The following is a 144179-nucleotide window of genomic DNA, read 5'->3' on the forward strand; positions in this document are numbered from 1 at the left end:
TTGCAAAGCGGGGGGACCGAGCCGAGGCATCTCTGAACAAAGGTGAGCTGAGCCCCAGGCCAGCTGTTGCTGAACTGTTCCCACCCTTCCCAGGTAAAACACCTGAATATGTACAAGGGCTTGAAAGACTAGAGGAAGGGCCGTGGAGCCACAACAGCGAGAGAACGCAGGCCAACTTGGTGCCTCCAGGCCAGCCAGGGTGGTCCTGGCCCAGGGCACTCTTCCGGAAGCTTTCCATTGTCCTGCCAGAGATACCCCACCTGTCCCGGCCCCCACTGATTTTTTCCTTCCTCACCTCTGTCCGGAGAGAAATTCCAGCGGGAGGTATGGGTGACACATCCTCTTCTTTACAGGTGGCAGCTTGGCAACTCCTGCAGAAAGGCCAGCAGAACTCCACTCACACCGGGCCACCAACAAAGCTGTGGCCCCTCACTCCCTCCCACCAGCACAGCCCCGAGACTGCTCACGGGGCAAAGAATATGGAGGCAGGCACAGCTTCAGGGGCTATTGCTGCCTGGAGCGCTGTTTATATTGACCTCAACCAGGCACACCTGGGGAGGGCCAGCCGGCAGGATAAGGCTGCCCACGTCAGCTAATCCACAACCCTCAGGGAATCACAGTGTTGAAAATGGACCTCGCTAAAGCAGAATAGAAGCCAAGGAAAAAAAGGACACAATGCCATTTGCAGCACCGTAGATGAGCCTAGAGGTTATCACATGACTTGTAGTAAGTCAGAAAGTGAAAGACACATATCGTATCATATCACTTATAGGTGTTACCTAAAAATGGATACCAGGGCAGATATTTCCACGGAGAAGGGCAATCACAGATTCATTAAACAAACTTATGGTTCACCAATGGAAAGGTGTGAGGATGGGTTTCATTACGATATTGGGGTTAACAGACATATACAAACACAGGTGACATATATAATCACCTAAGACCTACGGAATACAAAGAGAGGACTACTCAACATTCTGTCTTAACGTACATGGGCAAAGGATCCCAGGAAGAACAGACATCTGTATATGTGTCAAAGAACCACATCTTCCACACCTACAACAAGCCAAGCATTGTAATCAAACTTGCTGTAATAAAAAATAAAAAATTAAATTAAAAACACGAACAAGAAGTAGTGAGACAAACTTGAGGGGCTTTCTCCTGGCACATTCCATTCTAAATTCCAATCTAGAACAAGACTTCCATTGAGGCTCTGTTGCACTAATAACCTGATTTGAAAGAGAGAACTGCTGCCACCTTGTGGCCGTTTCACACAACAGCAGCTTTAATCCCAGCGCTAAAGGTCAGTTGATATTCAAAATCATTGCAGGCCTGTAAATGACACCTGCCCTGAAAACAAATCCTGGGGTCACATATCGACCAAAAAATTCAAAGGACGTCCATATTTCAAAACGACCGTTTCAAAAGCCATATTTTACGCACATTAGTGTTCTGCTTCTTTGTCTTTCTTTCTTTTTTGGTTAAAAACACGGGAATGGAAAAAGGCATCCCTCAGAAGGGGCGAAAATAGTTGCAAACGAATCAGTGGACAAAGGTTTAATCTCCAATATATATAAACAGCTCATGCAGCTTAATATTAAAAAAACAAACAACCCAATACAAACATGGGCAGAATATCTAAAGAGACGTTTCTTCAAAGAAGACACAGAGATGGCTAAGACGCACATGAAAAGCTGCTCAAGAGCACTAATTATTAGAGAAATGCAAATCAAAACTACAATGAGGTATCACCTCACACCTGTTAGAATCAGCATCATCAGAAAATCTACAGACAACAAATTCTGGGGAGGGTGTGGACAAAAGGAGCCCTCTTCCACTATTGTTGGGAATGTAAATTGATACAGTCACTATGGAGAACAGTATGGAGTTTCCTTAAAAAACCTACAAATAGAAACCTTGACTTTCCCTAACCCTAACCATAGGCTGGAACGGAAACCTACCACCAACCGTGCACCTTATCTACGCGGTACACTAATCCTAATCCGTACGCTGGCACTAACCGGTGAGTCAACATGTACCCTGACACTAACACGTTTCCGTACCCTCAGCTGTGCCCCAAACCTTGCCGTTGCCTATCCTTAACCTTAGCCCGGAACAGAAACCTACCATCAGCCCTACACCTTACCCTAAGCCGTACCCTAATCCTAATCCATACGTCAACACGTACCCTGACCCTAACACGTTTCCGTACCCTCACCTCTGCCATAAACCTTGCCGTTCCCTTACCTTAACCCTAGCCCGGAACGGAAAACTACCACCAACCCTACACCTTACCTTACGCCATACCCTAATCCTAATTCGTATGCTGACACTAACCTGTGCATCAACACGTACCCTGACCCTAACACGTTTCGTACCCTCACCTGTGCCCTAAACTTTGCCAGTCCCTAAACATAACCCTAGACTGGAACGGAAACCTACCACCAACCCTACACCTTACTCTATGCGGTACCCTAATCCTCATGCGTACGCTCACACTAACCCGTGAGTCAACACGTACCCTGAACCTAACACAATTCCGTACCATCACCTGTGCCCTATACCTTGCAATTCGCTATCCCTAACCCTACACCGGAATGTAAACCTACCGCCATCCGTACACCTTACTGTACGCCGTACCCTAATCCTAATGCGTACGATGACACTATTCCATGCATCAACATGCACCATGAACCTAACACGTTTCTGTACCCTCACCTGTGCCCTAAGCCTTGCCGTTCACTAACCCTAACCCTAGCCCTGAACTGAAACCCACCACCAGCCCTACACCATACCCTATGCCTTACCCTACTCCTGGCCTGTATGCTGGCACTGACCCGTGCGTCAGCACGTAGCCTGCCTCACCCAAGTTTCCGTACCCTCACCTGTGCCCTTAGCCTTGCCGTTCCCTAACCCTAACCCTAGCCCAGAACGGAAACCCACCACCAGCCCTACACCTTACCCTACGCCGTACCCTACTCCTGGCCCATACGCTGGCACTGACCCATGCGTCAGCAGGTAGCCTGACCCTCCCACGTTTCCGTAACCTCACCTGTGCCCTAAAACTTGACGTTCCCTAACCCTAATCAAACCCCGGAATGGACACCCACCACCAGTCTTACACCTTACCCTACGCCGTACCCTACTCCTGGTCCACACCCTGGCACTGACCCGTGCTTCAGCATGTAGCCTGACCCTCCCACGTTTCCGTACCCTCACCTGTGCCCTAAGCCTTGCCGTTCCCTAACCCTAACCCTACACTTTACCCTACGCCATACCCTATTCCTGGGCCATACGCTGGCACTGACACTTGCGTCAGCACGTAGCCTGACCCTCCCACGTTTCTGTACCCTCACCTGTGCCCTAAGCCTTGCCATTCCCTAACCCTAACCCTAGCCGGAAACGGAAACCCACCACCAGCCCTACACCTTACCCTACGCCGTACCCTACTCCTGGGCCGTACACTGGAACTGACCCTTGTGTAAGCACGTAGCCTGCCACTCCCATGTTTCCATACCCTCACCTGTGCCCTAAGCCTTGCCGATCCCTAACCCTAACCCTACCCTGGAACAGAAACCCACCACCAGCCCTACACCTTACCCTACGCCGTACCCTAATTCTGGCGCGTACGCTGGCACTGACCCGTGTGTCAGCACGTAGCGTGCCTCTCCCTCGTTTCAGTACCCTTACCTGTGCCCTAAGCCTTGCCGTTCCCTAACCCTAACCCGGAACAGAAACCCACCAACAGCCCTACACCTTACCCTACTCCGTACCCTAATCCTGGCCCGTACACTGGCACTGAAACGTGCGTCAGCACATAGCCTGACCCTCCCACGTTTCTGTACCCTCAGCTGTGCCCTAAGCCTTGCCGTTCCCTAACCCTAACCCTAGCGCGGAATGGAAACCCACAACTAGCCCTACACCATACTTTACTCCAGACCCGTACGCTGGCACTGACACGTTTGTCAGCACGTAGCCTGCCTCTCCCACGTGTCCCTATGCTCACCTGTTCCCTAAACCTTGCCGTTCCCTAACCCTAACCCTAGCCCGGAACGGAAACCCACCACCAGCCCTACACGTTACCCTATGATGTACCCTACTCCTGGCCCTTACGCTGGCACTGACACGTGCGTCAGCACACAGCCTGACCATCCCACGATCCTCCCAATACAGAAATGGGCAGAAGATCTCAAGAGACGTTTCTTCAAAGAAGACACAGAGATGGCCAAGGCGCACATGAGAAGCTGCTCAAGAGCACTAATTATTAGAGAAATGCAAATCAAAACTACAATGAGGTATCACCTCACACCTGTTAGAATCGGCATCATCAGAAAATCTACAAACAACAAATTCTGGGGAGGGTGTGGACAAAAGGAGCCCTCTTCCACTATTGGTGGGAATGTAAATTGATAGAGTCACTATGGAGAACACTATGGAGTTTCCTTAAAAAATCTAGAAATAGAATTACCATCTGATCCAGCAATTCCACTTCTGGGCATATACCCAAAGAAAACCATAAATCAAAAAGGCACATTCACCACAATGTTCATTGCAGCACTATTTACAATAGCCAGGTAATGGAAGCAAACTAAACGCCCAAAGACAGATGAATGGATAAAGATGGGGTACATATATAAAATGGAATATTACTCGGCCATAAAAAGGAATGAATCTGGGTCATTTGTAGAGACATCGATGGATCTAGAGACAGTCATACAGAATGAAGTAAGTCAGAAAGGGGAAAACAACTATTGTATATTAATGCATATATGTGGAACCTAAAAAATGGTACAGATGAACTGGTTTGCAGGGAAGAAATAGAGACACAGAGGTAGAGAACAAACGTATGGACACCAAGTGTGGGAAGCCATGGGGTGGTGGTGGTGGGACGAGTTGGGAGATTGAGATTGACCTGTATACATGTATATGCATAAAATACATAACTAATAATAACCCGCTGTATAAAAAAGTAAATAAAATTAAATTTCAAAATGTTAAAATATAAAATTTAAAAATAAAACAGAAAAAAGCTCTTCCCTTCACACAGATGTATTTATAGGAATAAATTATTTCCATGCTTATATCTATAAATACATAAAAGAGGAATAAAAGCTAACTTGAACCATAAACGAAGAAAAACCTGAACCGACCAGTTATACAGAGAAAAACACTATCAGGGCACTTGCTCCAACGGTAAACAATATTGAAATTGTTCAGAGGTGGGGAATCATCTCCCGTACAGCCAGCAACCCACACCCCACACAAGGAGCTTCCTCATTGCAAAGCGGGGGGACCGAGCCGAGGCATCTCTGAACAAAGGTGAGCTGAGCCCCAGGCCAGCTGTTGCTGAACTGTTCCCACCCTTCCCAGGTAAAACACCTGAATATGTACAAGGGCTTGAAAGACTAGAGGAAGGGCCGTGGAGCCACAACAGCGAGAGAACGCAGGCCAACTTGGTGCCTCCAGGCCAGCCAGGGTGGTCCTGGCCCAGGGCACTCTTCCGGAAGCTTTCCATTGTCCTGCCAGAGATACCCCACCTGTCCCGGCCCCCACTGATTTTTTCCTTCCTCACCTCTGTCCGGAGAGAAATTCCAGCGGGAGGTATGGGTGACACATCCTCTTCTTTACAGGTGGCAGCTTGGCAACTCCTGCAGAAAGGCCAGCAGAACTCCACTCACACCGGGCCACCAACAAAGCTGTGGCCCCTCACTCCCTCCCACCAGCACAGCCCCGAGACTGCTCACGGGGCAAAGAATATGGAGGCAGGCACAGCTTCAGGGGCTATTGCTGCCTGGAGCGCTGTTTATATTGACCTCAACCAGGCACACCTGGGGAGGGCCGGCCGGCAGGATAAGGCTGCCCACGTCAGCTAATCCACAACCCTCAGGGAATCACAGTGTTGAAAATGGACCTCGCTAAAGCAGAATAGAAGCCAAGGAAAAAAAGGACACAATGCCATTTGCAGCACCGTAGATGAGCCTAGAGGTTATCACATGACTTGTAGTAAGTCAGAAAGTGAAAGACACATATCGTATCATATCACTTATAGGTGTTACCTAAAAATGGATACCAGGGCAGATATTTCCACGGAGAAGGGCAATCACAGATTCATTAAACAAACTTATGGTTCACCAATGGAAAGGTGTGAGGATGGGTTTCATTACGATATTGGGGTTAACAGACATATACAAACACAGGTGACATATATAATCACCTAAGACCTACGGAATACAAAGAGAGGACTACTCAACATTCTGTCTTAACGTACATGGGCAAAGGATCCCAGGAAGAACAGACATCTGTATATGTGTCAAAGAACCACATCTTCCACACCTACAACAAGCCAAGCATTGTAATCAAACTTGCTGTAATAAAAAATAAAAAATTAAATTAAAAACACGAACAAGAAGTAGTGAGACAAACTTGAGGGGCTTTCTCCTGGCACATTCCATTCTAAATTCCAATCTAGAACAAGACTTCCATTGAGGCTCTGTTGCACTAATAACCTGATTTGAAAGAGAGAACTGCTGCCACCTTGTGGCCGTTTCACACAACAGCAGCTTTAATCCCAGCGCTAAAGGTCAGTTGATATTCAAAATCATTGCAGGCCTGTAAATGACACCTGCCCTGAAAACAAATCCTGGGGTCACATATCGACCAAAAAATTCAAAGGACGTCCATATTTCAAAACGACCGTTTCAAAAGCCATATTTTACGCACATTAGTGTTCTGCTTCTTTGTCTTTCTTTCTTTTTTGGTTAAAAACACGGGAATGGAAAAAGGCATCCCTCAGAAGGGGCGAAAATAGTTGCAAACGAATCAATGGACAAAGGTTTAATCTCCAATATATATAAACAGCTCATGCAGCTTAATATTAAAAAAAACAAACAACCCAATACAAACATGGGCAGAATATCTAAAGAGACGTTTCTTCAAAGAAGACACAGAGATGGCTAAGACGCACATGAAAAGCTGCTCAAGAGCACTAATTATTAGAGAAATGCAAATCAAAACTACAATGAGGTATCACCTCACACCTGTTAGAATCAGCATCATCAGAAAATCTACAGACAACAAATTCTGGGGAGGGTGTGGACAAAAGGAGCCCTCTTCCACTATTGTTGGGAATGTAAATTGATACAGTCACTATGGAGAACAGTATGGAGTTTCCTTAAAAAACCTACAAATAGAAACCTTGACTTTCCCTAACCCTAACCATAGGCTGGAACGGAAACCTACCACCAACCGTGCACCTTATCTACGCGGTACACTAATCCTAATCCGTACGCTGGCACTAACCGGTGAGTCAACATGTACCCTGACACTAACACGTTTCCGTACCCTCAGCTGTGCCCCAAACCTTGCCGTTGCCTATCCTTAACCTTAGCCCGGAACAGAAACCTACCATCAGCCCTACACCTTACCCTAAGCCGTACCCTAATCCTAATCCATACGTCAACACGTACCCTGACCCTAACACGTTTCCGTACCCTCACCTCTGCCATAAACCTTGCCGTTCCCTTACCTTAACCCTAGCCCGGAACGGAAAACTACCACCAACCCTACACCTTACCTTACGCCATACCCTAATCCTAATTCGTATGCTGACACTAACCTGTGCATCAACACGTACCCTGACCCTAACACGTTTCGTACCCTCACCTGTGCCCTAAACTTTGCCAGTCCCTAAACATAACCCTAGACTGGAACGGAAACCTACCACCAACCCTACACCTTACTCTATGCGGTACCCTAATCCTCATGCGTACGCTCACACTAACCCGTGAGTCAACACGTACCCTGAACCTAACACAATTCCGTACCATCACCTGTGCCCTATACCTTGCAATTCTCTATCCCTAACCCTACACCGGAATGTAAACCTACCGCCATCCGTACACCTTACTGTACGCCGTACCCTAATCCTAATGCGTACGATGACACTATTCCATGCATCAACATGCACCATGAACCTAACACGTTTCTGTACCCTCACCTGTGCCCTAAGCCTTGCCGTTCACTAACCCTAACCCTAGCCCTGAACTGAAACCCACCACCAGCCCTACACCATACCCTATGCCTTACCCTACTCCTGGCCTGTATGCTGGCACTGACCCGTGCGTCAGCACGTAGCCTGCCTCACCCAAGTTTCCGTACCCTCACCTGTGCCCTTAGCCTTGCCGTTCCCTAACCCTAACCCTAGCCCAGAACGGAAACCCACCACCAGCCCTACACCTTACCCTACGCCGTACCCTACTCCTGGCCCATACGCTGGCACTGACCCATGCGTCAGCAGGTAGCGTGACCCTCCCACGTTTCCGTACCCTCACCTGTGCCCTAAAACTTGACGTTCCCTAACCCTAATCAAACCCCGGAATGGACACCCACCACCAGTCTTACACCTTACCCTACGCCGTACCCTACTCCTGGTCCACACCCTGGCACTGACCCGTGCTTCAGCATGTAGCCTGACCCTCCCACGTTTCCGTACCCTCACCTGTGCCCTAAGCCTTGCCGTTCCCTAACCCTAACCCTACACTTTACCCTACGCCATACCCTATTCCTGGGCCGTACGCTGGCACTGACACTTGCGTCAGCACGTAGCCTGACCCTCCCACGTTTCTGTACCCTCACCTGTGCCCTAAGCCTTGCCATTCCCTAACCCTAACCCTAGCCAGAAACGGAAACCCACCACCAGCCCTACACCTTACCCTACGCCGTACCCTACTCCTGGGCCGTACACTGGAACTGACCCTTGTGTAAGCACGTAGCCTGCCACTCCCATGTTTCCATACCCTCACCTGTGCCCTAAGCCTTGCCGATCCCTAACCCTAACCCTACCCTGGAACAGAAACCCACCACCAGCCCTACACCTTACCCTACGCCGTACCCTAATTCTGGCGCGTACGCTGGCACTGACCCGTGTGTCGGCACGTAGCGTGCCTCTCCCTCGTTTCAGTACCCTTACCTGTGCCCTAAGCCTTGCCGTTCCCTAACCCTAACCCGGAACAGAAACCCACCAACAGCCCTACACCTTACCCTACTCCGTACCCTAATCCTGGCCCGTACACTGGCACTGAAACGTGCGTCAGCACATAGCCTGACCCTCCCACGTTTCTGTACCCTCAGCTGTGCCCTAAGCCTTGCCGTTCCCTAACCCTAACCCTAGCGCGGAATGGAAACCCACAACTAGCCCTACACCATACTTTACTCCAGACCCGTACGCTGGCACTGACACGTTTGTCAGCACGTAGCCTGCCTCTCCCACGTGTCCCTATGCTCACCTGTTCCCTAAACCTTGCCGTTCCCTAACCCTAACCCTAGCCCGGAACGGAAACCCACCACCAGCCCTACACGTTACCCTATGATGTACCCTACTCCTGGCCCTTACGCTGGCACTGACACGTGCGTCAGCACACAGCCTGACCATCCCACGATCCTCCCAGTACAGAAATGGGCAGAAGATCTCAAGAGACGTTTCTTCAAAGAAGACACAGAGATGGCCAAGGCGCACATGAGAAGCTGCTCAAGAGCACTAATTATTAGAGAAATGCAAATCAAAACTACAATGAGGTATCACCTCACACCTGTTAGAATCGGCATCATCAGAAAATCTACAAACAACAAATTCTGGGGAGGGTGTGGACAAAAGGAGCCCTCTTCCACTATTGGTGGGAATGTAAATTGATAGAGTCACTATGGAGAACACTATGGAGTTTCCTTAAAAAATCTAGAAATAGAATTACCATCTGATCCAGCAATTCCACTTCTGGGCATATACCCAAAGAAAACCATAAATCAAAAAGGCACATTCACCACAATGTTCATTGCAGCACTATTTACAATAGCCAGGTAATGGAAGCAAACTAAACGCCCAAAGACAGATGAATGGATAAAGATGGGGTACATATATAAAATGGAATATTACTCGGCCATAAAAAGGAATGAATCTGGGTCATTTGTAGAGACATCGATGGATCTAGAGACAGTCATACAGAATGAAGTAAGTCAGAAAGGGGAAAACAAATATTGTATATTAATGCATATATGTGGAACCTAAAAAATGGTACAGATGAACTGGTTTGCAGGGAAGAAATAGAGACACAGAGGTAGAGAACAAACGTATGGACACCAAGTGTGGGAAGCCATGGGGTGGTGGTGGTGGGACGAGTTGGGAGATTGAGATTGACCTGTATACATGTATATGCATAAAATACATAACTAATAATAACCCGCTGTATAAAAAAGTAAATAAAATTAAATTTCAAAATGTTAAAATATAAAATTTAAAAATAAAACAGAAAAAAGCTCTTCCCTTCACACAGATGTATTTATAGGAATAAATTATTTCCATGCTTATATCTATAAATACATAAAAGAGGAATAAAAGCTAACTTGAACCATAAACGAAGAAAAACCTGAACCGACCAGTTATACAGAGAAAAACACTATCAGGGCACTTGCTCCAACGGTAAACAATATTGAAATTGTTCAGAGGTGGGGAATCATCTCCCGTACAGCCAGCAACCCACACCCCACACAAGGAGCTTCCTCATTGCAAAGCGGGGGGACCGAGCCGAGGCATCTCTGAACAAAGGTGAGCTGAGCCCCAGGCCAGCTGTTGCTGAACTGTTCCCACCCTTCCCAGGTAAAACACCTGAATATGTACAAGGGCTTGAAAGACTAGAGGAAGGGCCGTGGAGCCACAACAGCGAGAGAACGCAGGCCAACTTGGTGCCTCCAGGCCAGCCAGGGTGGTCCTGGCCCAGGGCACTCTTCCGGAAGCTTTCCATTGTCCTGCCAGAGATACCCCACCTGTCCCGGCCCCCACTGATTTTTTCCTTCCTCACCTCTGTCCGGAGAGAAATTCCAGCGGGAGGTATGGGTGACACATCCTCTTCTTTACAGGTGGCAGCTTGGCAACTCCTGCAGAAAGGCCAGCAGAACTCCACTCACACCGGGCCACCAACAAAGCTGTGGCCCCTCACTCCCTCCCACCAGCACAGCCCCGAGACTGCTCACGGGGCAAAGAATATGGAGGCAGGCACAGCTTCAGGGGCTATTGCTGCCTGGAGCGCTGTTTATATTGACCTCAACCAGGCACACCTGGGGAGGGCCGGCCGGCAGGATAAGGCTGCCCACGTCAGCTAATCCACAACCCTCAGGGAATCACAGTGTTGAAAATGGACCTCGCTAAAGCAGAATAGAAGCCAAGGAAAAAAAGGACACAATGCCATTTGCAGCACCGTAGATGAGCCTAGAGGTTATCACATGACTTGTAGTAAGTCAGAAAGTGAAAGACACATATCGTATCATATCACTTATAGGTGTTACCTAAAAATGGATACCAGGGCAGATATTTCCACGGAGAAGGGCAATCACAGATTCATTAAACAAACTTATGGTTCACCAATGGAAAGGTGTGAGGATGGGTTTCATTACGATATTGGGGTTAACAGACATATACAAACACAGGTGACATATATAATCACCTAAGACCTACGGAATACAAAGAGAGGACTACTCAACATTCTGTCTTAACGTACATGGGCAAAGGATCCCAGGAAGAACAGACATCTGTATATGTGTCAAAGAACCACATCTTCCACACCTACAACAAGCCAAGCATTGTAATCAAACTTGCTGTAATAAAAAATAAAAAATTAAATTAAAAACACGAACAAGAAGTAGTGAGACAAACTTGAGGGGCTTTCTCCTGGCACATTCCATTCTAAATTCCAATCTAGAACAAGACTTCCATTGAGGCTCTGTTGCACTAATAACCTGATTTGAAAGAGAGAACTGCTGCCACCTTGTGGCCGTTTCACACAACAGCAGCTTTAATCCCAGCGCTAAAGGTCAGTTGATATTCAAAATCATTGCAGGCCTGTAAATGACACCTGCCCTGAAAACAAATCCTGGGGTCACATATCGACCAAAAAATTCAAAGGACGTCCATATTTCAAAACGACCGTTTCAAAAGCCATATTTTACGCACATTAGTGTTCTGCTTCTTTGTCTTTCTTTCTTTTTTGGTTAAAAACACGGGAATGGAAAAAGGCATCCCTCAGAAGGGGCGAAAATAGTTGCAAACGAATCAATGGACAAAGGTTTAATCTCCAATATATATAAACAGCTCATGCAGCTTAATATTAAAAAAACAAACAACCCAATACAAACATGGGCAGAATATCTAAAGAGACGTTTCTTCAAAGAAGACACAGAGATGGCTAAGACGCACATGAAAAGCTGCTCAAGAGCACTAATTATTAGAGAAATGCAAATCAAAACTACAATGAGGTATCACCTCACACCTGTTAGAATCAGCATCATCAGAAAATCTACAGACAACAAATTCTGGGGAGGGTGTGGACAAAAGGAGCCCTCTTCCACTATTGTTGGGAATGTAAATTGATACAGTCACTATGGAGAACAGTATGGAGTTTCCTTAAAAAACCTACAAATAGAAACCTTGACTTTCCCTAACCCTAACCATAGGCTGGAACGGAAACCTACCACCAACCGTGCACCTTATCTACGCGGTACACTAATCCTAATCCGTACGCTGGCACTAACCGGTGAGTCAACATGTACCCTGACACTAACACGTTTCCGTACCCTCAGCTGTGCCCCAAACCTTGCCGTTGCCTATCCTTAACCTTAGCCCGGAACAGAAACCTACCATCAGCCCTACACCTTACCCTAAGCCGTACCCTAATCCTAATCCATACGTCAACACGTACCCTGACCCTAACACGTTTCCGTACCCTCACCTCTGCCATAAACCTTGCCGTTCCCTTACCTTAACCCTAGCCCGGAACGGAAAACTACCACCAACCCTACACCTTACCTTACGCCATACCCTAATCCTAATTCGTATGCTGACACTAACCTGTGCATCAACACGTACCCTGACCCTAACACGTTTCGTACCCTCACCTGTGCCCTAAACTTTGCCAGTCCCTAAACATAACCCTAGACTGGAACGGAAACCTACCACCAACCCTACACCTTACTCTATGCGGTACCCTAATCCTCATGCGTACGCTCACACTAACCCGTGAGTCAACACGTACCCTGAACCTAACACAATTCCGTACCATCACCTGTGCCCTATACCTTGCAATTCTCTATCCCTAACCCTACACCGGAATGTAAACCTACCGCCATCCGTACACCTTACTGTACGCCGTACCCTAATCCTAATGCGTACGATGACACTATTCCATGCATCAACATGCACCATGAACCTAACACGTTTCTGTACCCTCACCTGTGCCCTAAGCCTTGCCGTTCACTAACCCTAACCCTAGCCCTGAACTGAAACCCACCACCAGCCCTACACCATACCCTATGCCTTACCCTACTCCTGGCCTGTATGCTGGCACTGACCCGTGCGTCAGCACGTAGCCTGCCTCACCCAAGTTTCCGTACCCTCACCTGTGCCCTTAGCCTTGCCGTTCCCTAACCCTAACCCTAGCCCAGAACGGAAACCCACCACCAGCCCTACACCTTACCCTACGCCGTACCCTACTCCTGGCCCATACGCTGGCACTGACCCATGCGTCAGCAGGTAGCCTGACCCTCCCACGTTTCCGTACCCTCACCTGTGCCCTAAAACTTGACGTTCCCTAACCCTAATCAAACCCCGGAATGGACACCCACCACCAGTCTTACACCTTACCCTACGCCGTACCCTACTCCTGGTCCACACCCTGGCACTGACCCGTGCTTCAGCATGTAGCCTGACCCTCCCACGTTTCCGTACCCTCACCTGTGCCCTAAGCCTTGCCGTTCCCTAACCCTAACCCTACACTTTACCCTACGCCATACCCTATTCCTGGGCCGTACGCTGGCACTGACACTTGCGTCAGCACGTAGCCTGACCCTCCCACGTTTCTGTACCCTCACCTGTGCCCTAAGCCTTGCCATTCCCTAACCCTAACCCTAGCCGGAAACGGAAACCCACCACCAGCCCTACACCTTACCCTACGCCGTACCCTACTCCTGGGCCGTACACTGGAACTGACCCTTGTGTAAGCACGTAGCCTGCCACTCCCATGTTTCCATACCCTCACCTGTGCCCTAAGCCTTGCCGATCCCTAACCCTAACCCTACCCTGGAACAGAAACCCACCACCAGCCCTACACCTTACCCTACGCCGTACCCTAATTCTGGCGCGTACGCTGGCACTGACCCGTGTGTCGGCACGTAGCGTGCCTCTCCCTCGTTTCAGTACCCTTACCTGTGCCCTAAGCCTTGCCGTTCCCTAACCCTAACCCGGAACAGAAACCCACCAACAGCCCTACACCTTACCCTACTCCGTACCCTAATCCTGGCCCGTACACTGGCACTGAAACGTGCGTCAGCACATAGCCTGACCCTCCCACGTTTCTGTACCCTCAGCTGTGCCCTAAGCCTTGCCGTTCCCTAACCCTAACCCTAGCGCGGAATGGAAACCCACAACTAGCCCTACACCATACTTTACTCCAGACCCGTACGCTGGCACTGACACGTTTGTCAGCACGTAGCCTGCCTCTCCCACGTGTCCCTATGCTCACCTGTTCCCTAAACCTTGCCGTTCCCTAACCCTAACCCTAGCCCGGAACGGAAACCCACCACCAGCCCTACACGTTACCCTATGATGTACCCTACTCCTGGCCCTTACGCTGGCACTGACACGTGCGTCAGCACACAGCCTGACCATCCCACGATCCTCCCAATACAGAAATGGGCAGAAGATCTCAAGAGACGTTTCTTCAAAGAAGACACAGAGATGGCCAAGGCGCACATGAGAAGCTGCTCAAGAGCACTAATTATTAGAGAAATGCAAATCAAAACTACAATGAGGTATCACCTCACACCTGTTAGAATCGGCATCATCAGAAAATCTACAAACAACAAATTCTGGGGAGGGTGTGGACAAAAGGAGCCCTCTTCCACTATTGGTGGGAATGTAAATTGATAGAGTCACTATGGAGAACACTATGGAGTTTCCTTAAAAAATCTAGAAATAGAATTACCATCTGATCCAGCAATTCCACTTCTGGGCATATACCCAAAGAAAACCATAAATCAAAAAGGCACATTCACCACAATGTTCATTGCAGCACTATTTACAATAGCCAGGTAATGGAAGCAAACTAAACGCCCAAAGACAGATGAATGGATAAAGATGGGGTACATATATAAAATGGAATATTACTCGGCCATAAAAAGGAATGAATCTGGGTCATTTGTAGAGACATCGATGGATCTAGAGACAGTCATACAGAATGAAGTAAGTCAGAAAGGGGAAAACAAATATTGTATATTAATGCATATATGTGGAACCTAAAAAATGGTACAGATGAACTGGTTTGCAGGGAAGAAATAGAGACACAGAGGTAGAGAACAAACGTATGGACACCAAGTGTGGGAAGCCATGGGGTGGTGGTGGTGGGACGAGTTGGGAGATTGAGATTGACCTGTATACATGTATATGCATAAAATACATAACTAATAATAACCCGCTGTATAAAAAAGTAAATAAAATTAAATTTCAAAATGTTAAAATATAAAATTTAAAAATAAAACAGAAAAAAGCTCTTCCCTTCACACAGATGTATTTATAGGAATAAATTATTTCCATGCTTATATCTATAAATACATAAAAGAGGAATAAAAGCTAACTTGAACCATAAACGAAGAAAAACCTGAACCGACCAGTTATACAGAGAAAAACACTATCAGGGCACTTGCTCCAACGGTAAACAATATTGAAATTGTTCAGAGGTGGGGAATCATCTCCCGTACAGCCAGCAACCCACACCCAACACAAGGAGCTTCCTCATTGCAAAGCGGGGGGACCGAGCCGAGGCATCTCTGAACAAAGGTGAGCTGAGCCCCAGGCCAGCTGTTGCTGAACTGTTCCCACCCTTCCCAGGTAAAACACCTGAATATGTACAAGGGCTTGAAAGACTAGAGGAAGGGCCGTGGAGCCACAACAGCGAGAGAACGCAGGCCAACTTGGTGCCTCCAGGCCAGCCAGGGTGGTCCTGGCCCAGGGCACTCTTCCGGAAGCTTTCCATTGTCCTGCCAGAGATACCCCACCTGTCCCGGCCCCCACTGATTTTTTCCTTCCTCACCTCTGTCCGGAGAGAAATTCCAGCGGGAGGTATGGGTGACACATCCTCTTCTTTACAGGTGGCAGCTTGGCAACTCCTGCAGAAAGGCCAGCAGAACTCCACTCACACCGGGCCACCAACAAAGCTGTGGCCCCTCACTCCCTCCCACCAGCACAGCCCCGAGACTGCTCACGGGGCAAAGAATATGGAGGCAGGCACAGCTTCAGGGGCTATTGCTGCCTGGAGCGCTGTTTATATTGACCTCAACCAGGCACACCTGGGGAGGGCCGGCCGGCAGGATAAGGCTGCCCACGTCAGCTAATCCACAACCCTCAGGGAATCACAGTGTTGAAAATGGACCTCGCTAAAGCAGAATAGAAGCCAAGGAAAAAAAGGACACAATGCCATTTGCAGCACCGTAGATGAGCCTAGAGGTTATCACATGACTTGTAGTAAGTCAGAAAGTGAAAGACACATATCGTATCATATCACTTATAGGTGTTACCTAAAAATGGATACCAGGGCAGATATTTCCACGGAGAAGGGCAATCACAGATTCATTAAACAAACTTATGGTTCACCAATGGAAAGGTGTGAGGATGGGTTTCATTACGATATTGGGGTTAACAGACATATACAAACACAGGTGACATATATAATCACCTAAGACCTACGGAATACAAAGAGAGGACTACTCAACATTCTGTCTTAACGTACATGGGCAAAGGATCCCAGGAAGAACAGACATCTGTATATGTGTAAAAGAACCACATCTTCCACACCTACAACAAGCCAAGCATTGTAATCAAACTTGCTGTAATAAAAAATAAAAAATTAAATTAAAAACACGAACAAGAAGTAGTGAGACAAACTTGAGGGGCTTTCTCCTGGCACATTCCATTCTAAATTCCAATCTAGAACAAGACTTCCATTGAGGCTCTGTTGCACTAATAACCTGATTTGAAAGAGAGAACTGCTGCCACCTTGTGGCCGTTTCACACAACAGCAGCTTTAATCCCAGCGCTAAAGGTCAGTTGATATTCAAAATCATTGCAGGCCTGTAAATGACACCTGCCCTGAAAACAAATCCTGGGGTCACATATCGACCAAAAAATTCAAAGGATGTCCATATTTCAAAACGACCGTTTCAAAAGCCATATTTTACGCACATTAGTGTTCTGCTTCTTTGTCTTTCTTTCTTTTTTGGTTAAAAACACGGGAATGGAAAAAGGCATCCCTCAGAAGGGGCGAAAATAGTTGCAAACGAATCAATGGACAAAGGTTTAATCTCCAATATATATAAACAGCTCATGCAGCTTAATATTAAAAAAACAAACAACCCAATACAAACATGGGCAGAATATCTAAAGAGACGTTTCTTCAAAGAAGACACAGAGATGGCTAAGACGCACATGAAAAGCTGCTCAAGAGCACTAATTATTAGAGAAATGCAAATCAAAACTACAATGAGGTATCACCTCACACCTGTTAGAATCAGCATCATCAGAAAATCTACAGACAACAAATTCTGGGGAGGGTGTGGACAAAAGGAGCCCTCTTCCACTATTGTTGGGAATGTAAATTGATACAGTCACTATGGAGAACAGTATGGAGTTTCCTTAAAAAACCTACAAATAGAAACCTTGACTTTCCCTAACCCTAACCATAGGCTGGAACGGAAACCTACCACCAACCGTGCACCTTATCTACGCGGTACACTAATCCTAATCCGTACGCTGGCACTAACCGGTGAGTCAACATGTACCCTGACACTAACACGTTTCCGTACCCTCAGCTGTGCCCCAAACCTTGCCGTTGCCTATCCTTAACCTTAGCCCGGAACAGAAACCTACCATCAGCCCTACACCTTACCCTAAGCCGTACCCTAATCCTAATCCATACGTCAACACGTACCCTGACCCTAACACGTTTCCGTACCCTCACCTCTGCCATAAACCTTGCCGTTCCCTTACCTTAACCCTAGCCCGGAACGGAAAACTACCACCAACCCTACACCTTACCTTACGCCATACCCTAATCCTAATTCGTATGCTGACACTAACCTGTGCATCAACACGTACCCTGACCCTAACACGTTTCGTACCCTCACCTGTGCCCTAAACTTTGCCAGTCCCTAAACATAACCCTAGACTGGAACGGAAACCTACCACCAACCCTACACCTTACTCTATGCGGTACCCTAATCCTCATGCGTACGCTCACACTAACCCGTGAGTCAACACGTACCCTGAACCTAACACAATTCCGTACCATCACCTGTGCCCTATACCTTGCAATTCTCTATCCCTAACCCTACACCGGAATGTAAACCTACCGCCATCCGTACACCTTACTGTACGCCGTACCCTAATCCTAATGCGTACGATGACACTATTCCATGCATCAACATGCACCATGAACCTAACACGTTTCTGTACCCTCACCTGTGCCCTAAGCCTTGCCGTTCACTAACCCTAACCCTAGCCCTGAACTGAAACCCACCACCAGCCCTACACCATACCCTATGCCTTACCCTACTCCTGGCCTGTATGCTGGCACTGACCCGTGCGTCAGCACGTAGCCTGCCTCACCCAAGTTTCCGTACCCTCACCTGTGCCCTTAGCCTTGCCGTTCCCTAACCCTAACCCTAGCCCAGAACGGAAACCCACCACCAGCCCTACACCTTACCCTACGCCGTACCCTACTCCTGGCCCATACGCTGGCACTGACCCATGCGTCAGCAGGTAGCCTGACCCTCCCACGTTTCCGTACCCTCACCTGTGCCCTAAAACTTGACGTTCCCTAACCCTAATCAAACCCCGGAATGGACACCCACCACCAGTCTTACACCTTACCCTACGCCGTACCCTACTCCTGGTCCACACCCTGGCACTGACCCGTGCTTCAGCATGTAGCCTGACCCTCCCACGTTTCCGTACCCTCACCTGTGCCCTAAGCCTTGCCGTTCCCTAACCCTAACCCTACACTTTACCCTACGCCATACCCTATTCCTGGGCCGTACGCTGGCACTGACACTTGCGTCAGCACGTAGCCTGACCCTCCCACGTTTCTGTACCCTCACCTGTGCCCTAAGCCTTGCCATTCCCTAACCCTAACCCTAGCCGGAAACGGAAACCCACCACCAGCCCTACACCTTACCCTACGCCGTACCCTACTCCTGGGCCGTACACTGGAACTGACCCTTGTGTAAGCACGTAGCCTGCCACTCCCATGTTTCCATACCCTCACCTGTGCCCTAAGCCTTGCCGATCCCTAACCCTAACCCTACCCTGGAACAGAAACCCACCACCAGCCCTACACCTTACCCTACGCCGTACCCTAATTCTGGCGCGTACGCTGGCACTGACCCGTGTGTCGGCACGTAGCGTGCCTCTCCCTCGTTTCAGTACCCTTACCTGTGCCCTAAGCCTTGCCGTTCCCTAACCCTAACCCGGAACAGAAACCCACCAACAGCCCTACACCTTACCCTACTCCGTACCCTAATCCTGGCCCGTACACTGGCACTGAAACGTGCGTCAGCACATAGCCTGACCCTCCCACGTTTCTGTACCCTCAGCTGTGCCCTAAGCCTTGCCGTTCCCTAACCCTAACCCTAGCGCGGAATGGAAACCCACAACTAGCCCTACACCATACTTTACTCCAGACCCGTACGCTGGCACTGACACGTTTGTCAGCACGTAGCCTGCCTCTCCCACGTGTCCCTATGCTCACCTGTTCCCTAAACCTTGCCGTTCCCTAACCCTAACCCTAGCCCGGAACGGAAACCCACCACCAGCCCTACACGTTACCCTATGATGTACCCTACTCCTGGCCCTTACGCTGGCACTGACACGTGCGTCAGCACACAGCCTGACCATCCCACGATCCTCCCAATACAGAAATGGGCAGAAGATCTCAAGAGACGTTTCTTCAAAGAAGACACAGAGATGGCCAAGGCGCACATGAGAAGCTGCTCAAGAGCACTAATTATTAGAGAAATGCAAATCAAAACTACAATGAGGTATCACCTCACACCTGTTAGAATCGGCATCATCAGAAAATCTACAAACAACAAATTCTGGGGAGGGTGTGGACAAAAGGAGCCCTCTTCCACTATTGGTGGGAATGTAAATTGATAGAGTCACTATGGAGAACACTATGGAGTTTCCTTAAAAAATCTAGAAATAGAATTACCATCTGATCCAGCAATTCCACTTCTGGGCATATACCCAAAGAAAACCATAAATCAAAAAGGCACATTCACCACAATGTTCATTGCAGCACTATTTACAATAGCCAGGTAATGGAAGCAAACTAAACGCCCAAAGACAGATGAATGGATAAAGATGGGGTACATATATAAAATGGAATATTACTCGGCCATAAAAAGGAATGAATCTGGGTCATTTGTAGAGACATCGATGGATCTAGAGACAGTCATACAGAATGAAGTAAGTCAGAAAGGGGAAAACAAATATTGTATATTAATGCATATATGTGGAACCTAAAAAATGGTACAGATGAACTGGTTTGCAGGGAAGAAATAGAGACACAGAGGTAGAGAACAAACGTATGGACACCAAGTGTGGGAAGCCATGGGGTGGTGGTGGTGGGACGAGTTGGGAGATTGAGATTGACCTGTATACATGTATATGCATAAAATACATAACTAATAATAACCCGCTGTATAAAAAAGTAAATAAAATTAAATTTCAAAATGTTAAAATATAAAATTTAAAAATAAAACAGAAAAAAGCTCTTCCCTTCACACAGATGTATTTATAGGAATAAATTATTTCCATGCTTATATCTATAAATACATAAAAGAGGAATAAAAGCTAACTTGAACCATAAACGAAGAAAAACCTGAACCGACCAGTTATACAGAGAAAAACACTATCAGGGCACTTGCTCCAACGGTAAACAATATTGAAATTGTTCAGAGGTGGGGAATCATCTCCCGTACAGCCAGCAACCCACACCCCACACAAGGAGCTTCCTCATTGCAAAGCGGGGGGACCGAGCCGAGGCATCTCTGAACAAAGGTGAGCTGAGCCCCAGGCCAGCTGTTGCTGAACTGTTCCCACCCTTCCCAGGTAAAACACCTGAATATGTACAAGGGCTTGAAAGACTAGAGGAAGGGCCGTGGAGCCACAACAGCGAGAGAACGCAGGCCAACTTGGTGCCTCCAGGCCAGCCAGGGTGGTCCTGGCCCAGGGCACTCTTCCGGAAGCTTTCCATTGTCCTGCCAGAGATACCCCACCTGTCCCGGCCCCCACTGATTTTTTCCTTCCTCACCTCTGTCCGGAGAGAAATTCCAGCGGGAGGTATGGGTGACACATCCTCTTCTTTACAGGTGGCAGCTTGGCAACTCCTGCAGAAAGGCCAGCAGAACTCCACTCACACCGGGCCACCAACAAAGCTGTGGCCCCTCACTCCCTCCCACCAGCACAGCCCCGAGACTGCTCACGGGGCAAAGAATATGGAGGCAGGCACAGCTTCAGGGGCTATTGCTGCCTGGAGCGCTGTTTATATTGACCTCAACCAGGCACACCTGGGGAGGGCCGGCCGGCAGGATAAGGCTGCCCACGTCAGCTAATCCACAACCCTCAGGGAATCACAGTGTTGAAAATGGACCTCGCTAAAGCAGAATAGAAGCCAAGGAAAAAAAGGACACAATGCCATTTGCAGCACCGTAGATGAGCCTAGAGGTTATCACATGACTTGTAGTAAGTCAGAAAGTGAAAGACACATATCGTATCATATCACTTATAGGTGTTACCTAAAAATGGATACCAGGGCAGATATTTCCACGGAGAAGGGCAATCACAGATTCATTAAACAAACTTATGGTTCACCAATGGAAAGGTGTGAGGATGGGTTTCATTACGATATTGGGGTTAACAGACATATACAAACACAGGTGACATATATAATCACCTAAGACCTACGGAATACAAAGAGAGGACTACTCAACATTCTGTCTTAACGTACATGGGCAAAGGATCCCAGGAAGAACAGACATCTGTATATGTGTCAAAGAACCACATCTTCCACACCTACAACAAGCCAAGCATTGTAATCAAACTTGCTGTAATAAAAAATAAAAAATTAAATTAAAAACACGAACAAGAAGTAGTGAGACAAACTTGAGGGGCTTTCTCCTGGCACATTCCATTCTAAATTCCAATCTAGAACAAGACTTCCATTGAGGCTCTGTTGCACTAATAACCTGATTTGAAAGAGAGAACTGCTGCCACCTTGTGGCCGTTTCACACAACAGCAGCTTTAATCCCAGCGCTAAAGGTCAGTTGATATTCAAAATCATTGCAGGCCTGTAAATGACACCTGCCCTGAAAACAAATCCTGGGGTCACATATCGACCAAAAAATTCAAAGGACGTCCATATTTCAAAACGACCGTTTCAAAAGCCATATTTTACGCACATTAGTGTTCTGCTTCTTTGTCTTTCTTTCTTTTTTGGTTAAAAACACGGGAATGGAAAAAGGCATCCCTCAGAAGGGGCGAAAATAGTTGCAAACGAATCAATGGACAAAGGTTTAATCTCCAATATATATAAACAGCTCATGCAGCTTAATATTAAAAAAACAAACAACCCAATACAAACATGGGCAGAATATCTAAAGAGACGTTTCTTCAAAGAAGACACAGAGATGGCTAAGACGCACATGAAAAGCTGCTCAAGAGCACTAATTATTAGAGAAATGCAAATCAAAACTACAATGAGGTATCACCTCACACCTGTTAGAATCAGCATCATCAGAAAATCTACAGACAACAAATTCTGGGGAGGGTGTGGACAAAAGGAGCCCTCTTCCACTATTGTTGGGAATGTAAATTGATACAGTCACTATGGAGAACAGTATGGAGTTTCCTTAAAAAACCTACAAATAGAAACCTTGACTTTCCCTAACCCTAACCATAGGCTGGAACGGAAACCTACCACCAACCGTGCACCTTATCTACGCGGTACACTAATCCTAATCCGTACGCTGGCACTAACCGGTGAGTCAACATGTACCCTGACACTAACACGTTTCCGTACCCTCAGCTGTGCCCCAAACCTTGCCGTTGCCTATCCTTAACCTTAGCCCGGAACAGAAACCTACCATCAGCCCTACACCTTACCCTAAGCCGTACCCTAATCCTAATCCATACGTCAACACGTACCCTGACCCTAACACGTTTCCGTACCCTCACCTCTGCCATAAACCTTGCCGTTCCCTTACCTTAACCCTAGCCCGGAACGGAAAACTACCACCAACCCTACACCTTACCTTACGCCATACCCTAATCCTAATTCGTATGCTGACACTAACCTGTGCATCAACACGTACCCTGACCCTAACACGTTTCGTACCCTCACCTGTGCCCTAAACTTTGCCAGTCCCTAAACATAACCCTAGACTGGAACGGAAACCTACCACCAACCCTACACCTTACTCTATGCGGTACCCTAATCCTCATGCGTACGCTCACACTAACCCGTGAGTCAACACGTACCCTGAACCTAACACAATTCCGTACCATCACCTGTGCCCTATACCTTGCAATTCTCTATCCCTAACCCTACACCGGAATGTAAACCTACCGCCATCCGTACACCTTACTGTACGCCGTACCCTAATCCTAATGCGTACGATGACACTATTCCATGCATCAACATGCACCATGAACCTAACACGTTTCTGTACCCTCACCTGTGCCCTAAGCCTTGCCGTTCACTAACCCTAACCCTAGCCCTGAACTGAAACCCACCACCAGCCCTACACCATACCCTATGCCTTACCCTACTCCTGGCCTGTATGCTGGCACTGACCCGTGCGTCAGCACGTAGCCTGCCTCACCCAAGTTTCCGTACCCTCACCTGTGCCCTTAGCCTTGCCGTTCCCTAACCCTAACCCTAGCCCAGAACGGAAACCCACCACCAGCCCTACACCTTACCCTACGCCGTACCCTACTCCTGGCCCATACGCTGGCACTGACCCATGCGTCAGCAGGTAGCCTGACCCTCCCACGTTTCCGTACCCTCACCTGTGCCCTAAAACTTGACGTTCCCTAACCCTAATCAAACCCCGGAATGGACACCCACCACCAGTCTTACACCTTACCCTACGCCGTACCCTACTCCTGGTCCACACCCTGGCACTGACCCGTGCTTCAGCATGTAGCCTGACCCTCCCACGTTTCCGTACCCTCACCTGTGCCCTAAGCCTTGCCGTTCCCTAACCCTAACCCTACAATTTACCCTACGCCATACCCTATTCCTGGGCCGTACGCTGGCACTGACACTTGCGTCAGCACGTAGCCTGACCCTCCCACGTTTCTGTACCCTCACCTGTGCCCTAAGCCTTGCCATTCCCTAACCCTAACCCTAGCCGGAAACGGAAACCCACCACCAGCCCTACACCTTACCCTACGCCGTACCCTACTCCTGGGCCGTACACTGGAACTGACCCTTGTGTAAGCACGTAGCCTGCCACTCCCATGTTTCCATACCCTCACCTGTGCCCTAAGCCTTGCCGATCCCTAACCCTAACCCTACCCTGGAACAGAAACCCACCACCAGCCCTACACCTTACCCTACGCCGTACCCTAATTCTGGCGCGTACGCTGGCACTGACCCGTGTGTCGGCACGTAGCGTGCCTCTCCCTCGTTTCAGTACCCTTACCTGTGCCCTAAGTCTTGCCGTTCCCTAACCCTAACCCGGAACAGAAACCCACCAACAGCCCTACACCTTACCCTACTCCGTACCCTAATCCTGGCCCGTACACTGGCACTGAAACGTGCGTCAGCACATAGCCTGACCCTCCCACGTTTCTGTACCCTCAGCTGTGCCCTAAGCCTTGCCGTTCCCTAACCCTAACCCTAGCGCGGAATGGAAACCCACAACTAGCCCTACACCATACTTTACTCCAGACCCGTACGCTGGCACTGACACGTTTGTCAGCACGTAGCCTGCCTCTCCCACGTGTCCCTATGCTCACCTGTTCCCTAAACCTTGCCGTTCCCTAACCCTAACCCTAGCCCGGAACGGAAACCCACCACCAGCCCTACACGTTACCCTATGATGTACCCTACTCCTGGCCCTTACGCTGGCACTGACACGTGCGTCAGCACACAGCCTGACCATCCCACGATCCTCCCAATACAGAAATGGGCAGAAGATCTCAAGAGACGTTTCTTCAAAGAAGACACAGAGATGGCCAAGGCGCACATGAGAAGCTGCTCAAGAGCACTAATTATTAGAGAAATGCAAATCAAAACTACAATGAGGTATCACCTCACACCTGTTAGAATCGGCATCATCAGAAAATCTACAAACAACAAATTCTGGGGAGGGTGTGGACAAAAGGAGCCCTCTTCCACTATTGGTGGGAATGTAAATTGATAGAGTCACTATGGAGAACACTATGGAGTTTCCTTAAAAAATCTAGAAATAGAATTGCCATCTGATCCAGCAATTCCACTTCTGGGCATATACCCAAAGAAAACCATAAATCAAAAAGGCACATTCACCACAATGTTCATTGCAGCACTATTTACAATAGCCAGGTAATGGAAGCAAACTAAACGCCCAAAGACAGATGAATGGATAAAGATGGGGTACATATATAAAATGGAATATTACTCGGCCATAAAAAGGAATGAATCTGGGTCATTTGTAGAGACATCGATGGATCTAGAGACAGTCATACAGAATGAAGTAAGTCAGAAAGGGGAAAACAAATATTGTATATTAATGCATATATGTGGAACCTAAAAAATGGTACAGATGAACTGGTTTGCAGGGAAGAAATAGAGACACAGAGGTAGAGAACAAACGTATGGACACCAAGTGTGGGAAGCCATGGGGTGGTGGTGGTGGGACGAGTTGGGAGATTGAGATTGACCTGTATACATGTATATGCATAAAATACATAACTAATAATAACCCGCTGTATAAAAAAGTAAATAAAATTAAATTTCAAAATGTTAAAATATAAAATTTAAAAATAAAACAGAAAAAAGCTCTTCCCTTCACACAGATGTATTTATAGGAATAAATTATTTCCATGCTTATATCTATAAATACATAAAAGAGGAATAAAAGCTAACTTGAACCATAAACGAAGAAAAACCTGAACCGACCAGTTATACAGAGAAAAACACTATCAGGGCACTTGCTCCAACGGTAAACAATATTGAAATTGTTCAGAGGTGGGGAATCATCTCCCGTACAGCCAGCAACCCACACCCCACACAAGGAGCTTCCTCATTGCAAAGCGGGGGGACCGAGCCGAGGCATCTCTGAACAAAGGTGAGCTGAGCCCCAGGCCAGCTGTTGCTGAACTGTTCCCACCCTTCCCAGGTAAAACACCTGAATATGTACAAGGGCTTGAAAGACTAGAGGAAGGGCCGTGGAGCCACAACAGCGAGAGAACGCAGGCCAACTTGGTGCCTCCAGGCCAGCCAGGGTGGTCCTGGCCCAGGGCACTCTTCCGGAAGCTTTCCATTGTCCTGCCAGAGATACCCCACCTGTCCCGGCCCCCACTGATTTTTTCCTTCCTCACCTCTGTCCGGAGAGAAATTCCAGCGGGAGGTATGGGTGACACATCCTCTTCTTTACAGGTGGCAGCTTGGCAACTCCTGCAGAAAGGCCAGCAGAACTCCACTCACACCGGGCCACCAACAAAGCTGTGGCCCCTCACTCCCTCCCACCAGCACAGCCCCGAGACTGCTCACGGGGCAAAGAATATGGAGGCAGGCACAGCTTCAGGGGCTATTGCTGCCTGGAGCGCTGTTTATATTGACCTCAACCAGGCACACCTGGGGAGGGCCGGCCGGCAGGATAAGGCTGCCCACGTCAGCTAATCCACAACCCTCAGGGAATCACAGTGTTGAAAATGGACCTCGCTAAAGCAGAATAGAAGCCAAGGAAAAAAAGGACACAATGCCATTTGCAGCACCGTAGATGAGCCTAGAGGTTATCACATGACTTGTAGTAAGTCAGAAAGTGAAAGACACATATCGTATCATATCACTTATAGGTGTTACCTAAAAATGGATACCAGGGCAGATATTTCCACGGAGAAGGGCAATCACAGATTCATTAAACAAACTTATGGTTCACCAATGGAAAGGTGTGAGGATGGGTTTCATTACGATATTGGGGTTAACAGACATATACAAACACAGGTGACATATATAATCACCTAAGACCTACGGAATACAAAGAGAGGACTACTCAACATTCTGTCTTAACGTACATGGGCAAAGGATCCCAGGAAGAACAGACATCTGTATATGTGTCAAAGAACCACATCTTCCACACCTACAACAAGCCAAGCATTGTAATCAAACTTGCTGTAATAAAAAATAAAAAAATTAAATTAAAAACACGAACAAGAAGTAGTGAGACAAACTTGAGGGGCTTTCTCCTGGCACATTCCATTCTAAATTCCAATCTAGAACAAGACTTCCATTGAGGCTCTGTTGCACTAATAACCTGATTTGAAAGAGAGAACTGCTGCCACCTTGTGGCCGTTTCACACAACAGCAGCTTTAATCCCAGCGCTAAAGGTCAGTTGATATTCAAAATCATTGCAGGCCTGTAAATGACACCTGCCCTGAAAACAAATCCTGGGGTCACATATCGACCAAAAAATTCAAAGGACGTCCATATTTCAAAACGACCGTTTCAAAAGCCATATTTTACGCACATTAGTGTTCTGCTTCTTTGTCTTTCTTTCTTTTTTGGTTAAAAACACGGGAATGGAAAAAGGCATCCCTCAGAAGGGGCGAAAATAGTTGCAAACGAATCAATGGACAAAGGTTTAATCTCCAATATATATAAACAGCTCATGCAGCTTAATATTAAAAAAACAAACAACCCAATACAAACATGGGCAGAATATCTAAAGAGACGTTTCTTCAAAGAAGACACAGAGATGGCTAAGACGCACATGAAAAGCTGCTCAAGAGCACTAATTATTAGAGAAATGCAAATCAAAACTACAATGAGGTATCACCTCACACCTGTTAGAATCAGCATCATCAGAAAATCTACAGACAACAAATTCTGGGGAGGGTGTGGACAAAAGGAGCCCTCTTCCACTATTGTTGGGAATGTAAATTGATACAGTCACTATGGAGAACAGTATGGAGTTTCCTTAAAAAACCTACAAATAGAAACCTTGACTTTCCCTAACCCTAACCATAGGCTGGAACGGAAACCTACCACCAACCGTGCACCTTATCTACGCGGTACACTAATCCTAATCCGTACGCTGGCACTAACCGGTGAGTCAACATGTACCCTGACACTAACACGTTTCCGTACCCTCAGCTGTGCCCCAAACCTTGCCGTTGCCTATCCTTAACCTTAGCCCGGAACAGAAACCTACCATCAGCCCTACACCTTACCCTAAGCCGTACCCTAATCCTAATCCATACGTCAACACGTACCCTGACCCTAACACGTTTCCGTACCCTCACCTCTGCCATAAACCTTGCCGTTCCCTTACCTTAACCCTAGCCCGGAACGGAAAACTACCACCAACCCTACACCTTACCTTACGCCATACCCTAATCCTAATTCGTATGCTGACACTAACCTGTGCATCAACACGTACCCTGACCCTAACACGTTTCGTACCCTCACCTGTGCCCTAAACTTTGCCAGTCCCTAAACATAACCCTAGACTGGAACGGAAACCTACCACCAACCCTACACCTTACTCTATGCGGTACCCTAATCCTCATGCGTACGCTCACACTAACCCGTGAGTCAACACGTACCCTGAACCTAACACAATTCCGAACCATCACCTGTGCCCTATACCTTGCAATTCGCTATCCCTAACCCTACACCGGAATGTAAACCTACCGCCATCCGTACACCTTACTGTACGCCGCACCCTAATCCTAATGCGTACGATGACACTATTCCATGCATCAACATGCACCATGAACCTAACACGTTTCTGTACCCTCACCTGTGCCCTAAGCCTTGCCGTTCACTAACCCTAACCCTAGCCCTGAACTGAAACCCACCACCAGCCCTACACCATACCCTATGCCTTACCCTACTCCTGGCCTGTATGCTGGCACTGACCCGTGCGTCAGCACGTAGCCTGCCTCACCCAAGTTTCCGTACCCTCACCTGTGCCCTTAGCCTTGCCGTTCCCTAACCCTAACCCTAGCCCAGAACGGAAACCCACCACCAGCCCTACACCTTACCCTACGCCGTACCCTACTCCTGGCCCATACGCTGGCACTGACCCATGCGTCAGCAGGTAGCCTGACCCTCCCACGTTTCCGTACCCTCACCTGTGCCCTAAAACTTGACGTTCCCTAACCCTAATCAAACCCCGGAATGGACACCCACCACCAGTCTTACACCTTACCCTACGCCGTACCCTACTCCTGGTCCACACCCTGGCACTGACCCGTGCTTCAGCATGTAGCCTGACCCTCCCACGTTTCCGTACCCTCACCTGTGCCCTAAGCCTTGCCGTTCCCTAACCCTAACCCTACACTTTACCCTACGCCATACCCTATTCCTGGGCCATACGCTGGCACTGACACTTGCGTCAGCACGTAGCCTGACCCTCCCACGTTTCTGTACCCTCACCTGTGCCCTAAGCCTTGCCATTCCCTAACCCTAACCCTAGCCGGAAACGGAAACCCACCACCAGCCCTACACCTTACCCTACGCCGTACCCTACTCCTGGGCCGTACACTGGAACTGACCCTTGTGTAAGCACGTAGCCTGCCACTCCCATGTTTCCATACCCTCACCTGTGCCCTAAGCCTTGCCGATCCCTAACCCTAACCCTACCCTGGAACAGAAACCCACCACCAGCCCTACACCTTACCCTACGCCGTACCCTAATTCTGGCGCGTACGCTGGCACTGACCCGTGTGTCAGCACGTAGCGTGCCTCTCCCTCGTTTCAGTACCCTTACCTGTGCCCTAAGCCTTGCCGTTCCCTAACCCTAACCCGGAACAGAAACCCACCAACAGCCCTAAACCTTACCCTACTCCGTACCCTAATCCTGGCCCGTACACTGGCACTGAAACGTGCGTCAGCACATAGCCTGACCCTCCCACGTTTCTGTACCCTCAGCTGTGCCCTAAGCCTTGCCGTTCCCTAACCCTAACCCTAGCGCGGAATGGAAACCCACAACTAGCCCTACACCATACTTTACTCCAGACCCGTACGCTGGCACTGACACGTTTGTCAGCACGTAGCCTGCCTCTCCCACGTGTCCCTATGCTCACCTGTTCCCTAAACCTTGCCGTTCCCTAACCCTAACCCTAGCCCGGAACGGAAACCCACCACCAGCCCTACACGTTACCCTATGATGTACCCTACTCCTGGCCCTTACGCTGGCACTGACACGTGCGTCAGCACACAGCCTGACCATCCCACGATCCTCCCAATACGGAAATGGGCAGAAGATCTCAAGAGACGTTTCTTCAAAGAAGACACAGAGATGGCCAAGGCGCACATGAGAAGCTGCTCAAGAGCACTAATTATTAGAGAAATGCAAATCAAAACTACAATGAGGTATCACCTCACACCTGTTAGAATCGGCATCATCAGAAAATCTACAAACAACAAATTCTGGGGAGGGTGTGGACAAAAGGAGCCCTCTTCCACTATTGGTGGGAATGTAAATTGATAGAGTCACTATGGAGAACACTATGGAGTTTCCTTAAAAAATCTAGAAATAGAATTACCATCTGATCCAGCAATTCCACTTCTGGGCATATACCCAAAGAAAACCATAAATCAAAAAGGCACATTCACCACAATGTTCATTGCAGCACTATTTACAATAGCCAGGTAATGGAAGCAAACTAAACGCCCAAAGACAGATGAATGGATAAAGATGGGGTACATATATAAAATGGAATATTACTCGGCCATAAAAAGGAATGAATCTGGGTCATTTGTAGAGACATCGATGGATCTAGAGACAGTCATACAGAATGAAGTAAGTCAGAAAGGGGAAAACAACTATTGTATATTAATGCATATATGTGGAACCTAAAAAATGGTACAGATGAACTGGTTTGCAGGGAAGAAATAGAGACACAGAGGTAGAGAACAAACGTATGGACACCAAGTGTGGGAAGCCATGGGGTGGTGGTGGTGGGACGAGTTGGGAGATTGAGATTGACCTGTATACATGTATATGCATAAAATACATAACTAATAATAACCCGCTGTATAAAAAAGTAAATAAAATTAAATTTCAAAATGTTAAAATATAAAATTTAAAAATAAAACAGAAAAAAGCTCTTCCCTTCACACAGATGTATTTATAGGAATAAATTATTTCCATGCTTATATCTATAAATACATAAAAGAGGAATAAAAGCTAACTTGAACCATAAACGAAGAAAAACCTGAACCGACCAGTTATACAGAGAAAAACACTATCAGGGCACTTGCTCCAACGGTAAACAATATTGAAATTGTTCAGAGGTGGGGAATCATCTCCCGTACAGCCAGCAACCCACACCCCACACAAGGAGCTTCCTCATTGCAAAGCGGGGGGACCGAGCCGAGGCATCTCTGAACAAAGGTGAGCTGAGCCCCAGGCCAGCTGTTGCTGAACTGTTCCCACCCTTCCCAGGTAAAACACCTGAATATGTACAAGGGCTTGAAAGACTAGAGGAAGGGCCGTGGAGCCACAACAGCGAGAGAACGCAGGCCAACTTGGTGCCTCCAGGCCAGCCAGGGTGGTCCTGGCCCAGGGCACTCTTCCGGAAGCTTTCCATTGTCCTGCCAGAGATACCCCACCTGTCCCGGCCCCCACTGATTTTTTCCTTCTTCACCTCTGTCCGGAGAGAAATTCCAGCGGGAGGTATGGGTGACACATCCTCTTCTTTACAGGTGGCAGCTTGGCAACTCCTGCAGAAAGGCCAGCAGAACTCCACTCACACCGGGCCACCAACAAAGCTGTGGCCCCTCACTCCCTCCCACCAGCACAGCCCCGAGACTGCTCACGGGGCAAAGAATATGGAGGCAGGCACAGCTTCAGGGGCTATTGCTGCCTGGAGCGCTGTTTATATTGACCTCAACCAGGCACACCTGGGGAGGGCCGGCCGGCAGGATAAGGCTGCCCACGTCAGCTAATCCACAACCCTCAGGGAATCACAGTGTTGAAAGTGGACCTCGCTAAAGCAGAATAGAAGCCAAGGAAAAAAAGGACACAATGCCATTTGCAGCACCGTAGATGAGCCTAGAGGTTATCACATGACTTGTAGTAAGTCAGAAAGTGAAAGACACATATCGTATCATATCACTTATAGGTGTTACCTAAAAATGGATACCAGGGCAGATATTTCCACGGAGAAGGGCAATCACAGATTCATTAAACAAACTTATGGTTCACCAATGGAAAGGTGTGAGGATGGGTTTCATTACGATATTGGGGTTAACAGACATATACAAACACAGGTGACATATATAATCACCTAAGACCTACGGAATACAAAGAGAGGACTACTCAACATTCTGTCTTAACGTACATGGGCAAAGGATCCCAGGAAGAACAGACATCTGTATATGTGTCAAAGAACCACATCTTCCACACCTACAACAAGCCAAGCATTGTAATCAAACTTGCTGTAATAAAAAATAAAAAATTAAATTAAAAACACGAACAAGAAGTAGTGAGACAAACTTGAGGGGCTTTCTCCTGGCACATTCCATTCTAAATTCCAATCTAGAACAAGACTTCCATTGAGGCTCTGTTGCACTAATAACCTGATTTGAAAGAGAGAACTGCTGCCACCTTGTGGCCGTTTCACACAACAGCAGCTTTAATCCCAGCCCTAAAGGTCAGTTGATATTCAAAATCATTGCAGGCCTGTAAATGACACCTGCCCTGAAAACAAATCCTGGGGTCACATATCGACCAAAAAATTCAAAGGACGTCCATATTTCAAAACGACCGTTTCAAAAGCCATATTTTACGCACATTAGTGTTCTGCTTCTTTGTCTTTCTTTCTTTTTTGGTTAAAAACACGGGAATGGAAAAAGGCATCCCTCAGAAGGGGCGAAAATAGTTGCAAACGAATCAATGGACAAAGGTTTAATCTCCAATATATATAAACAGCTCATGCAGCTTAATATTAAAAAAACAAACAACCCAATACAAACATGGGCAGAATATCTAAAGAGACGTTTCTTCAAAGAAGACACAGAGATGGCTAAGACGCACATGAAAAGCTGCTCAAGAGCACTAATTATTAGAGAAATGCAAATCAAAACTACAATGAGGTATCACCTCACACCTGTTAGAATCAGCATCATCAGAAAATCTACAGACAACAAATTCTGGGGAGGGTGTGGACAAAAGGAGCCCTCTTCCACTATTGTTGGGAATGTAAATTGATACAGTCACTATGGAGAACAGTATGGAGTTTCCTTAAAAAACCTACAAATAGAAACCTTGACTTTCCCTAACCCTAACCATAGGCTGGAACGGAAACCTACCACCAACCGTGCACCTTATCTACGCGGTACACTAATCCTAATCCGTACGCTGGCACTAACCGGTGAGTCAACATGTACCCTGACACTAACACGTTTCCGTACCCTCAGCTGTGCCCCAAACCTTGCCGTTGCCTATCCTTAACCTTAGCCCGGAACAGAAACCTACCATCAGCCCTACACCTTACCCTAAGCCGTACCCTAATCCTAATCCATACGTCAACACGTACCCTGACCCTAACACGTTTCCGTACCCTCACCTCTGCCATAAACCTTGCCGTTCCCTTACCTTAACCCTAGCCCGGAACGGAAAACTACCACCAACCCTACACCTTACCTTACGCCATACCCTAATCCTAATTCGTATGCTGACACTAACCTGTGCATCAACACGTACCCTGACCCTAACACGTTTCGTACCCTCACCTGTGCCCTAAACTTTGCCAGTCCCTAAACATAACCCTAGACTGGAACGGAAACCTACCACCAACCCTACACCTTACTCTATGCGGTACCCTAATCCTCATGCGTACGCTCACACTAACCCGTGAGTCAACACGTACCCTGAACCTAACACAATTCCGTACCATCACCTGTGCCCTATACCTTGCAATTCGCTATCCCTAACCCTACACCGGAATGTAAACCTACCGCCATCCGTACACCTTACTGTACGCCGTACCCTAATCCTAATGCGTACGATGACACTATTCCATGCATCAACATGCACCATGAACCTAACACGTTTCTGTACCCTCACCTGTGCCCTAAGCCTTGCCGTTCACTAACCCTAACCCTAGCCCTGAACTGAAACCCACCACCAGCCCTACACCATACCCTATGCCTTACCCTACTCCTGGCCTGTATGCTGGCACTGACCCGTGCGTCAGCACGTAGCCTGCCTCACCCAAGTTTCCGTACCCTCACCTGTGCCCTTAGCCTTGCCGTTCCCTAACCCTAACCCTAGCCCAGAACGGAAACCCACCACCAGCCCTACACCTTACCCTACGCCGTACCCTACTCCTGGCCCATACGCTGGCACTGACCCATGCGTCAGCAGGTAGCCTGACCCTCCCACGTTTCCGTACCCTCACCTGTGCCCTAAAACTTGACGTTCCCTAACCCTAATCAAACCCCGGAATGGACACCCACCACCAGTCTTACACCTTACCCTACGCCGTACCCTACTCCTGGTCCACACCCTGGCACTGACCCGTGCTTCAGCATGTAGCCTGACCCTCCCACGTTTCCGTACCCTCACCTGTGCCCTAAGCCTTGCCGTTCCCTAACCCTAACCCTACACTTTACCCTACGCCATACCCTATTCCTGGGCCGTACGCTGGCACTGACACTTGCGTCAGCACGTAGCCTGACCCTCCCACGTTTCTGTACCCTCACCTGTGCCCTAAGCCTTGCCATTCCCTAACCCTAACCCTAGCCGGAAACGGAAACCCACCACCAGCCCTACACCTTACCCTACGCCGTACCCTACTCCTGGGCCGTACACTGGAACTGACCCTTGTGTAAGCACGTAGCCTGCCACTCCCATGTTTCCATACCCTCACCTGTGCCCTAAGCCTTGCCGATCCCTAACCCTAACCCTACCCTGGAACAGAAACCCACCACCAGCCCTACACCATACCCTACGCCGTACCCGAATTCTGGCGCGTACGCTGGCACTGACCCGTGTGTCAGCACGTAGCGTGCCTCTCCCTCGTTTCAGTACCCTTACCTGTGCCCTAAGCCTTGCCGTTCCCTAACCCTAACCCGGAACAGAAACCCACCAACAGCCCTACACCTTACCCTACTCCGTACCCTAATCCTGGCCCGTACACTGGCACTGAAACGTGCGTCAGCACATAGCCTGAACCTCCCACGTTTCTGTACCCTCAGCTGTGCCCTAAGCCTTGCCGTTCCCTAACCCTAACCCTAGCGCGGAATGGAAACCCACAACTAGCCCTACACCATACTTTACTCCAGACCCGTACGCTGGCACTGACACGTTTGTCAGCACGTAGCCTGCCTCTCCCACGTGTCCCTATGCTCACCTGTTCCCTAAACCTTGCCGTTCCCTAACCCTAACCCTAGCCCGGAACGGAAACCCACCACCAGCCCTACACGTTACCCTATGATGTACCCTACTCCTGGCCCTTACGCTGGCACTGACACGTGCGTCAGCACACAGCCTGACCATCCCACGATCCTCCCAATACGGAAATGGGCAGAAGATCTCAAGAGACGTTTCTTCAAAGAAGACACAGAGATGGCCAAGGCGCACATGAGAAGCTGCTCAAGAGCACTAATTATTAGAGAAATGCAAATCAAAACTACAATGAGGTATCACCTCACACCTGTTAGAATCGGCATCATCAGAAAATCTACAAACAACAAATTCTGGGGAGGGTGTGGACAAAAGGAGCCCTCTTCCACTATTGGTGGGAATGTAAATTGATAGAGTCACTATGGAGAACACTATGGAGTTTCCTTAAAAAATCTAGAAATAGAATTACCATCTGATCCAGCAATTCCACTTCTGGGCATATACCCAAAGAAAACCATAAATCAAAAAGGCACATTCACCACAATGTTCATTGCAGCACTATTTACAATAGCCAGGTAATGGAAGCAAACTAAACGCCCAAAGACAGATGAATGGATAAAGATGGGGTACATATATAAAATGGAATATTACTCGGCCATAAAAAGGAATGAATCTGGGTCATTTGTAGAGACATCGATGGATCTAGAGACAGTCATACAGAATGAAGTAAGTCAGAAAGGGGAAAACAACTATTGTATATTAATGCATATATGTGGAACCTAAAAAATGGTACAGATGAACTGGTTTGCAGGGAAGAAATAGAGACACAGAGGTAGAGAACAAACGTATGGACACCAAGTGTGGGAAGCCATGGGGTGGTGGTGGTGGGACGAGTTGGGAGATTGAGATTGACCTGTATACATGTATATGCATAAAATACATAACTAATAATAACCCGCTGTATAAAAAAGTAAATAAAATTAAATTTCAAAATGTTAAAATATAAAATTTAAAAATAAAACAGAAAAAAGCTCTTCCCTTCACACAGATGTATTTATAGGAATAAATTATTTCCATGCTTATATCTATAAATACATAAAAGAGGAATAAAAGCTAACTTGAACCATAAACGAAGAAAAACCTGAACCGACCAGTTATACAGAGAAAAACACTATCAGGGCACTTGCTCCAACGGTAAACAATATTGAAATTGTTCAGAGGTGGGGAATCATCTCCCGTACAGCCAGCAACCCACACCCCACACAAGGAGCTTCCTCATTGCAAAGCGGGGGGACCGAGCCGAGGCATCTCTGAACAAAGGTGAGCTGAGCCCCAGGCCAGCTGTTGCTGAACTGTTCCCACCCTTCCCAGGTAAAACACCTGAATATGTACAAGGGCTTGAAAGACTAGAGGAAGGGCCGTGGAGCCACAACAGCGAGAGAACGCAGGCCAACTTGGTGCCTCCAGGCCAGCCAGGGTGGTCCTGGCCCAGGGCACTCTTCCGGAAGCTTTCCATTGTCCTGCCAGAGATACCCCACCTGTCCCGGCCCCCACTGATTTTTTCCTTCCTCACCTCTGTCCGGAGAGAAATTCCAGCGGGAGGTATGGGTGACACATCCTCTTCTTTACAGGTGGCAGCTTGGCAACTCCTGCAGAAAGGCCAGCAGAACTCCACTCACACCGGGCCACCAACAAAGCTGTGGCCCCTCACTCCCTCCCACCAGCACAGCCCCGAGACTGCTCACGGGGCAAAGAATATGGAGGCAGGCACAGCTTCAGGGGCTATTGCTGCCTGGAGCGCTGTTTATATTGACCTCAACCAGGCACACCTGGGGAGGGCCGGCCGGCAGGATAAGGCTGCCCACGTCAGCTAATCCACAACCCTCAGGGAATCACAGTGTTGAAAATGGACCTCGCTAAAGCAGAATAGAAGCCAAGGAAAAAAAGGACACAATGCCATTTGCAGCACCGTAGATGAGCCTAGAGGTTATCACATGACTTGTAGTAAGTCAGAAAGTGAAAGACACATATCGTATCATATCACTTATAGGTGTTACCTAAAAATGGATACCAGGGCAGATATTTCCACGGAGAAGGGCAATCACAGATTCATTAAACAAACTTATGGTTCACCAATGGAAAGGTGTGAGGATGGGTTTCATTACGATATTGGGGTTAACAGACATATACAAACACAGGTGACATATATAATCACCTAAGACCTACGGAATACAAAGAGAGGACTACTCAACATTCTGTCTTAACGTACATGGGCAAAGGATCCCAGGAAGAACAGACATCTGTATATGTGTCAAAGAACCACATCTTCCACACCTACAACAAGCCAAGCATTGTAATCAAACTTGCTGTAATAAAAAATAAAAAATTAAATTAAAAACACGAACAAGAAGTAGTGAGACAAACTTGAGGGGCTTTCTCCTGGCACATTCCATTCTAAATTCCAATCTAGAACAAGACTTCCATTGAGGCTCTGTTGCACTAATAACCTGATTTGAAAGAGAGAACTGCTGCCACCTTGTGGCCGTTTCACACAACAGCAGCTTTAATCCCAGCGCTAAAGGTCAGTTGATATTCAAAATCATTGCAGGCCTGTAAATGACACCTGCCCTGAAAACAAATCCTGGGGTCACATATCGACCAAAAAATTCAAAGGACGTCCATATTTCAAAACGACCGTTTCAAAAGCCATATTTTACGCACATTAGTGTTCTGCTTCTTTGTCTTTCTTTCTTTTTTGGTTAAAAACACGGGAATGGAAAAAGGCATCCCTCAGAAGGGGCGAAAATAGTTGCAAACGAATCAATGGACAAAGGTTTAATCTCCAATATATATAAACAGCTCATGCAGCTTAATATTAAAAAAAACAAACAACCCAATACAAACATGGGCAGAATATCTAAAGAGACGTTTCTTCAAAGAAGACACAGAGATGGCTAAGACGCACATGAAAAGCTGCTCAAGAGCACTAATTATTAGAGAAATGCAAATCAAAACTACAATGAGGTATCACCTCACACCTGTTAGAATCAGCATCATCAGAAAATCTACAGACAACAAATTCTGGGGAGGGTGTGGACAAAAGGAGCCCTCTTCCACTATTGTTGGGAATGTAAATTGATACAGTCACTATGGAGAACAGTATGGAGTTTCCTTAAAAAACCTACAAATAGAAACCTTGACTTTCCCTACCCCTAACCATAGGCTGGAACGGAAACCTACCACCAACCGTGCACCTTATCTACGCGGTACACTAATCCTAATCCGTACGCTGGCACTAACCGGTGAGTCAACATGTACCCTGACACTAACACGTTTCCGTACCCTCAGCTGTGCCCCAAACCTTGCCGTTGCCTATCCTTAACCTTAGCCCGGAACAGAAACCTACCATCAGCCCTACACCTTACCCTAAGCCGTACCCTAATCCTAATCCATACGTCAACACGTACCCTGACCCTAACACGTTTCCGTACCCTCACCTCTGCCATAAACCTTGCCGTTCCCTTACCTTAACCCTAGCCCGGAACGGAAAACTACCACCAACCCTACACCTTACCTTACGCCATACCCTAATCCTAATTCGTATGCTGACACTAACCTGTGCATCAACACGTACCCTGACCCTAACACGTTTCGTACCCTCACCTGTGCCCTAAACTTTGCCAGTCCCTAAACATAACCCTAGACTGGAACGGAAACCTACCACCAACCCTACACCTTACTCTATGCGGTACCCTAATCCTCATGCGTACGCTCACACTAACCCGTGAGTCAACACGTACCCTGAACCTAACACAATTCCGTACCATCACCTGTGCCCTATACCTTGCAATTCGCTATCCCTAACCCTACACCGGAATGTAAACCTACCGCCATCCGTACACCTTACTGTACGCCGTACCCTAATCCTAATGCGTACGATGACACTATTCCATGCATCAACATGCACCATGAACCTAACACGTTTCTGTACCCTCACCTGTGCCCTAAGCCTTGCCGTTCACTAACCCTAACCCTAGCCCTGAACTGAAACCCACCACCAGCCCTACACCATACCCTATGCCTTACCCTACTCCTGGCCTGTATGCTGGCACTGACCCGTGCGTCAGCACGTAGCCTGCCTCACCCAAGTTTCCGTACCCTCACCTGTGCCCTTAGCCTTGCCGTTCCCTAACCCTAACCCTAGCCCAGAACGGAAACCCACCACCAGCCCTACACCTTACCCTACGCCGTACCCTACTCCTGGCCCATACGCTGGCACTGACCCATGCGTCAGCAGGTAGCCTGACCCTCCCACGTTTCCGTACCCTCACCTGTGCCCTAAAACTTGACGTTCCCTAACCCTAATCAAACCCCGGAATGGACACCCACCACCAGTCTTACACCTTACCCTACGCCGTACCCTACTCCTGGTCCACACCCTGGCACTGACCCGTGCTTCAGCATGTAGCCTGACCCTCCCACGTTTCCGTACCCTCACCTGTGCCCTAAGCCTTGCCGTTCCCTAACCCTAACCCTACACTTTACCCTACGCCATACCCTATTCCTGGGCCGTACGCTGGCACTGACACTTGCGTCAGCACGTAGCCTGACCCTCCCACGTTTCTGTACCCTCACCTGTGCCCTAAGCCTTGCCATTCCCTAACCCTAACCCTAGCCGGAAACGGAAACCCACCACCAGCCCTACACCTTACCCTACGCCGTACCCTACTCCTGGGCCGTACACTGGAACTGACCCTTGTGTAAGCACGTAGCCTGCCACTCCCATGTTTCCATACCCTCACCTGTGCCCTAAGCCTTGCCGATCCCTAACCCTAACCCTACCCTGGAACAGAAACCCACCACCAGCCCTACACCATACCCTACGCCGTACCCGAATTCTGGCGCGTACGCTGGCACTGACCCGTGTGTCAGCACGTAGCGTGCCTCTCCCTCGTTTCAGTACCCTTACCTGTGCCCTAAGCCTTGCCGTTCCCTAACCCTAACCCGGAACAGAAACCCACCAACAGCCCTACACCTTACCCTACTCCGTACCCTAATCCTGGCCCGTACACTGGCACTGAAACGTGCGTCAGCACATAGCCTGAACCTCCCACGTTTCTGTACCCTCAGCTGTGCCCTAAGCCTTGCCGTTCCCTAACCCTAACCCTAGCGCGGAATGGAAACCCACAACTAGCCCTACACCATACTTTACTCCAGACCCGTACGCTGGCACTGACACGTTTGTCAGCACGTAGCCTGCCTCTCCCACGTGTCCCTATGCTCACCTGTTCCCTAAACCTTGCCGTTCCCTAACCCTAACCCTAGCCCGGAACGGAAACCCACCACCAGCCCTACACGTTACCCTATGATGTACCCTACTCCTGGCCCTTACGCTGGCACTGACACGTGCGTCAGCACACAGCCTGACCATCCCACGATCCTCCCAATACGGAAATGGGCAGAAGATCTCAAGAGACGTTTCTTCAAAGAAGACACAGAGATGGCCAAGGCGCACATGAGAAGCTGCTCAAGAGCACTAATTATTAGAGAAATGCAAATCAAAACTACAATGAGGTATCACCTCACACCTGTTAGAATCGGCATCATCAGAAAATCTACAAACAACAAATTCTGGGGAGGGTGTGGACAAAAGGAGCCCTCTTCCACTATTGGTGGGAATGTAAATTGATAGAGTCACTATGGAGAACACTATGGAGTTTCCTTAAAAAATCTAGAAATAGAATTACCATCTGATCCAGCAATTCCACTTCTGGGCATATACCCAAAGAAAACCATAAATCAAAAAGGCACATTCACCACAATGTTCATTGCAGCACTATTTACAATAGCCAGGTAATGGAAGCAAACTAAACGCCCAAAGACAGATGAATGGATAAAGATGGGGTACATATATAAAATGGAATATTACTCGGCCATAAAAAGGAATGAATCTGGGTCATTTGTAGAGACATCGATGGATCTAGAGACAGTCATACAGAATGAAGTAAGTCAGAAAGGGGAAAACAACTATTGTATATTAATGCATATATGTGGAACCTAAAAAATGGTACAGATGAACTGGTTTGCAGGGAAGAAATAGAGACACAGAGGTAGAGAACAAACGTATGGACACCAAGTGTGGGAAGCCATGGGGTGGTGGTGGTGGGACGAGTTGGGAGATTGAGATTGACCTGTATACATGTATATGCATAAAATACATAACTAATAATAACCCGCTGTATAAAAAAGTAAATAAAATTAAATTTCAAAATGTTAAAATATAAAATTTAAAAATAAAACAGAAAAAAGCTCTTCCCTTCACACAGATGTATTTATAGGAATAAATTATTTCCATGCTTATATCTATAAATACATAAAAGAGGAATAAAAGCTAACTTGAACCATAAACGAAGAAAAACCTGAACCGACCAGTTATACAGAGAAAAACACTATCAGGGCACTTGCTCCAACGGTAAACAATATTGAAATTGTTCAGAGGTGGGGAATCATCTCCCGTACAGCCAGCAACCCACACCCCACACAAGGAGCTTCCTCATTGCAAAGCGGGGGGACCGAGCCGAGGCATCTCTGAACAAAGGTGAGCTGAGCCCCAGGCCAGCTGTTGCTGAACTGTTCCCACCCTTCCCAGGTAAAACACCTGAATATGTACAAGGGCTTGAAAGACTAGAGGAAGGGCCGTGGAGCCACAACAGCGAGAGAACGCAGGCCAACTTGGTGCCTCCAGGCCAGCCAGGGTGGTCCTGGCCCAGGGCACTCTTCCGGAAGCTTTCCATTGTCCTGCCAGAGATACCCCACCTGTCCCGGCCCCCACTGATTTTTTCCTTCCTCACCTCTGTCCGGAGAGAAATTCCAGCGGGAGGTATGGGTGACACATCCTCTTCTTTACAGGTGGCAGCTTGGCAACTCCTGCAGAAAGGCCAGCAGAACTCCACTCACACCGGGCCACCAACAAAGCTGTGGCCCCTCACTCCCTCCCACCAGCACAGCCCCGAGACTGCTCACGGGGCAAAGAATATGGAGGCAGGCACAGCTTCAGGGGCTATTGCTGCCTGGAGCGCTGTTTATATTGACCTCAACCAGGCACACCTGGGGAGGGCCGGCCGGCAGGATAAGGCTGCCCACGTCAGCTAATCCACAACCCTCAGGGAATCACAGTGTTGAAAATGGACCTCGCTAAAGCAGAATAGAAGCCAAGGAAACAAAGGACACAATGCCATTTGCAGCACCGTAGATGAGCCTAGAGGTTATCACATGACTTGTAGTAAGTCAGAAAGTGAAAGACACATATCGTATCATATCACTTATAGGTGTTACCTAAAAATGGATACCAGGGCAGATATTTCCACGGAGAAGGGCAATCACAGATTCATTAAACAAACTTATGGTTCACCAATGGAAAGGTGTGAGGATGGGTTTCATTACGATATTGGGGTTAACAGACATATACAAACACAGGTGACATATATAATCACCTAAGACCTACGGAATACAAAGAGAGGACTACTCAACATTCTGTCTTAACGTACATGGGCAAAGGATCCCAGGAAGAACAGACATCTGTATATGTGTCAAAGAACCACATCTTCCACACCTACAACAAGCCAAGCATTGTAATCAAACTTGCTGTAATAAAAAATAAAAAATTAACTTAAAAACACGAACAAGAAGTAGTGAGACAAACTTGAGGGGCTTTCTCCTGGCACATTCCATTCTAAATTCCAATCTAGAACAAGACTTCCATTGAGGCTCTGTTGCACTAATAACCTGATTTGAAAGAGAGAACTGCTGCCACCTTGTGGCCGTTTCACACAACAGCAGCTTTAATCCCAGCGCTAAAGGTCAGTTGATATTCAAAATCATTGCAGGCCTGTAAATGACACCTGCCCTGAAAACAAATCCTGGGGTCACATATCGACCAAAAAATTCAAAGGACGTCCATATTTCAAAACGACCGTTTCAAAAGCCATATTTTACGCACATTAGTGTTCTGCTTCTTTGTCTTTCTTTCTTTTTTGGTTAAAAACACGGGAATGGAAAAAGGCATCCCTCAGAAGGGGCGAAAATAGTTGCAAACGAATCAATGGACAAAGGTTTAATCTCCAATATATATAAACAGCTCATGCAGCTTAATATTAAAAAAAACAAACAACCCAATACAAACATGGGCAGAATATCTAAAGAGACGTTTCTTCAAAGAAGACACAGAGATGGCTAAGACGCACATGAAAAGCTGCTCAAGAGCACTAATTATTAGAGAAATGCAAATCAAAACTACAATGAGGTATCACCTCACACCTGTTAGAATCAGCATCATCAGAAAATCTACAGACAACAAATTCTGGGGAGGGTGTGGACAAAAGGAGCCCTCTTCCACTATTGTTGGGAATGTAAATTGATACAGTCACTATGGAGAACAGTATGGAGTTTCCTTAAAAAACCTACAAATAGAAACCTTGACTTTCCCTACCCCTAACCATAGGCTGGAACGGAAACCTACCACCAACCGTGCACCTTATCTACGCGGTACACTAATCCTAATCCGTACGCTGGCACTAACCGGTGAGTCAACATGTACCCTGACACTAACACGTTTCCGTACCCTCAGCTGTGCCCCAAACCTTGCCGTTGCCTATCCTTAACCTTAGCCCGGAACAGAAACCTACCATCAGCCCTACACCTTACCCTAAGCCGTACCCTAATCCTAATCCATACGTCAACACGTACCCTGACCCTAACACGTTTCCGTACCCTCACCTCTGCCATAAACCTTGCCGTTCCCTTACCTTAACCCTAGCCCGGAACGGAAAACTACCACCAACCCTACACCTTACCTTACGCCATACCCTAATCCTAATTCGTATGCTGACACTAACCTGTGCATCAACACGTACCCTGACCCTAACACGTTTCGTACCCTCACCTGTGCCCTAAACTTTGCCAGTCCCTAAACATAACCCTAGACTGGAACGGAAACCTACCACCAACCCTACACCTTACTCTATGCGGTACCCTAATCCTCATGCGTACGCTCACACTAACCCGTGAGTCAACACGTACCCTGAACCTAACACAATTCCGTACCATCACCTGTGCCCTATACCTTGCAATTCGCTATCCCTAACCCTACACCGGAATGTAAACCTACCGCCATCCGTACACCTTACTGTACGCCGTACCCTAATCCTAATGCGTACGATGACACTATTCCATGCATCAACATGCACCATGAACCTAACACGTTTCTGTACCCTCACCTGTGCCCTAAGCCTTGCCGTTCACTAACCCTAACCCTAGCCCTGAACTGAAACCCACCACCAGCCCTACACCATACCCTATGCCTTACCCTACTCCTGGCCTGTATGCTGGCACTGACCCGTGCGTCAGCACGTAGCCTGCCTCACCCAAGTTTCCGTACCCTCACCTGTGCCCTTAGCCTTGCCGTTCCCTAACCCTAACCCTAGCCCAGAACGGAAACCCACCACCAGCCCTACACCTTACCCTACGCCGTACCCTACTCCTGGCCCATACGCTGGCACTGACCCATGCGTCAGCAGGTAGCCTGACCCTCCCACGTTTCCGTACCCTCACCTGTGCCCTAAAACTTGACGTTCCCTAACCCTAATCAAACCCCGGAATGGACACCCACCACCAGTCTTACACCTTACCCTACGCCGTACCCTACTCCTGGTCCACACCCTGGCACTGACCCGTGCTTCAGCATGTAGCCTGACCCTCCCACGTTTCCGTACCCTCACCTGTGCCCTAAGCCTTGCCGTTCCCTAACCCTAACCCTACACTTTACCCTACGCCATACCCTATTCCTGGGCCGTACGCTGGCACTGACACTTGCGTCAGCACGTAGCCTGACCCTCCCACGTTTCTGTACCCTCACCTGTGCCCTAAGCCTTGCCATTCCCTAACCCTAACCCTAGCCGGAAACGGAAACCCACCACCAGCCCTACACCTTACCCTACGCCGTACCCTACTCCTGGGCCGTACACTGGAACTGACCCTTGTGTAAGCACGTAGCCTGCCACTCCCATGTTTCCATACCCTCACCTGTGCCCTAAGCCTTGCCGATCCCTAACCCTAACCCTACCCTGGAACAGAAACCCACCACCAGCCCTACACCTTACCCTACGCCGTACCCTAATTCTGGCGCGTACGCTGGCACTGACCCGTGTGTCAGCACGTAGCGTGCCTCTCCCTCGTTTCAGTACCCTTACCTGTGCCCTAAGCCTTGCCGTTCCCTAACCCTAACCCGGAACAGAAACCCACCAACAGCCCTACACCTTACCCTACTCCGTACCCTAATCCTGGCCCGTACACTGGCACTGAAACGTGCGTCAGCACATAGCCTGACCCTCCCACGTTTCTGTACCCTCAGCTGTGCCCTAAGCCTTGCCGTTCCCTAACCCTAACCCTAGCGCGGAATGGAAACCCACAACTAGCCCTACACCATACTTTACTCCAGACCCGTACGCTGGCACTGACACGTTTGTCAGCACGTAGCCTGCCTCTCCCACGTGTCCCTATGCTCACCTGTTCCCTAAACCTTGCCGTTCCCTAACCCTAACCCTAGCCCGGAACGGAAACCCACCACCAGCCCTACACGTTACCCTATGATGTACCCTACTCCTGGCCCTTACGCTGGCACTGACACGTGCGTCAGCACACAGCCTGACCATCCCACGATCCTCCCAATACGGAAATGGGCAGAAGATCTCAAGAGACGTTTCTTCAAAGAAGACACAGAGATGGCCAAGGCGCACATGAGAAGCTGCTCAAGAGCACTAATTATTAGAGAAATGCAAATCAAAACTACAATGAGGTATCACCTCACACCTGTTAGAATCGGCATCATCAGAAAATCTACAAACAACAAATTCTGGGGAGGGTGTGGACAAAAGGAGCCCTCTTCCACTATTGGTGGGAATGTAAATTGATAGAGTCACTATGGAGAACACTATGGAGTTTCCTTAAAAAATCTAGAAATAGAATTACCATCTGATCCAGCAATTCCACTTCTGGGCATATACCCAAAGAAAACCATAAATCAAAAAGGCACATTCACCACAATGTTCATTGCAGCACTATTTACAATAGCCAGGTAATGGAAGCAAACTAAACGCCCAAAGACAGATGAATGGATAAAGATGGGGTACATATATAAAATGGAATATTACTCGGCCATAAAAAGGAATGAATCTGGGTCATTTGTAGAGACATCGATGGATCTAGAGACAGTCATACAGAATGAAGTAAGTCAGAAAGGGGAAAACAACTATTGTATATTAATGCATATATGTGGAACCTAAAAAATGGTACAGATGAACTGGTTTGCAGGGAAGAAATAGAGACACAGAGGTAGAGAACAAACGTATGGACACCAAGTGTGGGAAGCCATGGGGTGGTGGTGGTGGGACGAGTTGGGAGATTGAGATTGACCTGTATACATGTATATGCATAAAATACATAACTAATAATAACCCGCTGTATAAAAAAGTAAATAAAATTAAATTTCAAAATGTTAAAATATAAAATTTAAAAATAAAACAGAAAAAAGCTCTTCCCTTCACACAGATGTATTTATAGGAATAAATTATTTCCATGCTTATATCTATAAATACATAAAAGAGGAATAAAAGCTAACTTGAACCATAAACGAAGAAAAACCTGAACCGACCAGTTATACAGAGAAAAACACTATCAGGGCACTTGCTCCAACGGTAAACAATATTGAAATTGTTCAGAGGTGGGGAATCATCTCCCGTACAGCCAGCAACCCACACCCCACACAAGGAGCTTCCTCATTGCAAAGCGGGGGGACCGAGCCGAGGCATCTCTGAACAAAGGTGAGCTGAGCCCCAGGCCAGCTGTTGCTGAACTGTTCCCACCCTTCCCAGGTAAAACACCTGAATATGTACAAGGGCTTGAAAGACTAGAGGAAGGGCCGTGGAGCCACAACAGCGAGAGAACGCAGGCCAACTTGGTGCCTCCAGGCCAGCCAGGGTGGTCCTGGCCCAGGGCACTCTTCCGGAAGCTTTCCATTGTCCTGCCAGAGATACCCCACCTGTCCCGGCCCCCACTGATTTTTTCCTTCCTCACCTCTGTCCGGAGAGAAATTCCAGCGGGAGGTATGGGTGACACATCCTCTTCTTTACAGGTGGCAGCTTGGCAACTCCTGCAGAAAGGCCAGCAGAACTCCACTCACACCGGGCCACCAACAAAGCTGTGGCCCCTCACTCCCTCCCACCAGCACAGCCCCGAGACTGCTCACGGGGCAAAGAATATGGAGGCAGGCACAGCTTCAGGGGCTATTGCTGCCTGGAGCGCTGTTTATATTGACCTCAACCAGGCACACCTGGGGAGGGCCGGCCGGCAGGATAAGGCTGCCCACGTCAGCTAATCCACAACCCTCAGGGAATCACAGTGTTGAAAATGGACCTCGCTAAAGCAGAATAGAAGCCAAGGAAAAAAAGGACACAATGCCATTTGCAGCACCGTAGATGAGCCTAGAGGTTATCACATGACTTGTAGTAAGTCAGAAAGTGAAAGACACATATCGTATCATATCACTTATAGGTGTTACCTAAAAATGGATACCAGGGCAGATATTTCCACGGAGAAGGGCAATCACAGATTCATTAAACAAACTTATGGTTCACCAATGGAAAGGTGTGAGGATGGGTTTCATTACGATATTGGGGTTAACAGACATATACAAACACAGGTGACATATATAATCACCTAAGACCTACAGAATACAAAGAGAGGACTACTCAACATTCTGTCTTAACGTACATGGGCAAAGGATCCCAGGAAGAACAGACATCTGTATATGTGTCAAAGAACCACATCTTCCACACCTACAACAAGCCAAGCATTGTAATCAAACTTGCTGTAATAAAAAATAAAAAATTAACTTAAAAACACGAACAAGAAGTAGTGAGACAAACTTGAGGGGCTTTCTCCTGGCACATTCCATTCTAAATTCCAATCTAGAACAAGACTTCCATTGAGGCTCTGTTGCACTAATAACCTGATTTGAAAGAGAGAACTGCTGCCACCTTGTGGCCGTTTCACACAACAGCAGCTTTAATCCCAGCGCTATAGGTCAGTTGATATTCAAAATCATTGCAGGCCTGTAAATGACACCTGCCCTGAAAACAAATCCTGGGGTCACATATCGACCAAAAAATTCAAAGGACGTCCATATTTCAAAACGACCGTTTCAAAAGCCATATTTTACGCACATTAGTGTTCTGCTTCTTTGTCTTTCTTTCTTTTTTGGTTAAAAACACGGGAATGGAAAAAGGCATCCCTCAGAAGGGGCGAAAATAGTTGCAAACGAATCAATGGACAAAGGTTTAATCTCCAATATATATAAACAGCTCATGCAGCTTAATATTAAAAAAAACAAACAACCCAATACAAACATGGGCAGAATATCTAAAGAGACGTTTCTTCAAAGAAGACACAGAGATGGCTAAGACGCACATGAAAAGCTGCTCAAGAGCACTAATTATTAGAGAAATGCAAATCAAAACTACAATGAGGTATCACCTCACACCTGTTAGAATCAGCATCATCAGAAAATCTACAGACAACAAATTCTGGGGAGGGTGTGGACAAAAGGAGCCCTCTTCCACTATTGTTGGGAATGTAAATTGATACAGTCACTATGGAGAACAGTATGGAGTTTCCTTAAAAAACCTACAAATAGAAACCTTGACTTTCCCTACCCCTAACCATAGGCTGGAACGGAAACCTACCACCAACCGTGCACCTTATCTACGCGGTACACTAATCCTAATCCGTACGCTGGCACTAACCGGTGAGTCAACATGTACCCTGACACTAACACGTTTCCGTACCCTCAGCTGTGCCCCAAACCTTGCCGTTGCCTATCCTTAACCTTAGCCCGGAACAGAAACCTACCATCAGCCCTACACCTTACCCTAAGCCGTACCCTAATCCTAATCCATACGTCAACACGTACCCTGACCCTAACACGTTTCCGTACCCTCACCTCTGCCATAAACCTTGCCGTTCCCTTACCTTAACCCTAGCCCGGAACGGAAAACTACCACCAACCCTACACCTTACCTTACGCCATACCCTAATCCTAATTCGTATGCTGACACTAACCTGTGCATCAACACGTACCCTGACCCTAACACGTTTCGTACCCTCACCTGTGCCCTAAACTTTGCCAGTCCCTAAACATAACCCTAGACTGGAACGGAAACCTACCACCAACCCTACACCTTACTCTATGCGGTACCCTAATCCTCATGCGTACGCTCACACTAACCCGTGAGTCAACACGTACCCTGAACCTAACACAATTCCGTACCATCACCTGTGCCCTATACCTTGCAATTCGCTATCCCTAACCCTACACCGGAATGTAAACCTACCGCCATCCGTACACCTTACTGTACGCCGTACCCTAATCCTAATGCGTACGATGACACTATTCCATGCATCAACATGCACCATGAACCTAACACGTTTCTGTACCCTCACCTGTGCCCTAAGCCTTGCCGTTCACTAACCCTAACCCTAGCCCTGAACTGAAACCCACCACCAGCCCTACACCATACCCTATGCCTTACCCTACTCCTGGCCTGTATGCTGGCACTGACCCGTGCGTCAGCACGTAGCCTGCCTCACCCAAGTTTCCGTACCCTCACCTGTGCCCTTAGCCTTGCCGTTCCCTAACCCTAACCCTAGCCCAGAACGGAAACCCACCACCAGCCCTACACCTTACCCTACGCCGTACCCTACTCCTGGCCCATACGCTGGCACTGACCCATGCGTCAGCAGGTAGCCTGACCCTCCCACGTTTCCGTACCCTCACCTGTGCCCTAAAACTTGACGTTCCCTAACCCTAATCAAACCCCGGAATGGACACCCACCACCAGTCTTACACCTTACCCTACGCCGTACCCTACTCCTGGTCCACACCCTGGCACTGACCCGTGCTTCAGCATGTAGCCTGACCCTCCCACGTTTCCGTACCCTCACCTGTGCCCTAAGCCTTGCCGTTCCCTAACCCTAACCCTACACTTTACCCTACGCCATACCCTATTCCTGGGCCGTACGCTGGCACTGACACTTGCGTCAGCACGTAGCCTGACCCTCCCACGTTTCTGTACCCTCACCTGTGCCCTAAGCCTTGCCATTCCCTAACCCTAACCCTAGCCGGAAACGGAAACCCACCACCAGCCCTACACCTTACCCTACGCCGTACCCTACTCCTGGGCCGTACACTGGAACTGACCCTTGTGTAAGCACGTAGCCTGCCACTCCCATGTTTCCATACCCTCACCTGTGCCCTAAGCCTTGCCGATCCCTAACCCTAACCCTACCCTGGAACAGAAACCCACCACCAGCCCTACACCTTACCCTACGCCGTACCCTAATTCTGGCGCGTACGCTGGCACTGACCCGTGTGTCAGCACGTAGCGTGCCTCTCCCTCGTTTCAGTACCCTTACCTGTGCCCTAAGCCTTGCCGTTCCCTAACCCTAACCCGGAACAGAAACCCACCAACAGCCCTACACCTTACCCTACTCCGTACCCTAATCCTGGCCCGTACACTGGCACTGAAACGTGCGTCAGCACATAGCCTGACCCTCCCACGTTTCTGTACCCTCAGCTGTGCCCTAAGCCTTGCCGTTCCCTAACCCTAACCCTAGCGCGGAATGGAAACCCACAACTAGCCCTACACCATACTTTACTCCAGACCCGTACGCTGGCACTGACACGTTTGTCAGCACGTAGCCTGCCTCTCCCACGTGTCCCTATGCTCACCTGTTCCCTAAACCTTGCCGTTCCCTAACCCTAACCCTAGCCCGGAACGGAAACCCACCACCAGCCCTACACGTTACCCTATGATGTACCCTACTCCTGGCCCTTACGCTGGCACTGACACGTGCGTCAGCACACAGCCTGACCATCCCACGATCCTCCCAATACGGAAATGGGCAGAAGATCTCAAGAGACGTTTCTTCAAAGAAGACACAGAGATGGCCAAGGCGCACATGAGAAGCTGCTCAAGAGCACTAATTATTAGAGAAATGCAAATCAAAACTACAATGAGGTATCACCTCACACCTGTTAGAATCGGCATCATCAGAAAATCTACAAACAACAAATTCTGGGGAGGGTGTGGACAAAAGGAGCCCTCTTCCACTATTGGTGGGAATGTAAATTGATAGAGTCACTATGGAGAACACTATGGAGTTTCCTTAAAAAATCTAGAAATAGAATTACCATCTGATCCAGCAATTCCACTTCTGGGCATATACCCAAAGAAAACCATAAATCAAAAAGGCACATTCACCACAATGTTCATTGCAGCACTATTTACAATAGCCAGGTAATGGAAGCAAACTAAACGCCCAAAGACAGATGAATGGATAAAGATGGGGTACATATATAAAATGGAATATTACTCGGCCATAAAAAGGAATGAATCTGGGTCATTTGTAGAGACATCGATGGATCTAGAGACAGTCATACAGAATGAAGTAAGTCAGAAAGGGGAAAACAACTATTGTATATTAATGCATATATGTGGAACCTAAAAAATGGTACAGATGAACTGGTTTGCAGGGAAGAAATAGAGACACAGAGGTAGAGAACAAACGTATGGACACCAAGTGTGGGAAGCCATGGGGTGGTGGTGGTGGGACGAGTTGGGAGATTGAGATTGACCTGTATACATGTATATGCATAAAATACATAACTAATAATAACCCGCTGTATAAAAAAGTAAATAAAATTAAATTTCAAAATGTTAAAATATAAAATTTAAAAATAAAACAGAAAAAAGCTCTTCCCTTCACACAGATGTATTTATAGGAATAAATTATTTCCATGCTTATATCTATAAATACATAAAAGAGGAATAAAAGCTAACTTGAACCATAAACGAAGAAAAACCTGAACCGACCAGTTATACAGAGAAAAACACTATCAGGGCACTTGCTCCAACGGTAAACAATATTGAAATTGTTCAGAGGTGGGGAATCATCTCCCGTACAGCCAGCAACCCACACCCCACACAAGGAGCTTCCTCATTGCAAAGCGGGGGGACCGAGCCGAGGCATCTCTGAACAAAGGTGAGCTGAGCCCCAGGCCAGCTGTTGCTGAACTGTTCCCACCCTTCCCAGGTAAAACACCTGAATATGTACAAGGGCTTGAAAGACTAGAGGAAGGGCCGTGGAGCCACAACAGCGAGAGAACGCAGGCCAACTTGGTGCCTCCAGGCCAGCCAGGGTGGTCCTGGCCCAGGGCACTCTTCCGGAAGCTTTCCATTGTCCTGCCAGAGATACCCCACCTGTCCCAGCCCCCACTGATTTTTTCCTTCCTCACCTCTGTCCGGAGAGAAATTCCAGCGGGAGGTATGGGTGACACATCCTCTTCTTTACAGGTGGCAGCTTGGCAACTCCTGCAGAAAGGCCAGCAGAACTCCACTCACACCGGGCCACCAACAAAGCTGTGGCCCCTCACTCCCTCCCACCAGCACAGCCCCGAGACTGCTCACGGGGCAAAGAATATGGAGGCAGGCACAGCTTCAGGGGCTATTGCTGCCTGGAGCGCTGTTTATATTGACCTCAACCAGGCACACCTGGGGAGGGCCGGCCGGCAGGATAAGGCTGCCCACGTCAGCTAATCCACAACCCTCAGGGAATCACAGTGTTGAAAATGGACCTCGCTAAAGCAGAATAGAAGCCAAGGAAAAAAAGGACACAATGCCATTTGCAGCACCGTAGATGAGCCTAGAGGTTATCACATGACTTGTAGTAAGTCAGAAAGTGAAAGACACATATCGTATCATATCACTTATAGGTGTTACCTAAAAATGGATACCAGGGCAGATATTTCCACGGAGAAGGGCAATCACAGATTCATTAAACAAACTTATGGTTCACCAATGGAAAGGTGTGAGGATGGGTTTCATTACGATATTGGGGTTAACAGACATATACAAACACAGGTGACATATATAATCACCTAAGACCTACGGAATACAAAGAGAGGACTACTCAACATTCTGTCTTAACGTACATGGGCAAAGGATCCCAGGAAGAACAGACATCTGTATATGTGTCAAAGAACCACATCTTCCACACCTACAACAAGCCAAGCATTGTAATCAAACTTGCTGTAATAAAAAATAAAAAATTAAATTAAAAACACGAACAAGAAGTAGTGAGACAAACTTGAGGGGCTTTCTCCTGGCACATTCCATTCTAAATTCCAATCTAGAACAAGACTTCCATTGAGGCTCTGTTGCACTAATAACCTGATTTGAAAGAGAGAACTGCTGCCACCTTGTGGCCGTTTCACACAACAGCAGCTTTAATCCCAGCGCTAAAGGTCAGTTGATATTCAAAATCATTGCAGGCCTGTAAATGACACCTGCCCTGAAAACAAATCCTGGGGTCACATATCGACCAAAAAATTCAAAGGACGTCCATATTTCAAAACGACCGTTTCAAAAGCCATATTTTACGCACATTAGTGTTCTGCTTCTTTGTCTTTCTTTCTTTTTTGGTTAAAAACACGGGAATGGAAAAAGGCATCCCTCAGAAGGGGCGAAAATAGTTGCAAACGAATCAATGGACAAAGGTTTAATCTCCAATATATATAAACAGCTCATGCAGCTTAATATTAAAAAAAACAAACAACCCAATACAAACATGGGCAGAATATCTAAAGAGACGTTTCTTCAAAGAAGACACAGAGATGGCTAAGACGCACATGAAAAGCTGCTCAAGAGCACTAATTATTAGAGAAATGCAAATCAAAACTACAATGAGGTATCACCTCACACCTGTTAGAATCAGCATCATCAGAAAATCTACAGACAACAAATTCTGGGGAGGGTGTGGACAAAAGGAGCCCTCTTCCACTATTGTTGGGAATGTAAATTGATACAGTCACTATGGAGAACAGTATGGAGTTTCCTTAAAAAACCTACAAATAGAAACCTTGACTTTCCCTACCCCTAACCATAGGCTGGAACGGAAACCTACCACCAACCGTGCACCTTATCTACGCGGTACACTAATCCTAATCCGTACGCTGGCACTAACCGGTGAGTCAACATGTACCCTGACACTAACACGTTTCCGTACCCTCAGCTGTGCCCCAAACCTTGCCGTTGCCTATCCTTAACCTTAGCCCGGAACAGAAACCTACCATCAGCCCTACACCTTACCCTAAGCCGTACCCTAATCCTAATCCATACGTCAACACGTACCCTGACCCTAACACGTTTCCGTACCCTCACCTCTGCCATAAACCTTGCCGTTCCCTTACCTTAACCCTAGCCCGGAACGGAAAACTACCACCAACCCTACACCTTACCTTACGCCATACCCTAATCCTAATTCGTATGCTGACACTAACCTGTGCATCAACACGTACCCTGACCCTAACACGTTTCGTACCCTCACCTGTGCCCTAAACTTTGCCAGTCCCTAAACATAACCCTAGACTGGAACGGAAACCTACCACCAACCCTACACCTTACTCTATGCGGTACCCTAATCCTCATGCGTACGCTCACACTAACCCGTGAGTCAACACGTACCCTGAACCTAACACAATTCCGTACCATCACCTGTGCCCTATACCTTGCAATTCGCTATCCCTAACCCTACACCGGAATGTAAACCTACCGCCATCCGTACACCTTACTGTACGCCGTACCCTAATCCTAATGCGTACGATGACACTATTCCATGCATCAACATGCACCATGAACCTAACACGTTTCTGTACCCTCACCTGTGCCCTAAGCCTTGCCGTTCACTAACCCTAACCCTAGCCCTGAACTGAAACCCACCACCAGCCCTACACCATACCCTATGCCTTACCCTACTCCTGGCCTGTATGCTGGCACTGACCCGTGCGTCAGCACGTAGCCTGCCTCACCCAAGTTTCCGTACCCTCACCTGTGCCCTTAGCCTTGCCGTTCCCTAACCCTAACCCTAGCCCAGAACGGAAACCCACCACCAGCCCTACACCTTACCCTACGCCGTACCCTACTCCTGGCCCATACGCTGGCACTGACCCATGCGTCAGCAGGTAGCCTGACCCTCCCACGTTTCCGTACCCTCACCTGTGCCCTAAAACTTGACGTTCCCTAACCCTAATCAAACCCCGGAATGGACACCCACCACCAGTCTTACACCTTACCCTACGCCGTACCCTACTCCTGGTCCACACCCTGGCACTGACCCGTGCTTCAGCATGTAGCCTGACCCTCCCACGTTTCCGTACCCTCACCTGTGCCCTAAGCCTTGCCGTTCCCTAACCCTAACCCTACACTTTACCCTACGCCATACCCTATTCCTGGGCCGTACGCTGGCACTGACACTTGCGTCAGCACGTAGCCTGACCCTCCCACGTTTCTGTACCCTCACCTGTGCCCTAAGCCTTGCCATTCCCTAACCCTAACCCTAGCCGGAAACGGAAACCCACCACCAGCCCTACACCTTACCCTACGCCGTACCCTACTCCTGGGCCGTACACTGGAACTGACCCTTGTGTAAGCACGTAGCCTGCCACTCCCATGTTTCCATACCCTCACCTGTGCCCTAAGCCTTGCCGATCCCTAACCCTAACCCTACCCTGGAACAGAAACCCACCACCAGCCCTACACCTTACCCTACGCCGTACCCTAATTCTGGCGCGTACGCTGGCACTGACCCGTGTGTCAGCACGTAGCGTGCCTCTCCCTCGTTTCAGTACCCTTACCTGTGCCCTAAGCCTTGCCGTTCCCTAACCCTAACCCGGAACAGAAACCCACCAACAGCCCTACACCTTACCCTACTCCGTACCCTAATCCTGGCCCGTACACTGGCACTGAAACGTGCGTCAGCACATAGCCTGACCCTCCCACGTTTCTGTACCCTCAGCTGTGCCCTAAGCCTTGCCGTTCCCTAACCCTAACCCTAGCGCGGAATGGAAACCCACAACTAGCCCTACACCATACTTTACTCCAGACCCGTACGCTGGCACTGACACGTTTGTCAGCACGTAGCCTGCCTCTCCCACGTGTCCCTATGCTCACCTGTTCCCTAAACCTTGCCGTTCCCTAACCCTAACCCTAGCCCGGAACGGAAACCCACCACCAGCCCTACACGTTACCCTATGATGTACCCTACTCCTGGCCCTTACGCTGGCACTGACACGTGCGTCAGCACACAGCCTGACCATCCCACGATCCTCCCAATACGGAAATGGGCAGAAGATCTCAAGAGACGTTTCTTCAAAGAAGACACAGAGATGGCCAAGGCGCACATGAGAAGCTGCTCAAGAGCACTAATTATTAGAGAAATGCAAATCAAAACTACAATGAGGTATCACCTCACACCTGTTAGAATCGGCATCATCAGAAAATCTACAAACAACAAATTCTGGGGAGGGTGTGGACAAAAGGAGCCCTCTTCCACTATTGGTGGGAATGTAAATTGATAGAGTCACTATGGAGAACACTATGGAGTTTCCTTAAAAAATCTAGAAATAGAATTACCATCTGATCCAGCAATTCCACTTCTGGGCATATACCCAAAGAAAACCATAAATCAAAAAGGCACATTCACCACAATGTTCATTGCAGCACTATTTACAATAGCCAGGTAATGGAAGCAAACTAAACGCCCAAAGACAGATGAATGGATAAAGATGGGGTACATATATAAAATGGAATATTACTCGGCCATAAAAAGGAATGAATCTGGGTCATTTGTAGAGACATCGATGGATCTAGAGACAGTCATACAGAATGAAGTAAGTCAGAAAGGGGAAAACAACTATTGTATATTAATGCATATATGTGGAACCTAAAAAATGGTACAGATGAACTGGTTTGCAGGGAAGAAATAGAGACACAGAGGTAGAGAACAAACGTATGGACACCAAGTGTGGGAAGCCATGGGGTGGTGGTGGTGGGACGAGTTGGGAGATTGAGATTGACCTGTATACATGTATATGCATAAAATACATAACTAATAATAACCCGCTGTATAAAAAAGTAAATAAAATTAAATTTCAAAATGTTAAAATATAAAATTTAAAAATAAAACAGAAAAAAGCTCTTCCCTTCACACAGATGTATTTATAGGAATAAATTATTTCCATGCTTATATCTATAAATACATAAAAGAGGAATAAAAGCTAACTTGAACCATAAACGAAGAAAAACCTGAACCGACCAGTTATACAGAGAAAAACACTATCAGGGCACTTGCTCCAACGGTAAACAATATTGAAATTGTTCAGAGGTGGGGAATCATCTCCCGTACAGCCAGCAACCCACACCCCACACAAGGAGCTTCCTCATTGCAAAGCGGGGGGACCGAGCCGAGGCATCTCTGAACAAAGGTGAGCTGAGCCCCAGGCCAGCTGTTGCTGAACTGTTCCCACCCTTCCCAGGTAAAACACCTGAATATGTACAAGGGCTTGAAAGACTAGAGGAAGGGCCGTGGAGCCACAACAGCGAGAGAACGCAGGCCAACTTGGTGCCTCCAGGCCAGCCAGGGTGGTCCTGGCCCAGGGCACTCTTCCGGAAGCTTTCCATTGTCCTGCCAGAGATACCCCACCTGTCCCGGCCCCCACTGATTTTTTCCTTCCTCACCTCTGTCCGGAGAGAAATTCCAGCGGGAGGTATGGGTGACACATCCTCTTCTTTACAGGTGGCAGCTTGGCAACTCCTGCAGAAAGGCCAGCAGAACTCCACTCACACCGGGCCACCAACAAAGCTGTGGCCCCTCACTCCCTCCCACCAGCACAGCCCCGAGACTGCTCACGGGGCAAAGAATATGGAGGCAGGCACAGCTTCAGGGGCTATTGCTGCCTGGAGCGCTGTTTATATTGACCTCAACCAGGCACACCTGGGGAGGGCCGGCCGGCAGGATAAGGCTGCCCACGTCAGCTAATCCACAACCCTCAGGGAATCACAGTGTTGAAAATGGACCTCGCTAAAGCAGAATAGAAGCCAAGGAAAAAAAGGACACAATGCCATTTGCAGCACCGTAGATGAGCCTAGAGGTTATCACATGACTTGTAGTAAGTCAGAAAGTGAAAGACACATATCGTATCATATCACTTATAGGTGTTACCTAAAAATGGATACCAGGGCAGATATTTCCACGGAGAAGGGCAATCACAGATTCATTAAACAAACTTATGGTTCACCAATGGAAAGGTGTGAGGATGGGTTTCATTACGATATTGGGGTTAACAGACATATACAAACACAGGTGACATATATAATCACCTAAGACCTACGGAATACAAAGAGAGGACTACTCAACATTCTGTCTTAACGTACATGGGCAAAGGATCCCAGGAAGAACAGACATCTGTATATGTGTCAAAGAACCACATCTTCCACACCTACAACAAGCCAAGCATTGTAATCAAACTTGCTGTAATAAAAAATAAAAAATTAAATTAAAAACACGAACAAGAAGTAGTGAGACAAACTTGAGGGGCTTTCTCCTGGCACATTCCATTCTAAATTCCAATCTAGAACAAGACTTCCATTGAGGCTCTGTTGCACTAATAACCTGATTTGAAAGAGAGAACTGCTGCCACCTTGTGGCCGTTTCACACAACAGCAGCTTTAATCCCAGCGCTAAAGGTCAGTTGATATTCAAAATCATTGCAGGCCTGTAAATGACACCTGCCCTGAAAACAAATCCTGGGGTCACATATCGACCAAAAAATTCAAAGGACGTCCATATTTCAAAACGACCGTTTCAAAAGCCATATTTTACGCACATTAGTGTTCTGCTTCTTTGTCTTTCTTTCTTTTTTGGTTAAAAACACGGGAATGGAAAAAGGCATCCCTCAGAAGGGGCGAAAATAGTTGCAAACGAATCAATGGACAAAGGTTTAATCTCCAATATATATAAACAGCTCATGCAGCTCAATATTAAAAAAACAAACAACCCAATACAAACATGGGCAGAATATCTAAAGAGACGTTTCTTCAAAGAAGACACAGAGATGGCTAAGACGCACATGAAAAGCTGCTCAAGAGCACTAATTATTAGAGAAATGCAAATCAAAACTACAATGAGGTATCACCTCACACCTGTTAGAATCAGCATCATCAGAAAATCTACAGACAACAAATTCTGGGGAGGGTGTGGACAAAAGGAGCCCTCTTCCACTATTGTTGGGAATGTAAATTGATACAGTCACTATGGAGAACAGTATGGAGTTTCCTTAAAAAACCTACAAATAGAAACCTTGACTTTCCCTACCCCTAACCATAGGCTGGAACGGAAACCTACCACCAACCGTGCACCTTATCTACGCGGTACACTAATCCTAATCCGTACGCTGGCACTAACCGGTGAGTCAACATGTACCCTGACACTAACACGTTTCCGTACCCTCAGCTGTGCCCCAAATCTTGCCGTTGCCTATCCTTAACCTTAGCCCGGAACAGAAACCTACCATCAGCCCTACACCTTACCCTAAGCCGTACCCTAATCCTAATCCATACGTCAACACGTACCCTGACCCTAACACGTTTCCGTACCCTCACCTCTGCCATAAACCTTGCCGTTCCCTTACCTTAACCCTAGCCCGGAACGGAAAACTACCACCAACCCTACACCTTACCTTACGCCATACCCTAATCCTAATTCGTATGCTGACACTAACCTGTGCATCAACACGTACCCTGACCCTAACACGTTTCGTACCCTCACCTGTGCCCTAAACTTTGCCAGTCCCTAAACATAACCCTAGACTGGAACGGAAACCTACCACCAACCCTACACCTTACTCTATGCGGTACCCTAATCCTCATGCGTACGCTCACACTAACCCGTGAGTCAACACGTACCCTGAACCTAACACAATTCCGTACCATCACCTGTGCCCTATACCTTGCAATTCGCTATCCCTAACCCTACACCGGAATGTAAACCTACCGCCATCCGTACACCTTACTGTACGCCGTACCCTAATCCTAATGCGTACGATGACACTATTCCATGCATCAACATGCACCATGAACCTAACACGTTTCTGTACCCTCACCTGTGCCCTAATCCTTGCCGTTCACTAACCCTAACCCTAGCCCTGAACTGAAACCCACCACCAGCCCTACACCATACCCTATGCCTTACCCTACTCCTGGCCTGTATGCTGGCACTGACCCGTGCGTCAGCACGTAGCCTGCCTCACCCAAGTTTCCGTACCCTCACCTGTGCCCTTAGCCTTGCCGTTCCCTAACCCTAACCCTAGCCCAGAACGGAAACCCACCACCAGCCCTACACCTTACCCTACGCCGTACCCTACTCCTGGCCCATACGCTGGCACTGACCCATGCGTCAGCAGGTAGCCTGACCCTCCCACGTTTCCGTACCCTCACCTGTGCCCTAAAACTTGACGTTCCCTAACCCTAATCAAACCCCGGAATGGACACCCACCACCAGTCTTACACCTTACCCTACGCCGTACCCTACTCCTGGTCCACACCCTGGCACTGACCCGTGCTTCAGCATGTAGCCTGACCCTCCCACGTTTCCGTACCCTCACCTGTGCCCTAAGCCTTGCCGTTCCCTAACCCTAACCCTACACTTTACCCTACGCCATACCCTATTCCTGGGCCGTACGCTGGCACTGACACTTGCGTCAGCACGTAGCCTGACCCTCCCACGTTTCTGTACCCTCACCTGTGCCCTAAGCCTTGCCATTCCCTAACCCTAACCCTAGCCGGAAACGGAAACCCACCACCAGCCCTACACCTTACCCTACGCCGTACCCTACTCCTGGGCCGTACACTGGAACTGACCCTTGTGTAAGCACGTAGCCTGCCACTCCCATGTTTCCATACCCTCACCTGTGCCCTAAGCCTTGCCGATCCCTAACCCTAACCCTACCCTGGAACAGAAACCCACCACCAGCCCTACACCTTACCCTACGCCGTACCCTAATTCTGGCGCGTACGCTGGCACTGACCCGTGTGTCAGCACGTAGCGTGCCTCTCCCTCGTTTCAGTACCCTTACCTGTGCCCTAAGCCTTGCCGTTCCCTAACCCTAACCCGGAACAGAAACCCACCAACAGCCCTACACCTTACCCTACTCCGTACCCTAATCCTGGCCCGTACACTGGCACTGAAACGTGCGTCAGCACATAGCCTGACCCTCCCACGTTTCTGTACCCTCAGCTGTGCCCTAAGCCTTGCCGTTCCCTAACCCTAACCCTAGCGCGGAATGGAAACCCACAACTAGCCCTACACCATACTTTACTCCAGACCCGTACGCTGGCACTGACACGTTTGTCAGCACGTAGCCTGCCTCTCCCACGTGTCCCTATGCTCACCTGTTCCCTAAACCTTGCCGTTCCCTAACCCTAACCCTAGCCCGGAACGGAAACCCACCACCAGCCCTACACGTTACCCTATGATGTACCCTACTCCTGGCCCTTACGCTGGCACTGACACGTGCGTCAGCACACAGCCTGACCATCCCACGATCCTCCCAATACGGAAATGGGCAGAAGATCTCAAGAGACGTTTCTTCAAAGAAGACACAGAGATGGCCAAGGCGCACATGAGAAGCTGCTCAAGAGCACTAATTATTAGAGAAATGCAAATCAAAACTACAATGAGGTATCACCTCACACCTGTTAGAATCGGCATCATCAGAAAATCTACAAACAACAAATTCTGGGGAGGGTGTGGACAAAAGGAGCCCTCTTCCACTATTGGTGGGAATGTAAATTGATAGAGTCACTATGGAGAACACTATGGAGTTTCCTTAAAAAATCTAGAAATAGAATTACCATCTGATCCAGCAATTCCACTTCTGGGCATATACCCAAAGAAAACCATAAATCAAAAAGGCACATTCACCACAATGTTCATTGCAGCACTATTTACAATAGCCAGGTAATGGAAGCAAACTAAACGCCCAAAGACAGATGAATGGATAAAGATGGGGTACATATATAAAATGGAATATTACTCGGCCATAAAAAGGAATGAATCTGGGTCATTTGTAGAGACATCGATGGATCTAGAGACAGTCATACAGAATGAAGTAAGTCAGAAAGGGGAAAACAACTATTGTATATTAATGCATATATGTGGAACCTAAAAAATGGTACAGATGAACTGGTTTGCAGGGAAGAAATAGAGACACAGAGGTAGAGAACAAACGTATGGACACCAAGTGTGGGAAGCCATGGGGTGGTGGTGGTGGGACGAGTTGGGAGATTGAGATTGACCTGTATACATGTATATGCATAAAATACATAACTAATAATAACCCGCTGTATAAAAAAGTAAATAAAATTAAATTTCAAAATGTTAAAATATAAAATTTAAAAATAAAACAGAAAAAAGCTCTTCCCTTCACACAGATGTATTTATAGGAATAAATTATTTCCATGCTTATATCTATAAATACATAAAAGAGGAATAAAAGCTAACTTGAACCATAAACGAAGAAAAACCTGAACCGACCAGTTATACAGAGAAAAACACTATCAGGGCACTTGCTCCAACGGTAAACAATATTGAAATTGTTCAGAGGTGGGGAATCATCTCCCGTACAGCCAGCAACCCACACCCCACACAAGGAGCTTCCTCATTGCAAAGCGGGGGGACCGAGCCGAGGCATCTCTGAACAAAGGTGAGCTGAGCCCCAGGCCAGCTGTTGCTGAACTGTTCCCACCCTTCCCAGGTAAAACACCTGAATATGTACAAGGGCTTGAAAGACTAGAGGAAGGGCCGTGGAGCCACAACAGCGAGAGAACGCAGGCCAACTTGGTGCCTCCAGGCCAGCCAGGGTGGTCCTGGCCCAGGGCACTCTTCCGGAAGCTTTCCATTGTCCTGCCAGAGATACCCCACCTGTCCCGGCCCCCACTGATTTTTTCCTTCCTCACCTCTGTCCGGAGAGAAATTCCAGCGGGAGGTATGGGTGACACATCCTCTTCTTTACAGGTGGCAGCTTGGCAACTCCTGCAGAAAGGCCAGCAGAACTCCACTCACACCGGGCCACCAACAAAGCTGTGGCCCCTCACTCCCTCCCACCAGCACAGCCCCGAGACTGCTCACGGGGCAAAGAATATGGAGGCAGGCACAGCTTCAGGGGCTATTGCTGCCTGGAGCGCTGTTTATATTGACCTCAACCAGGCACACCTGGGGAGGGCCGGCCGGCAGGATAAGGCTGCCCACGTCAGCTAATCCACAACCCTCAGGGAATCACAGTGTTGAAAATGGACCTCGCTAAAGCAGAATAGAAGCCAAGGAAAAAAAGGACACAATGCCATTTGCAGCACCGTAGATGAGCCTAGAGGTTATCACATGACTTGTAGTAAGTCAGAAAGTGAAAGACACATATCGTATCATATCACTTATAGGTGTTACCTAAAAATGGATACCAGGGCAGATATTTCCACGGAGAAGGGCAATCACAGATTCATTAAACAAACTTATGGTTCACCAATGGAAAGGTGTGAGGATGGGTTTCATTACGATATTGGGGTTAACAGACATATACAAACACAGGTGACATATATAATCACCTAAGACCTACGGAATACAAAGAGAGGACTACTCAACATTCTGTCTTAACGTACATGGGCAAAGGATCCCAGGAAGAACAGACATCTGTATATGTGTCAAAGAACCACATCTTCCACACCTACAACAAGCCAAGCATTGTAATCAAACTTGCTGTAATAAAAAATAAAAAATTAAATTAAAAACACGAACAAGAAGTAGTGAGACAAACTTGAGGGGCTTTCTCCTGGCACATTCCATTCTAAATTCCAATCTAGAACAAGACTTCCATTGAGGCTCTGTTGCACTAATAACCTGATTTGAAAGAGAGAACTGCTGCCACCTTGTGGCCGTTTCACACAACAGCAGCTTTAATCCCAGCGCTAAAGGTCAGTTGATATTCAAAATCATTGCAGGCCTGTAAATGACACCTGCCCTGAAAACAAATCCTGGGGTCACATATCGACCAAAAAATTCAAAGGACGTCCATATTTCAAAACGACCGTTTCAAAAGCCATATTTTACGCACATTAGTGTTCTGCTTCTTTGTCTTTCTTTCTTTTTTGGTTAAAAACACGGGAATGGAAAAAGGCATCCCTCAGAAGGGGCGAAAATAGTTGCAAACGAATCAATGGACAAAGGTTTAATCTCCAATATATATAAACAGCTCATGCAGCTCAATATTAAAAAAACAAACAACCCAATACAAACATGGGCAGAATATCTAAAGAGACGTTTCTTCAAAGAAGACACAGAGATGGCTAAGACGCACATGAAAAGCTGCTCAAGAGCACTAATTATTAGAGAAATGCAAATCAAAACTACAATGAGGTATCACCTCACACCTGTTAGAATCAGCATCATCAGAAAATCTACAGACAACAAATTCTGGGGAGGGTGTGGACAAAAGGAGCCCTCTTCCACTATTGTTGGGAATGTAAATTGATACAGTCACTATGGAGAACAGTATGGAGTTTCCTTAAAAAACCTACAAATAGAAACCTTGACTTTCCCTACCCCTAACCATAGGCTGGAACGGAAACCTACCACCAACCGTGCACCTTATCTACGCGGTACACTAATCCTAATCCGTACGCTGGCACTAACCGGTGAGTCAACATGTACCCTGACACTAACACGTTTCCGTACCCTCAGCTGTGCCCCAAATCTTGCCGTTGCCTATCCTTAACCTTAGCCCGGAACAGAAACCTACCATCAGCCCTACACCTTACCCTAAGCCGTACCCTAATCCTAATCCATACGTCAACACGTACCCTGACCCTAACACGTTTCCGTACCCTCACCTCTGCCATAAACCTTGCCGTTCCCTTACCTTAACCCTAGCCCGGAACGGAAAACTACCACCAACCCTACACCTTACCTTACGCCATACCCTAATCCTAATTCGTATGCTGACACTAACCTGTGCATCAACACGTACCCTGACCCTAACACGTTTCGTACCCTCACCTGTGCCCTAAACTTTGCCAGTCCCTAAACATAACCCTAGACTGGAACGGAAACCTACCACCAACCCTACACCTTACTCTATGCGGTACCCTAATCCTCATGCGTACGCTCACACTAACCCGTGAGTCAACACGTACCCTGAACCTAACACAATTCCGTACCATCACCTGTGCCCTATACCTTGCAATTCGCTATCCCTAACCCTACACCGGAATGTAAACCTACCGCCATCCGTACACCTTACTGTACGCCGTACCCTAATCCTAATGCGTACGATGACACTATTCCATGCATCAACATGCACCATGAACCTAACACGTTTCTGTACCCTCACCTGTGCCCTAATCCTTGCCGTTCACTAACCCTAACCCTAGCCCTGAACTGAAACCCACCACCAGCCCTACACCATACCCTATGCCTTACCCTACTCCTGGCCTGTATGCTGGCACTGACCCGTGCGTCAGCACGTAGCCTGCCTCACCCAAGTTTCCGTACCCTCACCTGTGCCCTTAGCCTTGCCGTTCCCTAACCCTAACCCTAGCCCAGAACGGAAACCCACCACCAGCCCTACACCTTACCCTACGCCGTACCCTACTCCTGGCCCATACGCTGGCACTGACCCATGCGTCAGCAGGTAGCCTGACCCTCCCACGTTTCCGTACCCTCACCTGTGCCCTAAAACTTGACGTTCCCTAACCCTAATCAAACCCCGGAATGGACACCCACCACCAGTCTTACACATTACCCTACGCCGTACCCTACTCCTGGTCCACACCCTGGCACTGACCCGTGCTTCAGCATGTAGCCTGACCCTCCCACGTTTCCGTACCCTCACCTGTGCCCTAAGCCTTGCCGTTCCCTAACCCTAACCCTACACTTTACCCTACGCCATACCCTATTCCTGGGCCGTACGCTGGCACTGACACTTGCGTCAGCACGTAGCCTGACCCTCCCACGTTTCTGTACCCTCACCTGTGCCCTAAGCCTTGCCATTCCCTAACCCTAACCCTAGCCGGAAACGGAAACCCACCACCAGCCCTACACCTTACCCTACGCCGTACCCTACTCCTGGGCCGTACACTGGAACTGACCCTTGTGTAAGCACGTAGCCTGCCACTCCCATGTTTCCATACCCTCACCTGTGCCCTAAGCCTTGCCGATCCCTAACCCTAACCCTACCCTGGAACAGAAACCCACCACCAGCCCTACACCTTACCCTACGCCGTACCCTAATTCTGGCGCGTACGCTGGCACTGACCCGTGTGTCAGCACGTAGCGTGCCTCTCCCTCGTTTCAGTACCCTTACCTGTGCCCTAAGCCTTGCCGTTCCCTAACCCTAACCCGGAACAGAAACCCACCAACAGCCCTACACCTTACCCTACTCCGTACCCTAATCCTGGCCCGTACACTGGCACTGAAACGTGCGTCAGCACATAGCCTGACCCTCCCACGTTTCTGTACCCTCAGCTGTGCCCTAAGCCTTGCCGTTCCCTAACCCTAACCCTAGCGCGGAATGGAAACCCACAACTAGCCCTACACCATACTTTACTCCAGACCCGTACGCTGGCACTGACACGTTTGTCAGCACGTAGCCTGCCTCTCCCACGTGTCCCTATGCTCACCTGTTCCCTAAACCTTGCCGTTCCCTAACCCTAACCCTAGCCCGGAACGGAAACCCACCACCAGCCCTACACGTTACCCTATGATGTACCCTACTCCTGGCCCTTACGCTGGCACTGACACGTGCGTCAGCACACAGCCTGACCATCCCACGATCCTCCCAATACGGAAATGGGCAGAAGATCTCAAGAGACGTTTCTTCAAAGAAGACACAGAGATGGCCAAGGCGCACATGAGAAGCTGCTCAAGAGCACTAATTATTAGAGAAATGCAAATCAAAACTACAATGAGGTATCACCTCACACCTGTTAGAATCGGCATCATCAGAAAATCTACAAACAACAAATTCTGGGGAGGGTGTGGACAAAAGGAGCCCTCTTCCACTATTGGTGGGAATGTAAATTGATAGAGTCACTATGGAGAACACTATGGAGTTTCCTTAAAAAATCTAGAAATAGAATTACCATCTGATCCAGCAATTCCACTTCTGGGCATATACCCAAAGAAAACCATAAATCAAAAAGGCACATTCACCACAATGTTCATTGCAGCACTATTTACAATAGCCAGGTAATGGAAGCAAACTAAATGCCCAAAGACAGATGAATGGATAAAGATGGGGTACATATATAAAATGGAATATTACTCGGCCATAAAAAGGAATGAATCTGGGTCATTTGTAGAGACATCGATGGATCTAGAGACAGTCATACAGAATGAAGTAAGTCAGAAAGGGGAAAACAACTATTGTATATTAATGCATATATGTGGAACCTAAAAAATGGTACAGATGAACTGGTTTGCAGGGAAGAAATAGAGACACAGAGGTAGAGAACAAACGTATGGACACCAAGTGTGGGAAGCCATGGGGTGGTGGTGGTGGGACGAGTTGGGAGATTGAGATTGACCTGTATACATGTATATGCATAAAATACATAACTAATAATAACCCGCTGTATAAAAAAGTAAATAAAATTAAATTTCAAAATGTTAAAATATAAAATTTAAAAATAAAACAGAAAAAAGCTCTTCCCTTCACACAGATGTATTTATAGGAATAAATTATTTCCATGCTTATATCTATAAATACATAAAAGAGGAATAAAAGCTAACTTGAACCATAAACGAAGAAAAACCTGAACCGACCAGTTATACAGAGAAAAACACTATCAGGGCACTTGCTCCAACGGTAAACAATATTGAAATTGTTCAGAGGTGGGGAATCATCTCCCGTACAGCCAGCAACCCACACCCCACACAAGGAGCTTCCTCATTGCAAAGCGGGGGGACCGAGCCGAGGCATCTCTGAACAAAGGTGAGCTGAGCCCCAGGCCAGCTGTTGCTGAACTGTTCCCACCCTTCCCAGGTAAAACACCTGAATATGTACAAGGGCTTGAAAGACTAGAGGAAGGGCCGTGGAGCCACAACAGCGAGAGAACGCAGGCCAACTTGGTGCCTCCAGGCCAGCCAGGGTGGTCCTGGCCCAGGGCACTCTTCCGGAAGCTTTCCATTGTCCTGCCAGAGATACCCCACCTGTCCCGGCCCCCACTGATTTTTTCCTTCCTCACCTCTGTCCGGAGAGAAATTCCAGCGGGAGGTATGGGTGACACATCCTCTTCTTTACAGGTGGCAGCTTGGCAACTCCTGCAGAAAGGCCAGCAGAACTCCACTCACACCGGGCCACCAACAAAGCTGTGGCCCCTCACTCCCTCCCACCAGCACAGCCCCGAGACTGCTCACGGGGCAAAGAATATGGAGGCAGGCACAGCTTCAGGGGCTATTGCTGCCTGGAGCGCTGTTTATATTGACCTCAACCAGGCACACCTGGGGAGGGCCGGCCGGCAGGATAAGGCTGCCCACGTCAGCTAATCCACAACCCTCAGGGAATCACAGTGTTGAAAGTGGACCTCGCTAAAGCAGAATAGAAGCCAAGGAAAAAAAGGACACAATGCCATTTGCAGCACCGTAGATGAGCCTAGAGGTTATCACATGACTTGTAGTAAGTCAGAAAGTGAAAGACACATATCGTATCATATCACTTATAGGTGTTACCTAAAAATGGATACCAGGGCAGATATTTCCACGGAGAAGGGCAATCACAGATTCATTAAACAAACTTATGGTTCACCAATGGAAAGGTGTGAGGATGGGTTTCATTACGATATTGGGGTTAACAGACATATACAAACACAGGTGACATATATAATCACCTAAGACCTACGGAATACAAAGAGAGGACTACTCAACATTCTGTCTTAACGTACATGGGCAAAGGATCCCAGGAAGAACAGACATCTGTATATGTGTCAAAGAACCACATCTTCCACACCTACAACAAGCCAAGCATTGTAATCAAACTTGCTGTAATAAAAAATAAAAAATTAAATTAAAAACACGAACAAGAAGTAGTGAGACAAACTTGAGGGGCTTTCTCCTGGCACATTCCATTCTAAATTCCAATCTAGAACAAGACTTCCATTGAGGCTCTGTTGCACTAATAACCTGATTTGAAAGAGAGAACTGCTGCCACCTTGTGGCCGTTTCACACAACAGCAGCTTTAATCCCAGCGCTAAAGGTCAGTTGATATTCAAAATCATTGCAGGCCTGTAAATGACACCTGCCCTGAAAACAAATCCTGGGGTCACATATCGACCAAAAAATTCAAAGGACGTCCATATTTCAAAACGACCATTTCAAAAGCCATATTTTACGCACATTAGTGTTCTGCTTCTTTGTCTTTCTTTCTTTTTTGGTTAAAAACACGGGAATGGAAAAAGGCATCCCTCAGAAGGGGCGAAAATAGTTGCAAACGAATCAATGGACAAAGGTTTAATCTCCAATATATATAAACAGCTCATGCAGCTCAATATTAAAAAAACAAACAACCCAATACAAACATGGGCAGAATATCTAAAGAGACGTTTCTTCAAAGAAGACACAGAGATGGCTAAGACGCACATGAAAAGCTGCTCAAGAGCACTAATTATTAGAGAAATGCAAATCAAAACTACAATGAGGTATCACCTCACACCTGTTAGAATCAGCATCATCAGAAAATCTACAGACAACAAATTCTGGGGAGGGTGTGGACAAAAGGAGCCCTCTTCCACTATTGTTGGGAATGTAAATTGATACAGTCACTATGGAGAACAGTATGGAGTTTCCTTAAAAAACCTACAAATAGAAACCTTGACTTTCCCTACCCCTAACCATAGGCTGGAACGGAAACCTACCACCAACCGTGCACCTTATCTACGCGGTACACTAATCCTAATCCGTACGCTGGCACTAACCGGTGAGTCAACATGTACCCTGACACTAACACGTTTCCGTACCCTCAGCTGTGCCCCAAACCTTGCCGTTGCCTATCCTTAACCTTAGCCCGGAACAGAAACCTACCATCAGCCCTACACCTTACCCTAAGCCGTACCCTAATCCTAATCCATACGTCAACACGTACCCTGACCCTAACACGTTTCCGTACCCTCACCTCTGCCATAAACCTTGCCGTTCCCTTACCTTAACCCTAGCCCGGAACGGAAAACTACCACCAACCCTACACCTTACCTTACGCCATACCCTAATCCTAATTCGTATGCTGACACTAACCTGTGCATCAACACGTACCCTGACCCTAACACGTTTCGTACCCTCACCTGTGCCCTAAACTTTGCCAGTCCCTAAACATAACCCTAGACTGGAACGGAAACCTACCACCAACCCTACACCTTACTCTATGCGGTACCCTAATCCTCATGCGTACGCTCACACTAACCCGTGAGTCAACACGTACCCTGAACCTAACACAATTCCGTACCATCACCTGTGCCCTATACCTTGCAATTCGCTATCCCTAACCCTACACCGGAATGTAAACCTACCGCCATCCGTACACCTTACTGTACGCCGTACCCTAATCCTAATGCGTACGATGACACTATTCCATGCATCAACATGCACCATGAACCTAACACGTTTCTGTACCCTCACCTGTGCCCTAAGCCTTGCCGTTCACTAACCCTAACCCTAGCCCTGAACTGAAACCCACCACCAGCCCTACACCATACCCTATGCCTTACCCTACTCCTGGCCTGTATGCTGGCACTGACCCGTGCGTCAGCACGTAGCCTGCCTCACCCAAGTTTCCGTACCCTCACCTGTGCCCTTAGCCTTGCCGTTCCCTAACCCTAACCCTAGCCCAGAACGGAAACCCACCACCAGCCCTACACCTTACCCTACGCCGTACCCTACTCCTGGCCCATACGCTGGCACTGACCCATGCGTCAGCAGGTAGCCTGACCCTCCCACGTTTCCGTACCCTCACCTGTGCCCTAAAACTTGACGTTCCCTAACCCTAATCAAACCCCGGAATGGTCACCCACCACCAGTCTTACACATTACCCTACGCCGTACCCTACTCCTGGTCCACACCCTGGCACTGACCCGTGCTTCAGCATGTAGCCTGACCCTCCCACGTTTCCGTACCCTCACCTGTGCCCTAAGCCTTGCCGTTCCCTAACCCTAACCCTACACTTTACCCTACGCCATATCCTATTCCTGGGCCGTACGCTGGCACTGACACTTGCGTCAGCACGTAGCCTGACCCTCCCACGTTTCTGTACCCTCACCTGTGCCCTAAGCCTTGCCATTCCCTAACCCTAACCCTAGCCGGAAACGGAAACCCACCACCAGCCCTACACCTTACCCTACGCCGTACCCTACTCCTGGGCCGTACACTGGAACTGACCCTTGTGTAAGCACGTAGCCTGCCACTCCCATGTTTCCATACCCTCACCTGTGCCCTAAGCCTTGCCGATCCCTAACCCTAACCCTACCCTGGAACAGAAACCCACCACCAGCCCTACACCTTACCCTACGCCGTACCCTAATTCTGGCGCGTACGCTGGCACTGACCCGTGTGTCGGCACGTAGCGTGCCTCTCCCTCGTTTCAGTACCCTTACCTGTGCCCTAAGTCTTGCCGTTCCCTAACCCTAACCCGGAACAGAAACCCACCAACAGCCCTACACCTTACCCTACTCCGTACCCTAATCCTGGCCCGTACACTGGCACTGAAACGTGCGTCAGCACATAGCCTGACCCTCCCACGTTTCTGTACCCTCAGCTGTGCCCTAAGCCTTGCCGTTCCCTAACCCTAACCCTAGCGCGGAATGGAAACCCACAACTAGCCCTACACCATACTTTACTCCAGACCCGTACGCTGGCACTGACACGTTTGTCAGCACGTAGCCTGCCTCTCCCACGTGTCCCTATGCTCACCTGTTCCCTAAACCTTGCCGTTCCCTAACCCTAACCCTAGCCCGGAACGGAAACCCACCACCAGCCCTACACGTTACCCTATGATGTACCCTACTCCTGGCCCTTACGCTGGCACTGACACGTGCGTCAGCACACAGCCTGACCATCCCACGATCCTCCCAATACGGAAATGGGCAGAAGATCTCAAGAGACGTTTCTTCAAAGAAGACACAGAGATGGCCAAGGCGCACATGAGAAGCTGCTCAAGAGCACTAATTATTAGAGAAATGCAAATCAAAACTACAATGAGGTATCACCTCACACCTGTTAGAATCGGCATCATCAGAAAATCTACAAACAACAAATTCTGGGGAGGGTGTGGACAAAAGGAGCCCTCTTCCACTATTGGTGGGAATGTAAATTGATAGAGTCACTATGGAGAACACTATGGAGTTTCCTTAAAAAATCTAGAAATAGAATTACCATCTGATCCAGCAATTCCACTTCTGGGCATATACCCAAAGAAAACCATAAATCAAAAAGGCACATTCACCACAATGTTCATTGCAGCACTATTTACAATAGCCAGGTAATGGAAGCAAACTAAATGCCCAAAGACAGATGAATGGATAAAGATGGGGTACATATATAAAATGGAATATTACTCGGCCATAAAAAGGAATGAATCTGGGTCATTTGTAGAGACATCGATGGATCTAGAGACAGTCATACAGAATGAAGTAAGTCAGAAAGGGGAAAACAACTATTGTATATTAATGCATATATGTGGAACCTAAAAAATGGTACAGATGAACTGGTTTGCAGGGAAGAAATAGAGACACAGAGGTAGAGAACAAACGTATGGACACCAAGTGTGGGAAGCCATGGGGTGGTGGTGGTGGGACGAGTTTGGAGATTGAGATTGACCTGTATACATGTATATGCATAAAATACATAACTAATAATAACCCGCTGTATAAAAAAGTAAATAAAATTAAATTTCAAAATGTTAAAATATAAAATTTAAAAATAAAACAGAAAAAAGCTCTTCCCTTCACACAGATGTATTTATAGGAATAAATTATTTCCATGCTTATATCTATAAATACATAAAAGAGGAATAAAAGCTAACTTGAACCATAAACGAAGAAAAACCTGAACCGACCAGTTATACAGAGAAAAACACTATCAGGGCACTTGCTCCAACGGTAAACAATATTGAAATTGTTCAGAGGTGGGGAATCATCTCCCGTACAGCCAGCAACCCACACCCCACACAAGGAGCTTCCTCATTGCAAAGCGGGGGGACCGAGCCGAGGCATCTCTGAACAAAGGTGAGCTGAGCCCCAGGCCAGCTGTTGCTGAACTGTTCCCACCCTTCCCAGGTAAAACACCTGAATATGTACAAGGGCTTGAAAGACTAGAGGAAGGGCCGTGGAGCCACAACAGCGAGAGAACGCAGGCCAACTTGGTGCCTCCAGGCCAGCCAGGGTGGTCCTGGCCCAGGGCCCTCTTCCGGAAGCTTTCCATTGTCCTGCCAGAGATACCCCACCTGTCCCGGCCCCCACTGATTTTTTCCTTCCTCACCTCTGTCCGGAGAGAAATTCCAGCGGGAGGTATGGGTGACACATCCTCTTCTTTACAGGTGGCAGCTTGGCAACTCCTGCAGAAAGGCCAGCAGAACTCCACTCACACCGGGCCACCAACAAAGCTGTGGCCCCTCACTCCCTCCCACCAGCACAGCCCCGAGACTGCTCACGGGGCAAAGAATATGGAGGCAGGCACAGCTTCAGGGGCTATTGCTGCCTGGAGCGCTGTTTATATTGACCTCAACCAGGCACACCTGGGGAGGGCCGGCCGGCAGGATAAGGCTGCCCACGTCAGCTAATCCACAACCCTCAGGGAATCACAGTGTTGAAAGTGGACCTCGCTAAAGCAGAATAGAAGCCAAGGAAAAAAAGGACACAATGCCATTTGCAGCACCGTAGATGAGCCTAGAGGTTATCACATGACTTGTAGTAAGTCAGAAAGTGAAAGACACATATCGTATCATATCACTTATAGGTGTTACCTAAAAATGGATACCAGGGCAGATATTTCCACGGAGAAGGGCAATCACAGATTCATTAAACAAACTTATGGTTCACCAATGGAAAGGTGTGAGGATGGGTTTCATTACGATATTGGGGTTAACAGACATATACAAACACAGGTGACATATATAATCACCTAAGACCTACGGAATACAAAGAGAGGACTACTCAACATTCTGTCTTAACGTACATGGGCAAAGGATCCCAGGAAGAACAGACATCTGTATATGTGTCAAAGAACCACATCTTCCACACCTACAACAAGCCAAGCATTGTAATCAAACTTGCTGTAATAAAAAATAAAAAATTAAATTAAAAACACGAACAAGAAGTAGTGAGACAAACTTGAGGGGCTTTCTCCTGGCACATTCCATTCTAAATTCCAATCTAGAACAAGACTTCCATTGAGGCTCTGTTGCACTAATAACCTGATTTGAAAGAGAGAACTGCTGCCACCTTGTGGCCGTTTCACACAACAGCAGCTTTAATCCCAGCGCTAAAGGTCAGTTGATATTCAAAATCATTGCAGGCCTGTAAATGACACCTGCCCTGAAAACAAATCCTGGGGTCACATATCGACCAAAAAATTCAAAGGACGTCCATATTTCAAAACGACCATTTCAAAAGCCATATTTTACGCACATTAGTGTTCTGCTTCTTTGTCTTTCTTTCTTTTTTGGTTAAAAACACGGGAATGGAAAAAGGCATCCCTCAGAAGGGGCGAAAATAGTTGCAAACGAATCAATGGACAAAGGTTTAATCTCCAATATATATAAACAGCTCATGCAGCTCAATATTAAAAAAACAAACAACCCAATACAAACATGGGCAGAATATCTAAAGAGACGTTTCTTCAAAGAAGACACAGAGATGGCTAAGACGCACATGAAAAGCTGCTCAAGAGCACTAATTATTAGAGAAATGCAAATCAAAACTACAATGAGGTATCACCTCACACCTGTTAGAATCAGCATCATCAGAAAATCTACAGACAACAAATTCTGGGGAGGGTGTGGACAAAAGGAGCCCTCTTCCACTATTGTTGGGAATGTAAATTGATACAGTCACTATGGAGAACAGTATGGAGTTTCCTTAAAAAACCTACAAATAGAAACCTTGACTTTCCCTAACCCTAACCATAGGCTGGAACGGAAACCTACCACCAACCGTGCACCTTATCTACGCGGTACACTAATCCTAATCCGTACGCTGGCACTAACCGGTGAGTCAACATGTACCCTGACACTAACACGTTTCCGTACCCTCAGCTGTGCCCCAAACCTTGCCGTTGCCTATCCTTAACCTTAGCCCGGAACAGAAACCTACCATCAGCCCTACACCTTACCCTAAGCCGTACCCTAATCCTAATCCATACGTCAACACGTACCCTGACCCTAACACGTTTCCGTACCCTCACCTCTGCCATAAACCTTGCCGTTCCCTTACCTTAACCCTAGCCCGGAACGGAAAACTACCACCAACCCTACACCTTACCTTACGCCATACCCTAATCCTAATTCGTATGCTGACACTAACCTGTGCATCAACACGTACCCTGACCCTAACACGTTTCGTACCCTCACCTGTGCCCTAAACTTTGCCAGTCCCTAAACATAACCCTAGACTGGAACGGAAACCTACCACCAACCCTACACCTTACTCTATGCGGTACCCTAATCCTCATGCGTACGCTCACACTAACCCGTGAGTCAACACGTACCCTGAACCTAACACAATTCCGTACCATCACCTGTGCCCTATACCTTGCAATTCGCTATCCCTAACCCTACACCGGAATGTAAACCTACCGCCATCCGTACACCTTACTGTACGCCGTACCCTAATCCTAATGCGTACGATGACACTATTCCATGCATCAACATGCACCATGAACCTAACACGTTTCTGTACCCTCACCTGTGCCCTAAGCCTTGCCGTTCACTAACCCTAACCCTAGCCCTGAACTGAAACCCACCACCAGCCCTACACCATACCCTATGCCTTACCCTACTCCTGGCCTGTATGCTGGCACTGACCCGTGCGTCAGCACGTAGCCTGCCTCACCCAAGTTTCCGTACCCTCACCTGTGCCCTTAGCCTTGCCGTTCCCTAACCCTAACCCTAGCCCAGAACGGAAACCCACCACCAGCCCTACACCTTACCCTACGCCGTACCCTACTCCTGGCCCATACGCTGGCACTGACCCATGCGTCAGCAGGTAGCCTGACCCTCCCACGTTTCCGTACCCTCACCTGTGCCCTAAAACTTGACGTTCCCTAACCCTAATCAAACCCCGGAATGGACACCCACCACCAGTCTTACACATTACCCTACGCCGTACCCTACTCCTGGTCCACACCCTGGCACTGACCCGTGCTTCAGCATGTAGCCTGACCCTCCCACGTTTCCGTACCCTCACCTGTGCCCTAAGCCTTGCCGTTCCCTAACCCTAACCCTACACTTTACCCTACGCCATACCCTATTCCTGGGCCGTACGCTGGCACTGACACTTGCGTCAGCACGTAGCCTGACCCTCCCACGTTTCTGTACCCTCACCTGTGCCCTAAGCCTTGCCATTCCCTAACCCTAACCCTAGCCGGAAACGGAAACCCACCACCAGCCCTACACCTTACCCTACGCCGTACCCTACTCCTGGGCCGTACACTGGAACTGACCCTTGTGTAAGCACGTAGCCTGCCACTCCCATGTTTCCATACCCTCACCTGTGCCCTAAGCCTTGCCGATCCCTAACCCTAACCCTACCCTGGAACAGAAACCCACCACCAGCCCTACACCTTACCCTACGCCGTACCCTAATTCTGGCGCGTACGCTGGCACTGACCCGTGTGTCAGCACGTAGCGTGCCTCTCCCTCGTTTCAGTACCCTTACCTGTGCCCTAAGCCTTGCCGTTCCCTAACCCTAACCCGGAACAGAAACCCACCAACAGCCCTACACCTTACCCTACTCCGTACCCTAATCCTGGCCCGTACACTGGCACTGAAACGTGCGTCAGCACATAGCCTGACCCTCCCACGTTTCTGTACCCTCAGCTGTGCCCTAAGCCTTGCCGTTCCCTAACCCTAACCCTAGCGCGGAATGGAAACCCACAACTAGCCCTACACCATACTTTACTCCAGACCCGTACGCTGGCACTGACACGTTTGTCAGCACGTAGCCTGCCTCTCCCACGTGTCCCTATGCTCACCTGTTCCCTAAACCTTGCCGTTCCCTAACCCTAACCCTAGCCCGGAACGGAAACCCACCACCAGCCCTACACGTTACCCTATGATGTACCCTACTCCTGGCCCTTACGCTGGCACTGACACGTGCGTCAGCACACAGCCTGACCATCCCACGATCCTCCCAATACGGAAATGGGCAGAAGATCTCAAGAGACGTTTCTTCAAAGAAGACACAGAGATGGCCAAGGCGCACATGAGAAGCTGCTCAAGAGCACTAATTATTAGAGAAATGCAAATCAAAACTACAATGAGGTATCACCTCACACCTGTTAGAATCGGCATCATCAGAAAATCTACAAACAACAAATTCTGGGGAGGGTGTGGACAAAAGGAGCCCTCTTCCACTATTGGTGGGAATGTAAATTGATAGAGTCACTATGGAGAACACTATGGAGTTTCCTTAAAAAATCTAGAAATAGAATTACCATCTGATCCAGCAATTCCACTTCTGGGCATATACCCAAAGAAAACCATAAATCAAAAAGGCACATTCACCACAATGTTCATTGCAGCACTATTTACAATAGCCAGGTAATGGAAGCAAACTAAATGCCCAAAGACAGATGAATGGATAAAGATGGGGTACATATATAAAATGGAATATTACTCGGCCATAAAAAGGAATGAATCTGGGTCATTTGTAGAGACATCGATGGATCTAGAGACAGTCATACAGAATGAAGTAAGTCAGAAAGGGGAAAACAACTATTGTATATTAATGCATATATGTGGAACCTAAAAAATGGTACAGATGAACTGGTTTGCAGGGAAGAAATAGAGACACAGAGGTAGAGAACAAACGTATGGACACCAAGTGTGGGAAGCCATGGGGTGGTGGTGGTGGGACGAGTTGGGAGATTGAGATTGACCTGTATACATGTATATGCATAAAATACATAACTAATAATAACCCGCTGTATAAAAAAGTAAATAAAATTAAATTTCAAAATGTTAAAATATAAAATTTAAAAATAAAACAGAAAAAAGCTCTTCCCTTCACACAGATGTATTTATAGGAATAAATTATTTCCATGCTTATATCTATAAATACATAAAAGAGGAATAAAAGCTAACTTGAACCATAAACGAAGAAAAACCTGAACCGACCAGTTATACAGAGAAAAACACTATCAGGGCACTTGCTCCAACGGTAAACAATATTGAAATTGTTCAGAGGTGGGGAATCATCTCCCGTACAGCCAGCAACCCACACCCCACACAAGGAGCTTCCTCATTGCAAAGCGGGGGGACCGAGCCGAGGCATCTCTGAACAAAGGTGAGCTGAGCCCCAGGCCAGCTGTTGCTGAACTGTTCCCACCCTTCCCAGGTAAAACACCTGAATATGTACAAGGGCTTGAAAGACTAGAGGAAGGGCCGTGGAGCCACAACAGCGAGAGAACGCAGGCCAACTTGGTGCCTCCAGGCCAGCCAGGGTGGTCCTGGCCCAGGGCACTCTTCCGGAAGCTTTCCATTGTCCTGCCAGAGATACCCCACCTGTCCCGGCCCCCACTGATTTTTTCCTTCCTCACCTCTGTCCGGAGAGAAATTCCAGCGGGAGGTATGGGTGACACATCCTCTTCTTTACAGGTGGCAGCTTGGCAACTCCTGCAGAAAGGCCAGCAGAACTCCACTCACACCGGGCCACCAACAAAGCTGTGGCCCCTCACTCCCTCCCACCAGCACAGCCCCGAGACTGCTCACGGGGCAAAGAATATGGAGGCAGGCACAGCTTCAGGGGCTATTGCTGCCTGGAGCGCTGTTTATATTGACCTCAACCAGGCACACCTGGGGAGGGCCGGCCGGCAGGATAAGGCTGCCCACGTCAGCTAATCCACAACCCTCAGGGAATCACAGTGTTGAAAGTGGACCTCGCTAAAGCAGAATAGAAGCCAAGGAAAAAAAGGACACAATGCCATTTGCAGCACCGTAGATGAGCCTAGAGGTTATCACATGACTTGTAGTAAGTCAGAAAGTGAAAGACACATATCGTATCATATCACTTATAGGTGTTACCTAAAAATGGATACCAGGGCAGATATTTCCACGGAGAAGGGCAATCACAGATTCATTAAACAAACTTATGGTTCACCAATGGAAAGGTGTGAGGATGGGTTTCATTACGATATTGGGGTTAACAGACATATACAAACACAGGTGACATATATAATCACCTAAGACCTACGGAATACAAAGAGAGGACTACTCAACATTCTGTCTTAACGTACATGGGCAAAGGATCCCAGGAAGAACAGACATCTGTATATGTGTCAAAGAACCACATCTTCGACACCTACAACAAGCCAAGCATTGTAATCAAACTTGCTGTAATAAAAAATAAAAAATTAAATTAAAAACACGAACAAGAAGTAGTGAGACAAACTTGAGGGGCTTTCTCCTGGCACATTCCATTCTAAATTCCAATCTAGAACAAGACTTCCATTGAGGCTCTGTTGCACTAATAACCTGATTTGAAAGAGAGAACTGCTGCCACCTTGTGGCCGTTTCACACAACAGCAGCTTTAATCCCAGCGCTAAAGGTCAGTTGATATTCAAAATCATTGCAGGCCTGTAAATGACACCTGCCCTGAAAACAAATCCTGGGGTCACATATCGACCAAAAAATTCAAAGGACGTCCATATTTCAAAACGACCATTTCAAAAGCCATATTTTACGCACATTAGTGTTCTGCTTCTTTGTCTTTCTTTCTTTTTTGGTTAAAAACACGGGAATGGAAAAAGGCATCCCTCAGAAGGGGCGAAAATAGTTGCAAACGAATCAATGGACAAAGGTTTAATCTCCAATATATATAAACAGCTCATGCAGCTCAATATTAAAAAAACAAACAACCCAATACAAACATGGGCAGAATATCTAAAGAGACGTTTCTTCAAAGAAGACACAGAGATGGCTAAGACGCACATGAAAAGCTGCTCAAGAGCACTAATTATTAGAGAAATGCAAATCAAAACTACAATGAGGTATCACCTCACACCTGTTAGAATCAGCATCATCAGAAAATCTACAGACAACAAATTCTGGGGAGGGTGTGGACAAAAGGAGCCCTCTTCCACTATTGTTGGGAATGTAAATTGATACAGTCACTATGGAGAACAGTATGGAGTTTCCTTAAAAAACCTACAAATAGAAACCTTGACTTTCCCTAACCCTAACCATAGGCTGGAACGGAAACCTACCACCAACCGTGCACCTTATCTACGCGGTACACTAATCCTAATCCGTACGCTGGCACTAACCGGTGAGTCAACATGTACCCTGACACTAACACGTTTCCGTACCCTCAGCTGTGCCCCAAACCTTGCCGTTGCCTATCCTTAACCTTAGCCCGGAACAGAAACCTACCATCAGCCCTACACCTTACCCTAAGCCGTACCCTAATCCTAATCCATACGTCAACACGTACCCTGACCCTAACACGTTTCCGTACCCTCACCTCTGCCATAAACCTTGCCGTTCCCTTACCTTAACCCTAGCCCGGAACGGAAAACTACCACCAACCCTACACCTTACCTTACGCCATACCCTAATCCTAATTCGTATGCTGACACTAACCTGTGCATCAACACGTACCCTGACCCTAACACGTTTCGTACCCTCACCTGTGCCCTAAACTTTGCCAGTCCCTAAACATAACCCTAGACTGGAACGGAAACCTACCACCAACCCTACACCTTACTCTATGCGGTACCCTAATCCTCATGCGTACGCTCACACTAACCCGTGAGTCAACACGTACCCTGAACCTAACACAATTCCGTACCATCACCTGTGCCCTATACCTTGCAATTCGCTATCCCTAACCCTACACCGGAATGTAAACCTACCGCCATCCGTACACCTTACTGTACGCCGTACCCTAATCCTAATGCGTACGATGACACTATTCCATGCATCAACATGCACCATGAACCTAACACGTTTCTGTACCCTCACCTGTGCCCTAAGCCTTGCCGTTCACTAACCCTAACCCTAGCCCTGAACTGAAACCCACCACCAGCCCTACACCATACCCTATGCCTTACCCTACTCCTGGCCTGTATGCTGGCACTGACCCGTGCGTCAGCACGTAGCCTGCCTCACCCAAGTTTCCGTACCCTCACCTGTGCCCTTAGCCTTGCCGTTCCCTAACCCTAACCCTAGCCCAGAACGGAAACCCACCACCAGCCCTACACCTTACCCTACGCCGTACCCTACTCCTGGCCCATACGCTGGCACTGACCCATGCGTCAGCAGGTAGCCTGACCCTCCCACGTTTCCGTACCCTCACCTGTGCCCTAAAACTTGACGTTCCCTAACCCTAATCAAACCCCGGAATGGACACCCACCACCAGTCTTACACATTACCCTACGCCGTACCCTACTCCTGGTCCACACCCTGGCACTGACCCGTGCTTCAGCATGTAGCCTGACCCTCCCACGTTTCCGTACCCTCACCTGTGCCCTAAGCCTTGCCGTTCCCTAACCCTAACCCTACACTTTACCCTACGCCATACCCTATTCCTGGGCCGTACGCTGGCACTGACACTTGCGTCAGCACGTAGCCTGACCCTCCCACGTTTCTGTACCCTCACCTGTGCCCTAAGCCTTGCCATTCCCTAACCCTAACCCTAGCCGGAAACGGAAACCCACCACCAGCCCTACACCTTACCCTACGCCGTACCCTACTCCTGGGCCGTACACTGGAACTGACCCTTGTGTAAGCACGTAGCCTGCCACTCCCATGTTTCCATACCCTCACCTGTGCCCTAAGCCTTGCCGATCCCTAACCCTAACCCTACCCTGGAACAGAAACCCACCACCAGCCCTACACCTTACCCTACGCCGTACCCTAATTCTGGCGCGTACGCTGGCACTGACCCGTGTGTCAGCACGTAGCGTGCCTCTCCCTCGTTTCAGTACCCTTACCTGTGCCCTAAGCCTTGCCGTTCCCTAACCCTAACCCGGAACAGAAACCCACCAACAGCCCTACACCTTACCCTACTCCGTACCCTAATCCTGGCCCGTACACTGGCACTGAAACGTGCGTCAGCACATAGCCTGACCCTCCCACGTTTCTGTACCCTCAGCTGTGCCCTAAGCCTTGCCGTTCCCTAACCCTAACCCTAGCGCGGAATGGAAACCCACAACTAGCCCTACACCATACTTTACTCCAGACCCGTACGCTGGCACTGACACGTTTGTCAGCACGTAGCCTGCCTCTCCCACGTGTCCCTATGCTCACCTGTTCCCTAAACCTTGCCGTTCCCTAACCCTAACCCTAGCCCGGAACGGAAACCCACCACCAGCCCTACACGTTACCCTATGATGTACCCTACTCCTGGCCCTTACGCTGGCACTGACACGTGCGTCAGCACACAGCCTGACCATCCCACGATCCTCCCAATACGGAAATGGGCAGAAGATCTCAAGAGACGTTTCTTCAAAGAAGACACAGAGATGGCCAAGGCGCACATGAGAAGCTGCTCAAGAGCACTAATTATTAGAGAAATGCAAATCAAAACTACAATGAGGTATCACCTCACACCTGTTAGAATCGGCATCATCAGAAAATCTACAAACAACAAATTCTGGGGAGGGTGTGGACAAAAGGAGCCCTCTTCCACTATTGGTGGGAATGTAAATTGATAGAGTCACTATGGAGAACACTATGGAGTTTCCTTAAAAAATCTAGAAATAGAATTACCATCTGATCCAGCAATTCCACTTCTGGGCATATACCCAAAGAAAACCATAAATCAAAAATGCACATTCACCACAATGTTCATTGCAGCACTATTTACAATAGCCAGGTAATGGAAGCAAACTAAACGCCCAAAGACAGATGAATGGATAAAGATGGGGTACATATATAAAATGGAATATTACTCGGCCATAAAAAGGAATGAATCTGGGTCATTTGTAGAGACATCGATGGATCTAGAGACAGTCATACAGAATGAAGTAAGTCAGAAAGGGGAAAACAACTATTGTATATTAATGCATATATGTGGAACCTAAAAAATGGTACAGATGAACTGGTTTGCAGGGAAGAAATAGAGACACAGAGGTAGAGAACAAACGTATGGACACCAAGTGTGGGAAGCCATGGGGTGGTGGTGGTGGGACGAGTTGGGAGATTGAGATTGACCTGTATACATGTATATGCATAAAATACATAACTAATAATAACCCGCTGTATAAAAAAGTAAATAAAATTAAATTTCAAAATGTTAAAATATAAAATTTAAAAATAAAACAGAAAAAAGCTCTTCCCTTCACACAGATGTATTTATAGGAATAAATTATTTCCATGCTTATATCTATAAATACATAAAAGAGGAATAAAAGCTAACTTGAACCATAAACGAAGAAAAACCTGAACCGACCAGTTATACAGAGAAAAACACTATCAGGGCACTTGCTCCAACGGTAAACAATATTGAAATTGTTCAGAGGTGGGGAATCATCTCCCGTACAGCCAGCAACCCACACCCCACACAAGGAGCTTCCTCATTGCAAAGCGGGGGGACCGAGCCGAGGCATCTCTGAACAAAGGTGAGCTGAGCCCCAGGCCAGCTGTTGCTGAACTGTTCCCACCCTTCCCAGGTAAAACACCTGAATATGTACAAGGGCTTGAAAGACTAGAGGAAGGGCCGTGGAGCCACAACAGCGAGAGAACGCAGGCCAACTTGGTGCCTCCAGGCCAGCCAGGGTGGTCCTGGCCCAGGGCACTCTTCCGGAAGCTTTCCATTGTCCTGCCAGAGATACCCCACCTGTCCCGGCCCCCACTGATTTTTTCCTTCCTCACCTCTGTCCGGAGAGAAATTCCAGCGGGAGGTATGGGTGACACATCCTCTTCTTTACAGGTGGCAGCTTGGCAACTCCTGCAGAAAGGCCAGCAGAACTCCACTCACACCGGGCCACCAACAAAGCTGTGGCCCCTCACTCCCTCCCACCAGCACAGCCCCGAGACTGCTCACGGGGCAAAGAATATGGAGGCAGGCACAGCTTCAGGGGCTATTGCTGCCTGGAGCGCTGTTTATATTGACCTCAACCAGGCACACCTGGGGAGGGCCGGCCGGCAGGATAAGGCCGCCCACGTCAGCTAATCCACAACCCTCAGGGAATCACAGTGTTGAAAGTGGACCTCGCTAAAGCAGAATAGAAGCCAAGGAAAAAAAGGACACAATGCCATTTGCAGCACCGTAGATGAGCCTAGAGGTTATCACATGACTTGTAGTAAGTCAGAAAGTGAAAGACACATATCGTATCATATCACTTATAGGTGTTACCTAAAAATGGATACCAGGGCAGATATTTCCACGGAGAAGGGCAATCACAGATTCATTAAACAAACTTATGGTTCACCAATGGAAAGGTGTGAGGATGGGTTTCATTACGATATTGGGGTTAACAGACATATACAAACACAGGTGACATATATAATCACCTAAGACCTACGGAATACAAAGAGAGGACTACTCAACATTCTGTCTTAACGTACATGGGCAAAGGATCCCAGGAAGAACAGACATCTGTATATGTGTAAAAGAACCACATCTTCCACACCTACAACAAGCCAAGCATTGTAATCAAACTTGCTGTAATAAAAAATAAAAAATTAAATTAAAAACACGAACAAGAAGTAGTGAGACAAACTTGAGGGGCTTTCTCCTGGCACATTCCATTCTAAATTCCAATCTAGAACAAGACTTCCATTGAGGCTCTGTTGCACTAATAACCTGATTTGAAAGAGAGAACTGCTGCCACCTTGTGGCCGTTTCACACAACAGCAGCTTTAATCCCAGCGCTAAAGGTCAGTTGATATTCAAAATCATTGCAGGCCTGTAAATGACACCTGCCCTGAAAACAAATCCTGGGGTCACATATCGACCAAAAAATTCAAAGGACGTCCATATTTCAAAACGACCGTTTCAAAAGCCATATTTTACGCACATTAGTGTTCTGCTTCTTTGTCTTTCTTTCTTTTTTGGTTAAAAACACGGGAATGGAAAAAGGCATCCCTCAGAAGGGGCGAAAATAGTTGCAAACGAATCAATGGACAAAGGTTTAATCTCCAATATATATAAACAGCTCATGCAGCTCAATATTAAAAAAACAAACAACCCAATACAAACATGGGCAGAATATCTAAAGAGACGTTTCTTCAAAGAAGACACAGAGATGGCTAAGACGCACATGAAAAGCTGCTCAAGAGCACTAATTATTAGAGAAATGCAAATCAAAACTACAATGAGGTATCACCTCACACCTGTTAGAATCAGCATCATCAGAAAATCTACAGACAACAAATTCTGGGGAGGGTGTGGACAAAAGGAGCCCTCTTCCACTATTGTTGGGAATGTAAATTGATACAGTCACTATGGAGAACAGTATGGAGTTTCCTTAAAAAACCTACAAATAGAAACCTTGACTTTCCCTAACCCTAACCATAGGCTGGAACGGAAACCTACCACCAACCGTGCACCTTATCTACGTGGTACACTAATCCTAATCCGTACGCTGGCACTAACCGGTGAGTCAACATGTACCCTGACACTAACACGTTTCCGTACCCTCAGCTGTGCCCCAAACCTTGCCGTTGCCTATCCTTAACCTTAGCCCGGAACAGAAACCTACCATCAGCCCTACACCTTACCCTAAGCCGTACCCTAATCCTAATCCATACGTCAACACGTACCCTGACCCTAACACGTTTCCGTACCCTCACCTCTGCCATAAACCTTGCCGTTCCCTTACCTTAACCCTAGCCCGGAACGGAAAACTACCACCAACCCTACACCTTACCTTACGCCATACCCTAATCCTAATTCGTATGCTGACACTAACCTGTGCATCAACACGTACCCTGACCCTAACACGTTTCGTACCCTCACCTGTGCCCTAAACTTTGCCAGTCCCTAAACATAACCCTAGACTGGAACGGAAACCTACCACCAACCCTACACCTTACTCTATGCGGTACCCTAATCCTCATGCGTACGCTCACACTAACCCGTGAGTCAACACGTACCCTGAACCTAACACAATTCCGTACCATCACCTGTGCCCTATACCTTGCAATTCGCTATCCCTAACCCTACACCGGAATGTAAACCTACCGCCATCCGTACACCTTACTGTACGCCGTACCCTAATCCTAATGCGTACGATGACACTATTCCATGCATCAACATGCACCATGAACCTAACACGTTTCTGTACCCTCACCTGTGCCCTAAGCCTTGCCGTTCACTAACCCTAACCCTAGCCCTGAACTGAAACCCACCACCAGCCCTACACCATACCCTATGCCTTACCCTACTCCTGGCCTGTATGCTGGCACTGACCCGTGCGTCAGCACGTAGCCTGCCTCACCCAAGTTTCCGTACCCTCACCTGTGCCCTTAGCCTTGCCGTTCCCTAACCCTAACCCTAGCCCAGAACGGAAACCCACCACCAGCCCTACACCTTACCCTACGCCGTACCCTACTCCTGGCCCATACGCTGGCACTGACCCATGCGTCAGCAGGTAGCCTGACCCTCCCACGTTTCCGTACCCTCACCTGTGCCCTAAAACTTGACGTTCCCTAACCCTAATCAAACCCCGGAATGGACACCCACCACCAGTCTTACACCTTACCCTACGCCGTACCCTACTCCTGGTCCACACCCTGGCACTGACCCGTGCTTCAGCATGTAGCCTGACCCTCCCACGTTTCCGTACCCTCACCTGTGCCCTAAGCCTTGCCGTTCCCTAACCCTAACCCTACAATTTACCCTACGCCATACCCTATTCCTGGGCCGTACGCTGGCACTGACACTTGCGTCAGCACGTAGCCTGACCCTCCCACGTTTCTGTACCCTCACCTGTGCCCTAAGCCTTGCCATTCCCTAACCCTAACCCTAGCCGGAAACGGAAACCCACCACCAGCCCTACACCTTACCCTACGCCGTACCCTACTCCTGGGCCGTACACTGGAACTGACCCTTGTGTAAGCACGTAGCCTGCCACTCCCATGTTTCCATACCCTCACCTGTGCCCTAAGCCTTGCCGATCCCTAACCCTAACCCTACCCTGGAACAGAAACCCACCACCAGCCCTACACCTTACCCTACGCCGTACCCTAATTCTGGCGCGTACGCTGGCACTGACCCGTGTGTCAGCACGTAGCGTGCCTCTCCCTCGTTTCAGTACCCTTACCTGTGCCCTAAGCCTTGCCGTTCCCTAACCCTAACCCGGAACAGAAACCCACCAACAGCCCTACACCTTACCCTACTCCGTACCCTAATCCTGGCCCGTACACTGGCACTGAAACGTGCGTCAGCACATAGCCTGACCCTCCCACGTTTCTGTACCCTCAGCTGTGCCCTAAGCCTTGCCGTTCCCTAACCCTAACCCTAGCGCGGAATGGAAACCCACAACTAGCCCTACACCATACTTTACTCCAGACCCGTACGCTGGCACTGACACGTTTGTCAGCACGTAGCCTGCCTCTCCCACGTGTCCCTATGCTCACCTGTTCCCTAAACCTTGCCGTTCCCTAACCCTAACCCTAGCCCGGAACGGAAACCCACCACCAGCCCTACACGTTACCCTATGATGTACCCTACTCCTGGCCCTTACGCTGGCACTGACACGTGCGTCAGCACACAGCCTGACCATCCCACGATCCTCCCAATACAGAAATGGGCAGAAGATCTCAAGAGACGTTTCTTCAAAGAAGACACAGAGATGGCCAAGGCGCACATGAGAAGCTGCTCAAGAGCACTAATTATTAGAGAAATGCAAATCAAAACTACAATGAGGTATCACCTCACACCTGTTAGAATCGGCATCATCAGAAAATCTACAAACAACAAATTCTGGGGAGGGTGTGGACAAAAGGAGCCCTCTTCCACTATTGGTGGGAATGTAAATTGATAGAGTCACTATGGAGAACACTATGGAGTTTCCTTAAAAAATCTAGAAATAGAATTACCATCTGATCCAGCAATTCCACTTCTGGGCATATACCCAAAGAAAACCATAAATCAAAAAGGCACATTCACCACAATGTTCATTGCAGCACTATTTACAATAGCCAGGTAATGGAAGCAAACTAAACGCCCAAAGACAGATGAATGGATAAAGATGGGGTACATATATAAAATGGAATATTACTCGGCCATAAAAAGGAATGAATCTGGGTCATTTGTAGAGACATCGATGGATCTAGAGACAGTCATACAGAATGAAGTAAGTCAGAAAGGGGAAAACAACTATTGTATATTAATGCATATATGTGGAACCTAAAAAATGGTACAGATGAACTGGTTTGCAGGGAAGAAATAGAGACACAGAGGTAGAGAACAAACGTATGGACACCAAGTGTGGGAAGCCATGGGGTGGTGGTGGTGGGACGAGTTGGGAGATTGAGATTGACCTGTATACATGTATATGCATAAAATACATAACTAATAATAACCCGCTGTATAAAAAAGTAAATAAAATTAAATTTCAAAATGTTAAAATATAAAATTTAAAAATAAAACAGAAAAAAGCTCTTCCCTTCACACAGATGTATTTATAGGAATAAATTATTTCCATGCTTATATCTATAAATACATAAAAGAGGAATAAAAGCTAACTTGAACCATAAACGAAGAAAAACCTGAACCGACCAGTTATACAGAGAAAAACACTATCAGGGCACTTGCTCCAACGGTAAACAATATTGAAATTGTTCAGAGGTGGGGAATCATCTCCCGTACAGCCAGCAACCCACACCCCACACAAGGAGCTTCCTCATTGCAAAGCGGGGGGACCGAGCCGAGGCATCTCTGAACAAAGGTGAGCTGAGCCCCAGGCCAGCTGTTGCTGAACTGTTCCCACCCTTCCCAGGTAAAACACCTGAATATGTACAAGGGCTTGAAAGACTAGAGGAAGGGCCGTGGAGCCACAACAGCGAGAGAACGCAGGCCAACTTGGTGCCTCCAGGCCAGCCAGGGTGGTCCTGGCCCAGGGCACTCTTCCGGAAGCTTTCCATTGTCCTGCCAGAGATACCCCACCTGTCCCGGCCCCCACTGATTTTTTCCTTCCTCACCTCTGTCCGGAGAGAAATTCCAGCGGGAGGTATGGGTGACACATCTTCTTCTTTACATGTGGCAGCTTGGCAACTCCTGCAGAAAGGCCAGCAGAACTCCACTCACACCGGGCCACCAACAAAGCTGTGGCCCCTCACTCCCTCCCACCAGCACAGCCCCGAGACTGCTCACGGGGCAAAGAATATGGAGGCAGGCACAGCTTCAGGGGCTATTGCTGCCTGGAGCGCTGTTTATATTGACCTCAACCAGGCACACCTGGGGAGGGCCGGCCGGCAGGATAAGGCCGCCCACGTCAGCTAATCCACAACCCTCAGGGAATCACAGTGTTGAAAATGGACCTCGCTAAAGCAGAATAGAAGCCAAGGAAAAAAAGGACACAATGCCATTTGCAGCACCGTAGATGAGCCTAGAGGTTATCACATGACTTGTAGTAAGTCAGAAAGTGAAAGACACATATCGTATCATATCACTTATAGGTGTTACCTAAAAATGGATACCAGGGCAGATATTTCCACGGAGAAGGGCAATCACAGATTCATTAAACAAACTTATGGTTCACCAATGGAAAGGTGTGAGGATGGGTTTCATTACGATATTGGGGTTAACAGACATATACAAACACAGGTGACATATATAATCACCTAAGACCTACGGAATACAAAGAGAGGACTACTCAACATTCTGTCTTAACGTACATGGGCAAAGGATCCCAGGAAGAACAGACATCTGTATATGTGTAAAAGAACCACATCTTCCACACCTACAACAAGCCAAGCATTGTAATCAAACTTGCTGTAATAAAAAATAAAAAATTAAATTAAAAACACGAACAAGAAGTAGTGAGACAACTTGAGGGGCTTTCTCCTGGCACATTCCATTCTAAATTCCAATCTAGAACAAGACTTCCATTGAGGCTCTGTTGCACTAATAACCTGATTTGAAAGAGAGAACTGCTGCCACCTTGTGGCCGTTTCACACAACAGCAGCTTTAATCCCAGCGCTAAAGGTCAGTTGATATTCAAAATCATTGCAGGCCTGTAAATGACACCTGCCCTGAAAACAAATCCTGGGGTCACATATCGACCAAAAAATTCAAAGGACGTCCATATTTCAAAACGACCGTTTCAAAAGCCATATTTTACGCACATTAGTGTTCTGCTTCTTTGTCTTTCTTTCTTTTTTGGTTAAAAACACGGGAATGGAAAAAGGCATCCCTCAGAAGGGGCGAAAATAGTTGCAAACGAATCAATGGACAAAGGTTTAATCTCCAATATATATAAACAGCTCATGCAGCTTAATATTAAAAAAAACAAACAACCCAATACAAACATGGGCAGAATATCTAAAGAGACGTTTCTTCAAAGAAGACACAGAGATGGCTAAGACGCACATGAAAAGCTGCTCAAGAGCACTAATTATTAGAGAAATGCAAATCAAAACTACAATGAGGTATCACCTCACACCTGTTAGAATCAGCATCATCAGAAAATCTACAGACAACAAATTCTGGGGAGGGTGTGGACAAAAGGAGCCCTCTTCCACTATTGTTGGGAATGTAAATTGATACAGTCACTATGGAGAACAGTATGGAGTTTCCTTAAAAAACCTACAAATAGAAACCTTGACTTTCCCTAACCCTAACCATAGGCTGGAACGGAAACCTACCACCAACCGTGCACCTTATCTACGCGGTACACTAATCCTAATCCGTACGCTGGCACTAACCGGTGAGTCAACATGTACCCTGACACTAACACGTTTCCGTACCCTCAGCTGTGCCCCAAACCTTGCCGTTGCCTATCCTTAACCTTAGCCCGGAACAGAAACCTACCATCAGCCCTACACCTTACCCTAAGCCGTACCCTAATCCTAATCCATACGTCAACACGTACCCTGACCCTAACACGTTTCCGTACCCTCACCTCTGCCATAAACCTTGCCGTTCCCTTACCTTAACCCTAGCCCGGAACGGAAAACTACCACCAACCCTACACCTTACCTTACGCCATACCCTAATCCTAATTCGTATGCTGACACTAACCTGTGCATCAACACGTACCCTGACCCTAACACGTTTCGTACCCTCACCTGTGCCCTAAACTTTGCCAGTCCCTAAACATAACCCTAGACTGGAACGGAAACCTACCACCAACCCTACACCTTACTCTATGCGGTACCCTAATCCTCATGCGTACGCTCACACTAACCCGTGAGTCAACACGTACCCTGAACCTAACACAATTCCGTACCATCACCTGTGCCCTATACCTTGCAATTCGCTATCCCTAACCCTACACCGGAATGTAAACCTACCGCCATCCGTACACCTTACTGTACGCCGTACCCTAATCCTAATGCGTACGATGACACTATTCCATGCATCAACATGCACCATGAACCTAACACGTTTCTGTACCCTCACCTGTGCCCTAAGCCTTGCCGTTCACTAACCCTAACCCTAGCCCTGAACTGAAACCCACCACCAGCCCTACACCATACCCTATGCCTTACCCTACTCCTGGCCTGTATGCTGGCACTGACCCGTGCGTCAGCACGTAGCCTGCCTCACCCAAGTTTCCGTACCCTCACCTGTGCCCTTAGCCTTGCCGTTCCCTAACCCTAACCCTAGCCCAGAACGGAAACCCACCACCAGCCCTACACCTTACCCTATGCCGTACCCTACTCCTGGCCCATACGCTGGCACTGACCCATGCGTCAGCAGGTAGCCTGACCCTCCCACGTTTCCGTACCCTCACCTGTGCCCTAAAACTTGACGTTCCCTAACCCTAATCAAACCCCGGAATGGACACCCACCACCAGTCTTACACCTTACCCTACGCCGTACCCTACTCCTGGTCCACACCCTGGCACTGACCCGTGCTTCAGCATGTAGCCTGACCCTCCCACGTTTCCGTACCCTCACCTGTGCCCTAAGCCTTGCCGTTCCCTAACCCTAACCCTACACTTTACCCTACGCCATACCCTATTCCTGGGCCGTACGCTGGCACTGACACTTGCGTCAGCACGTAGCCTGACCCTCCCACGTTTCTGTACCCTCACCTGTGCCCTAAGCCTTGCCATTCCCTAACCCTAACCCTAGCCGGAAACGGAAACCCACCACCAGCCCTACACCTTACCCTACGCCGTACCCTACTCCTGGGCCGTACACTGGAACTGACCCTTGTGTAAGCACGTAGCCTGCCACTCCCATGTTTCCATACCCTCACCTGTGCCCTAAGCCTTGCCGATCCCTAACCCTAACCCTACCCTGGAACAGAAACCCACCACCAGCCCTACACCTTACCCTACGCCGTACCCTAATTCTGGCACGTACGCTGGCACTGACCCGTGTGTCAGCACGTAGCGTGCCTCTCCCTCGTTTCAGTACCCTTACCTGTGCCCTAAGCCTTGCCGTTCCCTAACCCTAACCCGGAACAGAAACCCACCAACAGCCCTACACCTTACCCTACTCCGTACCCTAATCCTGGCCCGTACACTGGCACTGAAACGTGCGTCAGCACATAGCCTGACCCTCCCACGTTTCTGTACCCTCAGCTGTGCCCTAAGCCTTGCCGTTCCCTAACCCTAATCCTAGCACGGAATGGAAATCCACAACTAGCCCTACACCATACTTTACTCCAGACCCGTACGCTGGCACTGACACGTTTGTCAGCACGTAGCCTGCCTCTCCCACGTGTCCCTATGCTCACCTGTTCCCTAAACCTTGCCGTTCCCTAACCCTAACCCTAGCCCGGAACGGAAACCCACCACCAGCCCTACACGTTACCCTATGATGTACCCTACTCCTGGCCCTTACGCTGGCACTGACACGTGCGTCAGCACACAGCCTGACCATCCCACGATCCTCCCAATACGGAAATGGGCAGAAGATCTCAAGAGACGTTTCTTCAAAGAAGACACAGAGATGGCCAAGGCGCACATGAGAAGCTGCTCAAGAGCACTAATTATTAGAGAAATGCAAATCAAAACTACAATGAGGTATCACCTCACACCTGTTAGAATCGGCATCATCAGAAAATCTACAAACAACAAATTCTGGGGAGGGTGTGGACAAAAGGAGCCCTCTTCCACTATTGGTGGGGATGTAAATTGATAGAGTCACTATGGAGAACACTATGGAGTTTCCTTAAAAAATCTAGAAATAGAATTACCATCTGATCCAGCAATTCCACTTCTGGGCATATACCCAAAGAAAACCATAAATCAAAAAGGCACATTCACCACAATGTTCATTGCAGCACTATTTACAATAGCCAGGTAATGGAAGCAAACTAAACGCCCAAAGACAGATGAATGGATAAAGATGGGGTACATATATAAAATGGAATATTACTCGGCCATAAAAAGGAATGAATCTGGGTCATTTGTAGAGACATCGATGGATCTAGAGACAGTCATACAGAATGAAGTAAGTCAGAAAGGGGAAAACAACTATTGTATATTAATGCATATATGTGGAACCTAAAAAATGGTACAGATGAACTGGTTTGCAGGGAAGAAATAGAGACACAGAGGTAGAGAACAAACGTATGGACACCAAGTGTGGGAAGCCATGGGGTGGTGGTGGTGGGACGAGTTGGGAGATTGAGATTGACCTGTATACATGTATATGCATAAAATACATAACTAATAATAACCCGCTGTATAAAAAAGTAAATAAAATTAAATTTCAAAATGTTAAAATATAAAATTTAAAAATAAAACAGAAAAAAGCTCTTCCCTTCACACAGATGTATTTATAGGAATAAATTATTTCCATGCTTATATCTATAAATACATAAAAGAGGAATAAAAGCTAACTTGAACCATAAACGAAGAAAAACCTGAACCGACCAGTTATACAGAGAAAAACACTATCAGGGCACTTGCTCCAACGGTGAACAATATTGAAATTGTTCAGAGGTGGGGAATCATCTCCCGTACAGCCAGCAACCCACACCCCACACAAGGAGCTTCCTCATTGCAAAGCGGGGGGACCGAGCCGAGGCATCTCTGAACAAAGGTGAGCTGAGCCCCAGGCCAGCTGTTGCTGAACTGTTCCCACCCTTCCCAGGTAAAACACCTGAATATGTACAAGGGCTTGAAAGACTAGAGGAAGGGCCGTGGAGCCACAACAGCGAGAGAACGCAGGCCAACTTGGTGCCTCCAGGCCAGCCAGGGTGGTCCTGGCCCAGGGCACTCTTCCGGAAGCTTTCCATTGTCCTGCCAGAGATACCCCACCTGTCCCGGCCCCCACTGATTTTTTCCTTCCTCACCTCTGTCCGGAGAGAAATTCCAGCGGGAGGTATGGGTGACACATCCTCTTCTTTACAGGTGGCAGCTTGGCAACTCCTGCAGAAAGGCCAGCAGAACCCCACTCACACCGGGCCACCAACAAAGCTGTGGCCCCTCACTCCCTCCCACCAGCACAGCCCCGAGACTGCTCACGGGGCAAAGAATATGGAGGCAGGCACAGCTTCAGGGGCTATTGCTGCCTGGAGCGCTGTTTATATTGACCTCAACCAGGCACACCTGGGGAGGGCCGGCCGGCAGGATAAGGCTGCCCACGTCAGCTAATCCACAACCCTCAGGGAATCACAGTGTTGAAAATGGACCTCGCTAAAGCAGAATAGAAGCCAAGGAAAAAAAGGACACAATGCCATTTGCAGCACCGTAGATGAGCCTAGAGGTTATCACATGACTTGTAGTAAGTCAGAAAGTGAAAGACACATATCGTATCATATCACTTATAGGTGTTACCTAAAAATGGATACCAGGGCAGATATTTCCACGGAGAAGGGCAATCACAGATTCATTAAACAAACTTATGGTTCACCAATGGAAAGGTGTGAGGATGGGTTTCATTACGATATTGGGGTTAACAGACATATACAAACACAGGTGACATATATAATCACCTAAGACCTACGGAATACAAAGAGAGGACTACTCAACATTCTGTCTTAACGTACATGGGCAAAGGATCCCAGGAAGAACAGACATCTGTATATGTGTCAAAGAACCACATCTTCCACACCTACAACAAGCCAAGCATTGTAATCAAACTTGCTGTAATAAAAAATAAAAAATTAACTTAAAAACACGAACAAGAAGTAGTGAGACAAACTTGAGGGGCTTTCTCCTGGCACATTCCATTCTAAATTCCAATCTAGAACAAGACTTCCCTTGAGGCTCTGTTGCACTAATAACCTGATTTGAAAGAGAGAACTGCTGCCACCTTGTGGCCGTTTCACACAACAGCAGCTTTAATCCCAGCGCTAAAGGTCAGTTGATATTCAAAATCATTGCAGGCCTGTAAATGACACCTGCCCTGAAAACAAATCCTGGGGTCACATATCGACCAAAAAATTCAAAGGACGTCCATATTTCAAAACGACCGTTTCAAAAGCCATATTTTACGCACATTAGTGTTCTGCTTCTTTGTCTTTCTTTCTTTTTTGGTTAAAAACACGGGAATGGAAAAAGGCATCCCTCAGAAGGGGCGAAAATAGTTGCAAACGAATCAATGGACAAAGGTTTAATCTCCAATATATATAAACAGCTCATGCAGCTTAATATTAAAAAAACAAACAACCCAATACAAACATGGGCAGAATATCTAAAGAGACGTTTCTTCAAAGAAGACACAGAGATGGCTAAGACGCACATGAAAAGCTGCTCAAGAGCACTAATTATTAGAGAAATGCAAATCAAAACTACAATGAGGTATCACCTCACACCTGTTAGAATCAGCATCATCAGAAAATCTACAGACAACAAATTCTGGGGAGGGTGTGGACAAAAGGAGCCCTCTTCCACTATTGTTGGGAATGTAAATTGATACAGTCACTATGGAGAACAGTATGGAGTTTCCTTAAAAAACCTACAAATAGAAACCTTGACTTTCCCTAACCCTAACCATAGGCTGGAACGGAAACCTACCACCAACCGTGCACCTTATCTACGCGGTACACTAATCCTAATCCGTACGCTGGCACTAACCGGTGAGTCAACATGTACCCTGACACTAACACGTTTCCGTACCCTCAGCTGTGCCCCAAACCTTGCCGTTGCCTATCCTTAACCTTAGCCCGGAACAGAAACCTACCATCAGCCCTACACCTTACCCTAAGCCGTACCCTAATCCTAATCCATACGTCAACACGTACCCTGACCCTAACACGTTTCCGTACCCTCACCTCTGCCATAAACCTTGCCGTTCCCTTACCTTAACCCTAGCCCAGAACGGAAAACTACCACCAACCCTACACCTTACCTTACGCCATACCCTAATCCTAATTCGTATGCTGACACTAACCTGTGCATCAACACGTACCCTGACCCTAACACGTTTCGTACCCTCACCTGTGCCCTAAACTTTGCCAGTCCCTAAACATAACCCTAGACTGGAACGGAAACCTACCACCAACCCTACACCTTACTCTATGCGGTACCCTAATCCTCATGCGTACGCTCACACTAACCCGTGAGTCAACACGTACCCTGAACCTAACACAATTCCGTACCATCACCTGTGCCCTATACCTTGCAATTCGCTATCCCTAACCCTACACCGGAATGTAAACCTACCGCCATCCGTACACCTTACTGTACGCCGTACCCTAATCCTAATGCGTACGATGACACTATTCCATGCATCAACATGCACCATGAACCTAACACGTTTCTGTACCCTCACCTGTGCCCTAAGCCTTGCCGTTCACTAACCCTAACCCTAGCCCTGAACTGAAACCCACCACCAGCCCTACACCATACCCTATGCCTTACCCTACTCCTGGCCTGTATGCTGGCACTGACCCGTGCGTCAGCACGTAGCCTGCCTCACCCAAGTTTCCGTACCCTCACCTGTGCCCTTAGCCTTGCCGTTCCCTAACCCTAACCCTAGCCCAGAACGGAAACCCACCACCAGCCCTACACCTTACCCTACGCCGTACCCTACTCCTGGCCCATACGCTGGCACTGACCCATGCGTCAGCAGGTAGCCTGACCCTCCCACGTTTCCGTACCCTCACCTGTGCCCTAAAACTTGACGTTCCCTAACCCTAATCAAACCCCGGAATGGACACCCACCACCAGTCTTACACCTTACCCTACGCCGTACCCTACTCCTGGTCCACACCCTGGCACTGACCCGTGCTTCAGCATGTAGCCTGACCCTCCCACGTTTCCGTACCCTCACCTGTGCCCTAAGCCTTGCCGTTCCCTAACCCTAACCCTACACTTTACCCTACGCCATACCCTATTCCTGGGCCGTACGCTGGCACTGACCCATGCGTCAGCAGGTAGCCTGACCCTCCCACGTTTCCGTACCCTCACCTGTGCCCTAAAACTTGACGTTCCCTAACCCTAATCAAACCCCGGAATGGACACCCACCACCAGTCTTACACCTTACCCTACGCCGTACCCTACTCCTGGTCCACACCCTGGCACTGACCCGTGCTTCAGCATGTAGCCTGACCCTCCCACGTTTCCGTACCCTCACCTGTGCCCTAAGCCTTGCCGTTCCCTAACCCTAACCCTACACTTTACCCTACGCCATACCCTATTCCTGGGCCGTACGCTGGCACTGACACTTGCGTCAGCACGTAGCCTGACCCTCCCACGTTTCTGTACCCTCACCTGTGCCCTAAGCCTTGCCGATCCCTAACCCTAACCCTACCCTGGAACAGAAACCCACCACCAGCCCTACACCTTACCCTACGCCGTACCCTAATTCTGGCGCGTACGCTGGCACTGACCCGTGTGTCAGCACGTAGCGTGCCTCTCCCTCGTTTCAGTACCCTTACCTGTGCCCTAAGCCTTGCCGTTCCCTAACCCTAACCCGGAACAGAAACCCACCAACAGCCCTACACCTTACCCTACTCCGTACCCTAATCCTGGCCCGTACACTGGCACTGAAACGTGCGTCAGCACATAGCCTGACCCTCCCACGTTTCTGTACCCTCAGCTGTGCCCTAAGCCTTGCCGTTCCCTAACCCTAACCCTAGCGCGGAATGGAAACCCACAACTAGCCCTACACCATACTTTACTCCAGACCCGTACGCTGGCACTGACACGTTTGTCAGCACGTAGCCTGCCTCTCCCACGTGTCCCTATGCTCACCTGTTCCCTAAACCTTGCCGTTCCCTAACCCTAACCCTAGCCCGGAACGGAAACCCACCACCAGCCCTACACGTTACCCTATGATGTACCCTACTCCTGGCCCTTACGCTGGCACTGACACGTGCGTCAGCACACAGCCTGACCATCCCACGATCCTCCCAATACAGAAATGGGCAGAAGATCTCAAGAGACGTTTCTTCAAAGAAGACACAGACATGGCCAAGGCGCACATGAGAAGCTGCTCAAGAGCACTAATTATTAGAGAAATGCAAATCAAAACTACAATGAGGTATCACCTCACACCTGTTAGAATCGGCATCATCAGAAAATCTACAAACAACAAATTCTGGGGAGGGTGTGGACAAAAGGAGCCCTCTTCCACTATTGGTGGGAATGTAAATTGATAGAGTCACTATGGAGAACACTATGGAGTTTCCTTAAAAAATCTAGAAATAGAATTACCATCTGATCCAGCAATTCCACTTCTGGGCATATACCCAAAGAAAACCATAAATCAAAAAGGCACATTCACCACAATGTTCATTGCAGCACTATTTACAATAGCCAGGTAATGGAAGCAAACTAAATGCCCAAAGACAGATGAATGGATAAAGATGGGGTACATATATAAAATGGAATATTACTCGGCCATAAAAAGGAATGAATCTGGGTCATTTGTAGAGACATCGATGGATCTAGAGACAGTCATACAGAATGAAGTAAGTCAGAAAGGGGAAAACAACTATTGTATATTAATGCATATATGTGGAACCTAAAAAATGGTACAGATGAACTGGTTTGCAGGGAAGAAATAGAGACACAGAGGTAGAGAACAAACGTATGGACACCAAGTGTGGGAAGCCATGGGGTGGTGGTGGTGGGACGAGTTGGGAGATTGAGATTGACCTGTATACATGTATATGCATAAAATACATAACTAATAATAACCCGCTGTATAAAAAAGTAAATAAAATTAAATTTCAAAATGTTAAAATATAAAATTTAAAAATAAAACAGAAAAAAGCTCTTCCCTTCACACAGATGTATTTATAGGAATAAATTATTTCCATGCTTATATCTATAAATACATAAAAGAGGAATAAAAGCTAACTTGAACCATAAACGAAGAAAAACCTGAACCGACCAGTTATACAGAGAAAAACACTATCAGGGCACTTGCTCCAACGGTAAACAATATTGAAATTGTTCAGAGGTGGGGAATCATCTCCCGTACAGCCAGCAACCCACACCCCACACAAGGAGCTTCCTCATTGCAAAGCGGGGGGACCGAGCCGAGGCATCTCTGAACAAAGGTGAGCTGAGCCCCAGGCCAGCTGTTGCTGAACTGTTCCCACCCTTCCCAGGTAAAACACCTGAATATGTACAAGGGCTTGAAAGACTAGAGGAAGGGCCGTGGAGCCACAACAGCGAGAGAACGCAGGCCAACTTGGTGCCTCCAGGCCAGCCAGGGTGGTCCTGGCCCAGGGCACTCTTCCGGAAGCTTTCCATTGTCCTGCCAGAGATACCCCACCTGTCCCGGCCCCCACTGATTTTTTCCTTCCTCACCTCTGTCCGGAGAGAAATTCCAGCGGGAGGTATGGGTGACACATCCTCTTCTTTACAGGTGGCAGCTTGGCAACTCCTGCAGAAAGGCCAGCAGAACTCCACTCACACCGGGCCACCAACAAAGCTGTGGCCCCTCACTCCCTCCCACCAGCACAGCCCCGAGACTGCTCACGGGGCAAAGAATATGGAGGCAGGCACAGCTTCAGGGGCTATTGCTGCCTGGAGCGCTGTTTATATTGACCTCAACCAGGCACACCTGGGGAGGGCCGGCCGGCAGGATAAGGCTGCCCACGTCAGCTAATCCACAACCCTCAGGGAATCACAGTGTTGAAAATGGACCTCGCTAAAGCAGAATAGAAGCCAAGGAAAAAAAGGACACAATGCCATTTGCAGCACCGTAGATGAGCCTAGAGGTTATCACATGACTTGTAGTAAGTCAGAAAGTGAAAGACACATATCGTATCATATCACTTATAGGTGTTACCTAAAAATGGATACCAGGGCAGATATTTCCACGGAGAAGGGCAATCACAGATTCATTAAACAAACTTATGGTTCACCAATGGAAAGGTGTGAGGATGGGTTTCATTACGATATTGGGGTTAACAGACATATACAAACACAGGTGACATATATAATCACCTAAGACCTACGGAATACAAAGAGAGGACTACTCAACATTCTGTCTTAACGTACATGGGCAAAGGATCCCAGGAAGAACAGACATCTGTATATGTGTCAAAGAACCACATCTTCCACACCTACAACAAGCCAAGCATTGTAATCAAACTTGCTGTAATAAAAAATAAAAAATTAAATTAAAAACACGAACAAGAAGTAGTGAGACAAACTTGAGGGGCTTTCTCCTGGCACATTCCATTCTAAATTCCAATCTAGAACAAGACTTCCATTGAGGCTCTGTTGCACTAATAACCTGATTTGAAAGAGAGAACTGCTGCCACCTTGTGGCCGTTTCACACAACAGCAGCTTTAATCCCAGCGCTAAAGGTCAGTTGATATTCAAAATCATTGCAGGCCTGTAAATGACACCTGCCCTGAAAACAAATCCTGGGGTCACATATCGACCAAAAAATTCAAAGGACGTCCATATTTCAAAACGACCGTTTCAAAAGCCATATTTTACGCACATTAGTGTTCTGCTTCTTTGTCTTTCTTTCTTTTTTGGTTAAAAACACGGGAATGGAAAAAGGCATCCCTCAGAAGGGGCGAAAATAGTTGCAAACGAATCAATGGACAAAGGTTTAATCTCCAATATATATAAACAGCTCATGCAGCTCAATATTAAAAAAACAAACAACCCAATACAAACATGGGCAGAATATCTAAAGAGACGTTTCTTCAAAGAAGACACAGAGATGGCTAAGACGCACATGAAAAGCTGCTCAAGAGCACTAATTATTAGAGAAATGCAAATCAAAACTACAATGAGGTATCACCTCACACCTGTTAGAATCAGCATCATCAGAAAATCTACAGACAACAAATTCTGGGGAGGGTGTGGACAAAAGGAGCCCTCTTCCACTATTGTTGGGAATGTAAATTGATACAGTCACTATGGAGAACAGTATGGAGTTTCCTTAAAAAACCTACAAATAGAAACCTTGACTTTCCCTAACCCTAACCATAGGCTGGAACGGAAACCTACCACCAACCGTGCACCTTATCTACGCGGTACACTAATCCTAATCCGTACGCTGGCACTAACCGGTGAGTCAACATGTACCCTGACACTAACACGTTTCCGTACCCTCAGCTGTGCCCCAAACCTTGCCGTTGCCTATCCTTAACCTTAGCCCGGAACAGAAACCTACCATCAGCCCTACACCTTACCCTAAGCCGTACCCTAATCCTAATCCATACGTCAACACGTACCCTGACCCTAACACGTTTCCGTACCCTCACCTCTGCCATAAACCTTGCCGTTCCCTTACCTTAACCCTAGCCCGGAACGGAAAACTACCACCAACCCTACACCTTACCTTACGCCATACCCTAATCCTAATTCGTATGCTGACACTAACCTGTGCATCAACACGTACCCTGACCCTAACACGTTTCGTACCCTCACCTGTGCCCTAAACTTTGCCAGTCCCTAAACATAACCCTAGACTGGAACGGAAACCTACCACCAACCCTACACCTTACTCTATGCGGTACCCTAATCCTCATGCGTACGCTCACACTAACCCGTGAGTCAACACGTACCCTGAACCTAACACAATTCCGTACCATCACCTGTGCCCTATACCTTGCAATTCGCTATCCCTAACCCTACACCGGAATGTAAACCTACCGCCATCCGTACACCTTACTGTACGCCGTACCCTAATCCTAATGCGTACGATGACACTATTCCATGCATCAACATGCACCATGAACCTAACACGTTTCTGTACCCTCACCTGTGCCCTAAGCCTTGCCGTTCACTAACCCTAACCCTAGCCCTGAACTGAAACCCACCACCAGCCCTACACCATACCCTATGCCTTACCCTACTCCTGGCCTGTATGCTGGCACTGACCCGTGCGTCAGCACGTAGCCTGCCTCACCCAAGTTTCCGTACCCTCACCTGTGCCCTTAGCCTTGCCGTTCCCTAACCCTAACCCTAGCCCAGAACGGAAACCCACCACCAGCCCTACACCTTACCCTACGCCGTACCCTACTCCTGGCCCATACGCTGGCACTGACCCATGCGTCAGCAGGTAGCCTGACCCTCCCACGTTTCCGTACCCTCACCTGTGCCCTAAAACTTGACGTTCCCTAACCCTAATCAAACCCCGGAATGGACACCCACCACCAGTCTTACATCTTACCCTACGCCGTACCCTACTCCTGGTCCACACCCTGGCACTGACCCGTGCTTCAGCATGTAGCCTGACCCTCCCACGTTTCCGTACCCTCACCTGTGCCCTAAGCCTTGCCATTCCCTAACCCTAACCCTACACTTTACCCTACGCCATACCCTATTCCTGGGCCGTACGCTGGCACTGACACTTGCGTCAGCACGTAGCCTGACCCTCCCACGTTTCTGTACCCTCACCTGTGCCCTAAGCCTTGCCGATCCCTAACCCTAACCCTACCCTGGAACAGAAACCCACCACCAGCCCTACACCTTACCCTACGCCGTACCCTAATTCTGGCGCGTACGCTGGCACTGACCCGTGTGTCAGCACGTAGCGTGCCTCTCCCTCGTTTCAGTACCCTTACCTGTGCCCTAAGCCTTGCCGTTCCCTAACCCTAACCCGGAACAGAAACCCACCAACAGCCCTACACCTTACCCTACTCCGTACCCTAATCCTGGCCCGTACACTGGCACTGAAACGTGCGTCAGCACATAGCCTGACCCTCCCACGTTTCTGTACCCTCAGCTGTGCCCTAAGCCTTGCCGTTCCCTAACCCTAACCCTAGCGCGGAATGGAAACCCACAACTAGCCCTACACCATACTTTACTCCAGACCCGTACGCTGGCACTGACACGTTTGTCAGCACGTAGCCTGCCTCTCCCACGTGTCCCTATGCTCACCTGTTCCCTAAACCTTGCCGTTCCCTAACCCTAACCCTAGCCCGGAACGGAAACCCACCACCAGCCCTACACGTTACCCTATGATGTACCCTACTCCTGGCCCTTACGCTGGCACTGACACGTGCGTCAGCACACAGCCTGACCATCCCACGATCCTCCCAATACAGAAATGGGCAGAAGATCTCAAGAGACGTTTCTTCAAAGAAGACACAGACATGGCCAAGGCGCACATGAGAAGCTGCTCAAGAGCACTAATTATTAGAGAAATGCAAATCAAAACTACAATGAGGTATCACCTCACACCTGTTAGAATCGGCATCATCAGAAAATCTACAAACAACAAATTCTGGGGAGGGTGTGGACAAAAGGAGCCCTCTTCCACTATTGGTGGGAATGTAAATTGATAGAGTCACTATGGAGAACACTATGGAGTTTCCTTAAAAAATCTAGAAATAGAATTACCATCTGATCCAGCAATTCCACTTCTGGGCATATACCCAAAGAAAACCATAAATCAAAAAGGCACATTCACCACAATGTTCATTGCAGCACTATTTACAATAGCCAGGTAATGGAAGCAAACTAAATGCCCAAAGACAGATGAATGGATAAAGATGGGGTACATATATAAAATGGAATATTACTCGGCCATAAAAAGGAATGAATCTGGGTCATTTGTAGAGACATCGATGGATCTAGAGACAGTCATACAGAATGAAGTAAGTCAGAAAGGGGAAAACAACTATTGTATATTAATGCATATATGTGGAACCTAAAAAATGGTACAGATGAACTGGTTTGCAGGGAAGAAATAGAGACACAGAGGTAGAGAACAAACGTATGGACACCAAGTGTGGGAAGCCATGGGGTGGTGGTGGTGGGACGAGTTGGGAGATTGAGATTGACCTGTATACATGTATATGCATAAAATACATAACTAATAATAACCCGCTGTATAAAAAAGTAAATAAAATTAAATTTCAAAATGTTAAAATATAAAATTTAAAAATAAAACAGAAAAAAGCTCTTCCCTTCACACAGATGTATTTATAGGAATAAATTATTTCCATGCTTATATCTATAAATACATAAAAGAGGAATAAAAGCTAACTTGAACCATAAACGAAGAAAAACCTGAACCGACCAGTTATACAGAGAAAAACACTATCAGGGCACTTGCTCCAACGGTAAACAATATTGAAATTGTTCAGAGGTGGGGAATCATCTCCCGTACAGCCAGCAACCCACACCCCACACAAGGAGCTTCCTCATTGCAAAGCGGGGGGACCGAGCCGAGGCATCTCTGAACAAAGGTGAGCTGAGCCCCAGGCCAGCTGTTGCTGAACTGTTCCCACCCTTCCCAGGTAAAACACCTGAATATGTACAAGGGCTTGAAAGACTAGAGGAAGGGCCGTGGAGCCACAACAGCGAGAGAACGCAGGCCAACTTGGTGCCTCCAGGCCAGCCAGGGTGGTCCTGGCCCAGGGCACTCTTCCGGAAGCTTTCCATTGTCCTGCCAGAGATACCCCACCTGTCCCGGCCCCCACTGATTTTTTCCTTCCTCACCTCTGTCCGGAGAGAAATTCCAGCGGGAGGTATGGGTGACACATCCTCTTCTTTACAGGTGGCAGCTTGGCAACTCCTGCAGAAAGGCCAGCAGAACTCCACTCACACCGGGCCACCAACAAAGCTGTGGCCCCTCACTCCCTCCCACCAGCACAGCCCCGAGACTGCTCACGGGGCAAAGAATATGGAGGCAGGCACAGCTTCAGGGGCTATTGCTGCCTGGAGCGCTGTTTATATTGACCTCAACCAGGCACACCTGGGGAGGGCCGGCCGGCAGGATAAGGCTGCCCACGTCAGCTAATCCACAACCCTCAGGGAATCACAGTGTTGAAAATGGACCTCGCTAAAGCAGAATAGAAGCCAAGGAAAAAAAGGACACAATGCCATTTGCAGCACCGTAGATGAGCCTAGAGGTTATCACATGACTTGTAGTAAGTCAGAAAGTGAAAGACACATATCGTATCATATCACTTATAGGTGTTACCTAAAAATGGATACCAGGGCAGATATTTCCACGGAGAAGGGCAATCACAGATTCATTAAACAAACTTATGGTTCACCAATGGAAAGGTGTGAGGATGGGTTTCATTACGATATTGGGGTTAACAGACATATACAAACACAGGTGACATATATAATCACCTAAGACCTACGGAATACAAAGAGAGGACTACTCAACATTCTGTCTTAACGTACATGGGCAAAGGATCCCAGGAAGAACAGACATCTGTATATGTGTCAAAGAACCACATCTTCCACACCTACAACAAGCCAAGCATTGTAATCAAACTTGCTGTAATAAAAAATAAAAAATTAACTTAAAAACACGAACAAGAAGTAGTGAGACAAACTTGAGGGGCTTTCTCCTGGCACATTCCATTCTAAATTCCAATCTAGAACAAGACTTCCCTTGAGGCTCTGTTGCACTAATAACCTGATTTGAAAGAGAGAACTGCTGCCACCTTGTGGCCGTTTCACACAACAGCAGCTTTAATCCCAGCGCTAAAGGTCAGTTGATATTCAAAATCATTGCAGGCCTGTAAATGACACCTGCCCTGAAAACAAATCCTGGGGTCACATATCGACCAAAAAATTCAAAGGACGTCCATATTTCAAAACGACCGTTTCAAAAGCCATATTTTACGCACATTAGTGTTCTGCTTCTTTGTCTTTCTTTCTTTTTTGGTTAAAAACACGGGAATGGAAAAAGGCATCCCTCAGAAGGGGCGAAAATAGTTGCAAACGAATCAATGGACAAAGGTTTAATCTCCAATATATATAAACAGCTCATGCAGCTTAATATTAAAAAAACAAACAACCCAATACAAACATGGGCAGAATATCTAAAGAGACGTTTCTTCAAAGAAGACACAGAGATGGCTAAGACGCACATGAAAAGCTGCTCAAGAGCACTAATTATTAGAGAAATGCAAATCAAAACTACAATGAGGTATCACCTCACACCTGTTAGAATCAGCATCATCAGAAAATCTACAGACAACAAATTCTGGGGAGGGTGTGGACAAAAGGAGCCCTCTTCCACTATTGTTGGGAATGTAAATTGATACAGTCACTATGGAGAACAGTATGGAGTTTCCTTAAAAAACCTACAAATAGAAACCTTGACTTTCCCTAACCCTAACCATAGGCTGGAACGGAAACCTACCACCAACCGTGCACCTTATCTACGCGGTACACTAATCCTAATCCGTACGCTGGCACTAACCGGTGAGTCAACATGTACCCTGACACTAACACGTTTCCGTACCCTCAGCTGTGCCCCAAACCTTGCCGTTGCCTATCCTTAACCTTAGCCCGGAACAGAAACCTACCATCAGCCCTACACCTTACCCTAAGCCGTACCCTAATCCTAATCCATACGTCAACACGTACCCTGACCCTAACACGTTTCCGTACCCTCACCTCTGCCATAAACCTTGCCGTTCCCTTACCTTAACCCTAGCCCGGAACGGAAAACTACCACCAACCCTACACCTTACCTTACGCCATACCCTAATCCTAATTCGTATGCTGACACTAACCTGTGCATCAACACGTACCCTGACCCTAACACGTTTCGTACCCTCACCTGTGCCCTAAACTTTGCCAGTCCCTAAACATAACCCTAGACTGGAACGGAAACCTACCACCAACCCTACACCTTACTCTATGCGGTACCCTAATCCTCATGCGTACGCTCACACTAACCCGTGAGTCAACACGTACCCTGAACCTAACACAATTCCGTACCATCACCTGTGCCCTATACCTTGCAATTCGCTATCCCTAACCCTACACCGGAATGTAAACCTACCGCCATCCGTACACCTTACTGTACGCCGTACCCTAATCCTAATGCGTACGATGACACTATTCCATGCATCAACATGCACCATGAACCTAACACGTTTCTGTACCCTCACCTGTGCCCTAAGCCTTGCCGTTCACTAACCCTAACCCTAGCCCTGAACTGAAACCCACCACCAGCCCTACACCATACCCTATGCCTTACCCTACTCCTGGCCTGTATGCTGGCACTGACCCGTGCGTCAGCACGTAGCCTGCCTCACCCAAGTTTCCGTACCCTCACCTGTGCCCTTAGCCTTGCCGTTCCCTAACCCTAACCCTAGCCCAGAACGGAAACCCACCACCAGCCCTACACCTTACCCTACGCCGTACCCTACTCCTGGCCCATACGCTGGCACTGACCCATGCGTCAGCAGGTAGCCTGACCCTCCCACGTTTCCGTACCCTCACCTGTGCCCTAAAACTTGACGTTCCCTAACCCTAATCAAACCCCGGAATGGACACCCACCACCAGTCTTACACCTTACCCTACGCCGTACCCTACTCCTGGTCCACACCCTGGCACTGACCCGTGCTTCAGCATGTAGCCTGACCCTCCCACGTTTCCGTACCCTCACCTGTGCCCTAAGCCTTGCCGTTCCCTAACCCTAACCCTACACTTTACCCTACGCCATACCCTATTCCTGGGCCGTACGCTGGCACTGACACTTGCGTCAGCACGTAGCCTGACCCTCCCACGTTTCTGTACCCTCACCTGTGCCCTAAGCCTTGCCATTCCCTAACCCTAACCCTAGCCGGAAACGGAAACCCACCACCAGCCCTACACCTTACCCTACGCCGTACCCTACTCCTGGGCCGTACACTGGAACTGACCCTTGTGTAAGCACGTAGCCTGCCACTCCCATGTTTCCATACCCTCACCTGTGCCCTAAGCCTTGCCGATCCCTAACCCTAACCCTACCCTGGAACAGAAACCCACCACCAGCCCTACACCTTACCCTACGCCGTACCCTAATTCTGGCACGTACGCTGGCACTGACCCGTGTGTCAGCACGTACCGTGCCTCTCCCTCGTTTCAGTACCCTTACCTGTGCCCTAAGCCTTGCCGTTCCCTAACCCTAACCCAGAACAGAAACCCACCAACAGCCCTACACCTTACCCTACTCCGTACCCTAATCCTGGCCCGTACACTGGCACTGAAACGTGCGTCAGCACATAGCCTGACCCTCCCACGTTTCTGTACCCTCAGCTGTGCCCTAAGCCTTGCCGTTCCCTAACCCTAATCCTAGCACGGAATGGAAAGGCACAACTAGCCCTACACCATACTTTACTCCAGACCCGTACGCTAGCACTGACACGTTTGTCAGCACGTAGCCTGCCTCTCCCACGTGTCCCTATGCTCACCTGTTCCCTAAACCTTGCCGTTCCCTAACCCTAACCCTAGCCCGGAACGGAAACCCACCACCAGCCCTACACGTTACCCTATGATGTACCCTACTCCTGGCCCTTACGCTGGCACTGACACGTGCGTCAGCACACAGCCTGACCATCCCACGATCCTCCCAATACGGAAATGGGCAGAAGATCTCAAGAGACGTTTCTTCAAAGAAGACACAGAGATGGCCAAGGCGCACATGAGAAGCTGCTCAAGAGCACTAATTATTAGAGAAATGCAAATCAAAACTACAATGAGGTATCACCTCACACCTGTTAGAATCGGCATCATCAGAAAATCTACAAACAACAAATTCTGGGGAGGGTGTGGACAAAAGGAGCCCTCTTCCACTATTGGTGGGAATGTAAATTGATAGAGTCACTATGGAAAACACTATGGAGTTTCCTTAAAAAATCTAGAAATAGAATTACCATCTGATCCAGCAATTCCACTTCTGGGCATATACCCAAAGAAAACCATAAATCAAAAAGGCACATTCACCACAATGTTCATTGCAGCACTATTTACAATAGCCAGGTAATGGAAGCAAACTAAATGCCCAAAGACAGATGAATGGATAAAGATGGGGTACATATATAAAATGGAATATTACTCGGCCATAAAAAGGAATGAATCTGGGTCATTTGTAGAGACATCGATGGATCTAGAGACAGTCATACAGAATGAAGTAAGTCAGAAAGGGGAAAACAAATATTGTATATTAATGCATATATGTGGAACCTAAAAAATGGTACAGATGAACTGGTTTGCAGGGAAGAAATAGAGACACAGAGGTAGAGAACAAACGTATGGACACCAAGTGTGGGAAGCCATGGGGTGGTGGTGGTGGGACGAGTTGGGAGATTGAGATTGACCTGTATACATGTATATGCATAAAATACATAACTAATAATAACCCGCTGTATAAAAAAGTAAATAAAATTAAATTTCAAAATGTTAAAATATAAAATTTAAAAATAAAACAGAAAAAAGCTCTTCCCTTCACACAGATGTATTGATAGGAATAAATTATTTCCATGCTTATATCTATAAATACATAAAAGAGGAATAAAAGCTAACTTGAACCATAAACGAAGAAAAACCTGAACCGACCAGTTATACAGAGAAAAACACTATCAGGGCACTTGCTCCAACGGTAAACAATATTGAAATTGTTCAGAGGTGGGGAATCATCTCCCGTACAGCCAGCAACCCACACCCCACACAAGGAGCTTCCTCATTGCAAAGCGGGGGGACCGAGCCGAGGCATCTCTGAACAAAGGTGAGCTGAGCCCCAGGCCAGCTGTTGCTGAACTGTTCCCACCCTTCCCAGGTAAAACACCTGAATATGTACAAGGGCTTGAAAGACTAGAGGAAGGGCCGTGGAGCCACAACAGCGAGAGAACGCAGGCCAACTTGGTGCCTCCAGGCCAGCCAGGGTGGTCCTGGCCCAGGGCACTCTTCCGGAAGCTTTCCATTGTCCTGCCAGAGATACCCCACCTGTCCCGGCCCCCACTGATTTTTTCCTTCCTCACCTCTGTCCGGAGAGAAATTCCAGCGGGAGGTATGGGTGACACATCCTCTTCTTTACAGGTGGCAGCTTGGCAACTCCTGCAGAAAGGCCAGCAGAACTCCACTCACACCGGGCCACCAACAAAGCTGTGGCCCCTCACTCCCTCCCACCAGCACAGCCCCGAGACTGCTCACGGGGCAAAGAATATGGAGGCAGGCACAGCTTCAGGGGCTATTGCTGCCTGGAGCGCTGTTTATATTGACCTCAACCAGGCACACCTGGGGAGGGCCGGCCGGCAGGATAAGGCTGCCCACGTCAGCTAATCCACAACCCTCAGGGAATCACAGTGTTGAAAATGGACCTCGCTAAAGCAGAATAGAAGCCAAGGAAAAAAAGGACACAATGCCATTTGCAGCACCGTAGATGAGCCTAGAGGTTATCACATGACTTGTAGTAAGTCAGAAAGTGAAAGACACATATCGTATCATATCACTTATAGGTGTTACCTAAAAATGGATACCAGGGCAGATATTTCCACGGAGAAGGGCAATCACAGATTCATTAAACAAACTTATGGTTCACCAATGGAAAGGTGTGAGGATGGGTTTCATTACGATATTGGGGTTAACAGACATATACAAACACAGGTGACATATATAATCACCTAAGACCTACGGAATACAAAGAGAGGACTACTCAACATTCTGTCTTAACGTACATGGGCAAAGGATCCCAGGAAGAACAGACATCTGTATATGTGTCAAAGAACCACATCTTCCACACCTACAACAAGCCAAGCATTGTAATCAAACTTGCTGTAATAAAAAATAAAAAATTAAATTAAAAACACGAACAAGAAGTAGTGAGACAAACTTGAGGGGCTTTCTCCTGGCACATTCCATTCTAAATTCCAATCTAGAACAAGACTTCCATTGAGGCTCTGTTGCACTAATAACCTGATTTGAAAGAGAGAACTGCTGCCACCTTGTGGCCGTTTCACACAACAGCAGCTTTAATCCCAGCGCTAAAGGTCAGTTGATATTCAAAATCATTGCAGGCCTGTAAATGACACCTGCCCTGAAAACAAATCCTGGGGTCACATATCGACCAAAAAATTCAAAGGACGTCCATATTTCAAAACGACCGTTTCAAAAGCCATATTTTACGCACATTAGTGTTCTGCTTCTTTGTCTTTCTTTCTTTTTTGGTTAAAAACACGGGAATGGAAAAAGGCATCCCTCAGAAGGGGCGAAAATAGTTGCAAACGAATCAATGGACAAAGGTTTAATCTCCAATATATATAAACAGCTCATGCAGCTTAATATTAAAAAAACAAACAACCCAATACAAACATGGGCAGAATATCTAAAGAGACGTTTCTTCAAAGAAGACACAGAGATGGCTAAGACGCACATGAAAAGCTGCTCAAGAGCACTAATTATTAGAGAAATGCAAATCAAAACTACAATGAGGTATCACCTCACACCTGTTAGAATCAGCATCATCAGAAAATCTACAGACAACAAATTCTGGGGAGGGTGTGGACAAAAGGAGCCCTCTTCCACTATTGTTGGGAATGTGAATTGATACAGTCACTATGGAGAACAGTATGGAGTTTCCTTAAAAAACCTACAAATAGAAACCTTGACTTTCCCTAACCCTAACCATAGGCTGGAACGGAAACCTACCACCAACCGTGCACCTTATCTACGCGGTACACTAATCCTAATCCGTACGCTGGCACTAACCGGTGAGTCAACATGTACCCTGACACTAACACGTTTCCGTACCCTCAGCTGTGCCCCAAACCTTGCCGTTGCCTATCCTTAACCTTAGCCCGGAACAGAAACCTACCATCAGCCCTACACCTTACCCTAAGCCGTACCCTAATCCTAATCCATACGTCAACACGTACCCTGACCCTAACACGTTTCCGTACCCTCACCTCTGCCATAAACCTTGCCGTTCCCTTACCTTAACCCTAGCCCGGAACGGAAAACTACCACCAACCCTACACCTTACCTTACGCCATACCCTAATCCTAATTCGTATGCTGACACTAACCTGTGCATCAACACGTACCCTGACCCTAACACGTTTCGTACCCTCACCTGTGCCCTAAACTTTGCCAGTCCCTAAACATAACCCTAGACTGGAACGGAAACCTACCACCAACCCTACACCTTACTCTATGCGGTACCCTAATCCTCATGCGTACGCTCACACTAACCCGTGAGTCAACACGTACCCTGAACCTAACACAATTCCGTACCATCACCTGTGCCCTATACCTTGCAATTCGCTATCCCTAACCCTACACCGGAATGTAAACCTACCGCCATCCGTACACCTTACTGTACGCCGTACCCTAATCCTAATGCGTACGATGACACTATTCCATGCATCAACATGCACCATGAACCTAACACGTTTCTGTACCCTCACCTGTGCCCTAAGCCTTGCCGTTCACTAACCCTAACCCTAGCCCTGAACTGAAACCCACCACCAGCCCTACACCATACCCTATGCCTTACCCTACTCCTGGCCTGTATGCTGGCACTGACCCGTGCGTCAGCACGTAGCCTGCCTCACCCAAGTTTCCGTACCCTCACCTGTGCCCTTAGCCTTGCCGTTCCCTAACCCTAACCCTAGCCCAGAACGGAAACCCACCACCAGCCCTACACCTTACCCTACGCCGTACCCTACTCCTGGCCCATACGCTGGCACTGACCCATGCGTCAGCAGGTAGCCTGACCCTCCCACGTTTCCGTACCCTCACCTGTGCCCTAAAACTTGACGTTCCCTAACCCTAATCAAACCCCGGAATGGACACCCACCACCAGTCTTACACCTTACCCTACGCCGTACCCTACTCCTGGTCCACACCCTGGCACTGACCCGTGCTTCAGCATGTAGCCTGACCCTCCCACGTTTCCGTACCCTCACCTGTGCCCTAAGCCTTGCCGTTCCCTAACCCTAACCCTACACTTTACCCTACGCCATACCCTATTCCTGGGCCGTACGCTGGCACTGACACTTGCGTCAGCACGTAGCCTGACCCTCCCACGTTTCTGTACCCTCACCTGTGCCCTAAGCCTTGCCGATCCCTAACCCTAACCCTACCCTGGAACAGAAACCCACCACCAGCCCTACACCTTATCCTACGCCGTACCCTAATTCTGGCGCGTACGCTGGCACTGACCCGTGTGTCAGCACGTAGCGTGCCTCTCCCTCGTTTCAGTACCCTTACCTGTGCCCTAAGCCTTGCCGTTCCCTAACCCTAACCCGGAACAGAAACCCACCAACAGCCCTACACCTTACCCTACTCCGTACCCTAATCCTGGCCCGTACACTGGCACTGAAACGTGCGTCAGCACATAGCCTGACCCTCCCACGTTTCTGTACCCTCAGCTGTGCCCTAAGCCTTGCCGTTCCCTAACCCTAACCCTAGCGCGGAATGGAAACCCACAACTAGCCCTACACCATACTTTACTCCAGACCCGTACGCTGGCACTGACACGTTTGTCAGCACGTAGCCTGCCTCTCCCACGTGTCCCTATTCTCACCTGTTCCCTAAACCTTGCCGTTCCCTAACCCTAACCCTAGCCCGGAACGGAAACCCACCACCAGCCCTACACGTTACCCTATGATGTACCCTACTCCTGGCCCTTACGCTGGCACTGACACGTGCGTCAGCACACAGCCTGACCATCCCACGATCCTCCCAATACAGAAATGGGCAGAAGATCTCAAGAGACGTTTCTTCAAAGAAGACACAGACATGGCCAAGGCGCACATGAGAAGCTGCTCAAGAGCACTAATTATTAGAGAAATGCAAATCAAAACTACAATGAGGTATCACCTCACACCTGTTAGAATCGGCATCATCAGAAAATCTACAAACAACAAATTCTGGGGAGGGTGTGGACAAAAGGAGCCCTCTTCCACTATTGGTGGGAATGTAAATTGATAGAGTCACTATGGAGAACACTATGGAGTTTCCTTAAAAAATCTAGAAATAGAATTACCATCTGATCCAGCAATTCCACTTCTGGGCATATACCCAAAGAAAACCATAAATCAAAAAGGCACATTCACCACAATGTTCATTGCAGCACTATTTACAATAGCCAGGTAATGGAAGCAAACTAAACGCCCAAAGACAGATGAATGGATAAAGATGGGGTACATATATAAAATGGAATATTACTCGGCCATAAAAAGGAATGAATCTGGGTCATTTGTAGAGACATCGATGGATCTAGAGACAGTCATACAGAATGAAGTAAGTCAGAAAGGGGAAAACAAATATTGTATATTAATGCATATATGTGGAACCTAAAAAATGGTACAGATGAACTGGTTTGCAGGGAAGAAATAGAGACACAGAGGTAGAGAACAAACGTATGGACACCAAGTGTGGGAAGCCATGGGGTGGTGGTGGTGGGACGAGTTGGGAGATTGAGATTGACCTGTATACATGTATATGCATAAAATACATAACTAATAATAACCCGCTGTATAAAAAAGTAAATAAAATTAAATTTCAAAATGTTAAAATATAAAATTTAAAAATAAAACAGAAAAAAGCTCTTCCCTTCACACAGATGTATTGATAGGAATAAATTATTTCCATGCTTATATCTATAAATACATAAAAGAGGAATAAAAGCTAACTTGAACCATAAACGAAGAAAAACCTGAACCGACCAGTTATACAGAGAAAAACACTATCAGGGCACTTGCTCCAACGGTAAACAATATTGAAATTGTTCAGAGGTGGGGAATCATCTCCCGTACAGCCAGCAACCCACACCCCACACAAGGAGCTTCCTCATTGCAAAGCGGGGGGACCGAGCCGAGGCATCTCTGAACAAAGGTGAGCTGAGCCCCAGGCCAGCTGTTGCTGAACTGTTCCCACCCTTCCCAGGTAAAACACCTGAATATGTACAAGGGCTTGAAAGACTAGAGGAAGGGCCGTGGAGCCACAACAGCGAGAGAACGCAGGCCAACTTGGTGCCTCCAGGCCAGCCAGGGTGGTCCTGGCCCAGGGCACTCTTCCGGAAGCTTTCCATTGTCCTGCCAGAGATACCCCACCTGTCCCGGCCCCCACTGATTTTTTCCTTCCTCACCTCTGTCCGGAGAGAAATTCCAGCGGGAGGTATGGGTGACACATCCTCTTCTTTACAGGTGGCAGCTTGGCAACTCCTGCAGAAAGGCCAGCAGAACTCCACTCACACCGGGCCACCAACAAAGCTGTGGCCCCTCACTCCCTCCCACCAGCACAGCCCCGAGACTGCTCACGGGGCAAAGAATATGGAGGCAGGCACAGCTTCAGGGGCTATTGCTGCCTGGAGCGCTGTTTATATTGACCTCAACCAGGCACACCTGGGGAGGGCCGGCCGGCAGGATAAGGCTGCCCACGTCAGCTAATCCACAACCCTCAGGGAATCACAGTGTTGAAAATGGACCTCGCTAAAGCAGAATAGAAGCCAAGGAAAAAAAGGACACAATGCCATTTGCAGCACCGTAGATGAGCCTAGAGGTTATCACATGACTTGTAGTAAGTCAGAAAGTGAAAGACACATATCGTATCATATCACTTATAGGTGTTACCTAAAAATGGATACCAGGGCAGATATTTCCACGGAGAAGGGCAATCACAGATTCATTAAACAAACTTATGGTTCACCAATGGAAAGGTGTGAGGATGGGTTTCATTACGATATTGGGGTTAACAGACATATACAAACACAGGTGACATATATAATCACCTAAGACCTACGGAATACAAAGAGAGGACTACTCAACATTCTGTCTTAACGTACATGGGCAAAGGATCCCAGGAAGAACAGACATCTGTATATGTGTCAAAGAACCACATCTTCCACACCTACAACAAGCCAAGCATTGTAATCAAACTTGCTGTAATAAAAAATAAAAAATTAACTTAAAAACACGAACAAGAAGTAGTGAGACAAACTTGAGGGGCTTTCTCCTGGCACATTCCATTCTAAATTCCAATCTAGAACAAGACTTCCATTGAGGCTCTGTTGCACTAATAACCTGATTTGAAAGAGAGAACTGCTGCCACCTTGTGGCCGTTTCACACAACAGCAGCTTTAATCCCAGCGCTAAAGGTCAGTTGATATTCAAAATCATTGCAGGCCTGTAAATGACACCTGCCCTGAAAACAAATCCTGGGGTCACATATCGACCAAAAAATTCAAAGGACGTCCATATTTCAAAACGACCGTTTCAAAAGCCATATTTTACGCACATTAGTGTTCTGCTTCTTTGTCTTTCTTTCTTTTTTGGTTAAAAACACGGGAATGGAAAAAGGCATCCCTCAGAAGGGGCGAAAATAGTTGCAAACGAATCAATGGACAAAGGTTTAATCTCCAATATATATAAACAGCTCATGCAGCTTAATATTAAAAAAACAAACAACCCAATACAAACATGGGCAGAATATCTAAAGAGACGTTTCTTCAAAGAAGACACAGAGATGGCTAAGACGCACATGAAAAGCTGCTCAAGAGCACTAATTATTAGAGAAATGCAAATCAAAACTACAATGAGGTATCACCTCACACCTGTTAGAATCAGCATCATCAGAAAATCTACAGACAACAAATTCTGGGGAGGGTGTGGACAAAAGGAGCCCTCTTCCACTATTGTTGGGAATGTGAATTGATACAGTCACTATGGAGAACAGTATGGAGTTTCCTTAAAAAACCTACAAATAGAAACCTTGACTTTCCCTAACCCTAACCATAGGCTGGAACGGAAACCTACCACCAACCGTGCACCTTATCTACGCGGTACACTAATCCTAATCCGTACGCTGGCACTAACCGGTGAGTCAACATGTACCCTGACACTAACACGTTTCCGTACCCTCAGCTGTGCCCCAAACCTTGCCGTTGCCTATCCTTAACCTTAGCCCGGAACAGAAACCTACCATCAGCCCTACACCTTACCCTAAGCCGTACCCTAATCCTAATCCATACGTCAACACGTACCCTGACCCTAACACGTTTCCGTACCCTCACCTCTGCCATAAACCTTGCCGTTCCCTTACCTTAACCCTAGCCCGGAACGGAAAACTACCACCAACCCTACACCTTACCTTACGCCATACCCTAATCCTAATTCGTATGCTGACACTAACCTGTGCATCAACACGTACCCTGACCCTAACACGTTTCGTACCCTCACCTGTGCCCTAAACTTTGCCAGTCCCTAAACATAACCCTAGACTGGAACGGAAACCTACCACCAACCCTACACCTTACTCTATGCGGTACCCTAATCCTCATGCGTACGCTCACACTAACCCGTGAGTCAACACGTACCCTGAACCTAACACAATTCCGTACCATCACCTGTGCCCTATACCTTGCAATTCGCTATCCCTAACCCTACACCGGAATGTAAACCTACCGCCATCCGTACACCTTACTGTACGCCGTACCCTAATCCTAATGCGTACGATGACACTATTCCATGCATCAACATGCACCATGAACCTAACACGTTTCTGTACCCTCACCTGTGCCCTAAGCCTTGCCGTTCACTAACCCTAACCCTAGCCCTGAACTGAAACCCACCACCAGCCCTACACCATACCCTATGCCTTACCCTACTCCTGGCCTGTATGCTGGCACTGACCCGTGCGTCAGCACGTAGCCTGCCTCACCCAAGTTTCCGTACCCTCACCTGTGCCCTTAGCCTTGCCGTTCCCTAACCCTAACCCTAGCCCAGAACGGAAACCCACCACCAGCCCTACACCTTACCCTACGCCGTACCCTACTCCTGGCCCATACGCTGGCACTGACCCATGCGTCAGCAGGTAGCCTGACCCTCCCACGTTTCCGTACCCTCACCTGTGCCCTAAAACTTGACGTTCCCTAACCCTAATCAAACCCCGGAATGGACACCCACCACCAGTCTTACACCTTACCCTACGCCGTACCCTACTCCTGGTCCACACCCTGGCACTGACCCGTGCTTCAGCATGTAGCCTGACCCTCCCACGTTTCCGTACCCTCACCTGTGCCCTAAGCCTTGCCGTTCCCTAACCCTAACCCTACACTTTACCCTACGCCATACCCTATTCCTGGGCCGTACGCTGGCACTGACACTTGCGTCAGCACGTAGCCTGACCCTCCCACGTTTCTGTACCCTCACCTGTGCCCTAAGCCTTGCCGATCCCTAACCCTAACCCTACCCTGGAACAGAAACCCACCACCAGCCCTACACCTTATCCTACGCCGTACCCTAATTCTGGCGCGTACGCTGGCACTGACCCGTGTGTCAGCACGTAGCGTGCCTCTCCCTCGTTTCAGTACCCTTACCTGTGCCCTAAGCCTTGCCGTTCCCTAACCCTAACCCGGAACAGAAACCCACCAACAGCCCTACACCTTACCCTACTCCGTACCCTAATCCTGGCCCGTACACTGGCACTGAAACGTGCGTCAGCACATAGCCTGACCCTCCCACGTTTCTGTACCCTCAGCTGTGCCCTAAGCCTTGCCGTTCCCTAACCCTAACCCTAGCGCGGAATGGAAACCCACAACTAGCCCTACACCATACTTTACTCCAGACCCGTACGCTGGCACTGACACGTTTGTCAGCACGTAGCCTGCCTCTCCCACGTGTCCCTATTCTCACCTGTTCCCTAAACCTTGCCGTTCCCTAACCCTAACCCTAGCCCGGAACGGAAACCCACCACCAGCCCTACACGTTACCCTATGATGTACCCTACTCCTGGCCCTTACGCTGGCACTGACACGTGCGTCAGCACACAGCCTGACCATCCCACGATCCTCCCAATACAGAAATGGGCAGAAGATCTCAAGAGACGTTTCTTCAAAGAAGACACAGACATGGCCAAGGCGCACATGAGAAGCTGCTCAAGAGCACTAATTATTAGAGAAATGCAAATCAAAACTACAATGAGGTATCACCTCACACCTGTTAGAATCGGCATCATCAGAAAATCTACAAACAACAAATTCTGGGGAGGGTGTGGACAAAAGGAGCCCTCTTCCACTATTGGTGGGAATGTAAATTGATAGAGTCACTATGGAGAACACTATGGAGTTTCCTTAAAAAATCTAGAAATAGAATTACCATCTGATCCAGCAATTCCACTTCTGGGCATATACCCAAAGAAAACCATAAATCAAAAAGGCACATTCACCACAATGTTCATTGCAGCACTATTTACAATAGCCAGGTAATGGAAGCAAACTAAACGCCCAAAGACAGATGAATGGATAAAGATGGGGTACATATATAAAATGGAATATTACTCGGCCATAAAAAGGAATGAATCTGGGTCATTTGTAGAGACATCGATGGATCTAGAGACAGTCATACAGAATGAAGTAAGTCAGAAAGGGGAAAACAAATATTGTATATTAATGCATATATGTGGAACCTAAAAAATGGTACAGATGAACTGGTTTGCAGGGAAGAAATAGAGACACAGAGGTAGAGAACAAACGTATGGACACCAAGTGTGGGAAGCCATGGGGTGGTGGTGGTGGGACGAGTTGGGAGATTGAGATTGACCTGTATACATGTATATGCATAAAATACATAACTAATAATAACCCGCTGTATAAAAAAGTAAATAAAATTAAATTTCAAAATGTTAAAATATAAAATTTAAAAATAAAACAGAAAAAAGCTCTTCCCTTCACACAGATGTATTTATAGGAATAAATTATTTCCATGCTTATATCTATAAATACATAAAAGAGGAATAAAAGCTAACTTGAACCATAAACGAAGAAAAACCTGAACCGACCAGTTATACAGAGAAAAACACTATCAGGGCACTTGCTCCAACGGTAAACAATATTGAAATTGTTCAGAGGTGGGGAATCATCTCCCGTACAGCCAGCAACCCACACCCCACACAAGGAGCTTCCTCATTGCAAAGCGGGGGGACCGAGCCGAGGCATCTCTGAACAAAGGTGAGCTGAGCCCCAGGCCAGCTGTTGCTGAACTGTTCCCACCCTTCCCAGGTAAAACACCTGAATATGTACAAGGGCTTGAAAGACTAGAGGAAGGGCCGTGGAGCCACAACAGCGAGAGAACGCAGGCCAACTTGGTGCCTCCAGGCCAGCCAGGGTGGTCCTGGCCCAGGGCACTCTTCCGGAAGCTTTCCATTGTCCTGCCAGAGATACCCCACCTGTCCCGGCCCCCACTGATTTTTTCCTTCCTCACCTCTGTCCGGAGAGAAATTCCAGCGGGAGGTATGGGTGACACATCCTCTTCTTTACAGGTGGCAGCTTGGCAACTCCTGCAGAAAGGCCAGCAGAACTCCACTCACACCGGGCCACCAACAAAGCTGTGGCCCCTCACTCCCTCCCACCAGCACAGCCCCGAGACTGCTCACGGGGCAAAGAATATGGAGGCAGGCACAGCTTCAGGGGCTATTGCTGCCTGGAGCGCTGTTTATATTGACCTCAACCAGGCACACCTGGGGAGGGCCGGCCGGCAGGATAAGGCTGCCCACGTCAGCTAATCCACAACCCTCAGGGAATCACAGTGTTGAAAATGGACCTCGCTAAAGCAGAATAGAAGCCAAGGAAAAAAAGGACACAATGCCATTTGCAGCACCGTAGATGAGCCTAGAGGTTATCACATGACTTGTAGTAAGTCAGAAAGTGAAAGACACATATCGTATCATATCACTTATAGGTGTTACCTAAAAATGGATACCAGGGCAGATATTTCCACGGAGAAGGGCAATCACAGATTCATTAAACAAACTTATGGTTCACCAATGGAAAGGTGTGAGGATGGGTTTCATTACGATATTGGGGTTAACAGACATATACAAACACAGGTGACATATATAATCACCTAAGACCTACGGAATACAAAGAGAGGACTACTCAACATTCTGTCTTAACGTACATGGGCAAAGGATCCCAGGAAGAACAGACATCTGTATATGTGTCAAAGAACCACATCTTCCACACCTACAACAAGCCAAGCATTGTAATCAAACTTGCTGTAATAAAAAATAAAAAATTAACTTAAAAACACGAACAAGAAGTAGTGAGACAAACTTGAGGGGCTTTCTCCTGGCACATTCCATTCTAAATTCCAATCTAGAACAAGACTTCCATTGAGGCTCTGTTGCACTAATAACCTGATTTGAAAGAGAGAACTGCTGCCACCTTGTGGCCGTTTCACACAACAGCAGCTTTAATCCCAGCGCTAAAGGTCAGTTGATATTCAAAATCATTGCAGGCCTGTAAATGACACCTGCCCTGAAAACAAATCCTGGGGTCACATATCGACCAAAAAATTCAAAGGACGTCCATATTTCAAAACGACCGTTTCAAAAGCCATATTTTACGCACATTAGTGTTCTGCTTCTTTGTCTTTCTTTCTTTTTTGGTTAAAAACACGGGAATGGAAAAAGGCATCCCTCAGAAGGGGCGAAAATAGTTGCAAACGAATCAATGGACAAAGGTTTAATCTCCAATATATATAAACAGCTCATGCAGCTTAATATTAAAAAAACAAACAACCCAATACAAACATGGGCAGAATATCTAAAGAGACGTTTCTTCAAAGAAGACACAGAGATGGCTAAGACGCACATGAAAAGCTGCTCAAGAGCACTAATTATTAGAGAAATGCAAATCAAAACTACAATGAGGTATCACCTCACACCTGTTAGAATCAGCATCATCAGAAAATCTACAGACAACAAATTCTGGGGAGGGTGTGGACAAAAGGAGCCCTCTTCCACTATTGTTGGGAATGTGAATTGATACAGTCACTATGGAGAACAGTATGGAGTTTCCTTAAAAAACCTACAAATAGAAACCTTGACTTTCCCTAACCCTAACCATAGGCTGGAACGGAAACCTACCACCAACCGTGCACCTTATCTACGCGGTACACTAATCCTAATCCGTACGCTGGCACTAACCGGTGAGTCAACATGTACCCTGACACTAACACGTTTCCGTACCCTCAGCTGTGCCCCAAACCTTGCCGTTGCCTATCCTTAACCTTAGCCCGGAACAGAAACCTACCATCAGCCCTACACCTTACCCTAAGCCGTACCCTAATCCTAATCCATACGTCAACACGTACCCTGACCCTAACACGTTTCCGTACCCTCACCTCTGCCATAAACCTTGCCGTTCCCTTACCTTAACCCTAGCCCGGAACGGAAAACTACCACCAACCCTACACCTTACCTTACGCCATACCCTAATCCTAATTCGTATGCTGACACTAACCTGTGCATCAACACGTACCCTGACCCTAACACGTTTCGTACCCTCACCTGTGCCCTAAACTTTGCCAGTCCCTAAACATAACCCTAGACTGGAACGGAAACCTACCACCAACCCTACACCTTACTCTATGCGGTACCCTAATCCTCATGCGTACGCTCACACTAACCCGTGAGTCAACACGTACCCTGAACCTAACACAATTCCGTACCATCACCTGTGCCCTATACCTTGCAATTCGCTATCCCTAACCCTACACCGGAATGTAAACCTACCGCCATCCGTACACCTTACTGTACGCCGTACCCTAATCCTAATGCGTACGATGACACTATTCCATGCATCAACATGCACCATGAACCTAACACGTTTCTGTACCCTCACCTGTGCCCTAAGCCTTGCCGTTCACTAACCCTAACCCTAGCCCTGAACTGAAACCCACCACCAGCCCTACACCATACCCTATGCCTTACCCTACTCCTGGCCTGTATGCTGGCACTGACCCGTGCGTCAGCACGTAGCCTGCCTCACCCAAGTTTCCGTACCCTCACCTGTGCCCTTAGCCTTGCCGTTCCCTAACCCTAACCCTAGCCCAGAACGGAAACCCACCACCAGCCCTACACCTTACCCTACGCCGTACCCTACTCCTGGCCCATACGCTGGCACTGACCCATGCGTCAGCAGGTAGCCTGACCCTCCCACGTTTCCGTACCCTCACCTGTGCCCTAAAACTTGACGTTCCCTAACCCTAATCAAACCCCGGAATGGACACCCACCACCAGTCTTACACCTTACCCTACGCCGTACCCTACTCCTGGTCCACACCCTGGCACTGACCCGTGCTTCAGCATGTAGCCTGACCCTCCCACGTTTCCGTACCCTCACCTGTGCCCTAAGCCTTGCCGTTCCCTAACCCTAACCCTACACTTTACCCTACGCCATACCCTATTCCTGGGCCGTACGCTGGCACTGACACTTGCGTCAGCACGTAGCCTGACCCTCCCACGTTTCTGTACCCTCACCTGTGCCCTAAGCCTTGCCATTCCCTAACCCTAACCCTAGCCGGAAACGGAAACCCACCACCAGCCCTACACCTTACCCTACGCCGTACCCTACTCCTGGGCCGTACACTGGAACTGACCCTTGTGTAAGCACGTAGCCTGCCACTCCCATGTTTCCATACCCTCACCTGTGCCCTAAGCCTTGCCGATCCCTAACCCTAACCCTACCCTGGAACAGAAACCCACCACCAGCCCTACACCTTACCCTACGCCGTACCCTAATTCTGGCACGTACGCTGGCACTGACCCGTGTGTCAGCACGTACCGTGCCTCTCCCTCGTTTCAGTACCCTTACCTGTGCCCTAAGCCTTGCCGTTCCCTAACCCTAACCCGGAACAGAAACCCACCAACAGCCCTACACCTTACCCTACTCCGTACCCTAATCCTGGCCCGTACACTGGCACTGAAACGTGCGTCAGCACATAGCCTGACCCTCCCACGTTTCTGTACCCTCAGCTGTGCCCTAAGCCTTGCCGTTCCCTAACCCTAATCCTAGCACGGAATGGAAAGCCACAACTAGCCCTACACCATACTTTACTCCAGACCCGTACGCTGGCACTGACACGTTTGTCAGCACGTAGCCTGCCTCTCCCACGTGTCCCTATGCTCACCTGTTCCCTAAACCTTGCCGTTCCCTAACCCTAACCCTAGCCCGGAACGGAAACCCACCACCAGCCCTACACGTTACCCTATGATGTACCCTACTCCTGGCCCTTACGCTGGCACTGACACGTGCGTCAGCACACAGCCTGACCATCCCACGATCCTCCCAATACGGAAATGGGCAGAAGATCTCAAGAGACGTTTCTTCAAAGAAGACACAGAGATGGCCAAGGCGCACATGAGAAGCTGCTCAAGAGCACTAATTATTAGAGAAATGCAAATCAAAACTACAATGAGGTATCACCTCACACCTGTTAGAATCGGCATCATCAGAAAATCTACAAACAACAAATTCTGGGGAGGGTGTGGACAAAAGGAGCCCTCTTCCACTATTGGTGGGAATGTAAATTGATAGAGTCACTATGGAGAACACTATGGAGTTTCCTTAAAAAATCTAGAAATAGAATTACCATCTGATCCAGCAATTCCACTTCTGGGCATATACCCAAAGAAAACCATAAATCAAAAAGGCACATTCACCACAATGTTCATTGCAGCACTATTTACAATAGCCAGGTAATGGAAGCAAACTAAATGCCCAAAGACAGATGAATGGATAAAGATGGGGTACATATATAAAATGGAATATTACTCGGCCATAAAAAGGAATGAATCTGGGTCATTTGTAGAGACATCGATGGATCTAGAGACAGTCATACAGAATGAAGTAAGTCAGAAAGGGGAAAACAAATATTGTATATTAATGCATATATGTGGAACCTAAAAAATGGTACAGATGAACTGGTTTGCAGGGAAGAAATAGAGACACAGAGGTAGAGAACAAACGTATGGACACCAAGTGTGGGAAGCCATGGGGTGGTGGTGGTGGGACGAGTTGGGAGATTGAGATTGACCTGTATACATGTATATGCATAAAATACATAACTAATAATAACCCGCTGTATAAAAAAGTAAATAAAATTAAATTTCAAAATGTTAAAATATAAAATTTAAAAATAAAACAGAAAAAAGCTCTTCCCTTCACACAGATGTATTGATAGGAATAAATTATTTCCATGCTTATATCTATAAATACATAAAAGAGGAATAAAAGCTAACTTGAACCATAAACGAAGAAAAACCTGAACCGACCAGTTATACAGAGAAAAACACTATCAGGGCACTTGCTCCAACGGTAAACAATATTGAAATTGTTCAGAGGTGGGGAATCATCTCCCGTACAGCCAGCAACCCACACCCCACACAAGGAGCTTCCTCATTGCAAAGCGGGGGGACCGAGCCGAGGCATCTCTGAACAAAGGTGAGCTGAGCCCCAGGCCAGCTGTTGCTGAACTGTTCCCACCCATCCCAGGTAAAACACCTGAATATGTACAAGGGCTTGAAAGACTAGAGGAAGGGCCGTGGAGCCACAACAGCGAGAGAACGCAGGCCAACTTGGTGCCTCCAGGCCAGCCAGGGTGGTCCTGGCCCAGGGCACTCTTCCGGAAGCTTTCCATTGTCCTGCCAGAGATACCCCACCTGTCCCGGCCCCCACTGATTTTTTCCTTCCTCACCTCTGTCCGGAGAGAAATTCCAGCGGGAGGTATGGGTGACACATCCTCTTCTTTACAGGTGGCAGCTTGGCAACTCCTGCAGAAAGGCCAGCAGAACTCCACTCACACCGGGCCACCAACAAAGCTGTGGCCCCTCACTCCCTCCCACCAGCACAGCCCCGAGACTGCTCACGGGGCAAAGAATATGGAGGCAGGCACAGCTTCAGGGGCTATTGCTGCCTGGAGCGCTGTTTATATTGACCTCAACCAGGCACACCTGGGGAGGGCCGGCCGGCAGGATAAGGCTGCCCACGTCAGCTAATCCACAACCCTCAGGGAATCACAGTGTTGAAAGTGGACCTCGCTAAAGCAGAATAGAAGCCAAGGAAAAAAAGGACACAATGCCATTTGCAGCACCGTAGATGAGCCTAGAGGTTATCACATGACTTGTAGTAAGTCAGAAAGTGAAAGACACATATCGTATCATATCACTTATAGGTGTTACCTAAAAATGGATACCAGGGCAGATATTTCCACGGAGAAGGGCAATCACAGATTCATTAAACAAACTTATGGTTCACCAATGGAAAGGTGTGAGGATGGGTTTCATTACGATATTGGGGTTAACAGACATATACAAACACAGGTGACATATATAATCACCTAAGACCTACGGAATACAAAGAGAGGACTACTCAACATTCTGTCTTAACGTACATGGGCAAAGGATCCCAGGAAGAACAGACATCTGTATATGTGTCAAAGAACCACATCTTCCACACCTACAACAAGCCAAGCATTGTAATCAAACTTGCTGTAATAAAAAATAAAAAATTAACTTAAAAACACGAACAAGAAGTAGTGAGACAAACTTGAGGGGCTTTCTCCTGGCACATTCCATTCTAAATTCCAATCTAGAACAAGACTTCCATTGAGGCTCTGTTGCACTAATAACCTGATTTGAAAGAGAGAACTGCTGCCACCTTGTGGCCGTTTCACACAACAGCAGCTTTAATCCCAGCGCTAAAGGTCAGTTGATATTCAAAATCATTGCAGGCCTGTAAATGACACCTGCCCTGAAAACAAATCCTGGGGTCACATATCGACCAAAAAATTCAAAGGACGTCCATATTTCAAAACGACCGTTTCAAAAGCCATATTTTACGCACATTAGTGTTCTGCTTCTTTGTCTTTCTTTCTTTTTTGGTTAAAAACACGGGAATGGAAAAAGGCATCCCTCAGAAGGGGCGAAAATAGTTGCAAACGAATCAATGGACAAAGGTTTAATCTCCAATATATATAAACAGCTCATGCAGCTTAATATTAAAAAAACAAACAACCCAATACAAACATGGGCAGAATATCTAAAGAGACGTTTCTTCAAAGAAGACACAGAGATGGCTAAGACGCACATGAAAAGCTGCTCAAGAGCACTAATTATTAGAGAAATGCAAATCAAAACTACAATGAGGTATCACCTCACACCTGTTAGAATCAGCATCATCAGAAAATCTACAGACAACAAATTCTGGGGAGGGTGTGGACAAAAGGAGCCCTCTTCCACTATTGTTGGGAATGTGAATTGATACAGTCACTATGGAGAACAGTATGGAGTTTCCTTAAAAAACCTACAAATAGAAACCTTGACTTTCCCTAACCCTAACCATAGGCTGGAACGGAAACCTACCACCAACCGTGCACCTTATCTACGCGGTACACTAATCCTAATCCGTACGCTGGCACTAACCGGTGAGTCAACATGTACCCTGACACTAACACGTTTCCGTACCCTCAGCTGTGCCCCAAACCTTGCCGTTGCCTATCCTTAAACTTAGCCCGGAACAGAAACCTACCATCAGCCCTACACCTTACCCTAAGCCGTACCCTAATCCTAATCCACACGTCAACACGTACCCTGACCCTAACACGTTTCCGTACCCTCACCTCTGCCATAAACCTTGCCGTTCCCTTACCTTAACCCTAGCCCGGAACGGAAAACTACCACCAACCCTACACCTTACCTTACGCCATACCCTAATCCTAATTCGTATGCTGACACTAACCTGTGCATCAACACGTACCCTGACCCTAACACGTTTCGTACCCTCACCTGTGCCCTAAACTTTGCCAGTCCCTAAACATAACCCTAGACTGGAACGGAAACCTACCACCAACCCTACACCTTACTCTATGCGGTACCCTAATCCTCATGCGTACGCTCACACTAACCCGTGAGTCAACACGTACCCTGAACCTAACACAATTCCGTACCATCACCTGTGCCCTATACCTTGCAATTCGCTATCCCTAACCCTACACCGGAATGTAAACCTACCGCCATCCGTACACCTTACTGTACGCCGTACCCTAATCCTAATGCGTACGATGACACTATTCCATGCATCAACATGCACCATGAACCTAACACGTTTCTGTACCCTCACCTGTGCCCTAAGCCTTGCCGTTCACTAACCCTAACCCTAGCCCTGAACTGAAACCCACCACCAGCCCTACACCATACCCTATGCCTTACCCTACTCCTGGCCTGTATGCTGGCACTGACCCGTGCGTCAGCACGTAGCCTGCCTCACCCAAGTTTCCGTACCCTCACCTGTGCCCTTAGCCTTGCCGTTCCCTAACCCTAACCCTAGCCCAGAACGGAAACCCACCACCAGCCCTACACCTTACCCTACGCCGTACCCTACTCCTGGCCCATACGCTGGCACTGACCCATGCGTCAGCAGGTAGCCTGACCCTCCCACGTTTCCGTACCCTCACCTGTGCCCTAAAACTTGACGTTCCCTAACCCTAATCAAACCCCGGAATGGACACCCACCACCAGTCTTACACCTTACCCTACGCCGTACCCTACTCCTGGTCCACACCCTGGCACTGACCCGTGCTTCAGCATGTAGCCTGACCCTCCCACGTTTCCGTACCCTCACCTGTGCCCTAAGCCTTGCCGTTCCCTAACCCTAACCCTACACTTTACCCTACGCCATACCCTATTCCTGGGCCGTACGCTGGCACTGACACTTGCGTCAGCACGTAGCCTGACCCTCCCACGTTTCTGTACCCTCACCTGTGCCCTAAGCCTTGCCATTCCCTAACCCTAACCCTAGCCGGAAACGGAAACCCACCACCAGCCCTACACCTTACCCTACGCCGTACCCTACTCCTGGGCCGTACACTGGAACTGACCCTTGTGTAAGCACGTAGCCTGCCACTCCCATGTTTCCATACCCTCACCTGTGCCCTAAGCCTTGCCGATCCCTAACCCTAACCCTACCCTGGAACAGAAACCCACCACCAGCCCTACACCTTACCCTACGCCGTACCCTAATTCTGGCGCGTACGCTGGCACTGACCCGTGTGTCAGCACGTAGCGTGCCTCTCCCTCGTTTCAGTACCCTTACCTGTGCCCTAAGCCTTGCCGTTCCCTAACCCTAACCCGGAACAGAAACCCACCAACAGCCCTACACCTTACCCTACTCCGTACCCTAATCCTGGCCCGTACACTGGCACTGAAACGTGCGTCAGCACATAGCCTGACCCTCCCACGTTTCTGTACCCTCAGCTGTGCCCTAAGCCTTGCCGTTCCCTAACCCTAACCCTAGCGTGGAATGGAAAGCCACAACTAGCCCTACACCATACTTTACTCCAGACCCGTACGCTGGCACTGACACGTTTGTCAGCACGTAGCCTGCCTCTCCCACGTGTCCCTATGCTCACCTGTTCCCTAAACCTTGCCGTTCCCTAACCCTAACCCTAGCCCGGAACGGAAACCCACCACCAGCCCTACACGTTACCCTATGATGTACCCTACTCCTGGCCCTTAACGCTGGCACTGACACGTGCGTCAGCACACAGCCTGACCATCCCACGATCCTCCCAATACGGAAATGGGCAGAAGATCTCAAGAGACGTTTCTTCAAAGAAGACACAGAGATGGCCAAGGCGCACATGAGAAGCTGCTCAAGAGCACTAATTATTAGAGAAATGCAAATCAAAACTACAATGAGGTATCACCTCACACCTGTTAGAATCGGCATCATCAGAAAATCTACAAACAACAAATTCTGGGGAGGGTGTGGACAAAAGGAGCCCTCTTCCACTATTGGTGGGAATGTAAATTGATAGAGTCACTATGGAGAACACTATGGAGTTTCCTTAAAAAATCTAGAAATAGAATTACCATCTGATCCAGCAATTCCACTTCTGGGCATATACCCAAAGAAAACCATAAATCAAAAAGGCACATTCACCACAATGTTCATTGCAGCACTATTTACAATAGCCAGGTAATGGAAGCAAACTAAATGCCCAAAGACAGATGAATGGATAAAGATGGGGTACATATATAAAATGGAATATTACTCGGCCATAAAAAGGAATGAATCTGGGTCATTTGTAGAGACATCGATGGATCTAGAGACAGTCATACAGAATGAAGTAAGTCAGAAAGGGGAAAACAAATATTGTATATTAATGCATATATGTGGAACCTAAAAAATGGTACAGATGAACTGGTTTGCAGGGAAGAAATAGAGACACAGAGGTAGAGAACAAACGTATGGACACCAAGTGTGGGAAGCCATGGGGTGGTGGTGGTGGGACGAGTTGGGAGATTGAGATTGACCTGTATACATGTATATGCATAAAATACATAACTAATAATAACCCGCTGTATAAAAAAGTAAATAAAATTAAATTTCAAAATGTTAAAATATAAAATTTAAAAATAAAACAGAAAAAAGCTCTTCCCTTCACACAGATGTATTGATAGGAATAAATTATTTCCATGCTTATATCTATAAATACATAAAAGAGGAATAAAAGCTAACTTGAACCATAAACGAAGAAAAACCTGAACCGACCAGTTATACAGAGAAAAACACTATCAGGGCACTTGCTCCAACGGTAAACAATATTGAAATTGTTCAGAGGTGGGGAATCATCTCCCGTACAGCCAGCAACCCACACCCCACACAAGGAGCTTCCTCATTGCAAAGCGGGGGGACCGAGCCGAGGCATCTCTGAACAAAGGTGAGCTGAGCCCCAGGCCAGCTGTTGCTGAACTGTTCCCACCCTTCCCAGGTAAAACACCTGAATATGTACAAGGGCTTGAAAGACTAGAGGAAGGGCCGTGGAGCCACAACAGCGAGAGAACGCAGGCCAACTTGGTGCCTCCAGGCCAGCCAGGGTGGTCCTGGCCCAGGGCACTCTTCCGGAAGCTTTCCATTGTCCTGCCAGAGATACCCCACCTGTCCCGGCCCCCACTGATTTTTTCCTTCCTCACCTCTGTCCGGAGAGAAATTCCAGCGGGAGGTATGGGTGACACATCCTCTTCTTTACAGGTGGCAGCTTGGCAACTCCTGCAGAAAGGCCAGCAGAACTCCACTCACACCGGGCCACCAACAAAGCTGTGGCCCCTCACTCCCTCCCACCAGCACAGCCCCGAGACTGCTCACGGGGCAAAGAATATGGAGGCAGGCACAGCTTCAGGGGCTATTGCTGCCTGGAGCGCTGTTTATATTGACCTCAACCAGGCACACCTGGGGAGGGCCGGCCGGCAGGATAAGGCTGCCCACGTCAGCTAATCCACAACCCTCAGGGAATCACAGTGTTGAAAATGGACCTCGCTAAAGCAGAATAGAAGCCAAGGAAAAAAAGGACACAATGCCATTTGCAGCACCGTAGATGAGCCTAGAGGTTATCACATGACTTGTAGTAAGTCAGAAAGTGAAAGACACATATCGTATCATATCACTTATAGGTGTTACCTAAAAATGGATACCAGGGCAGATATTTCCACGGAGAAGGGCAATCACAGATTCATTAAACAAACTTATGGTTCACCAATGGAAAGGTGTGAGGATGGGTTTCATTACGATATTGGGGTTAACAGACATATACAAACACAGGTGACATATATAATCACCTAAGACCTACGGAATACAAAGAGAGGACTACTCAACATTCTGTCTTAACGTACATGGGCAAAGGATCCCAGGAAGAACAGACATCTGTATATGTGTCAAAGAACCACATCTTCCACACCTACAACAAGCCAAGCATTGTAATCAAACTTGCTGTAATAAAAAATAAAAAATTAAATTAAAAACACGAACAAGAAGTAGTGAGACAAACTTGAGGGGCTTTCTCCTGGCACATTCCATTCTAAATTCCAATCTAGAACAAGACTTCCATTGAGGCTCTGTTGCACTAATAACCTGATTTGAAAGAGAGAACTGCTGCCACCTTGTGGCCGTTTCACACAACAGCAGCTTTAATCCCAGCGCTAAAGGTCAGTTGATATTCAAAATCATTGCAGGCCTGTAAATGACACCTGCCCTGAAAACAAATCCTGGGGTCACATATCGACCAAAAAATTCAAAGGACGTCCATATTTCAAAACGACCGTTTCAAAAGCCATATTTTACGCACATTAGTGTTCTGCTTCTTTGTCTTTCTTTCTTTTTTGGTTAAAAACACGGGAATGGAAAAAGGCATCCCTCAGAAGGGGCGAAAATAGTTGCAAACGAATCAATGGACAAAGGTTTAATCTCCAATATATATAAACAGCTCATGCAGCTTAATATTAAAAAAACAAACAACCCAATACAAACATGGGCAGAATATCTAAAGAGACGTTTCTTCAAAGAAGACACAGAGATGGCTAAGACGCACATGAAAAGCTGCTCAAGAGCACTAATTATTAGAGAAATGCAAATCAAAACTACAATGAGGTATCACCTCACACCTGTTAGAATCAGCATCATCAGAAAATCTACAGACAACAAATTCTGGGGAGGGTGTGGACAAAAGGAGCCCTCTTCCACTATTGTTGGGAATGTAAATTGATACAGTCACTATGGAGAACAGTATGGAGTTTCCTTAAAAAACCTACAAATAGAAACCTTGACTTTCCCTAACCCTAACCATAGGCTGGAACGGAAACCTACCACCAACCGTGCACCTTATCTACGCGGTACACTAATCCTAATCCGTACGCTGGCACTAACCGGTGAGTCAACATGTACCCTGACACTAACACGTTTCCGTACCCTCAGCTGTGCCCCAAACCTTGCCGTTGCCTATCCTTAACCTTAGCCCGGAACAGAAACCTACCATCAGCCCTACACCTTACCCTAAGCCGTACCCTAATCCTAATCCATACGTCAACACGTACCCTGACCCTAACACGTTTCCGTACCCTCACCTCTGCCATAAACCTTGCCGTTCCCTTACCTTAACCCTAGCCCGGAACGGAAAACTACCACCAACCCTACACCTTACCTTACGCCATACCCTAATCCTAATTCGTATGCTGACACTAACCTGTGCATCAACACGTACCCTGACCCTAACACGTTTCGTACCCTCACCTGTGCCCTAAACTTTGCCAGTCCCTAAACATAACCCTAGACTGGAACGGAAACCTACCACCAACCCTACACCTTACTCTATGCGGTACCCTAATCCTCATGCGTACGCTCACACTAACCCGTGAGTCAACACGTACCCTGAACCTAACACAATTCCGTACCATCACCTGTGCCCTATACCTTGCAATTCGCTATCCCTAACCCTACACCGGAATGTAAACCTACCGCCAACCGTACACCTTACTGTACGCCGTACCCTAATCCTAATGCGTACGATGACACTATTCCATGCATCAACATGCACCATGAACCTAACACGTTTCTGTACCCTCACCTGTGCCCTAAGCCTTGCCGTTCACTAACCCTAACCCTAGCCCTGAACTGAAACCCACCACCAGCCCTACACCATACCCTATGCCTTACCCTACTCCTGGCCTGTATGCTGGCACTGACCCGTGCGTCAGCACGTAGCCTGCCTCACCCAAGTTTCCGTACCCTCACCTGTGCCCTTAGCCTTGCCGTTCCCTAACCCTAACCCTAGCCCAGAACGGAAACCCACCACCAGCCCTACACCTTACCCTACGCCGTACCCTACTCCTGGCCCATACGCTGGCACTGACCCATGCGTCAGCAGGTAGCCTGACCCTCCCACGTTTCCGTACCCTCACCTGTGCCCTAAAACTTGACGTTCCCTAACCCTAATCAAACCCCGGAATGGACACCCACCACCAGTCTTACACCTTACCCTACGCCGTACCCTACTCCTGGTCCACACCCTGGCACTGACCCGTGCTTCAGCATGTAGCCTGACCCTCCCACGTTTCCGTACCCTCACCTGTGCCCTAAGCCTTGCCGTTCCCTAACCCTAACCCTACACTTTACCCTACGCCATACCCTATTCCTGGGCCGTACGCTGGCACTGACACTTGCGTCAGCACGTAGCCTGACCCTCCCACGTTTCTGTACCCTCACCTGTGCCCTAAGCCTTGCCATTCCCTAACCCTAACCCTAGCCGGAAACGGAAACCCACCACCAGCCCTACACCTTACCCTACGCCGTACCCTACTCCTGGGCCGTACACTGGAACTGACCCTTGTGTAAGCACGTAGCCTGCCACTCCCATGTTTCCATACCCTCACCTGTGCCCTAAGCCTTGCCGATCCCTAACCCTAACCCTACCCTGGAACAGAAACCCACCACCAGCCCTACACCTTACCCTACGCCGTACCCTAATTCTGGCGCGTACGCTGGCACTGACCCGTGTGTCAGCACGTAGCGTGCCTCTCCCTCGTTTCAGTACCCTTACCTGTGCCCTAAGCCTTGCCGTTCCCTAACCCTAACCCGGAACAGAAACCCACCAACAGCCCTACACCTTACCCTACTCCGTACCCTAATCCTGGCCCGTACACTGGCACTGAAACGTGCGTCAGCACATAGCCTGACCCTCCCACGTTTCTGTACCCTCAGCTGTGCCCTAAGCCTTGCCGTTCCCTAACCCTAACCCTAGCGCGGAATGGAAACCCACAACTAGCCCTACACCATACTTTACTCCAGACCCGTACGCTGGCACTGACACGTTTGTCAGCACGTAGCCTGCCTCTCCCACGTGTCCCTATGCTCACCTGTTCCCTAAACCTTGCCGTTCCCTAACCCTAACCCTAGCCCGGAACGGAAACCCACCACCAGCCCTACACGTTACCCTATGATGTACCCTACTCCTGGCCCTTAACGCTGGCACTGACACGTGCGTCAGCACACAGCCTGACCATCCCACGATCCTCCCAATACGGAAATGGGCAGAAGATCTCAAGAGACGTTTCTTCAAAGAAGACACAGAGATGGCCAAGGCGCACATGAGAAGCTGCTCAAGAGCACTAATTATTAGAGAAATGCAAATCAAAACTACAATGAGGTATCACCTCACACCTGTTAGAATCGGCATCATCAGAAAATCTACAAACAACAAATTCTGGGGAGGGTGTGGACAAAAGGAGCCCTCTTCCACTATTGGTGGGAATGTAAATTGATAGAGTCACTATGGAGAACACTATGGAGTTTCCTTAAAAAATCTAGAAATAGAATTACCATCTGATCCAGCAATTCCACTTCTGGGCATATACCCAAAGAAAACCATAAATCAAAAAGGCACATTCACCACAATGTTCATTGCAGCACTATTTACAATAGCCAGGTAATGGAAGCAAACTAAACGCCCAAAGACAGATGAATGGATAAAGATGGGGTACATATATAAAATGGAATATTACTCGGCCATAAAAAGGAATGAATCTGGGTCATTTGTAGAGACATCGATGGATCTAGAGACAGTCATACAGAATGAAGTAAGTCAGAAAGGGGAAAACAAATATTGTATATTAATGCATATATGTGGAACCTAAAAAATGGTACAGATGAACTGGTTTGCAGGGAAGAAATAGAGACACAGAGGTAGAGAACAAACGTATGGACACCAAGTGTGGGAAGCCATGGGGTGGTGGTGGTGGGACGAGTTGGGAGATTGAGATTGACCTGTATACATGTATATGCATAAAATACATAACTAATAATAACCCGCTGTATAAAAAAGTAAATAAAATTAAATTTCAAAATGTTAAAATATAAAATTTAAAAATAAAACAGAAAAAAGCTCTTCCCTTCACACAGATGTATTTATAGGAATAAATTATTTCCATGCTTATATCTATAAATACATAAAAGAGGAATAAAAGCTACCTTGAACCATAAACGAAGAAAAACCTGAACCCACCAGTTATACAGAGAAAAACACTATCAGGGCACTTGCTCCAACGGTAAACAATATTGAAATTGTTCAGAGGTGGGGAATCATCTCCCGTACAGCCAGCAACCCACACCCCACACAAGGAGCTTCCTCATTGCAAAGCGGGGGGACCGAGCCGAGGCATCTCTGAACAAAGGTGAGCTGAGCCCCAGGCCAGCTGTTGCTGAACTGTTCCCACCCTTCCCAGGTAAAACACCTGAATATGTACAAGGGCTTGAAAGACTAGAGGAAGGGCCGTGGAGCCACAACAGCGAGAGAACGCAGGCCAACTTGGTGCCTCCAGGCCAGCCAGGGTGGTCCTGGCCCAGGGCACTCTTCCGGAAGCTTTCCATTGTCCTGCCAGAGATACCCCACCTGTCCCGGCCCCCACTGATTTTTTCCTTCCTCACCTCTGTCCGGAGAGAAATTCCAGCGGGAGGTATGGGTGACACATCCTCTTCTTTACAGGTGGCAGCTTGGCAACTCCTGCAGAAAGGCCAGCAGAACTCCACTCACACCGGGCCACCAACAAAGCTGTGGCCCCTCACTCCCTCCCACCAGCACAGCCCCGAGACTGCTCACGGGGCAAAGAATATGGAGGCAGGCACAGCTTCAGGGGCTATTGCTGCCTGGAGCGCTGTTTATATTGACCTCAACCAGGTACACCTGGGGAGGGCCGGCCGGCAGGATAAGGCCGCCCACGTCAGCTAATCCACAACCCTCAGGGAATCACAGTGTTGAAAATGGACCTCGCTAAAGCAGAATAGAAGCCAAGGAAAAAAAGGACACAATGCCATTTGCAGCACCGTAGATGAGCCTAGAGGTTATCACATGACTTGTAGTAAGTCAGAAAGTGAAAGACACATATCGTATCATATCACTTATAGGTGTTACCTAAAAATGGATACCAGGGCAGATATTTCCACGGAGAAGGGCAATCACAGATTCATTAAACAAACTTATGGTTCACCAATGGAAAGGTGTGAGGATGGGTTTCATTACGATATTGGGGTTAACAGACATATACAAACACAGGTGACATATATAATCACCTAAGACCTACGGAATACAAAGAGAGGACTACTCAACATTCTGTCTTAACGTACATGGGCAAAGGATCCCAGGAAGAACAGACATCTGTATATGTGTCAAAGAACCACATCTTCCACACCTACAACAAGCCAAGCATTGTAATCAAACTTGCTGTAATAAAAAATAAAAAATTAAATTAAAAACACGAACAAGAAGTAGTGAGACAAACTTGAGGGGCTTTCTCCTGGCACATTCCATTCTAAATTCCAATCTAGAACAAGACTTCCATTGAGGCTCTGTTGCACTAATAACCTGATTTGAAAGAGAGAACTGCTGCCACCTTGTGGCCGTTTCACACAACAGCAGCTTTAATCCCAGCGCTAAAGGTCAGTTGATATTCAAAATCATTGCAGGCCTGTAAATGACACCTGCCCTGAAAACAAATCCTGGGGTCACATATCGACCAAAAAATTCAAAGGACGTCCATATTTCAAAACGACCGTTTCAAAAGCCATATTTTACGCACATTAGTGTTCTGCTTCTTTGTCTTTCTTTCTTTTTTGGTTAAAAACACGGGAATGGAAAAAGGCATCCCTCAGAAGGGGCGAAAATAGTTGCAAACGAATCAATGGACAAAGGTTTAATCTCCAATATATATAAACAGCTCATGCAGCTTAATATTAAAAAAAACAAACAACCCAATACAAACATGGGCAGAATATCTAAAGAGACGTTTCTTCAAAGAAGACACAGAGATGGCTAAGACGCACATGAAAAGCTGCTCAAGAGCACTAATTATTAGAGAAATGCAAATCAAAACTACAATGAGGTATCACCTCACACCTGTTAGAATCAGCATCATCAGAAAATCTACAGACAACAAATTCTGGGGAGGGTGTGGACAAAAGGAGCCCTCTTCCACTATTGTTGGGAATGTAAATTGATACAGTCACTATGGAGAACAGTATGGAGTTTCCTTAAAAAACCTACAAATAGAAACCTTGACTTTCCCTAACCCTAACCATAGGCTGGAACGGAAACCTACCACCAACCGTGCACCTTATCTACGCGGTACACTAATCCTAATCCGTACGCTGGCACTAACCGGTGAGTCAACATGTACCCTGACACTAACACGTTTCCGTACCCTCAGCTGTGCCCCAAACCTTGCCGTTGCCTATCCTTAACCTTAGCCCGGAACAGAAACCTACCATCAGCCCTACACCTTACCCTAAGCCGTACCCTAATCCTAATCCATACGTCAACACGTACCCTGACCCTAACACGTTTCCGTACCCTCACCTCTGCCATAAACCTTGCCGTTCCCTTACCTTAACCCTAGCCCGGAACGGAAAACTACCACCAACCCTACACCTTACCTTACGCCATACCCTAATCCTAATTCGTATGCTGACACTAACCTGTGCATCAACACGTACCCTGACCCTAACACGTTTCGTACCCTCACCTGTGCCCTAAACTTTGCCAGTCCCTAAACATAACCCTAGACTGGAACGGAAACCTACCACCAACCCTACACCTTACTCTATGCGGTACCCTAATCCTCATGCGTACGCTCACACTAACCCGTGAGTCAACACGTACCCTGAACCTAACACAATTCCGTACCATCACCTGTGCCCTATACCTTGCAATTCGCTATCCCTAACCCTACACCGGAATGTAAACCTACCGCCATCCGTACACCTTACTGTACGCCGTACCCTAATCCTAATGCGTACGATGACACTATTCCATGCATCAACATGCACCATGAACCTAACACGTTTCTGTACCCTCACCTGTGCCCTAAGCCTTGCCGTTCACTAACCCTAACCCTAGCCCTGAACTGAAACCCACCACCAGCCCTACACCATACCCTATGCCTTACCCTACTCCTGGCCTGTATGCTGGCACTGACCCGTGCGTCAGCACGTAGCCTGCCTCACCCAAGTTTCCGTACCCTCACCTGTGCCCTTAGCCTTGCCGTTCCCTAACCCTAACCCTAGCCCAGAACGGAAACCCACCACCAGCCCTACACCTTACCCTACGCCGTACCCTACTCCTGGCCCATACGCTGGCACTGACCCATGCGTCAGCAGGTAGCCTGACCCTCCCACGTTTCCGTACCCTCACCTGTGCCCTAAAACTTGACGTTCCCTAACCCTAATCAAACCCCGGAATGGACACCCACCACCAGTCTTACACCTTACCCTACGCCGTACCCTACTCCTGGTCCACACCCTGGCACTGACCCGTGCTTCAGCATGTAGCCTGACCCTCCCACGTTTCCGTACCCTCACCTGTGCCCTAAGCCTTGCCGTTCCCTAACCCTAACCCTACACTTTACCCTACGCCATACCCTATTCCTGGGCCGTACGCTGGCACTGACACTTGCGTCAGCACGTAGCCTGACCCTCCCACGTTTCTGTACCCTCACCTGTGCCCTAAGCCTTGCCATTCCCTAACCCTAACCCTAGCCGGAAACGGAAACCCACCACCAGCCCTACACCTTACCCTACGCCGTACCCTACTCCTGGGCCGTACACTGGAACTGACCCTTGTGTAAGCACGTAGCCTGCCACTCCCATGTTTCCATACCCTCACCTGTGCCCTAAGCCTTGCCGATCCCTAACCCTAACCCTACCCTGGAACAGAAACCCACCACCAGCCCTACACCTTACCCTACGCCGTACCCTAATTCTGGCGCGTACGCTGGCACTGACCCGTGTGTCAGCACGTAGCGTGCCTCTCCCTCGTTTCAGTACCCTTACCTGTGCCCTAAGCCTTGCCGTTCCCTAACCCTAACCCGGAACAGAAACCCACCAACAGCCCTACACCTTACCCTACTCCGTACCCTAATCCTGGCCCGTACACTGGCACTGAAACGTGCGTCAGCACATAGCCTGACCCTCCCACGTTTCTGTACCCTCAGCTGTGCCCTAAGCCTTGCCGTTCCCTAACCCTAACCCTAGCGCGGAATGGAAACCCACAACTAGCCCTACACCATACTTTACTCCAGACCCGTACGCTGGCACTGACACGTTTGTCAGCACGTAGCCTGCCTCTCCCACGTGTCCCTATGCTCACCTGTTCCCTAAACCTTGCCGTTCCCTAACCCTAACCCTAGCCCGGAACGGAAACCCACCACCAGCCCTACACGTTACCCTATGATGTACCCTACTCCTGGCCCTTAACGCTGGCACTGACACGTGCGTCAGCACACAGCCTGACCATCCCACGATCCTCCCAATACGGAAATGGGCAGAAGATCTCAAGAGACGTTTCTTCAAAGAAGACACAGAGATGGCCAAGGCGCACATGAGAAGCTGCTCAAGAGCACTAATTATTAGAGAAATGCAAATCAAAACTACAATGAGGTATCACCTCACACCTGTTAGAATCGGCATCATCAGAAAATCTACAAACAACAAATTCTGGGGAGGGTGTGGACAAAAGGAGCCCTCTTCCACTATTGGTGGGAATGTAAATTGATAGAGTCACTATGGAGAACACTATGGAGTTTCCTTAAAAAATCTAGAAATAGAATTACCATCTGATCCAGCAATTCCACTTCTGGGCATATACCCAAAGAAAACCATAAATCAAAAAGGCACATTCACCACAATGTTCATTGCAGCACTATTTACAATAGCCAGGTAATGGAAGCAAACTAAATGCCCAAAGACAGATGAATGGATAAAGATGGGGTACATATATAAAATGGAATATTACTCGGCCATAAAAAGGAATGAATCTGGGTCATTTGTAGAGACATCGATGGATCTAGAGACAGTCATACAGAATGAAGTAAGTCAGAAAGGGGAAAACAACTATTGTATATTAATGCATATATGTGGAACCTAAAAAATGGTACAGATGAACTGGTTTGCAGGGAAGAAATAGAGACACAGAGGTAGAGAACAAACGTATGGACACCAAGTGTGGGAAGCCATGGGGTGGTGGTGGTGGGACGAGTTGGGAGATTGAGATTGACCTGTATACATGTATATGCATAAAATACATAACTAATAATAACCCGCTGTATAAAAAAGTAAATAAAATTAAATTTCAAAATGTTAAAATATAAAATTTAAAAATAAAACAGAAAAAAGCTCTTCCCTTCACACAGATGTATTTATAGGAATAAATTATTTCCATGCTTATATCTATAAATACATAAAAGAGGAATAAAAGCTAACTTGAACCATAAACGAAGAAAAACCTGAACCCACCAGTTATACAGAGAAAAACACTATCAGGGCACTTGCTCCAACGGTAAACAATATTGAAATTGTTCAGAGGTGGGGAATCATCTCCCGTACAGCCAGCAACCCACACCCCACACAAGGAGCTTCCTCATTGCAAAGCGGGGGGACCGAGCCGAGGCATCTCTGAACAAAGGTGAGCTGAGCCCCAGGCCAGCTGTTGCTGAACTGTTCCCACCCTTCCCAGGTAAAACACCTGAATATGTACAAGGGCTTGAAAGACTAGAGGAAGGGCCGTGGAGCCACAACAGCGAGAGAACGCAGGCCAACTTGGTGCCTCCAGGCCAGCCAGGGTGGTCCTGGCCCAGGGCACTCTTCCGGAAGCTTTCCATTGTCCTGCCAGAGATACCCCACCTGTCCCGGCCCCCACTGATTTTTTCCTTCCTCACCTCTGTCCGGAGAGAAATTCCAGCGGGAGGTATGGGTGACACATCCTCTTCTTTACAGGTGGCAGCTTGGCAACTCCTGCAGAAAGGCCAGCAGAACTCCACTCACACCGGGCCACCAACAAAGCTGTGGCCCCTCACTCCCTCCCACCAGCACAGCCCCGAGACTGCTCACGGGGCAAAGAATATGGAGGCAGGCACAGCTTCAGGGGCTATTGCTGCCTGGAGCGCTGTTTATATTGACCTCAACCAGGCACACCTGGGGAGGGCCGGCCGGCAGGATAAGGCCGCCCACGTCAGCTAATCCACAACCCTCAGGGAATCACAGTGTTGAAAATGGACCTCGCTAAAGCAGAATAGAAGCCAAGGAAAAAAAGGACACAATGCCATTTGCAGCACCGTAGATGAGCCTAGAGGTTATCACATGACTTGTAGTAAGTCAGAAAGTGAAAGACACATATCGTATCATATCACTTATAGGTGTTACCTAAAAATGGATACCAGGGCAGATATTTCCACGGAGAAGGGCAATCACAGATTCATTAAACAAACTTATGGTTCACCAATGGAAAGGTGTGAGGATGGGTTTCATTACGATATTGGGGTTAACAGACATATACAAACACAGGTGACATATATAATCACCTAAGACCTACGGAATACAAAGAGAGGACTACTCAACATTCTGTCTTAACGTACATGGGCAAAGGATCCCAGGAAGAACAGACATCTGTATATGTGTCAAAGAACCACATCTTCCACACCTACAACAAGCCAAGCATTGTAATCAAACTTGCTGTAATAAAAAATAAAAAATTAAATTAAAAACACGAACAAGAAGTAGTGAGACAAACTTGAGGGGCTTTCTCCTGGCACATTCCATTCTAAATTCCAATCTAGAACAAGACTTCCATTGAGGCTCTGTTGCACTAATAACCTGATTTGAAAGAGAGAACTGCTGCCACCTTGTGGCCGTTTCACACAACAGCAGCTTTAATCCCAGCGCTAAAGGTCAGTTGATATTCAAAATCATTGCAGGCCTGTAAATGACACCTGCCCTGAAAACAAATCCTGGGGTCACATATCGACCAAAAAATTCAAAGGACGTCCATATTTCAAAACGACCGTTTCAAAAGCCATATTTTACGCACATTAGTGTTCTGCTTCTTTGTCTTTCTTTCTTTTTTGGTTAAAAACACGGGAATGGAAAAAGGCATCCCTCAGAAGGGGCGAAAATAGTTGCAAACGAATCAATGGACAAAGGTTTAATCTCCAATATATATAAACAGCTCATGCAGCTTAATATTAAAAAAAACAAACAACCCAATACAAACATGGGCAGAATATCTAAAGAGACGTTTCTTCAAAGAAGACACAGAGATGGCTAAGACGCACATGAAAAGCTGCTCAAGAGCACTAATTATTAGAGAAATGCAAATCAAAACTACAATGAGGTATCACCTCACACCTGTTAGAATCAGCATCATCAGAAAATCTACAGACAACAAATTCTGGGGAGGGTGTGGACAAAAGGAGCCCTCTTCCACTATTGTTGGGAATGTAAATTGATACAGTCACTATGGAGAACAGTATGGAGTTTCCTTAAAAAACCTACAAATAGAAACCTTGACTTTCCCTAACCCTAACCATAGGCTGGAACGGAAACCTACCACCAACCGTGCACCTTATCTACGCGGTACACTAATCCTAATCCGTACGCTGGCACTAACCGGTGAGTCAACATGTACCCTGACACTAACAC

The sequence above is a fragment of the Mesoplodon bidens genome (assembly GCF_964165515.1).
Source record: "Mesoplodon bidens genome assembly, contig: HAP1_SCAFFOLD_180, whole genome shotgun sequence".
NCBI lineage: Eukaryota > Metazoa > Chordata > Mammalia > Artiodactyla > Ziphiidae > Mesoplodon > Mesoplodon bidens.